Source organism: Mya arenaria, chromosome 9 (genome assembly GCF_026914265.1).
Source record: "Mya arenaria isolate MELC-2E11 chromosome 9, ASM2691426v1".
NCBI classification, from domain to species: domain Eukaryota; kingdom Metazoa; phylum Mollusca; class Bivalvia; order Myida; family Myidae; genus Mya; species Mya arenaria.
In genome coordinates this window covers 5,768,924-5,904,036 of record NC_069130.1, presented here as the reverse complement: position 1 = coordinate 5,904,036, position 135,113 = coordinate 5,768,924, and the positions used below count along the sequence as shown (strand labels likewise).

At 34.9% G+C, this 135,113-nt stretch overlaps 7 protein-coding genes and 1 long non-coding RNA gene across 9 annotated transcripts; 7 read left to right on the top strand and 1 right to left on the bottom strand.

The window, feature by feature from the left end:
- Nucleotides 1-19,756: 19,756 nt before the first annotated feature.
- Nucleotides 19,757-29,370, bottom strand: LOC128203453 (proteasome subunit beta type-6-like). The gene is made up of 6 exons (XM_052904875.1): nucleotides 29,250-29,370; nucleotides 28,748-28,815; nucleotides 25,642-25,773; nucleotides 23,850-23,979; nucleotides 20,837-20,981; nucleotides 19,757-20,267 (listed from the first exon to the last, which is right to left on the bottom strand). Exons 1-6 carry the CDS (start codon nucleotides 29,349-29,351, stop codon nucleotides 20,137-20,139), a joined length of 708 nt encoding a protein of 235 aa, XP_052760835.1. The 5' UTR covers nucleotides 29,352-29,370; the 3' UTR covers nucleotides 19,757-20,136.
- A 33,835-nt stretch (nucleotides 29,371-63,205) lies between these two features.
- LOC128245628 (uncharacterized) lies at nucleotides 63,206-64,367 on the top strand. Its single transcript, XM_052963833.1, has 2 exons — nucleotides 63,206-63,572; nucleotides 63,858-64,367. The coding sequence occupies exons 1-2, from the start codon at nucleotides 63,209-63,211 to the stop codon at nucleotides 64,142-64,144; spliced, it is 651 nt and encodes a 216-aa protein (XP_052819793.1). The 5' UTR covers nucleotides 63,206-63,208; the 3' UTR covers nucleotides 64,145-64,367.
- Nucleotides 64,368-65,684: 1,317 nt separating this feature from the next.
- Nucleotides 65,685-86,603, top strand: LOC128202858 (uncharacterized). The gene is made up of 14 exons (XM_052904018.1): nucleotides 65,685-65,784; nucleotides 75,787-75,972; nucleotides 76,099-76,314; nucleotides 77,985-78,107; nucleotides 79,158-79,433; nucleotides 80,153-80,285; nucleotides 80,399-81,557; nucleotides 81,675-81,909; nucleotides 82,254-83,246; nucleotides 83,359-84,704; nucleotides 85,191-85,379; nucleotides 85,494-86,001; nucleotides 86,091-86,213; nucleotides 86,428-86,603. Exons 1-14 carry the CDS (start codon nucleotides 65,685-65,687, stop codon nucleotides 86,601-86,603), a joined length of 5,763 nt encoding a protein of 1,920 aa, XP_052759978.1.
- A 285-nt stretch (nucleotides 86,604-86,888) lies between these two features.
- On the top strand, nucleotides 86,889-87,822 carry LOC128246661 (uncharacterized). Its single transcript, XR_008263318.1, has 3 exons — nucleotides 86,889-86,960; nucleotides 87,421-87,577; nucleotides 87,688-87,822. It is a non-coding gene; the product is annotated as an uncharacterized LOC128246661 (long non-coding RNA).
- A 1,665-nt stretch (nucleotides 87,823-89,487) lies between these two features.
- On the top strand, nucleotides 89,488-93,470 carry LOC128203377 (uncharacterized). The gene is made up of 5 exons (XM_052904782.1): nucleotides 89,488-90,036; nucleotides 90,226-91,142; nucleotides 91,267-91,603; nucleotides 91,862-92,449; nucleotides 92,736-93,470. Exons 1-5 carry the CDS (start codon nucleotides 89,775-89,777, stop codon nucleotides 93,020-93,022), a joined length of 2,391 nt encoding a protein of 796 aa, XP_052760742.1. The 5' UTR covers nucleotides 89,488-89,774; the 3' UTR covers nucleotides 93,023-93,470.
- Nucleotides 93,471-97,884: 4,414 nt separating this feature from the next.
- LOC128202857 (uncharacterized) lies at nucleotides 97,885-104,718 on the top strand. Its single transcript, XM_052904017.1, is given in 9 exon segments — nucleotides 97,885-97,906; nucleotides 98,038-98,256; nucleotides 100,209-100,331; nucleotides 100,918-101,043; nucleotides 101,379-101,654; nucleotides 102,355-102,487; nucleotides 102,602-103,760; nucleotides 103,877-104,111; nucleotides 104,456-104,718. Coding segments are annotated over 9 exon segments (2,424 nt in total). The 3' UTR covers nucleotides 104,587-104,718.
- Nucleotides 104,719-105,928: 1,210 nt separating this feature from the next.
- On the top strand, nucleotides 105,929-115,671 carry LOC128203126 (uncharacterized). The gene is made up of 13 exons (XM_052904409.1): nucleotides 105,929-106,903; nucleotides 107,373-107,561; nucleotides 107,703-108,210; nucleotides 108,301-108,423; nucleotides 108,638-108,957; nucleotides 109,113-109,193; nucleotides 109,675-109,831; nucleotides 109,941-110,124; nucleotides 110,628-112,243; nucleotides 112,435-113,351; nucleotides 113,476-113,812; nucleotides 114,071-114,658; nucleotides 114,945-115,671. Exons 1-13 carry the CDS (start codon nucleotides 106,508-106,510, stop codon nucleotides 115,229-115,231), a joined length of 5,703 nt encoding a protein of 1,900 aa, XP_052760369.1. The 5' UTR covers nucleotides 105,929-106,507; the 3' UTR covers nucleotides 115,232-115,671.
- Nucleotides 115,672-122,527: 6,856 nt separating this feature from the next.
- LOC128202644 (tRNA (guanine-N(7)-)-methyltransferase-like) lies at nucleotides 122,528-134,079 on the top strand. Of its 2 annotated transcripts, XM_052903654.1 has the most exons (4): nucleotides 122,528-122,592; nucleotides 127,330-127,434; nucleotides 129,619-129,690; nucleotides 132,834-134,079. In XM_052903654.1, exon 4 carries the CDS (start codon nucleotides 132,959-132,961, stop codon nucleotides 133,754-133,756), a length of 798 nt encoding a protein of 265 aa, XP_052759614.1. In that variant the 5' UTR covers nucleotides 122,528-122,592; nucleotides 127,330-127,434; nucleotides 129,619-129,690; nucleotides 132,834-132,958; the 3' UTR covers nucleotides 133,757-134,079. The 2 variants fall into 2 exon arrangements, with proteins under 2 accessions (XP_052759614.1, XP_052759615.1); XM_052903655.1 differs by lacking the exon at nucleotides 127,330-127,434 and having other exon boundaries at nucleotides 122,530-122,592.
- The last annotated feature ends 1,034 nt before the right edge of the window (nucleotides 134,080-135,113 follow it).

The following is a 135,113-nucleotide window of genomic DNA, read 5'->3' as shown; positions in this document are numbered from 1 at the left end:
AATGTATCTAATTTCGTGTCTCTAGGGCTCGTAACCATCTGATACATGTGATAATCCCCATATTTATCTGGCGGCTTCTTCTCTCTCGAAGATCTCCTAGGGACTGGTTTCGGCTCTATTTTTCTCTCTTCCCTACCTAAATCGGATTGTTCCGTGTTACTTACATCTGTTGCCCTCGTCCTATCCACTGCCGTTCCATGTTCATTTTTTGTTGAGTCACAATTTCGACGACTTCTTCTCTGACGTCATCATTTACTCCCCCATCTTCAACCTTACCATTAAGTGGGTTCTCACTTGGAGTGCCTTCCTCTGTTACAACTTATTCTACTCTCTCTCTAGCAATATTGTCCGTAAAATTGTTCCTATGATGCGCATCATTGGTTTCTTTTTCTACTTCCTTAATCTTGTCAGAAATCCTACGGGCGTCCCCGAGTCCATGTGTACATGCTACACAATCCTCATCTGACTCTTTTTCATCTTCAATGAAGTTATCTCTCCTTTCTTCCACTGTCTCTTCTCTTTGTTGTCTTCAACAACTTCATCTTTTGCTTTCATTTCTTCTCTCTTCCGAATTCTTGGCTTCGGAATAGGTCTGTCCAACCTTTGTTCTGTCTCTTCTTCCTTTGACTCTATAGGCAACAGATGATTTCTATGGATAGTCTTTTCCACTCCTTTTTCTGATCTAACCCTAAACACTGGTATTTCTGGTCGCTTCTGTTCAATTACAGTGTAAACATCTGATTAATACTTATCAGCCAACTTATGTTTACCTTCCCCATGCGACAGTATTTTACCAGCACAGTATCCCCTATTGACACCTTTGAAGCTTTAACTTTCTTGTCATATACTCTTTTCTGTCTTTCTCTAGCCTTTCCAGTATATCTCTGCGCTATTTCTTGTGTCTCTTTCATTCTCTGTTTAAGATCTTTAATGTATTCTGAATGATTTGTCGTTTCTGCTTCTACTCTTGTAGCTTCAAATACTGAGTCTATAGGCAACTTAGGAGTGCTGCCGAACATCAACTCAAATGGTGACAGTTTAGTACTTTCATGTTTGGTACAATTATAAGCATAAACTAGAGGTTGAATAAAATCTTTCCAGTTTGGCTTCTGTTCTGGTTGTAATGTCCCAAGCATGCTCAGTAAAGTCCTATTCCATCGTTCAGTGCAACCATTCCCCATTAGGTGATATGGTGTAGTCCTACTTTTCTTCATTCCCATAATTTCACATAGCTCCTTTATCAAATCTGATTCAAAATTTGTCCCCTGATCTGTGTGAATCTTGTCCGGGATTCCATAGTGGGTGATGAAGTTGTTATAAAATGCTTCAGCTGTTGTCTTTGCTGTCTGATTCTTAGTTGGTATGGCGAAAGCATACTTGGTGAAATGGTCTGTTATAACTAAAATGTTTCCAAATCCCCTTGATGATTCCAAACACAAATAATCCATTGATACTAATTCTAGGGGATACGTTGTTACAATATTCACTAGCTCTGTTCTTGTTGTTGTCGCGGACTTTCTCTGAATACATCTTCTACATTTCTGAACCCATCTTTCAACTTCGTTACTAATCCCTGGCCAAAAATACCTTTCCCTAAGTAATGACGTTGTTCTATCCCGTCCGGGATGTCCAATTTCATCATGAAGCCCCTTCAATACATCATTTCTGTAAACCTCCGGTAAAACTAATTGGAAAATTTGCTTACCATCCCCAGTCTCTTTCCAAAATCTATACTAAACTCCTCTTATCATCCTAAGATTTTCAAAGTTCTTTCTCATAATCATATCCTCCTTTGTATCACATTGTTCTCTTGTAGGTAATACATTATCTATTACAGTCCTCCTCCATCTCTTTATCAATGGGTCTTCTCTTTGCTTTCTCCTAATTTCCCTGTACTCTATCTGTGCCAATGATGTGCCTGGTGTTTCATTAACCTCAACAATATTAATACTTGCGAATGGTATTACTTCAATGTATGGATAAACTTCAATACTTTTGCGAATGGTCTTTACAGTGTTATCCTCAATCTTAATGAGCTCATTCTCTTCATCTTTTACCTTCTCAAATGGATATCTGCTCATAGCATCCGCATCAATGTTCTTATGTCCCTGTCTGTAATAGATGTCAAAATTAAACTCCCCTAAAGCTGAAGCCCATCTATGCCCTGTAGCATCAAGTTTTGCTGTTGATAAAACATATGTCAAAGGATTGTTATCCGAGTTAACAACGATGTGATTGTGTGCTAAATAGTCCTTAAACTTCTCTGTAACCGCCCATTTCAAAGCCAAAAATTTCCCATTTAAATGCGGAATAATTTTTTTCTGACTTAGACAAAGATCTGCTTGCAAAAGCTACTGGTTTATTTTCTTGATACAATCAATACAGCCCCTAGCCCCTTTCCAGACGCATCTGTATGTAATTCAAATTGTCGTGTTAAATCGAGGTAGCTCAATACTGGGGGTCGTGTCAGTATCTTCTTAAGATTTTCAAATACCCCTTGCTCTGTTTCCGTCAATACCCAATCTTTCTGTCCTATCTGCTTTCCTTTCTTCTTCTTACTCTGTCTAGGGAGTAAATCTTGAAGTGGTTTGGTAATTTTAGAAAAATCCTTTATAAAACGGCGGTAATACCCTGCAAAGGCAATAAATGACCTCAACTTGTCAGCATTTTGTGGAGTTGGCCATTTCTCAATTTTCTCAATTTTACTAGGATCTGTTTCTATTCCCTCTTCACTTACAACATGTCCTAGAAAGCTCAATTTCTCTTCAATAAAAATACATTTCTCAGGTGATAATTTTAATTTGTTTTCTTTTAACCTAGTCAACTCTTTGTTCAATCTATCCAAGTGTTCCTCAAATGTATCCGCAAAAATGATCAAGTCATCTAAGTAGGCTACACATATGGTCATATTGTAATCTCCTAAGCAATCTTCGACTAGACGCTGATAGGTTGCAGGACAATTTGACAAATTAAAAGGCATACGGACATACTCATAAAACCCAAGATTTCCTACAGTAAAAGCAGTCCTTTCTTTATGTCCTACTTCAACCTGGTGATACCCAGCCTTCATATCTAGTGTTGAAAAATATTTGCTACCAGCCAAGCAATCAAAGATTTCTTCTATCCTAGGTAATGCGTAGGCGTCTTTAGTACTACGTTAATTTAGCATCCTATAATCTACACACATACGCAATTTTCCATTTTTCTACCTAACCAGTACAACGTTACTTGCCCATGGCGATTTAGATTTTGTTATTATACCTGCCTCTAAAAGCTGTTTCAAATGTTGCCTAACTTCTTCAATCATTCCAGGTGGAATACGCTTATGTGGTTGTTTAAATGGTACCTGACCATCTGGTAATAAATCTATCCAATGTTTAATTCTTGTACAATGCCCAATATCTATATCTGAAACTGAGAAAATGTCATTGTGGGTTTGCAACAAATCATTAATTTGTTTTTTCTGTTCAGGGTTCAACTTATTGCTTCTACATGTTTAAGCTTCATAGCTTCTTGTGCTTGTTCTTTGTTGATAATATCCTTGATATGTTTCCTTCAATGACTACTGGCTGCAGTTCACAGAGTATTGCCTTTGGTGCTAGTACAACAGTATTCGTTGTCAAATTTGAAACATTGACCATAACCTGTAAATTCTTTCCTGGTTTAAAGGTCAATATTGTAGGTGTTAATTCTATTTAGGCTGGTAAATTAGCATCTTCAGTCTCATGAATAATAGCATATGTTTGAACACCGTTAAGCTCTTTGTCTGTATGACCAACAATGTTCCTAGTTTCATTAGGACCTAAAACTATCTTGTCAGCTTCTGCACACCTAACTAGAGCAATCCTATTCTTGTTTCTCTTAAATTCCTTTTCCCTAGTGTGTAACATTCTGAAAGATAAATACCATGGATTGTGCAATCCTGCTCTTTGCAAGTATTGTTCCCCAACATTATCTTTACACTCAGAAAGAAGCTCATTAATAATATTTGTTCCTAAAATAATAGGCATACTTTCAGAAAACTTTGTATCAGGAGTGATTAAAATAAGCATGCATGGACTGATGATTTTGGAAGACCTTTTGTGATTTCAAGCTCTGCCTCAATATGGCCTAAATATGGAAGTGCTTGTCCATCTGCACATTCAATTTTAATGATATCACTAAGAGGTTGAATTGTCTTAGAGTTCAAGTTATTCTTGTAATAGGACTCTGATATCACACTCACACAACTACCTGTGTCCAGCAATGCTGATGTTTCCTGCTAATCAATACTTACCTTCACTTCAGTTGTCTCACCAACCAATTTAGGGTCTGGTCTCTTATGTGTGCTCTCCTTCGACCCTTCAACAGAGGCACTTACACTTTTGGGAAGTTTATTTGCATGTGTCCTTCCTCCCCACAATTGTAACATGTTGGCCGAAAATTGTTCATCCCCCTTGGCCCACTTGTCCCATACCTACCTCTGCCTTCATACTCACCCCTACCTCTAGCATGACCACCGAATTCACCTCTTCCCTTAAAATTTCCACTGAACTCACCTCTACCCCTACCTCTATTATCAAAACCTCTTGAAAACCCAGCACGACCTCTGTATGTCCCTCTATACCCACCATAAGTTGTAAAACCACATCCAACATTATTTGATTCATTCTTCTCACTCTCTAACCTACTGATACGTTCACTCAACTGCTGAAACATAACCTTAACTTCTCCAAGTTCAGATTTTAGCTTTTCAAAATTTGCAGCACCACAATGTTTGCTATTATTTGACTCTGATGGTTTAATATCTGCTTCCATCTTCCTAAGTTCCACCTTGAAACTGTCATAATCCTGAATGGTGTCAAATTTGTAGCCAGCCATTTGTTTTAACTCTCTATTCAGACCCTTGTAAAGAACTCTCTTTAACATATCTTTGTTACCTCTAGGAATGACCTCTAACTTAACAGCAAGCTCATACAAATCTTCTACCCTGGCTGAATATGCAGATACATCTTCTTTAACCTTCTGTTCAACAGAGTAAAACTTCTGCATGACAATCTCAGGTGTCTCAATACTCCAAAATTCACTTTCCAGTTTCCGTACGGCTGCATCAAGTGTTAACCCAGTTCCAGCTCTCCAGCAGTATCTGATCCTCCGTAAAGTTATTATCAATGATCAGACTATCTATTTCATATTTGAATGCTGGCCAACTAACATCCCCTTACTAGCTTCGCCAAAGAATGCTGGTAACTTTGGAAAATGATAATTATGTTTAGCCGTATCTGATTCAGGCACCTGCCTTTGCTGCTGTGTTTCAGCTTCTTCTTTCATACTAAATTTACCAAAATCTCCATAAATTTATTCAAATCTTGTGGATTTTCAACCTTTGGCTGAACTGGTAAAGCACGAAATGCTTTCAATAGCTTCTCATCTTCCTCTGATCTATGACTACTATTCAATATACCATCACCCCGCCCATATTTTCAATGTCCATTTCATCTTCCAGTTACTCTAATGACTTTGCCATGTTGACAATCTTCAATTATACCCCTATAGTCCAAAGGTATTTATATCACACTTTTCAAATTAAAATTAAAAATAAATAAATATTATGTCAATCAGCTGTATAATTTACAACTGCCATACATGTATACACTTTCCAATAAGCTATGTTCATGTAATTTCATACAATATCAAGTCAAATTGCTCAATTCAATTTAAAACAACTCAATGTTGCACCCATTTGCCTAATAATGAATCCACCAGTTACTAATCACCTTTTAAAATTACACAAATATGTCTCTTACTAAATGAATATCAAAGTCTAATGACCACCAACTATCATCATCAAATAGTAATGTATCCAGTATCCATCAACAACTCCTCATGATCAATGTCAATCATAAACCCTAAACTTTCTAGCACTCACTGTCAAACCATTTGCTATCAATTAATCAATTAGAGTATTGTTTGATCAAAGTATTTCAATTATTGATCAATAAATATATCTATTAAAGTCTAAGTCTTATAACTTACTATACTTTTCTCCAAACTCAAGATAAAAATTAAAGAACCTTCAATAAATCTTGCACTACAAAATCACAACAGTTAACTTTTTAGAATACCAAAATAGTTCAAGTCTAATCTAAAAAATTCAAAAAAATCTCAAGTATTATCAATTAAACCAAAACTTAAATAAATTAAACTAATGTTCCACTCAATATACCTTCAAATAATATCTGCTACAACATAAATTATTGAAATTTTCAATTTATAAATAATTTCTAAATACCAAAAATAATTTTCATCAAAATTAATCAGTCAAAATAATCACCACAAGATACTACATAAGTTATTCCTGTATTGCATAAAAAATGAAAACATCAAAGCATATGAATGCTAGTCTCTGATCAAAATCACTCTACTAGTGTTTGTAAACATTGACATGTATAAGCAAGGTAGACTTGAATGAGGTCATCACATTCATATGGGCCCCATTCATACAACTGTTTAAATCACTAATAATACACACATGATTTGCCTCTAGATCAATGAAGGCTTAATCTATAATTTCTTGTAATGAATACACGAAGCTATGAACCAAAATCGTGAGAAAGCAGCCATGGGTGAAGATCAACACTAGTCTATACTATACTAATATATCAACTTGTAAACAAACTGATCTATTGATCTGGTTTTCCGGTTTTAAATTACTATAAATAAACTAGGTCAACTAAAAATAACCATCTGAGCTAATATTATAGTCTTGTTAAGTCAGATGACGTCCAACTACCAATGAAATGTCCTCGTAATGTAAACGCGTAGGAAAACAATCAAGACCTCACATGTGTATTAAGGTCAGCGGTTAACCGGACATAAAGTAGTTCCCAACTGTCAAACTGAATACTACATCAACAAATAATGTAAACACTCAGACAACCGTATTTAAACCTTTGAATATATGCAGGATTCACTAAATCAAAGCTCAATATATATATATATATATATATATATATATATATATATATATATATATATATATATATATATATATATATATATATGTGTGTGTGTGGATTAATTTTAGCATCAACACGGACCACTTCAAACATAACAGATTGAATGAAAAATGATTTCGATTTGTGACGTTCCAAATATCTTTCAAATAGTTTTTTTTTACATTTTGGAAAAAGAACGTTACTCTCAATTAGGTAAAAGAGATAGTAAGAATGAGAAATCTGTTAAAACTGTAGAGAATTACTAGTTGAATTATGAAAGATACCCTTAACCAGAAGGTGAAATCATGCAAGTGAAATTTTCTCTCTTTTACAATAAATCTCACAATGAAGTATGACGAAACAAAATTGCAGCAAACAATATTATGAGAAGAAAGTAACTTTTAGAAAAGATAATATGTCTATGAAATAACTGCTGCAAACACTCTTAAGTCAATACAATATACATATGTACTTACACACAGGTTGACTTGGATACTTGGCAATGGTACATCGGTCACTAGCACTATAAAAGTGTCTTAGTCACAATGATATTTATTTAACACAATGATATTTAAAAGTCTTAAAATTCCGTGGTGATACACAATGGGATAAATAATGTCCTAATCTTCACTGGAACACACAATGTGATTAAAAGTCTTAATCTTTGATGTTGACGAAAATAACTGATAGTCCTTCCCGAAGGAACTGTCGTCCAACCACAAGCGTCTACACCTCCCGATGGGAACGTCCTTCCTTGACCAAGCGTCCACGCCTCCAGATGCGGAAAAATCGTCCTTTTCCGAACGTCCACGCCTCCTGGTGCCGATATCGTCCTTCAACGACCGTATCCCGTGATGACCCCTGACCGGATGTCGAAATGTTAATCATGCGGCATACCACTAACGAAAAACGAACTAGTCCACCGATATTGAAACATCGGTACCGTCTTCGAATAATCTCCACATGTGCTATAATATATATAGCATCTGTTTATTCCAAAATTGCACAGAATGTCACTGTTTTAAATAGTGTCCCTCGTTGGGCACCAAATGTAACACGTCCTTATTGTCTATTCTTCGTAATGGGAATATATAAGGCGTTAAGTTGCGGGTTCGTTTTATTCTTTTTATTAAACAGCTATTAGCTATTATGAAAACTCGTGCACTGAAAGAACAAGTTCAAATAGATTTAACATAGCAATATAAATCAATAGTCAATCGCAATAATTCCAAAAGGTACAATACAAAGCGATTGTCCGTTAATAATACATAATCAATCACATATAACATAAAACAATACAAACATGATACAACGAAATATATTACATGACAAACAGTAAACATTACATGACAATTATACATAAATGTCTTACCAGTATGTGGTACTGAGCACATATATTAAATTCTCTCTCACCGGTGCGTAGTTGTTACATGTTATTTTACTAAATTTGAAACGTTAGTAAAACCTTCTCCGTTCAGCTCCAAAATGTAATTGAATTAAAAACTTGTCACAAAAGCACGATTCAATAATAGCGGCAATACTTATCGGCCAATGGAAAACGAATATCTAAGACCATACCAAGCGCTGAAGTTCAATGTTGAGGTCATACATGTAAATATATTGGAAAACGAAAGTAAAGAAAGTAGTCCCCCATTACGCGATCCCTTGAACCGTGAAATGTTAGTTTTAAGGTGTCATCACCATACTTATAATAATAATGATAATAATAATAAATGACCCTGTTACGATAAGCTTCCGGTAAACGAATAAGATGCATATATAATAATAAGGCACAGGTGAATAACACTATAACGAGTTATCATTACGTTTAATAAATGTTTCTCTTGTTATAAAAGCATTGTGAATATATTTTGAAATCAGTACAATACTATTTTTTGACACTTCCTACATAATGTTGTAGAAAACTGCTTGCGTGGGAATAGACAAAATCCAGACAGGTTTGAAATATTCAAATGTTCGGACAAACAATATGGGCAAAATCTAAATTCTCGCTCAATATTCAGGTGTCGACCCTTTTCAATCATCAGGGGGTGACTTGAGCACCTTAAGTTCGACAAGTGTCTTTTCAATATAAATGATAGATCACATGATCAATATCGTTCAGGAACAAGAGCAGTTTTGAAATGTTTATAATGGACTGCCTTATGTGAAGCCTCTATATATGAATAAAGTTGTTGCACAGCACAATCTTTGAGTCTTTCAATAAATAGCCTTAAGAAATGTTCTTGGTTTCCAATCTCTTGTGAAATCCACGCATAACCAAAGCCGTTCTCAAATAATAATTTCTTCACACTTGTTGCCCATGTTGTACGACCTGATTCATCCAGTGAATTAAGCATAAGATAACTCTGTCGTGAATAACGTTTTTCTGGCATGTGTATCAGTTTTAACCAGTACTTAATGCAACGTGTTGTATATTGTATGGACATAGGGTTTCTTCCACACTCACTTAATGCAAAAAAAGTTAGCAACAGGCTGGTTCAAACCACAAATCCGTTTACAGAAGTCAATATGGACTTTCTCCGTACATTCAGAATAACGGTATCCCCATATATCGGCACAATAACACAAAATAGGTTGTACAATTGAGTCAAACAATTTAAAAGCGTCTTTCGGGTGTAAATAACCAAAATGTTTTTGATATCTTAATATGTTTGTTATGACTTTTGTCGCCTGTTTCGCTAGTGTTTCCTAGTCAGTGTCCAGGAGAGCGTTTGGAGTGAAAAACGCTCCTAAGTATTTATATTGGGATACAACGTCCAATTGAGTACCACGATAGTACCATTTTTCATAGTGTCTTAGAATACCACCGTTTCGGAAAACCATTAGTTTCGATTTGTCAGTATTAAGTTCCATACCAGTATCTGCAGAGATTCAATAAGGGTAATTTGTCTTCGTAAGTTTATAGCTGTGTCTGCGAAACTCGATACATCGTCGGTAAACATTAGAGCGTATAAATTACTTATTTTGTCGGTTACAAATATCCCATTCGTAGAATTAGCCGTAATATAGTGAAGTAAGTCATTCATAAACAATGAGAATATTACTGGAGATGACACACAGCCCTGCTTTGTCCCAATGGAGCACCGGAAGTATTCCGTAAACCCGCCTGGTGCAGTGGATCGGATATCATCGGTAGGTATACGATCCTGGACGTTGGAACATGGTATTTTCACGCAAGATTTTAATTGTTCGTACATAGATTTTAAATCACTAGAAATTTACCACGGACTCCATTTCTGTACAGATATTGCCATAGTTTTTTATGTTGACTCATTCAATATGTCACCGTTTACAGGTCGTGTAATATCATAAAAAACTGATCGATTATCCCAATTATCTTAAGTATTGGGGTCGCAAAATAACTGTTTGAAGTAATCGAACCATTCACTGTCCGATATACAATTGATACTCGGATGTTTATTGTCTTTTCAACGTACTCCAAAAGAGCTTTGGGTCATTTCTACAGCTAATGAGATCGTTTCGGCGCCTTTTTTTTGAAGTTCATATTGTTTTGATCTACATACAGCTTTAAAAGCATTTTTGCTATTATATATTGCTCAAAATCCGCATACGAAACTTTCGCAGCCAGCCATATTTATCATATTTCAACTGTGAACAATCAACGTCCCACCATTCAGGTTGTTCATTTACTTTTTACGATAACTTTTGCATCGTTGCCTTTTCATAAGTGCCCCAGCTTCTTCATATACATGTATAAAATCAATTAGCCTTTGATTTATTTTTAAAAATGGTGAAGTACGTTCAAAAACACGAAATAATTCACCGAAAGTATTCACAAAGTCACTCATCGTCTCCTTCCATTTGTAATAGTACGCAGGATTTAATTTCTTGTCTCTATGTTTAACTTTTTGGGTGTCATTAAGGGGCCACTTTATGGTACACATTAATGGAAAATGGTCTGAGAACGATTCGCAGCCAACTGTAAAGTTAGAAACGTTAGCGAACAGTGACGTCGATGCAAGTGTATAGTCTACAACGCTTCGCCCATTGTTCGCGCTACATGTGAATTCTCCGTTATTATAGTGAAACAGACGTCCGTTCATTGTATGAATGTCATGTGTGTAGCAAAAATCTATCAGCGATGTCCCAAATGTGTTCACTATTGTGTCTTTATGACATTTAGGAATAGCAAAGTTATCAGACGGATAATCACTATCTCCGAATACGAAGTCCAAGTCATCGTTTGGAATAAAATCTTGCAATAATCCGATACGCGCATTTAGATCTCCAGCGACTATAAGATCAACCGACGGAAAGTCAGATACAATCGCAGTTATTTTTTGGTTAAGATATACCGTTCGTATTAGTTTATTCATAAATTGTCGACCGCTCGGGTGACACATATGTGAATAACATAATAATGTCATTTTGCAGATAGTTCAGTTGTTTTGCCAAGACCAAGACTATACAATCGTCTAAATTATCGTAAATTCGTTTAACATGGTCATTTAACCAACCTTTCATAAAAACAGCTACTCCACCAAAACCTCGTTTGTTTGAGCATATACGAGATTTGGAATACAAAGTATAACCTGACAGATATAAACTAAAATCATCATTTTTAGTTTCCCATGTTTCATAGAGACTAATGATGTCAAACTGAGCACAAAAGTCAGAAAATAAATAGTCACTTTCAAACTTTCTCAGTCCCTGAATATTAAGTGAACAAATCTTAAGTTCGGTAAAATTGCTATTTACAAAACTGTATTCTAGACCTTGGCCACAGCCCTATTATTCAACTTATACTGGCCTTTTTTCAACATCATCGTAACAATAGGCACTTCCATTTACCATAAGTCTGTCATGTTTATAATGAGCCTTTTTCCCCTCGTCGATACATTGTTTGAGAAACGGATATAGACCGGTGCGAGCTTTAACTACTGCTTCCGGCAAATCTTCTACAACCCTACCATCTACGTTACCGTTTTTTCGTTTCGTTCGAAATTCGCACAGTACACGTTCCCGATCAAGATAATTAGCAAATTTAACCAGTATTGGGCGATCGCCTCTGCCTGGTAGTCTGTATATACTTTCATATATCATTTGATCACCGTCGATACCAAGTGTATTTGTTATATAATTTTTCACTTTAGTTCAAATTTCTATCGCTGTTTCATTTTCCGTTTGGTGAAGGCCGTGAAATTTCAGGTTATTTCTGCAAATATATGTTTTAAATTTGTCATTTCTACAATTACTTTTAGATAATACATCTCTTACGGACGTAAGTTCCCGTGTAAGCGAATTTACAGTACTTGACAAATTTGCATTTTCTTGTTTAATTTCCGCGTTTTCAGTTTTGATTTCATTTACCGATTTTTCTAACCCGTCGAACCGTTTGTTCATCTGTCGAAGTTCGGATCGGATGTCTAGAAGAACCGACGACATGTCGGTTTGTCCAACGCTAATAGCCGGTCTGTGATCCTTACCTGTAGCCGAGGTGGCACACTCCTCCTCCGACGCCTCCCGCTGAGGCCGAGGATTCAACCAGGAGGAGATGAACGCCTGTCCATGGGAAGTCTGCGTCAGCTCGGCAAGATTGTCTTGTGACAAAACGATTTGACTGCTCTCGGAGTCACTGACAGTTGGGGTGTTGTTGGCTGATGCTACTGATGAGAGGCGGCCACCGCGTCCACCAGTACGCTGTCGGGCATTTCGGAGTTCTGGGCCGGGACCGGGGTTCATTTCAATGCACTGGGCAGCAAACAACAGGAAAAGCACTATTCGTATGCATAACGACACATGTCCATGTGATACTTTAATTACTCTAACGGTATTTCTGTTTTTGATTAGTTGTGAAAATGTTCCAATTGTTGCTCGCCACTGTGAAACGTCGTTTCCCATGGTATACCGCTATGTCCAACGATGTAGCGGTTCTTTGAATAGCGGTATGTTAATGCATGACGAAAATGTCTTTGAATGGATATTGGCAAGGTGATCAACTAACGATGAGCACTTAACGGTATTTTTACAAATACAATAGATATAATAGTTCTGGTATGCTAGATATGCTATGGGTCCTTGTTTATCAAGTTCGAGCTTGATTAATTTGGGTTTTTCGCCCAGACAAAGGAAATTCTGTCAAATGCAATAAGAACACATTTCCTGCCCCGTATTTAACAAACTTTCATCGAAAAGTAAGGAACAAGTCACTCGCTCACCGTTTGTTAAATACTAAGTCCTATATTTATCCAACAAACACTATATATCACAATTTTCAGTCCCGAAAAAAAATCTAACTTTTTTTCATACCGGAAGCGGAAGTGCATTTATAGTTTCAATACAATTCGTAAGCAAAGGTTGTGCAACATTTAAATGTCCTCCGTTTTATGCTTACTAATTACAAATGATCAGACATTTGTTTCAGATGATATATGATTATTTATATTTAATAATAACCTACAAAGGGACAAATTCAAACGATTACCACTTTTCTGAAGGAGTGGTTTTGTGAAATATAGTAAAGGTTTTTGCGTAAAATGTTGCTTATTGTTTGACTAGGACATTTATTCTAGGAGAAGGATTGTTATTGGCCCCTGATTAATTTGAGGTATTTTTGATGCACCTTTCTCTCTATGGGTTTCTTTTTAATGAATATATTGTTCACACGGTGTCTATCCAAACATTATCAAGAATTATATGAAACTTATGTATTATATATTTATATATTTGATATCTATATGTAATAAGCTGTTTATTGTTGCTGTTGTTGTTGTTGTTGTTGTTATTTTGATTTGGAAATGGTCCGGTCCGGCCAGTCTTTTATACCCAATCGAAATTCTGAAGACTTCCGAGCGATGTCCGGTCCGGCCAGTCCTTTATACCCAACCATCACCAGTTGTAACAGCGCGCACGAAAAGTGGCCATCTCCGAGATGTCAAGAGTATCAAAGATTTATACGCACTATAACGTTGAATTCAATATATTTTCACATTGTTTTATTATTGCATTAGGCTCATGAGATAGCGTTATGGGTTAAGTCTATCAACGTTGGACCAAATAATTGACAGCTATACGTGAATAATGACGACGCCACAGTAACTCCGCTGCTTTTCAACTGGTTCAACATATATTAAGGATTCTGTTTTGGGCAGGTATTCATTTGATTGGACATAAAAATGGATTTAAGAACGCCAACACCGATGTCTAAGTCATTATACTCGCATGAAAATAACCATTATGATGAAGACGGAGTGAAAATAGTTTGGTAAAAGTCATATGTAGTTGTAAAGTACCACGCCATTTATTGATATAAGCAAATATGAACATACTAGGATCCTTTATAAAGATCGGAATCAACCTTTTGTGCAGACTGGTTCAAGAGATTACAGTTCAGATTCACTGACAGATTGAAGATTAGAAGCATAAAGCAAACAGTACCAACATTTGAACATAGTGCCATGAACAGACAAATGAAATAACATAAGAATAGTAAAGAATGTAAACACATGCACTGTGCCTCCAGAGTTGTCCGGAAAAGACCATGATATTGGTATATGTAAAGAAATGGATTGGGAAGTGTGATAGACATCAACACATTCTAGAGTACCCGTAATAAACGCCTGCAGACATTCTTTCATTAGAGTTTGTATGTGTTATATCCCGAGTATTTTTTTACTTTAATGCACGTTGACGTCACTTCCTGTGTATACTACTTTTGTATGCGTGTGGATGAACGTTATTTGTGAGTAAATAAATGCTTGCTCAGGGGCATTGTTATGTAGGCGGCTTATTTATGTATTATGCACTTGCTGTATTAAGAATGATGTTTATTGTTACAAATTATACATGTATTTACATTTGGGACATTCTTGAACATGGTGGATATTTTAAGAAAGTTATAGAATAGTATGGAAACTTCTGGAATGTTTGTTACTTATTAAGATTATTCTAGAAAGATCTTTGACTATATATATATATATATAAGGTATAGCAGAGTTAGAGGGTTATCTTTGGTTATCTTTAATTTATGATTTTTAAAATTTTAAATTTTAAAATACAGATTAACATTTGTATTATTCTTTTAGGAGTATACTGTGTGGACTATTTAAATTATAAGTGCTCAAAACATTCAGCTTTTTGGACTTTGAAATTGGAAAAGGACATAAACCAGGATTTGAATTATTTAAGCTATTTGGGACAGGTCTTTCAATTGTATTTCAACATTGTAACTTTAACATAATAAATTTTCTAAAGTTTATTGCTGGCTTTGTTTTTCTCGTTTCGTCTAGCTCGTAACAGCATTCATTAATTGAATGTCCCTGACTTTACCTTACTGCTCTTGAATCAGCGAGAGGAGGAGTATGGATCAGAATAAAACGACGAGGGCCAGCGCCCTTGTCCGGCCCGGCAATGGTTGATTGTTGGGATAGTGTGTAAGCGACACTGACTTAAAGGAAGTTGTCTTCTTCAAGTTCTTGGATAAATATTAAACCATACATAAGTTCATTTTTAACACAGCTGTTAACTTTATCTTATTGGTAAGGCGAGCAATTAGGACTCGATTGAGAAGTTTCATTTTGTTACTTGCAATGCGCATAACTACTGAACAAACATTGTTTGATCTAATATTAAGATGATCAAAATATGACAATCAAACTTTAATCTTAGATAACCGCACAACCATGGTAACATTTTGAAACTGCTTTGTCGTTTTAATAACTAAAGGATAAAACGTAAATCTTGTGACCAACCCCATTTTGTTGCGACAACCAGAAGCAACAGATAAATAGATTCAAGCAACAAATTTGAAGAACAACAAAATTTATCTAATTATTGTTTTATCAAAGGAAATTCAAATAAGTTATGCTTGGATTTAAATATTGAGAATAAAGAATACTTTATGAAATTCCAAAGGTTCACAAACAATCTAACTGATCCTGGTATTTTTATTGTCCGCAGAATGAAATCCACAGTAAATAAAAAAACACTATATGACCATAATTTATATCCAACAAGACTTTCCGAATAAATCCGACAAAAGGTTGAAATGAATATCTCACAGAATTATAAGAAATATTCTAGCACTGGTGAAACTGTTATAGGACCTTATACACAAGTTCAACGTGAGAGTTAAAGAGGAGCTTGTCCTTATATACCAAATGAGATTTTCCAGAACATATAACTGTAGCCCAGGCCCCAATTTCTCGAAGCTTCTTAAGCTTAACAGGCTTGAGTAGCTTATTTCAATTAGCCAAAATACATATTTAAATTGAATATTGTCTAAAAATGTCTAAAACCTTTTAAGATGAAAATATTACGCAATTAATTTAAAAACAAAAATAGTGAGCTAAGCTTAATCTAGTTATAAGGGATTTAAGAAGTTTCGAGAAATTGGGGCCTGGATATTAAGATGGTTTAAGGGAGACAATTTATGCAGACCTTGGTCAGTTTAATTATATACATGTTAAGTGTCATTGGTAAGGTGATCTGTGTGCAAAAGATTTTTCTCCCTGATGAAAGTTTGAGAAGTTTAGCGGAAGCTTTTCTTTTATATTTTTCAAGTTTAGGATTCCAATATGTCATACCCTGAGTCAACAGCATTCACTGTGGAAGTTGAGAGTAAAAGAACAATGAGTTCAGTCCCTTAGACTTCAACATGTCATCTTTATACATGGATTGATGTTAATTGCTTCAATGATGCATTAAAGGATTGTAACGAACTCACGTCTTCAAAACATTTTCCTTAAGATTATATGAATTATCGCGAACATGGACAGAAGTAAGATTACAATAGTCCTCAAGACATTTATCTCAAATTGAGAATTTCGTTTGTTCTAAAAAATCTTACATAGAATAAAAAGAAAATTCTGAGATATTCTTAACAAGTTCTGATAAAGACATTTTAGAATTTCACAAGAGAAAAATTGGTTTATTTTCATGAATCTAGGTAACCTGACAATGAAATCAGACAATTAAACAATGAAGTACTGAATTTGAAATACATATACTGTAACAATATCAAGTATTTTTTGAACGCTGTAAATGAATGATATTATTTCACTTTTATATTGATAAGGGTGGGTAAGAGATGACATTTTCCAAAAAAAAATTCGGAATGGACACAAAAGAAATCCCACGCGAGCTCTCCACATGTTCTTACAATACACCAAGTTTGGTGTCCATATGATGAACGAAATTCAAATTAATCGCCAGAAACCAATTTCTTTTTTTAACACTTGTAACTGAAAACTATTTGTTTTAAAAAAAAAGTTAAACAAACGAACGCGTTGTCGAAATACTTTTTTACGATAAATGATTCCTTTTCGGCTTGCCGCCAATTAATAACCTTTAAAATCAAACTGAATCATCTAAGTTGTTTTAATTCTGAATATCATTAAAACCTCCAGGGTGAATTTCATGATTCACTGACTTCACAAAAGGAATTATTTAAAGCAATGCTTTTATTACAAGAAATCAATTCATTTACTTTGAAATAGTGCAGCAAAGGCAGTGTTTGAAGACAAATGACCTCACAGTTATTTCAAATACTAATGTTTGTTATATACATCAGGGAGTAGGATATATATTATTGGTCCAAGTATACAGGTATATTCTTAACACTGCGTACTAGTAACAGTGCTGCTGCTATATGTCTTTGTAAAGTTATTTTTCAGTATTGTCTACAACATATGTAGACAACAGTTTGAACTGATCTAATGGCTAAATGGTTTAACATTAAAAATTAACTTTAAGTTTCTTTTTTAGGCTTTAAATAAAATTTTCTAAGAGTTTATATATGATTTTGACAAAATGAAGTAATTCATATAAAAATATAGCATACTCTCAATAAATATTCTCAATAAGAGATGTTTGTCAAACATAATGCCACCCCCACCCCATCCCCTGGGCGCCATGTTGTCAGGCTTATTTGGACAATTAAATGAAATGTGCATGGACCAAAATAGCAGCTGATTTTTCATTGACATTGGATGCCTTTGAGGTTTAAAATGATGAAAATTCAAAGTGCGAGGATGGTGGATACATTTTTTAATCATGTTCATATGATGACTGATATTTGCAGATAAAAATGTATCCTCTAGAATGCATCTAGAAGCATGGAATAAGGAAATATGACGCAATTTTTATGCTGAATATGAGTTATGACCTTTGACTCTATGACCTCAAAATACATAGGGGTCATCAACTGGTCACTCCCAAACCAACTGTCAAGTTTGAAGGCCATGGGTGCAGGCATTGTGGAAATATCACACAGACAAACTTTTTGTGTTCAAGATCACTGTGACTTTGACCTGATGGCCCCTAAAATCAAAAGGGGTCAGCTACTGGTCAGGCATAACCCAAAATCAAGTTTTAGGGCCATTGGTGCAGGCATTTTCAAGTTATCACTCCAACAACCTTTTCGCATTCATGGTCAGTGTGACCTTGACCTTTGACCCGACGACTTGTGAAATCAACAGGGTTCATCTACTCCATGTCAAGTTTGAGGATCATAGGTCCAGGCTTTGTTGTGATCACTCAGAGAATCTTTGTTAATCTTTCCGCTTAAAGATCACTGTGACCTTGACCTTTGAACCGATGACCCCTAAAATCAATAGGGGTCATCTACTGGTCAGGCTCAACCTTCATGTCAAGAGTGATGACCATAGTTCCAGTAATCGTCGAGTTTGTGTTCAAGGTCACTGTGACCTTGACCCCTATAATCAATATGCGTCATCTGTTGGTCAAACTCAACCTTCAAATCAAGTTTTGATTGTCGAGTTATCACTCTGACAACCTTTTATCATTCAAGGTCACTGTGACCTTCAACTTTGTTCAAATGACCCCTTAAACCAAGATGGATCATCTACTGGTCAAGCCCAGCATCCATGTCAAGTTTAATGACCATAGGTCTAGGCATGGTTAAGTTATCAATCAGACAAGCTTTGACAACATTTTACCATTAATGGTCACTGTGACCTTGACCATTGACCCAATGACCCCTTAAATCAATAAGGGTCATCTATTGGTCAGGTCCAACCTTCATGTCAAGTTTGATGACCATACATCCAGAATTGTCCATTTATTACTCGGACAAGCCTTGGTCTACCGACGGACAGACATGCAAAGCAATATACCCCCTCTTCTTCAAGCATAAAAAAATAAATTGATATGGTTCAATCAGGAGAAAATATCTATTACGAACATTTGGAAATTTGTGTAACCCTTTCCAGTACATGGTCTGTCATTAAGTTTGCGAATAAATGTCACAGCAGTATCTTGCACAGATCAGAAAACTTGAGCTAATCAATATATACATTCTGACTAAGTTTCATAAACATACAGTCATAAATGTGACCTCTATGGAGTGCTAACAAGCTTTTCCTATGATTTGACCTGGTGACCTATTTTTTACTGCACATGACTCAAATTTAAACTTGACTTAAAGATTGTCAATATAAACATTCTGACCAACTTTCATATAGATACAGTCATAAATGTTAACAAGCTTTTCCTTTAATTTCAACTGGTGACCTAGTTTTTAACCCCAGATGACCCAATATCGATCTTGTCCAAGATTTTATTGAGGGTAACATTCTGACCAAGTTGCATTAAGATTGTGCCCAAATTGTGACAACTAGAGTGTTAACAGTCAAATTATTGACGACGGACAACGGACACAACGCAATCACAATGAAGGCTCAGATGGTAAGGCACCTAAATGCAATGTTGGTTGGGGAACTAGCACATCTGAATTGTAATATCAAAAGATTCTGGACAAAGGTAAAAAGGCTTCAGAAATATCAAACACTTATTGGAAATAATCAATTACAAGCAATGAGAAGCACTTGTATGCACATGTGTGGAATATTCAGTCAACAATGTAGCAGTGGTCAATATGATTTCTATTTTGTAATCATTAAGTTCGAACAACGCAGTAACATATACTTCAAAGTTGGTGATGTCTAATACACTATTTCAGAAAATTCAATTTGTTGTGCGGTTTTCGCAATGAACAAAACATATGTTATAGTTCAAGCTATATAGCTATATCATTTCTCTTTTCTTTCACAAATATGAGAATATGAAGACATATTTGATGGAATAACATTGTCATTTTGAATTAAACAATTTACATCAACACATCACAACTGCCTACAGTCTATCAAGAACAACACTACGAGTCTTCGTAAAACTTGGGCAGCTGGTCCCCAGTAAGAACGTGTCGCTCCACCCCATCCTTCGTTATACACGCAAGTCGGATAACTCCACCTGAACTGCCGTCACGGTTAATGGCCAGCGAGATTGCTGCAAGATTAAGTGAGTTTTAAACAATGTGAGGGTGAAATTTACTTCCAAGAAATGACAGACAAAATCTGAATTGTTATTGGATAGAATAGATAAACAAGTGCAACAGAGCGATCGCAACACTTGCCTGTTGGTTTTTAGTCAGAAAAGAGCTATAACTCTGGCAAAATGTGTACCAACTTTATTTCTTCGTTTATATATGGCCAACATTTTGCGCTACATGACGCTGACAATGACACTACAGAGAAAAAGGCCATGAATGAAACCTCAACTTTTTTTCCTCTAACAAGAGCTGTGCATCAATTTACCAGTAAGCTAAGGGTTTTCATGACATTAACACACAATAACACCATTAAAACATTAGAAATAAGTGTGTATTTGCATAAACTATGCTGATACAGAATGTACTGTAAAAAAACAACAACATTCAACCCATTTTAAGTCAGTGAAATCATACATTATCACAACAATCAACACAACATGTACATGCAAAAGAAACTTACAGCACCAAGTTATCAACCGAACAATTTAAATATTTGGTACTTATCAAAATAAGAACATTCACCCACCATTGGCAATAAACTGTAGACATTCATCTTTGTTCATGCCTGGTTTGTAGTTGGCGTCAACATAACCGTACAGGTACGTACTGCCAGACCCCCCGATGGCCACTGGCATACGCGTCCACATACCACCAAGGGGGATTGTGTACACCTGAAATCAGAGATTTTAATATATAATGATATAAAAGAACATTGAAAATAATGATACATTTTTCATCATAGACAACACTTTTAACAACTATGTAGCTTTTAAATCTTAAAGGGATAAGACACCAGATGGTCCCAAACTTGACTAATCAGGGCTCATCCTACCAGGCGACTTAGGCGATTAAGTCGCCCTGCCCACGGCAACTTCGCTATTTTCTAAGATCAAAGCGAAGTCAACTTCGCCGACTTTTTCAAAGATCAAAAAGTCGATATCGCTAAGAACTAACGCTTGTCAAAACAGAGCGACTCCGCCTTCCGCCTGTCAGCCCGATTGACAAACAGCCAATCGTGTTAAACCTAGTAAATATGCTCGTTTGACTTCGGCCAATGAGAACGCTTGTTTTATTCAATCGAGGCACGTGTTTGCACCATTGACTTTGTGTACATGCGCTACGTCATCGATGTAATAAAATTGTAAGGGATTAATATTTACACTTGCCGATGTTTGTAAAAGTCAATTTGGGCCAATTAGGATTTATACTTTATGACAATAGCGGTTTAAATGATGTGCACTGATGACAAATGAACTTAATTGGGTGTGATTATCGCGAAGTTAGCGAGAAGGGCAAGTGCGAATCACAGATCCAGGTTTGTTGTTTTTTATTTCAGAAATGTTTCCATTATTTTTTCTTCGATCGGTTCACATCAATATTCTATATACGAGATATTTTGCATTCTGTTTAATAGTAATCATGCTTTCTACGTGGCTTCTGCGGGATTCCCCAGGCCTGAAACGTAAAGCTGACGATATTGATAGTGATGACATGATCGACAGTTCAAATAAGAAATCATTCAAAAGTTAAATTATCAAAATAATTTCAGTTGGTACAAACAAGATGCAGATAAAAAATGGCACTGCGAAGTTTGTAGATGTGCTAAGTTGGACAACGCCTACGCCCTTGGACATGACCAACCAGCAAATTCAACCAATCATCAGAGACATGGCTTGTGTAAGTATTTATTAAAACAATAGAAGCATTGCTTAGTCCGCAGATAAATCAATTCAAAGTGGTATTAATTTTAAGGTGTCTGGTTTTATATATTTTAAAACATGTTGTAATATATGCCCAAATTATTTTAAATGACAGCTGAAAATGATGAGATACTGTGAAATATTTTTAAAGAAATATGTGTATTTTCAGCAAAATATTTTTCAGCAAATCAGCATAAGGCCGCCTTGGAGAGACAGTTCTGCGTTCCCAGGAACCCATGAGGAAAATCGTACTGGCCAAACTGTCCAAGGATGACGAGCTTGACCCCAAGCTCCTTAAGACTGGCTAAGCGGGAGCTCCCCAAGGAGGAATTTCAGTACCACCTCCAGCTTGCCGGGGCCATAGGTGCTGATCTTGGCCATCTCATGAATGGGCCCTCACCCTCTTACACATAAAACAAGAGTGTAACTGAGTTACAAGATGCCATCATGTATCATGTATTTAAATTCTGATATATATGTATGTGTGCATGATAGGTTAACGGTTTGCATGTAATAAAATGTTTGAAACTTGACTTTTTTTTAAAGGTTTATACAACAAATTAATTCCAACTAAAAACAACCAGTATGACTATTTTAAAAACAATTTAAACACCTATTTAAATGCATAGAAAAGTTGTCCAGGACACACCAGAACCCACCATTTGACAATTAAAATCTCAAAATTTTCCAACCTACACGGGGGGAACCCCCCTCCCGCACCCTCCCCCGTTCTCACTTCTCCCTAAAATTTCTGTCTAGGATGAGCCCTGCTAATACAGTATTTCCACGAAAGAAGCCTAGTATTATCAATACTAGCTAGTATGAGGCCAATACTACACTATTTTACATGATTGAAATAATATTTTAACATTGTCTAAGATGAGTTTACCCATTAAAAAATAACACAGTAGTTTCCCTATTTATAGTGTGTATATTTATTTTATTTTAGTGTGAAGGTCCCGTGATTAGTACAGATACATATTTTAAAGTTAATTGGGATTTACGTGGTAGACCAACCCAGTAAATTTCGCAATGGAAAAATATGCAAAAAACTGCGAAACATACATGTGTCATAAGCGATGTGTACACGATATCAATTTTAGGTAAGTTTTCGACAATTTTCTTTTTCCTTACAATGGTTTCATTTACTGCCTAGTCCCTTTAAATATGCATTAATGAAAAAAATTCATTAACAGTCAAAATTAGGAAGGCAACAAGTCCTGCACTAGTAAATTACTTATGAACAAGTTCAAATTATGGATTTAATATAGCAGGGCTTGGTAATTGTTAATGCAAAAGCTGAAATACTTTTGGAAAAATAATGTTAGTATAATTTTGATGATTGCTTTATAACATAATATAAAGATATAAATATAAAGAATTTGAAACAGGAAGTATGAACTTCCTTGATATCAATATTGGAAGATTTCCTCTGAAATATGGAAGTTATGCCTATGGAACTGGATTTTCCACTATTCAAGCATTGTCCAGCTAGATACTTAAAATGTTAAATATTCACAACTGTAACTTGCAAACTTCACAAAATTGTCTTTAAAGAATTATTTTTACTTCAAGACTTATTGAAAATGTGGCCATAAAGTAACATACACATGTAGACACCAAGTTTTGATATTCATAACTTCAAAGCCTTCACTTTAGGAAGTTTTCTCAAAAATAATGGAAATTAAAGTACTTCCAAAGACTCTTTATTGGAAATTTTGGCCCACATTTAGGAAGTAATATACTTCCAAACTTCCTTTAACGGAAGCCCTGAAGCCTTGCCTCTGCACTTCATTTCTCTAGAAGATAGTGAACATAAATTATTTTTCCAACTTGTACCTGTCCACCATTGCGTTTATCCCAGCCTGCCACAAGGATTCCAGCAGACAGACCGTCCCTGTTGTTATAACATAAGTTCCTGAAGGTAGAGGCTGCTGTCCGGACCAGTGGCTCCTCACCCATTTCCATCCTGTAATATTGAAATGCATGGTAAGTAAAAATCAATGATTCATCCAGAGACATCTCATAATTTCCTCCATTATCAGAGGACCTATAATTCTTAAACATGTGAATCAGCAGAATATTTTAAAGGCTATTACTAAAACCTGGACTGCAGCTCAGTCTGACCACTGGACTGATGTTCTTAACTGTTGTAAGTATATCTCTCTTAACTGTTGTAAGTATATCTCTCTTAACTGTTGTAAGTATATCTCTCTTAACTGTTGTAAGTATATCTCTCTTAACTGTTGTAAGTATATCTCTCTTAACTGTTGTAAGTATATCTCTCTTAACTGTTGTAAGTATATCTCTTTTATTTTTTTAATGTTCTTGAGTATCATTGAATACAATTATGTACATGTGTATATATGTACTAGTCAGTAAGATTCCAAGTCGAAATCATGACTCTCCAATAACAATATTGGGTGTCACAATCTAAATCAAATATGTATCTGCCGCCATGCAATGTACCTTATTTGCCAAATATTATGGTATGAGAGAATAAACCCTGATTGACTTGACTTGTGTAAAAAAAGTACAATTTTTTTTACAATAAACCATTTTATAACTTATCTACCTAACACATGCAGTACACCTGCTGTGCACAAAATGTGTCAACAAGTTAAACTTCAATAAAATGCTTTAAACTGGAATTTAACACATAATTTCATGTGTTTGTTGTGACATTTATAATGTATTGCAGTATATCAATATACTTTACAATCTTCAAAACAATTGGATTAAGACTTAGTCACTATTGAATATATGACATGGAATAAAAACTTTAACACCAAATTGTTTTCGATATAGGCTGCCTGCCCAAACACCCACCTGCCCGTTTTTCACCATTCTATTGCCCATAATATTTTATTTCAAAATCTGATTAAAAACAATAATAAAAGTGTACAGTTTGGTGGATACAGCCACCACAGTTTAAGTAGAGGCCTGTTTTCGAGGTATTTAGTGTTAACACAAAACTATGCATTGGACTGTTTTTTGCTGGGGGTGCATGGTTCTTATAAATGTAAGTACAAGAAATATATTCAAAGAGATTTAAAACCATCTTTATTCAATTTCTTTTACAAAAACAATACAAATATTTTACTTTGCTTAATTATATTTCTATATCAATGCTTCAAGAGCATAATGGAAACCTTCCAAATACATCTGAGGTTGTTTTGGATAAAAAATGGCCGAGAAGCTCCGAATGGACTCATTATTGCAAATATTCACTCCATTGTAATTTCCTTCTGGCAAAGCATTGATGGTGAACTTTGCTGAATTACATTTCTATCTCAATTTTTTACTTATTTTAAGTGTTACGTTTAAGTGTGCTGCAAGTAGATCGCATAGCAATTTTATTTAGCAGTTAAACTTTATGACTTAACACTTGGGAATTTTAATTATTTCTGCAATAATACACTTTACTGGCAATCAATTTAAACTTAGATCAATAAATACAACTCTAAAACACTGCATTTCATTAATGATATAATTCAAAAGTTTACAAACTACTTCAACTGATGTACCAGCATACATCCGAGGTTGTTTTCAATCCAGACTGACTGTTCGTAATAACTGTTCAAGGCATTGTACCTATGTTAAAAACAGTTTGAGATAAGAAAAAACCTACTTATAGAAGTTAAGATGGTAGTTGACAATATCAGCAACTGCCTGAGTGTCGGCCGCAGACCCAGATCTGCAGCAGTAGATGTAATCTGTCACCTTCGTCAGCTTGTCTGTAACTCTGTTGGCTATGTAGGCCCTGTAAAAATAATATTGATTCCCATTTTCATAGACAAATCTTTATAATCTTTCTTACAATTCAAATTATTATTTGTATTTGTTAGTTCTTAAATATTTGTTAGTTCTTAAATCTACATAATAGCAAATTAAATACATTAAACCCAGTATCTTTCTTACAATTTGAGTAATTTAATTATTAATTTGTTAGTTCATAAATCTAAAAACTAGCAAGCTGGTTAGATTTATGTTCCCAGTATACCAAGAATATCATCACAGATAAATACATATATTTTACAATGTAGGCACAGCCACTGACAGAAGTATTTGTTTTCATTTCAAAAGATTTAAACTGACATTTCTGCACAGAGAATACATTTCTTATTTGTAACTTTGACATTACAATACAACTGGGGAAGTATTTTTTTCTATTCTTTAGTCTTTCTACTATTTCTTTTTATAGTTTTCTTTTTCTACCAGCAACCTCCCATCATGTAATAGTCAACTGTGTGTATGTCAATGTTACAGAGTGTTAGACAAAAACTGTTTTTGCATAGGAGTCTGCCAGACTACCCAACTGACAAATGAAAGGAATTGAGTCAAAATGAAGCAGACCAGGATTTATAATAAATTCAATTTCAAAGCAAAATCTTAAGTATAAATATTTTGTTTCAAATCAATTCCTTTTAGCTTAAATGAAAAATTGGAAAGCTGACAAGAAAACTAATATTACCAAAATAGCATTCATTGTTAAAGTCTCCTTTGCGTGAACAAGGAGTTTTTATATGGCAAATCCTTCAAATACAAATTGTTTTGATGCCATTTTTGGCCAGTTGTTTAAAACAGATTATGTCTATAAAAGATCCAAAAACAAGCTTAATTAACCTTAAATGTTATTTCAAACCTGTTCCTTGCACAAAAAGTAAATATACAACAACAAATTATGAGTTATATTTCCCTGACTATAAGGCGATCCGCTTATAAGACGACCCCCTAACTTTGCGCATGAAATCTGGTGTTTTTGTCTAGACTCGTTTATAAGACGGGGTCAATTTTTAAAGCAAATCCAGCACTTGAATTTCTCCATGTCTGTGGTAATGTTCAAGTTTAACAGTCAATTATCAACTAAATTCGTTCATTTGCTTGGAAGAAAGTCGCCGATTTAAAGTCAGCTGTGAACTCTAATGTGGAGGTAGGTTAAGCAGTTAAGGATTTATTTAATTTGTTTCATACAGCCAAAGGTTCAATCATATCTGTAGTAAACTCAAATATATTGGCCATGATTTGAAGGACGAGGATTATTTATTATTATTGTTCCGATCGTATGGTATGTTCTAGCCAGCCTAGACGCAATCTTGGAAGTAAATGGGGTTAGACGGTAAAGGCTGACCTATTTAAATACAAACCACTGCCATTCACCTTTGATGTTTACACAGCTGGTGCTGTGACATCACAAATTGTACCATTTGATCTGCAGCTGACAAACACGACACATTCCATTTCATGTGTTATTAAGTTAGATTTTGCAGATGTTTGTTTGGATTGCAGTTGATGGGACTTAAATTAGGAGAAATAAATAACCATTGATGATTGCGGATAAATTAATGCATATTAAAGGATTAATGGAATGTGTATTGAAGCATGCCAGTAAGTCTGCATGATATACGCATAGCCTAATCGTAAAGAAAAAGTAAGTTTTATTTCTCACATGGAAAAAATAACACAATGATTTTTTTTCAAAATATTTTAATTATGAAGGCAGTAAAATGTGTCCCCTGTGATAAATGTGTTTGGACCGATAACAAGCGTTTGCCAATTCGAATACATTGAGTGTTCATCGTAGTGTAACAAAGCAGACGGTCGTCTTAATCTGATGGGTGTGATCTTGTCACTTTTATTGGGGTGTCATCAGCAGACAATAAATCAGTCGAATACCGTATGTTGAATATTACCGATTCTGACTCTATTCTTTCTGAATTTCTTATAGACTCACTTATAAGACGGGCCCCCTACTTTGAGGTTAAAAATCGGGACCCAATTTTCCCCGTCTTATAATCGAGGAAATACTGTAGATATTTCTTTTCATTCTTTACTCTAAAACATGACAGTAACTGTATGTACATGAAACAGACACTTTTTTAATATGCAGTAAATATTTGCAAAACTGTTCTCTATTTTATATGGAGCTTTGTTTACTGAATTTAATTAAAGAGGAAAACCCTGTTTTTAGTAGATTTAATGCTCATTTTGTGCAAAATACTTTAGTAATTACAAATTACAAATTTAGTTGTGGCAAAATATGAATATCAGACCTACATACAAGTTTTTCAATGTATTTGAGATTACTCCACACTTTTGAAAAAAAATGTTTATCTCGAATTATAAATGAGTATTTCAAGTTTCGATTTTAATTGAGTAACAATAATGAACAATTTTCTTAAAGAAGTGTGAAACGATAACTGGTTACAGCTTAAGAATTAAAAATTAGTGAAACTGAGTGTTTAAAGTTGCTGTATAGCGTAAAGTTGACATTACAAAATAAACTAGAATTTCAAAACAAACTCATTAAACACTTACTTAAAACTAACAATGTCTATAACAACTATGTATGACATAAACAATGAATCTACCAACTATCTTCGATAATGATGGTGGGTTTAAATAATTTGTTAATAAGTTTGACTGAGTTGGTTATACCTTTTTCGACTCTTTTTCTTGACATGTTCGATTTTTAAAATAATTGCGTTTCTATGATTTTAATTGTGTATTTGCGAATGGGCAGCTTATCTGTAACTCTGAATATCATCTTTTATTATCTTAGTCAAGCATAAAATAGTTTTCTGAATACAATCTAACAATTTTCAATTCCCAGTTCTTTTGACAAACCTATTTGATGTTCAGGGAATAGAAGAATCCTGTTTTGAATGTCTCTTATTTCAGACTAAATATAAACGCTGTTTGTGTTTACAATAAAAGTCTGGGAAAATAATGCACACCCAGATGTAGTTCTTGAGTCGGCACCAATAACAACTCCTCCATCAAATTCTATGGCAGCAATTGTGGTCTGGAAAAAATAAATAAAAAGTTAAAATTAAGAAAAATATCTAACAAGTTTCAAGTGTTTATAGAGATTTAGTACCATGCTGTGACAACAGCAAATTAATTTGTCAAAAGTACAAGCAGACCATAGGCGACAAAAAAAACTTGACAAACAACAACAACAAAATACAACAGCAGCACTTATTGTTTAATTTGGTCACTTTAAAAACAACAACTCTTATCATTTCTATTATTTTTGTAACAATGGGTTTGTTTAATATTTCACCAAAAGTGCAAAACAATTGTAAGAGGGCTTTAACAGCAGCAATTTTGACTTTTTTTAAACACTTAACCGTCCATTATTCCGGACGACGAAAATGGATGAGCAAAATATATGTTTATGGAAGGAACTAACAAACAAGTGAGAAAACAATTGAAGATAATCAAAAGTATAATTACCCCAGTTGACAGCTCTGATGTTAGCCAGTCTGGTTTACTCATATCATTAGCAAAATCAGCTGAAATTGCCGGCAAATATGCGCTTGTCATCATGGACGCCATGTTATTATGGTTGAATTGATTGTGAAGAAGGAATGTTAAACCGGTTTAATTGGTTAATCAATAAGTTAAAAACGACCATATGGCACATCCCCTCATGTCTCATTTTGGGTCAGTCATAGAATAATGTTATGTTAACGTATACAATGAAAACGTAAATCGATATTTCGATAAACAATACGAATTTTGACAGCATTTTTGGTATCATTTCAATGGGTGTTAGTTATATCGGGTCAGGGAAAATACGGACCAGACATAACGGACCATATTTGGGAACATTACGGACCATATCTGTGGACATTACGGACCATGATTTATAATTATACTCACAGTTTGTTTTTACTATATAACGTACCATAATTGTAGACAATACGGACCATTATACATAATTTAACTCACAGTTTGTTTTTACATTATAAGGTACCATATTTCGGAACATTACGGACCATGATTTGTAACTTTACTTACATGTTAATTTAACATTGTAACGTTCCATATTTGCGACATCACGGGAAATGATTTATAATTTTACTAACATTTGTTTTAACTATTGTATATTTGTGAATGTGTATATGTTCGTAAAGGTGCTTAATTGCTTTATGAATAAATTTTGGATTGTCATATCTGCATCTAGGGATTAGTCCCAGGATATATATTCAGAAAATAACTGTAAAACTTTTAGCGAAATTAATATAATAAACAACTATTTTGGCCATCGGCATGTTATTGTTGTTGTTGAGTTTATAAAAGGTCTGCCCTATAGTGGCTGCATTATGGCTTGACCCTGTCACATCCCTAAGTTTGACTGAAACATATTTTTTATGCCAAAGGGGGGGGGGGGGGTATTCCCAACGTTTTGTGGGATATTTGCCAAATGAGTTATTTTGAACCCCAAATGTCGCGGGCCCTACGATGAATGACATCTAGAGTGGTCCCACAGCTCTGACTATTGGATATGGTTTTATTTCTTTGGTCTTAACTTCTTTAACTAGCTTAAGTTTGGTATTTTTTAAAGGATGAGCAAGATCGCGGAAAGTTCATTGGCAAGAAAGTGTTCTGAGAACAGGACGTTTCGCCCCGTCTGACCATAGCTTGCCTTATCAGTGTGTGTATACCACGTGATAAATTGCGTAATAAACGCTACGTCAGAAGGCAATATTTTGCTTCGAATGAAGACTTTAAACAAAGATTATTTCACAATTTCTTCACAATTTTAAATGAAAAATAGCACAGTCTATACCGCTTACGGAGCCCCGCCTTCGGCCTTTTACCAAAGTTTGATTGAGAGTTTAGTTTCTTAAAACACTTCGACAAACCTTTTCACAATACGGCCGTCTGACGAAGCACTGTCAAAAATATTTTAGAAACCGGTTTGTCGAAGTCTTTCATGAAACTAACCACCTTACCAAACTTCGGTAATAAAACGAAGGCGGGGCTCTTTAAGCGGCATAGACTGACCTCTGTGTAATTTAAAATGGTGTAGTAAAATAAAAGTTATATTTGATTTCAGTATTCATTTCAAGCAAAATGTTGCCTTCCGATGTAGCATATAATACGTTATTTATCACGTGGTATACACGCACTGCTTATGGGCAGTTATATATGCCGGACTATTAATATTGATACCGGGTTGGGACCAATAAAATGCTATTTGCCGGGACCATCAAAGCCGGGACCTCGGTATCAGTGACTGTTGATATCGATCCCGGGTCGTGACCAATAAAGTGCTAAATCAAGGGGCGGTGGAGATTTTTAAGGTATACTAATATAAATGTCCAATAAATGACCTCTAATTATTGAACATGAATAATTGTCGAAGTTTGGCACTATGTGAAGTATGAAACACATTGCTGTCAAATCTTAAAAAGTATGAATGTAAACCTAGGGTAGCGTTACAATTATTTGATGCCTTTGTTTCATCTATAATTACATACGGGTGTGAAATTTGGGGATTTACGCAGTCTACACAGCTAGAGAAGATACATTTAAAATTTTGACAATCGTCTTCAAATGTTGCTGTTTACGGTGAATTGGGTAGATACCCATTGTATATAAATAGATATTTACGTATTGTAAAATACTGGTTCAAACTTAAGAAAAGTGACAATATAATTACTCAGTCTGTCATAGAAGACGCAATGTTAGATATTGATAACAATCAGGATAATTGGTTCAATAAGTTTAAGAACCTTCTCACCAGATATGGCTTTTATTATGTATGGTGTAATGATACACAGCTAAAGGAAAACCAGTTCATTTGTATTTTTATACAGCGTCCGATAGACGAATATTTACAACAATGGCATGGAAGTGTTAATGAAAATGGTGTCTTAATTGTTTATAGAGTTCTTAAAACTGCATTCGAGTTTGAATCCTATTTAGACAATATTGTGTCAAGAAATCTTAGAATTGCTATCACAAAAATATGTATATGTTCGCATAATTTAAGAGTTCATATTGGCACATATGATAGATTAGAACGCCACTTACGTCTTTGTCAAGTATGTGACTCGAACGAAGTGGAAGACGAATTTCATTTTATATTTAAGTGTACACCTTATGTCCAATTAAGGCAAACTTATATTAAAGGTTATTATAGAATAAGATCTAGTATGTTTAAACTTGTGCAACTTCTTAGTACACAAAATACATCTGAAACATTTATGTTAAGCAAATATATATCGGAAGCATTTAAGTTGCGTTCTATTTTATTAATGAATCAATAATTATAAGCCTTGATACACATTTTTATCTCAAGCAGTAGTATGCTTTGTGAACATTTGTAACCATTGGTTACTATTTATGTTGATATATACTATGTGAGTCTGTTTTATTGTTAAAAATTGATCAATTGATATCATTTGTTCCAACATATACTAGTATATAAAAAGCAAACTATTGGTTATTGTATTGTATACTATTATAATTTGATTGATTCGTGTTTTCTATTCCAGTTCATCCTTCAAAATAGATTAATTATAATATTGATTTAATATTTCACACTACATTGTATAATTGTAATTGTAATGTATCAAATATGTATATGAAACACAAAAAAACTGTATAGTTTACGTGTGTTAAAATTATGTTCTGTTCTGTAAAGTAAAATTTGAGGGAAACGTACACAGTTATGTTGTTGTTTTATTTGTTTTATTTACTGATTTCCACTTTGGTGTGACAAAACGTCTTTTAATAAGGCTCTTATTAATATGATTGTTGTGTTATGTGCTTTAAAATGAACAGTTTTGAAATCAAACGGGTGCATTGATTGGTTATATTTATAATGGATTTTCTTTTTTTGTAAATGCATGTTTTTGTTCAAATGTCATGTTTTTTTATATTTATTGTTGTGAGCTTTTTATGCTCAAGTCGAATAAAATTTATATTCTGTTGTTGATAAAACAAATAAAGCAGGTGTTACAATTAATAATTACACAAGGGAAAAGTGATATATTGCAATTGCATATACTTAAAATATAGTGATATTAAAATTATTTTTGACGCATTAGGTGTTAGTGCATTAAGCCTAGCCAAGTTAAGTCAAACACCGTTAATTCACTCATACCATAAACATGGCAAATGATGTCATATACAAAACATATATACATGGCGGCAGCTACATTGTTAATTTCAAACTTCAATTTATATGATACCCAATGCGGGTATCGGAGAGTCATTCATATGAAATCAGAAAATATAATTGGCAAATCACAATGATTAAGGTTGTTTCAATTGTATAAATATTACCCTTAAATCAATTGTATATGTGTGGCTAATTTACACATGCGTTTTGGAAAATGATATATTTAATAAAATTTGGCGATCGAAATACTGTAAAAGTAGAAAAAGTCAACCCGAAACAAATTGATAAGAAATCAAAGGGTCTTCAATTCAATATTTTGTTTTTCTGACATGAGACATGTTAATAATACATCACACCTTGTTTCTTACTAACATCGTATTACGACAATGTGACAATGTTAATGTTTTACATAATTATAATAATTTAAACTACAGCACATGTCATACATATATGTTTGTGAAAAAACTGCAAATAAACAATGACTAACATATAACTACTACACAGTAAGTGTAACTAGGTATTTACATTTGTAATACATACATTAAAAATAATGAAAATTTACAAGCACTTCACTATGTATAACTATCAATTCACTAAATTGCATATAGTTACTTAATTTTGGAAATAATAATATTAACAAATCTATATAGATATATATGTGTTTGCTTATTGCTTGTTTTCATTAGTTTCTCTAATTTAAATGTATTGGGGTGTTTATAAAAGTAAGGTTTAAGGTTTTCTTTCATCGTCTAAGTATTGACATTTAAACAAATAATGAAATTCATCTTCTAGTTTGTCATTGCAATGAGTACATATTTGTTCGTATAGTGGTATTCTACGCCAATTGCCTATTTCAATAGGCATTCTATGATTTCTTGTTCTAAATTTGATGAATGAAAATAAATGTTTATTTGGAAATCTAGTGAGATACTTTTCAAAACCGAAGTCCTTTTTAAAGATTCTGTAAAATATACTGTTGCTTGCATTTTCTATGTTCGACAACAAATCATTTAAAAATAAATCAATAAGCTTTTGCTTTACATTGTTTTTTAACCACTTGCGATTTATTACTTCTTGATTAAGCCATAGGTTATTCGGGACACATTTAATTAAAATTGTTTTTAATGAAATATATCCAGGGATATTTTTTTCTTTGTTATTCTGTAATCTATTGGAAGTGCTAAGTTGTATATAACTTTATATTAGTGATGAGAGTTTTTCTTGTGTATTATTGTATGGTGTATGTAATCTTCCCCCTAAAACTTATATTTCGTTTCAATTTGAGAACATATTTCAGTATTTAAGTTGAACCCTTTCTAGTATGCTATTGTTACCAAATCCCCGAATTTCTGCACCACATAACAAAATAGGTTTGATTGTTTTATCAAAGAGTTCTATTCGTAGGTCAACAGGTAATGATAGGCGATTTGAGTTTCTTATTAGACTATACATCGCACGTCTTGCCTGAGAAGCTATATGTTTTTTGCAGCTAGCAAATGAACCGGTTCTATTAAAATAAATCCCGAGATACTTGTATTCGTTTCGCGCTTGTTTCGTAATTTAGATACGCATAATACATAATAATGAACAACGTACAAATTTCAACTTTTGATAAGTTTACTTACCTTGGCATTGTTATCAATAAATTTCTTGATTATAATGTGACTGATAAAGCCGTTGCTCAGAGTGCTAGCCGTGCGCTCGGGCTACTTATTGCTAAATGTAAAATCGTTGGTGGTATGCCGTATGACGCATACACTAAATTAAATGACTCTATTGTTTGGCCGATTATAAGTTACGGTGCATCTACCTCGGGTGTAAAATCGTTCCTGCATCAACGCCGTGCATAATAGAGCCATGCGTTTCTTTCCCGGCGTTGAGAAATACACACCTTATGATGCTGTTTCAGGCGAAACGGCGTGGGTACCACCGATTATTCGTCAGTGGAAGTCTATAGTCGGACATTGGTCTAGGTTGTGTAATACACCTGTGTCTCGTATCAATAAACGAATAGCAGTTTGGGCAAACGCCAAGGCCTATAGTACATACACATCTTGATTGTATTATGTAAATGAGAAAATGTTAAACCTTGACTTAGATATATATCATATAAATGACAATTTACCAAAATTCACCGTTGTTAGCCAACTATATGATGTCAGCGTATGCAATGATTGGCATGTTTCTATAAATAGACCAAAAGGTATACGTAGCAGGGGAGGAAATAAGTTTTAAGAAACTTTTGAAAGTATGAATTAAGTATTCTGTTGAAAAATATTGTAAAAATATTATGCCGCCTAAACATAGGGCAGCGTTAAGTAAATTTAGAGGCGGGGTATCCCCTTTTCGAGTGGAAACGGGCCTATATGAAAAACTTGCCCTAAATGATCGTCTTTGCCCTTTTTGCAACTCTGTTGAATCAGAAATCCATGTGTTATTCTATTATAGGTTGTATAATAATAAACGAATGCCATTGTTAGAAAAAGGCGAACACAATTAATCATTAATTCAAAGTATGTCCGATATAGAAAAGTTGTCTTATATTTTAGCAAATAACATGTTGTCAAGACTTAGTGCCAAAACCTGCAACGATATTCTTAATTATAGGATGTTTTATTTGTGTAAGTAATGTTGTTATTACTTTAAAACTAAAATTATTGTGTTACTTTACGTATAGCTAGAAATAAATGCTAATCAGTTCATCTTCGGTCTGACCGGGGTGATAATCGATTTTTACACCCATTTTTTTAGTATGCACGATTGTGCGCGTTGATGTTTTCAGTTTTTTAAAACAAGATTAGCATTGGTTTCTAGTTTCTTACTTTTGTAAATAGATATATGGTATCAATAGTGTGCAATACTTTGTTTTGTGTATATATATATCGATTTTAGATGTTGTATAAGTAATGTATAAAATTATTTATTGTGTGCTATAGTCTCTTATAACTTATACACTGAGTGGCAAATCATGTTTTCAGGTATATTTATTATGTAATTTATATATAATCTGACACTTCTTGTCATTTAATACAAACTTTTATTAAACGAGTTCATGAAATTTGTTAGTAATCGAGCCTTTGACAAGCTTACTAACAACTTTCATGGACGAGTTTAATCAAATCTTGTATAAAATGACAACGAGTGTCAGATCTTTTTTATCGCATGATTAAAACGGTGTTTTATTACCAATTTTGTTCCACTTTCTGAACTCATTGTCTGCCAGCCAAAGTACTCAGAGTGGAATGTCATCGATGTGCCATATAAATAGTTCCAAATGAAAATGACAAAAAACAATCAGTTATCAAGTTTTAATTCTGAGTGCTTAACAAGTCACAAATATAAAAATGTGTAGTAAACATGAATAACGAACAATTTTAACAAAAAACACAATAAGTACACAATTTGATGACATAACACTGAGAGTACACGCATTTACGCGGTTTATGTGACTTACATAACATAACGTACAACATTAGCGTGCCGGTTTTTTCCATTAAAATTCAATTTTCAAAACTTATCGGTCTTTTCATAATTTGGATTATGACCAAAAAATTGACGTGTGCAGATTCAATAATCGATTACTTCCTGTTCCAGTCATGTAGGCGCTTGCAATATCCCTAAAACCCAGGTCTCCGGATCGCCGTTCACCGTACCGATCAATTTGTCACCGATCAATTTTGTGTTTTCTTACAGTTTATAGTATTTTTATTAAACGTAACATGATAAACAATAAGCCAAATATAGATAATAACAGATGTTTCATTTCTTTCACAGTGTATTTACCACATATTTTGGTATAGATTTATCGTGCACGATGTGTTTGAGCACATAAATGAAATGACACTGTTTCAATATTAAAACCGCAGTACAGTAAACAAATTTATTCAGTTTACAAAATAAAACATAACATTTTCTGTTGGATATGGCGTTCCGCTTTTTTGCAAAAAAAACGGACATTAGCCCGGGTTTTGGACTTTTATCAATGGAGATCAGTGCGTTGGAGATTGAATTTTAAGGCATTCACTGACAAGGAGCGAAATATAAACAACTTCGTCATGACTGATTAAATATAATAATAATAAAGATGAATACAAAATGGTCCAACCAATAAAAATTGAAATGGATCCTTTGGTGGAAGAAGCATTGCTTCTACTCCTTTACTTGCCAATCTAGTTAAAGCTCGGCTTTGCATCCCAGCGACGTCAGAACCATCCGAACGCGTGTTCAGCACAGCGGGAGATATAGAGATCTTGCCTAGCTTCAGATCTTGTAGACATGTTACTCTTTTGTAAGGAAAACTGTCAGAAATGTGACTGAGTAAAGAAGGACTTGAGACAGTCTATGTTTGGTCTTAGTGTTAATTGTTTACATATTTCTAGTCCAAAGTTAGACTGAAATGATATAGAAGTTTTGAACTCCGTGATGGTTTTATTGTTGTGTTTTGGTTCATTTGTTTTTAGTTAGATATGTTCTAATCAACATAGGATATCATCATATCTATAAATTGTTTAAGCAGTTTGCTGTTTTGAATAAAATGTTCCAATTCGAAACAATATTATTAATACACAAAAATATCGCGGTACGTATCGTGATACGCTGCTCTTGTATCGCAATATACCGCGATACGGTCTTGGCGTATCGTGGCAGCCCTGTTTCAACTAAATGAACAATGTGAATCCGATGCTATAAATAGAATCCATCGACGTCATCATGGTCATATGATGCAGAGTCATTCAATTGCATCATCATACTCAGTTGGTTCTGGTTGACTCTGGTATGGGGGTTACGCCATAACTTTAACTGTATATTAAACATCAAAACTATAAATATCAACATTAAAGTTATGGAAGCCAGAACTAGCCTGGATGTTGATGTTAAAAAAGTTTCAAGAATGTTTCCAGCGAACATGATGTTCTAGCCGTCATGGAATATGTACTGAGAAGCCTGTGCTGCGGAATTCGTATTTTTGTTTTTGTTAAACGAGAGCTTATTAAACTGGCAAGCAAATGTCATTGATTGCATATTGCCTGTGTTTGTCAAGATGGAGATGTTTGAAATGTTCTCGTGTTGTTTGTCACTAATGTGGCTGTATTTGTTGACTGACTGGATATTTCTGTGACTAGTGATCTGCATTATCTGGTTTGGTGGAACATTGTTAACAGAAAGTTTTTTTAACAAGATGCTTTCTTGCACTATAATTCGTTAGCCATTTGTCTCCCGGAAGTCATACAGCTTCATTATTTAGGTAAGTATTGGTTGGCGTTTAAACCGTTTTGTTTACAAACAATGCGGAGGAATATCTAGGTCGCGTGTGATTAGTCTAGCCAATAAAATTGTCTGATATGTTATCTTACACATGTGTAAGATAAAAATATTCGTAATGGGTATATTACACGGAAAACAAGGGTAAGCATGTGATAAATATATGTTGTATTGATGAGACTTCAATAAATTATCAAAATACTGATGATACTGATGTGTGTGTTTGATATTGTGATTTCTATTGATTTTTACTGTGAAATCTGTGGATTAAGCGAACTTTTTGCTGCTTTTGTTAACATTTACGGTTTTTTCGTTTACTATATATACTTGAATTGAGACTGAAAATATATAAAAACAAATAATGACCATTAACACGATGTATATCTACTCAAATCATCTCGAATTACCTGCCAAATACATAAAAGTCAAAGTCAAACAACGTAACGTTTATTCTCTCATACTATAATATATGGCAAATGAGGTATATAAAATGAACAAAAATGACATTGCGGCAGATATATGCTTAAATTTAGAATGTGATACCCAACATGCGTATCGGAGAGTCATGAATTTGAACACATATAAACATACAAACATTTCTGAATGTGTATTATTGCAATTTCTAACAGATAGTCACTTATGAAATAAGGTACTATATTTTCTTATTCCTATATACATTCATTTGTATCGTATCACATACACATAAACGTAAATCTTGTATAAAATGACGATACAAATAAGCTGTACATTTTGTATATGCTAAGAAGAACTATACAATTGAAAAGAGTAATACAACCATACACATTTTCTGTAATTCGATTATCAGTATAGCTGAAAATGACTCAAAATTTACAACCAACCAACTACCTAATCTTTGAAAAAGTAGTTATAAATCTATACAAATGTGTTTGCGTTTGCTTGTTGCTTTTAATATTTATAAATTATTAGGGTGTCTATAGAAGTATGGTTTGAGAAACTGTTTTCGTTCGTTATTTAAAAGGTTGCATTCAAACTAATAGTGAAATTCGTCACCTTCTTTATTAATGCAATGATTACATACATACTCGTGCATTTAATGGCATTCTAAGCCAGTTGCCAATTTCAATAGGCATCCTGTGATTTCTTGTTTTAAATTTAATAAATAGAAACAATTGCTTGTTTGGCGTTTTACTAAGATATTTTATATAAGGCTATTTTTTTAAATTCTATAAAAAATACTATGACTTGCATTTTCTATATTCGACCATCAGTCATTTAAAAGTAGATCATTTAACTTTTGCTTTACATTGTTTATTAACCATTTAGGATTTATAATCTCTTGACTAAGCCCTAAGTAATTTAGACCGCATTTGATAAGAATCGTTTTAATGAAGTATATCCAAGAATTTTTTCTTTAAAATGATATCATTTGAAGGCGATGCTATATTATATATTACTCTATATATCAGGGATGAGAGCTTGTTGTTTGGAAAAAGCAATCTCCCCCAAAATGCTATACTTTTTTTCTTCTATATTAATCGAAAAAGGTTTCATTCCTGTTTCGCCGTACATGTATATCATGTAGTTTGGCGTTGAGCGTTTAAATATTTAAGTTCAACTATTTCCAATATATCATTGTTTTCAAATCCCCAGATTTCTGAACCATATAACAAAATAAGTTTTATTGTTTTATCAAAAAGCTATATGCGAAGGTCAATGGGTAAAAATAAACGGTTGGAATTTCGGATCAGAATTTGATATTATATAACTTTTGTCGGCCTTTAATAAAAACAACAATATTTGATTTTGTTGTTTTGACTGTTAATTTCCATATATCACAGTAGTTGGAGTATATGTTAAGAGAGTTTAGAAACCCATTTTCAGTTTCTGACATGATTATTGTATCATCGGCATACAGCAATATAAATAGTTTTAGAAAGGTGCGCATACTGTCATTATGAGCATTATCGTGAATGTCAACACCATCATTTACTATATTTTGAGCAAAATATGAGTGAAATCGTTTAAAAATATTGAAAAAAGAAGCTAAGGACGCAAATTCATTCACACGTCTTGTTCACACTCAAACGACAACAACCTGGTATACCTGACAAAGGATGCATTGGTCAAAGATTATTTCTCTTTTTTTAATTTTTCTAACATTTATGACGTAATTTATCACGTGGTATACACACTGATAGTGATATCGTTTCAGCTGGTTGCATGAACTTTGATCCACCTTATCCGGACGATTTTGACACACCAGGTAAAGATAATAACTTCAAGATGAAGAGTCTTACTTCCAAGTGAGATTTGGCACACAAATATGCATTTCCGTCTAGGAACATACAAAATGCATTGGTTCAAAGAATACGATGATATAGTATGCTCTTTGTCTTTGAGCTTTTTGATAAATAAGGTTATGCGTTTTTACAGACTATTTACCATTTAGTCTGATTTTTGACAAACAAGTTGATTATGATCAATGCCAGACACAGAGGTTGTGATAATAATTTGCTTACTGTACCAGTTCTCGGTCGGTTTTTTTTACGTTCCTCAGAGTATACTTTTCAAAAAATTAGTGTCACACTTAATCAATGTTTGCTGTATCGGTGAATTTTAAGCTCGACTATTCGAAAAAGAAGGGCTTTACTACTCGCCTCGGCGTCGGTGTTCGGTTTATGGTTGAGGGCAAATTCGCATTTTCACTTATAACTCCGATACATTCATTCAGTTTACTTCATACTTCACACAGTTGGCAACGGCCATTACCCAATTAGGTTAGATATTGACCATAAATGCAAATTATGGCCCTTTAATTACTTTTTTAATTCTTTTTTTATTGCTCAAAAATAATATCTGATCAGTATAATGACGTACGCCGTTCCTGGGGAGGGCCAGCATAAGGGGGCGTCAAATTCACCTGTGGTATTGAATAACTTTAGTTAGATTTGAAATATCGTGACCTCACTTGGTATTAGAAAGAGTTAATGAAGACCTTTCAGATGATTGCTTTGGGGGCTCTAGGATCAAGGTCAAGGTCACTGTTACTAAAAAAGAAAACTTGTTGGTACTGAATATTTTTAGTTAGGGTTGACATATTGTGACCACACTTTGTATTTAGGAAGAGTTATAGAGACTCTTCAGGGGATTGTGTTTGGCGCTCCGAGAGATATGGTCAAGGTCACTGTTACTGAAATAAAGAAAATGGCTAACACTGAATATATTTAGTAGAGTATATAGGAAGAGTTTATGGAGACCTTTCATAGGATTGTGTTTGGGGCCAAGATCACTGTTACTAAAACTAGAAACGTTGGTACTGAATAACTAAAGTTAGGGTTGACATATTGCGACCAAACTTTGTGTTTAAAGAGTTTATGGATACCTTTCATTGCAATGTGTTAGGGTCACGGTCACTACTACTAAAAATAGATAACCGTTTGGTACTGAATTACATAGGTTAGGGTTGACATATTGCGACCGAATTTGGTATGTAGGAAGAGATTCTGGAGACCTTTCATTGGATTGCTTTTTTGTCCCCTTGGGTCAAGATCACTGTTACCAAAAATAGAAAAACGGTTTGTAGACTCAATGAATTACTTGGATCTTATTTAAACCGTGGATATAAAGGTAATACTTTAAAGAGTACTTACCTTCTAGTTTTTGAAGATGAATTCTTTAAACAAAATAAAGGGTTGAATATAGCATTCTTACATAACTAAGCTTTCAGTCCTTTAATTTTATGAAAAGTTGCAAATTCATGTTATCTTTGAAACCTTCTTTGGCTGACTCTACTAAGCTTTCAGTCCTTCGATTTTATGTTAAATCATTTTGCTACTGAACTTGTTTTTGTATTTTTTTCACAAAAGTATTGTACTGAATAACTTAAGTTAGGCCCCAAGGGTCAAGGTCAAGGTCACTGTTACTAAAATAGTAGAAAAACGTTTAAACTGAATCTCATTACGAAGGCTGAAATTCTTCTGTCAATCATTGAAAACCTTGTTTTGTCGCATTTAGGCGTTTCTTGTTCATCTTTTTTTTTTGCATTATTGCTTTTGACAGGCATTACATCAATATTGTATTCATTTAGACAAAGTGGTTTATAGTCGAAAGCGCTGTCTTATGACAGCTCCTATTCATTATCTACAGAGAACGAAACATTATCTGCGGGTTATATTTGCCAAATGCCTTAAGAATTATTTGTACCTAAATGCATATTCCTTTATATATATAATTATAAAATTCGTCTGTTTTCAAAATCATTGTTTGAATACTACTTTGCTGTTGTTGTGGGTTTATTTTAGAAAATATTATATATTTATTTTGTTTTTTTTTATGTATCAAGCTTGGTACTTTTGCAAGTTGAACAATAAGTGGTTATCAGGTAATCAATTGCTGCGGTATTTAGTGTACAAAGACGGTACTTGTGGACCGTGCAACTTGGTTGGATCGCCAGACGATAAAACCTGGTCTTAATTAGTATCTACAACATTCACAGCATGGAGCAACATTACAAACAGTAAAGGTAAGTTCATCAAATCATTAGTGAAATCTAAAAATCAGTTAAATATAAACTTATTTGCCGGTTTACATCCGAGGTTGTTTAGGGCAATATACACCAATTCGGAAGTGCAGGCCTACTCATTGTTGGTACGCCCCCACCGGATTTGGTCATTTGGTCACACAATCGAATAAACAGTGGTTACGTTCAACTAACTGTATTATTCTTATAAGAAACGTTACATTTTTAACGTTGTTTGAACTTAAGTACACATGTGGACCTTCCTCCACACAAATATATTGTGTAGGTGCTCGTGAAGATTCGAGTGCAAATTAGTCAATTGTCTATAGAATATATAGGGAATTTAATTTGTAGTGTGTGACCTTTAAGGATCAATCTGGGGTTACCCAAAACTACTGAAATATACGTTGTTTTACCTTTTTTGCCTCTCAACTATACACTGTGACATTAAAAACCGGTTCCAGAGTTTAAATATGAAAATTAGTGATTTTTCTCTCGGTCAAAACTATAGAGGTCATCTTGGACTGTAGTACTTTCTTGCATTATCTAATGTAAAATCATGTGTTTTGATGACCTTTTTTTATTTCAATCAATAAATGTCTCAATTCTGTTAAGTCATACAAGTAAAAGTGATTTTATGTGTAAATATGAACAAAAAAATATTTTTACTGTTTGGCTGGATATTTCCAAAGTGTTCTAAAATCTTCCGTTTTTGCAATATAACTCATGTTTTGCTTTGCTCGGCAATAATTTACACATGAAAATTATGAATTTTTATGAAGACGAAAAATAAAGGTTTATTTATAAGGGCGAATTACACCAATTCGGAAGTGCCTACTCAATGTTGAAAGCCTTATTTCTTTTAATTGACATAATCATGACAGTGACTGAAATCATAATTATAGCATTGGCTAGTTTCCATATTTATAGGTTTTAAAGCTTTATAGTTTGTGATTTCAAAAACATGCTGAACATGCTGGATCTATTTGATCGAATGTTTCTTTACATTTTCACCGTTTGTACGCCTCCACCGAATTTGGTCACTTTATCGAATAAACCAGTGGTTACGTTCAACTAATTTTTATTATATTGTTCTTAAGTTGTTTTAACTTTAGTACACATGTGGAACTTTCTCCCCATATATGGTGTTGGGGTCTTGATCGAAGCACTATACACCTGTGTTATTTCGCGTGCAAATAGGTCGATTGTCTATAGAATATAAAGGGAGTCTTTTAAAAGTCTGTGACCTTTACGTTGGAAATTAGCCGAGTAGAGGTGTTTCGATTGACAGCGACGAGTTGAAATATAATAATCTGTGATCGAAAAATGAAATATTTCTTTATCTTACACCGAAATTCAACATTTTTTCTGTATCTTAAATGCTAAAAAATAACAAAAATGTGAACTTAATTGGCGTTAATTGGAAAATCGCACAAGAATATAATCATTTTCAATTCTGCAGAATGCACATCGTAACGACAATTTATTTTATTAAAGATGCACTATTTCTCCCAAATAAGATTTACCACAATTAATACAAATGTTTTCATATACCAAAATGGAGTTAGTGTCGAAAACAATGGTTATTATGAAGGATACTGAGTTTAATTTGAAAGAAAGGTGCAGAAAATACGATATTTCTACCTTATGAGACGATAGTAGATCACAGTAAATCTTTTAGCATTCACCAATCATTTAATATTTTTGGCGTTTCCAGCCTTTATAAAATACACGGTTTCAATCTTGTTATCAGTAATTAACATTTTCCATAAATGCATTATTTGGGATGAAGTATAATGTGTATCACTCAAAATGTATGTTTGTTATGCATGTTTATGCATTGATTTTGAATAAGAGTATCACTTTAAGCATCACGGGAACCGTAATGTAAAAAAAATATCAGAATTAATATTTCAGTGCAGTGACGATAACTGTTATTTACAAACAATTTCTGATTAAGAAAACGAAAACATTAGTCTGAAACGACAAGCAGCATTTGTGGCTTCTACTTTTTCATTCAATTCGAACAGCATGAACACATATCAGTATAAAGGGGAAGTTATTGTGGTTTATCAACAGAAATGACTTTCAGAAGAAGACAAAGAAGAAGAAGAAGAAGAAGAAAAAGAAGGAGAAAAAGAAGAAGATAATGATGATGATGATGAGGATGATGATGAAAAAGATGAAGAAGATGAAATTGAAGAAGATAAAGAAGATGATGAAGAAGTTGTTGTTGTTGATGATAATGATGATGATGATGATGATGATGGTGATGATGATCGTGATGATGATGATGATGATGATGATGATGATGATGATGATGATGATGATGATGATGGTGGTGGTGGTGATGATGATGATGATGATGATGATGATGATGATGATGATGATGATGATTATCTTGATGATGATGATGATGATGATGATGATGATGATGATGATGATGATGATGATGATCACTAGCCGAGTCATTAAATTTAAACACAACAAACGCGCAGTGCGTGCAGTACCTATCATAAGACGCGAAATTGTAATTATGTTAGGATTTTTTCTTAAAGGCAATTTACGAATCAACGTATTTGTATATACTTGAGTAGTATACGACAAAATAAAACTAATGATTGAGAAGTATTCAGTTATCTGATTGATATTTTGAAGGGCTTTTGAAAATGTCAAAATATATTCGGTTCGATTAATGTCGCCGAAAGTTAAACTATTGCGTAGGGATAGATAACAAGTTCAAACACACTTAAATATTAATTTAATATTTTATTGTGACACGTTCAAACATTAAATACTGAAGGTATAGCATTACTAGCTCATAATTCAAATGCATTTGCATTTGAAGGACAATGGTTTTAACATTAATTCTAAGTTTTGGACTATGGAATCTCATTTACAGTTCTGGTATGTTAAAATGAAATAAAGTCTTGTATTTTTATTTTGTTTAATATCTATATGTAATATTTAAATTGTTAAACTTACGTTAGAACAAAAGGCTTTGCAGTATTTTTCAAAGTATCCGTCGATTTATTTCCTTAATGGTCGAAGTGCTATTGATCGTATTAGTGGAATCGCCAAACTATTGGTTGTCCAAACTTCAGACGTTACAATATTGTTCGTCTGATTCTTGTGCATGCCTATGATCTCGAAATGTTATTGTGCTGCAGGAAACAAACGCAGTTAGTTGTTAACCCGTGCGCATATAAGAGTTTGATCTAAATAAAACCCAATTGAGAAAAAAAACCACCCCTTTTCAAACCTCTCTTTACCCTGAACTGAACGGATGTTTTTTTTTCCTTCTGGACAAAGTTTTACACTTTCTTCTTCAATTTGAAGTTAAACGTCTGAAATTGAAGCATAGTGTAAAGTTCGTTTTGTAACGAAGCGTCCATTGTTGTGCATGTGTAAAAAGTTAAAAGGAACCCACTAGCCAGCATGACAAGGCTATTTTTCATTAACCATATACCGCATTTCATGTCAATAAGTGCAGCAAGTCCAGTCTATACCATGTATGTGACACACGAAATGATCATTTGACAAACAATTTAAATAATAAACATCTTTTTCAGTATCGAAGTTAAATATTGAAAATAAATACGATTGCGTAGTCGATTTTTCTGAGAATAACAGCAGGTATGCGCTTGGCTTGAACGTTTAACCTCTACAAAGAGTTCCAAATACATGTATAGATATTTAGTTCAGCAAAACTGTAATAACAAGCACCAGCTTTGTATTGGATAAAATTAGGACCTAACAAACCAGGCGAATTACGAACTGTTGGTTAAAAAGTGAAACGTTTTCACCACAAAGGGGTGCACACTAGCGGAATAAGACGGGCCCCAACTTAAATGGTTTAAGTTTGCTTTTTATGTCAATTTCTGATAAATAATTTGAAAAATGCACTTGGACTGAACGGCAAACGTTTTCCTTGGCAACGACCTCAAGCCCTTTTTTAACTTATAAAACCATGTATTGTTTATATTCTGGAGCGTACCTTCTTAGTTGCGTTTCCAAAGTGTGCCTAAATGCTAAATGCTTAAACCTTCCCTGGTACATACCATCTGTACCGTATTAATTCCCATGTCAGAACGGTAACCACGCAATTAGGCCAGCAGTGATAATAAAATGAACAACCAAAATACATTTTGTACTTAGAACTCATTTAAACAATTGTTCCTTAATGAGATCGATTTAATTTGGAATTGCTCATGGTCAGCGGTCGGACAAAGATCAACGTCACTCTTATTTACACTAAAACGTTTTTTCGTTTGAAAGTGGTTTAATAGTTTAGGTGTCCGCCTCTTACCAAAGAGGTTGCGGATTGTTAAAGTTAACAATTCTTGTTAAAGTCATCGCTTTTAACTTTAAAATTGTTACTGCTCTTGAAGTTAAATGGATACAGTTGAGATCTGCACTTACTGATCCGCTGTACTTGTTTTATTAAAATATATAAGCACACCACCAAAAAGTGCATGTTTAAAAGTTGACAACGATTTCGTTTAAAACGTTGTTAGTTTTAACAAAGTTCTGAACAATTGTCATAATGTAATTATTGTAAATTTACTTAAAAGTACATATACTAAAATTTGATATAATACCGTTTTCTGATATTTGATAAATGGTTTCATGAATATATGTAAAATTAAAAATCTTCTTACATCTTCTATTGAGATAAAATTTGAACAAGTCTACTGTGTGAATTATGTTTAAAATAAAACTGCTCAAAACTGTTATGACATATTCTGGTAAAACGTAGTTACAACATGTGATATGAGGCACCTAGACTGACAGTTCTATTTGTTATTGATCGATATCATACTTCATTGTTAAGGTCAATGTTTTCAATTATTGCTTAATTTTATCAAAATGGCTCATTTCGACCAACCTTCATACAAATACAAATATTTTCTCTTTTAGCTGTATGGCCTACCGGGTTCAGCATAGACATCCATCGACATGGTCTATGTTATCAGTACCACACATCCAATGATTACACTTGGAATGAGGCTAGAAGTTTCTGTACGAGTCATTCTGGAGCTACTCTTGCTAAAATTACTCACAGCGATGTTTGGCAGCTAATCAAAGAAAGTGTTGCCGTTCATGGTTCGTACTTTCTATATGTTTAAAATGTGTGTCAATGTGATTTGTGAAAAAATATATTTTTCTCCCTCTTATTTTAACGTATATATGAATGTCCATTTAACAAATATACAATGCATTACACGTACAGACTATGACTTATGGATCGGCGCGTCGGATCGTTCTGACGAAGGTCGTTTTCAATGGCTTGATGGTACGTCTTGTTGCAACTCTGCATTTTGGGCAACTGGGGAACCCAATAATTCTGGCGATGAAGACTGTGTTAACATTTGGAAAACTGGGAGCCGACTTGGCCTAAACGATGAAGATTGCGACGACAATAAAGGAGCCATTTGCATGATGAGTGGTTAGTATACTTGTCTATGAGTTCTCTTTTTTACGTATAAAGCAATACTACTGTAGTCTATGAAAGTTGTTTATGTTGATGTCAAAATTAGCATCTTAAGCCTAACCCTAACCCTATGCTTAAACAGAGTTCTCTAGTAGTCCTGTCTAGTATAAACTTTGTGTTCTTTCTAAACAAGCGTTGGAATATTTAAAGACACGTTTACTTAATTTCACATACTGGCTCAAACGTACCTTTTCTCATTTTGTTTTATAGCCGTTTTACCAAAAGTATGATGAAAACAGTTGATAAAAATTATAAGGAGGGCCAAACTAAAAACAGTTCCCCCGTATTGTACACTTGTTCATTTGACGTTTTAAACTGTTTTAAAAGTCGATTTCAATATTTAACGCTTTTGCGTCTAATTTTATTTGGTTATGTTGACATTTCTTTAAAATAAACTGTATTTTAAAGTTTAAAAACAATTGTCATGCACGATACATGTATGTAAAACGGACGAAAATTAAATTAATTCACTTAATTGGCATATCTTTTTTTATCAAACTACGAGGATCCATGGTATTTTTAAACCTAGTGTTGTGGGTAAGTATTTGTGTTCTCAGTAGCATCTTAATTTTAACACACGATTTGACTACAACAAATTCTGTAGCGTCTTTGATGCCTGCAACAACATAAAACGTGTATTGTTATACTGATGATTTAACAGAATACTGTATTAACTTAAAGTGGTATATTGTGATGAGGCTTCAATTTTTAATTTTGATGATTTGTGAGTTTGGACACGTACCGAACTGATGAAGACTTCATCAATCACTATCAATTATTTATGTAAACTTTATGTTACCCGTCTGTCTATTTCAAGATTAATCTGGCGGTATTGTAAATAAACGCAAGTCTTAGTCTTATCTCAAAGCAAACATTTTAACGAAAAAGTTCGTTTGAAGCTAAAATAAAATGTTATACAAATGCTTTAAGTTTTGAAACTTCCTTGTTTTTTCACTAAATTTCGTCTATGTTTTTCATAACTTAGGGGTATGCAATATTATATTTCTAGAAAACTATTTCTCTGTAACACGTATGTAAACCCTTTTCGAGATGGTCCGCATATTTATCCCATTAAATATTCACAATGGTTACTTTACCTTTTATATGAATATAAAAGTATATGTTTGTGGCATGTTTCCCTGTTTCGTTGACTGACCCAGGGCGGTAATTCCATCATGTATCGGTAAGGCTATTTTGATGAGTGTGTGGTCTTTTTATGATGTTTGTATTTGTGTATGTGGTGTTTATCTGTTTGTGTCTTTAGTTCATTGTAGCTTGGGCCATATCTTGTGCCCCTAAACAGGGTTTATACTTGAATATTTGACTACTGGGCGTGTCCCTTTAGTTTTCATTGTATTAATAAAAATAAACATTACAAGGCAGGAAAGAGCATGCAATAATTAATATCAAAATACCTACATGTATTGCTTGTGATGATTTTCAACTCTTTCGAACCATTCTTGGATTTTGTAGAATGTAAAACATATGATCACTGTGCGTACCATAGCTGCTCCAGAAGAGAAAACACTATTTGTAACATATGCGAGGGAGACAATGTCTACTTTAAACGGACACATTCTGATACGATGTGCGAGCGTAAGAATATTTTACTTATAAACTTTTTTGATCTCACATAAACCAACGACATATTTAACTTTAACTACACTAAAAATTTTAAACATAGCTTAGCATTACACCGAAATACGTAGATGAATGTACAATGTACAAACACATGATTTTAAAGCTCAATTTGCAAATTTATTCAATCTTAAGCATTGTATCGGGCTTATGTTTCAATCTTTGTTCAGGTATGTGCGCAAGAAATAACACCCTTTGTTGGCCAGGCAAATGTGATAGTGACTTAGTGAAAAACTGCCACTGCTCTGCCGGATTTCACAACGTTTCAAAAGGAACCACTGAAACATCTTGCCAATGTACAACATATTTCTACATAACGGACATTTTGTTTTGTTTGTCTTGTCAACAGTATATTATATAGAAAAGGCGTAAAATAGCCATTGTTTTAACTTTCCGTTAAAAGATAAGTGACATATTTCTAGCATTATTATATAAAAGTTGTCGTTCAACATTAAATGTCGTGTCCAAGAATTAAGTACTAATTATGACCGACAGACATGTAATTTGAAGTCTTGCGAAATCATTGACTATTTGTGAGAACACTATTATATGTTCAACAAAGATACGAAAGTCATTTAATGCATTCGTTTTGTTTCAGTAAACGGCAACAACAAAGCTTCTATCGAAACATGTGCAATGGCATTGTACAACAGTAATGGAAAGGTGGGTTTTCAAAGTCAAACTCTACGTCTACGGCGTGTGATTTTTTACAAGACTTCTATGGCAACTTCCAACCCTCTACACTTAAATACGATTTCGTCTCATCCTTCCGTATAGATGCCTCTGGATGGGGTACAAAGCCGGGATACATAAAAGAAAGCCACTTTGGTGTAACCGATGCAAAGCTTGTCGTTGCTAAGCGAAGTGTAACAGGTTCGTTTTGTTCGAAATACTTGGTCTTGGTTCTTACATTAAACACGACGCCAATCATTTGAATTATTATAAACTACAGTCCAGCAATCAATGATATACATATTATCTTGATAATAGATTAATGAACATGCACATATTATGCACCAGTCAATTGTAACCACGCCCCCTCCCCCATGTCCGGAGAATAGCGCGGACCGTGACTTTCGGTCCAGTCAAGCCCGGGTAAAATCCCCGCACTGCGGCTACGAACTACTGGTCTTGTCCCTGTAGTTAAAATTGTATTATTCGAACGGTCAATTGATAGTAAATTGGAGGTCAAACCTCCTCAAGCTCAACCTCACCCATGTCCCAACATTTATGGATAAGAGCAAAATTATATTTCTAGGCTGCATTGGATGTCTGCATCATCTTGGAGACAATAATGTATAAAGCAAAAACCACATTGCTTTTTAATTATCATATATTAATTTAAAGTTTCTAGACATTCTAATATAACGTTCATAGCTGTTTGTTGTTTTTAGGCTTTGATGTACAGGTTGAGGAACACCATGTTTTGAATGATACAAACCAAAGTCTTGCGGCCAGGGAATTATTTACAACGAAGGCCAATTTAAGTATAGCAAGTGGCAGTTATGCCTTACGTGATGGTGAGAGGTAAGATTTATTTTGTAATTGAACTAAGAAAAAGAGCCATGATACTTTTTGTAAAAAGTAGTTTAAGATTAGAAGGTTTATGTTAAGAATTTATGTTTATTCTGTGAATTTTTCAGGCTTTGTGTGCAGTTTAAAGTACAATCTGGCGGCTATGTTGTTAGTCAGAATGAATATTCAATTGATGACCCACCACGTCCATACGAGAAAACTCGAACGACCCGTGAGCTATGCTATCGTTTCGATTCGTCGTCGCCAGTGCATTGTCAAGAAACTCATAAGTGTTCCTTTGAACCTCTAGAAGTAAGAGATCGTATTACGAGAAATCCGGTTATACCTGTTAAGTTCAGAGGGTGGCAAGATCCGATTCCTGAAAACGGAAACCATGAACATGCTTCTGGAATAGAATCATATACAATAACGGTTAATGAGGTAGTTCCGCCGAATGGTACACTTGGGCCAAGCATTTATTCTACGAAAGTGAATGCATCGGTTTCAAATGTGTATCTGAATCTAACATCTGACACCCCTAAACTATACTGTATATCAATCGAAACGAAAGACGTCGCCGATAACATCAAACAAACTATGAAGATTTGTATTGTATGATAAAACGTCTTCCGTTGAGTCATTGGAAGAAGATCTTTTCTTTATAACATCAGCTTCAAAACAAACTAATCATGATTGGCAAACACACCACAATGACATCTGTCTTGAATGGGAAGGGTATTTTTACAACACATTTTATATGCATAACAAGCTGCTAAACCCTGTTACGCCCGCACAATTCAATCTAATACCAACAGACAGTGTGTACGAGCAGAATAAAGGACTTTTGCCAGTTTCAGGAACGACGAATGTTGATGGAATCATCCAGTTTAACTTAAATTGGTTACGATTTGATCGCTTTGGTTTCAAAGGTTCTGATGAACAAGCGGTTCAAAATTTTACGAGGCAGCGCACTTGCAAAAGTCTTAATATGTCCGACGGTGACACGTTTGTGTTTCATGTTAATGCAATAGATATTGTAAACAACTCACTTGTGAGAAACAGAACTGTGTTCATAGATCGAACAATTCCTAATGTAAACAATATCTACTTGGTAAAGAATGGCGAACATATGCTGTTTGTACATGATAGCACAGAACTTTCAACAATGTTGCTGTATTTTGAAGCGTTTGATATCCATAGTGGGGTGCAAAACGTTTTGTGGAAACTAGAAACAAGCGATAGATCTCTTACACTCGGAGACGGGGCGATCGGTGCTGTCACATTGGATGTAATTATGCATAATTGCCTTTATCTTGTAACGTTAAAAAAAGGTAATTATATCAATTAGATGATACACAAGTTTCGACGTAAATACTTTATTCGCTAAAGATATGTATCTTTTCAGTCTGACTGCGGAAACGAAAGTGCAACTTGTTATTGTCCCTCCATAGGAAAATGTGAACATTTTAACTATACTGTATCATTAAACAAACTTCAAGCTCTAGGAACCAACAACGGAAATCACAACAGAAATTATGTTTTTACACTTCACGTAACAAACCACGCATTGCTTACAAGTGTTGAATATTTAGACATTTTGGTCGATGACTCGCCACCAGAAAAGGGTGTTGTGTTCGAAGGTAAGTTATTCGTATATATTTTGATACTTGCTGACAATTTGTTTATAGTTATCCAGATTAACAATATAATTTTTGAAAAGGTTGGTAAAACGAAGTACAGTCCAACCCCGAACTTCTAGGGAATCTGGAACCTCCGGAAATTCGAGCCAAGCGGAAATGTTTAAAATAGGTCCTTTACATCCAGGTCGAACTAATGAGAAATTCGAGCCATGCGATTTCGATCCAATTGGGTTCGACCGTAATATATTGCTGGTTCCTCGTTGAGTGTCTGTTGTCTATGATCCTTGTGCCTTTAACAAGATCATGCTTACAGTTACGCTGCTAAGCCTCACACTATATTGCAGGTGCATCTGGTGCCAACGAAGTAGATTATACCAGTGATACGGAGTTTCTTGTTAACTGGCATGGCTTTATCGACCACGAAAGCGGCATCAAGAAATATATCGTTGCTATAGCAGAGAGATGCTTGAATGCTGAAGAGTTGATGCTTGACAAAGATATCTCAACAAACATAAGTTTTCTTCAAAAAATGGAAGTACTTTACACCGAAACAACGACAAAATTTTATGTAAATGAAACAGGAACTTTCTACACAAGTGTCATTGCATTTAACAATGCTTTGAATCCTTCACAAGTGTCATGTTCTGACGGTATAACACGTGACACGTCCAAACCTGTTATATTCAATGTGACCATTCAAAACGCGAGAGCGTCTGAGTCCATATATTGCTTAAATGATAGACCATACCTTATTCGTTCGGACTTGACGGTTATTAATTTAAATTCAAGTTCTAAAAGTTGTAAAAACATATGCAAGAGCGTAACCACAGATGTTGACGACTTTCTCATTGCATTGCCTAATAAAAAGCTAGAAGAAGACGCAACTATTTCAGATTTTTTATGCCGTAATCTTCAAAGGCACAGTACGACCGATTTCATATTCGTACCCCACGATAACTTTGCTTTGTCATTTGAATGCAAAGAAGACATTTCTCAAATTGATGACTTTTACGTAGGCATGTCTACATCAAGAGGCAAGCAAGCTATGCCAGACCTTGTTGATTTTCGTTCAACAAACCGACGAAAGAAGTTTATATACAGGCACGCAGCTATTGGTTCCGACGAACCGTTTTTTATCGTAATAAAGGCTGTAAATAAGGCTTCAGTAGCGGCATATGTTACATTTGGACCGATGATTATTGATGAGACGCCACCATATGCAACTGACAAGCCATCTGTTACCGTCAAAGGAGATTTCATTTTCGTTGAATGGGCAAATTCTACTTTCGTTGATGATGAGCAAAAATCTCCTGTGGATCAAATATTTATCCAATTCGGTAAGGATTTCTCATTGCATTTCAATAGCATTTGTTCAATAAACGACTATCAAAAATTACTTTATCTAATGTTGTGTTTTTACATTGATTGAATATATTTGTCTCTTTTTAGGGCATAACAATAAAAAGGACACACCTCTGCTTGAATGGAATATGTTTCATTCTATACCTTGTTTTGGCAACGCATTTTGTTTCAAGTACCCATTGCGTCGTCTGCAACACATCGATGCTCATTTCAACTATGGTTTTACCGCAACCATGATTATTTATAACAAGGCCGGACACTTTACCGAACATGAAACAGACACTTTTCACATTCCATCGAAATATCCTCCTGGGGCTGGAACGGTCAAAGACATCGATCCATCTTTTCTATATGTAGCCAATCAAGAGGTTGACATTCATTTTACACCACATACCGTTTGTGCTGTTTGGTATGGATTTCAACACCACGTCAACCTAACGTTCGAAATCGGTGTTGGAATAAACACATCAGTACCTGATAAGGTGCCATTTAGGAAGTCAGATACAAATGTTTCCTCTTGTATCTCGTCACCAGATCTTAAGTTGGATACCTTCTATTTCTTCATTGTTAAAGCAACATGTCAAGCTGGAAGCACAATTTCTAGTTCAAATGGCGTCCGTATAATCCCAGAGAAACCGGCTATTCTTGAAGACGTTACTATTTTAAGCCAGCCTAGATCATCTCCACGTTTTAGCATTTCAGAAACTAGTTATTCAGTCTCCGTTTGTATTATTTCGGCTATAAATGTAGGTGCAAGATATGACCTTCATTTTACCGCTGCTGATAACGTATCGGCATCCTTGAATGTCAATATTTCGGATGGTTTTATCACTCGCAAAACGAAATCTGAAAATACGATTACTCTCAGTTTTATTTCCTTCCTGCAAAAACCTTGTTTTCAGTTTCTCAACGTTACTCTAAGTAAGATACAACTGGAAGAAATTGGTCAAAACTTCACCAAGGTAAATGATTCAATATATCTTGCCATTGACGATAGAGACGACATACCCTACAGTGTTTATTATGAAGTAGCTGTTATGCAAATGTGTGAAAATGGAACTCTGTCTTCCAATGAAATTATACGACCATTTCAACGCACGAACCTTAAAAACGTTACAAAAATTGAAAATGTGCCACTTGTTTCTGGTGACAAGTACAGAGTGTGCTTGCGTATTTGTTCGACAATGCAGTGTTCAAAAAGTATACTGACGGACTATTTCGAAATCGATGTACATCCTCCATTCGGTGTAATACATCGTGCAAGCATTGAACAGTCTGGCAAGCAAGGTAGTTACTTCTTGTCTGCTGAATGGGAGTCATTTGTATCTGCAAGTGGAGTATCTGTTTACAAATGGGCCATATTTGAAGACAGCAGCAGTGCACAGCTTACAAAATGGGTTAGCTTCATTCCGCCAAACACATCTAGAACAGAGGTACCTATTTTCCTTATTTGTAAATGCAACATGTAGAAAAGTAAAACATAGTCAAGTCTGTGCTGATAATTTCTACGCCGAAACTACAGGAACAACCTCATTAGTCAAAAACTAAGATATGTATAGAGACACAAGATTAAAGGCCTAAACGACAATGAATGAGAGATACAAACTTAGACACCGCAAACAGACCACACACGTATAAATCACATTACAATGACACTAATCACTCGAACAGGATCTTGATAAAATTCAGGTTCATGCAAGTTTCCCTGTTCTTAGCTAGTTTCGTTAAATTTATGGTAGTTCATTTTACCATGTTTATAATATTTGCCAAAAACAAACGAGTTCGTAAAAACAATTTCAAACAAAAAAGACGAGTTAAAAATGTTGTGATTCTAAAACGTCTTGAAAAATTGACACAAAAAAATTGTTTATGTTCAAATGATATGATGTATTTGAAACAAGATCTGTTATGCTTTTTAGGTCAAAGAGGTTGTTGATATCCCAGTGCATATTCACACGACGGTGCGATTTTGTATTCAAGCGTTTTCGTATGTCGGACTACACTCAACAACATGTAAACGCCTGTCTTCCTCTGGGTTTGGCGGGATGCATAATTCAGTAGTTTATGAGTTTGATAGGAACAATCAAAACTGGTCACGCATACAACAGGTAAGACTTCTTCATCACGTTTGAAACATATGTGCATTTGTAACTATACATAACTATGCTAGATTGATAATGATAATCCGGCCAATGTAATCAGCATATATAATCCGGCCAATGTAATCAGCATGTACACGTTGTTTCAAGTTGATGCACAGTTCCGACTTGGGAGACATGTATTCGTTCATTCACGACAACGAAGTTAATTTTGGAAAAGCGAACACGGATATTGTTGGTGTTGTTATCAACTCTGAACCCAGAAATTTTACATGGTATTTGATGACTGTCAGGCATGTGCCAAAAGAATGCCGTTTTAGTCGAAACTGTGTTTATGGAACAATCAACAATGACAATGTATTTTACATTGATAAAGAGTTTTTGCAGCCAAGTACATTGTATTACACGTGCGTCCGTTCACCAAGAACAGAAGTAAAACGGGAGTTTTCGACAGAGATATTGAAAGAGCTTGAGGCCTGCAGTAACGGATTTATAATTGATGATGCACCACCCTCACACGGCATCGTTACTGTTGAAACAATAAACGGATACGTTAACAATAATGATCTACACGTTTCTTGGACTGGGTTTACTGACGAAGTTAAAACGTTTCAACTAGGCTATCCCAGTGATATAAAGGAATATACTGTTGACATTGGTATGTTTTTATTATATTTTTTTAACTAGAAATACTGATTTTTCATGTTTTTATATTAGTTTGAATAAATGCATGTACAATTAATTGTAGTGAGCCAGTCACAGAATAATGGGTCAATTATCACCGCATTTGTTGGACTTAACGAACACGGGCAGTTTCCACTTCATGCTGCTTCCATAAAAGACGGAAATTCATTTTTTGTCACAGTCACAGGTATATTTAAGAGTATTACTTGATCTCTGTTTTTGTTTATCATAAAGACCATAATAAACACAATTCAAACTACCGGGAAACCCAGTGTAGTCAAAGTGTAGACTATGAACCCTATTTGAGGCCGGGTTTAACTAGTTTATCATAACACAGCTTAGTAGGTAAATTAGGTAAAGAATTGTGTGTCTGTTTGATCAACATCACTCTTATTTTCCAGCTCATGACTACGCAGGTTTTCAAACCAAATCTGTGTCTGATGAGGTTGTAATTGATCGTTCACCGCCGGCGATTGGAAAACTGATATTAAACAATCAACTGTTGAACAACAACACACTCATCGCAACATTCGACATTCATGTTGAGTTAGTCGACTTTACCGATTACGAAAGTGGCATAGATGGTTTTGAAGTATACATCAGCACAAAACCAGACACAGTGGATATATCTTCAATGCGAAGGTTTAATGAAAATACTTTTGATATCAGCCTACGTTCTAGTCTTTTTCTTGAAGGGGTCGAATACTACATCCACGCACAGGTAATATTATCGTTTCGTGAAGGTAGTGTGATAACCTTTGTCTCAATGACGTCATGCAAAAACTATAAGGACCAGAAGATGTATTAATACGCTGTGGAAAAATTATTTTTTTAAATTATAGGCTATCAACAGAGCGGGATTAAGTTCTGCATTTTCAACTGCAAAATTCCAAGTGGATAGAACACCGCCTGAAGGAGGCCACGTATGGGATGGAATGACAGATGTAACACTTATTATATAACGTTATCATTTCAAATTGTATATTTAATAGTAGAGGTATATAAAAAGGATAATGTAGGGTGAAATTCATACAATTAATAGTATATGTTGTCGAAAGTGACCAGGACAATTGTGAACAATTCAAACAAACCATTTTATCGATTAAATTAAGGGTAAGTGAAAAATAACCTAAGACATTAATCGACTGACGTATGACTGTCACAACATGGGCAACACTAGTATCACCATGATAACTTCGGGCGAAAGGGAACAAAATACTTGAACTGGTTTACAATTTGCTTCCATGGTGTATGTAATGGCTCAAAGAGTATTCTTTAACAAGTAGTGCCTTCCAGATCAAGCATTTTATGCTCCCATACTTTTATTATATTTAATTTATAAATACTCGAACTCGTACCCGTATGTTCGTAACTGCTGAAATATCTGTCATATTTAAAATTGTTAAAGGTTGATGCTGATTTTCAAAAAGACTCTGATCAAATAAGATGTCAATGGAAAGACTTCTTTGACCACCATTCCGATATCATGCACTACATGGTTTCGCTTGGCTCTAGCCGTTACGATCATGATGTGGCAGCGAGTGTAAACGTTGGCTTACAAACAAGTAAGAACACGTTATTTTTACTTTATATTACTGCGTGGCTACAACATATAATGATGGTATTCTTGTTTAGATCAAGTGTGACAAATATCCAGATTAAACTTTCTTTCAGGTCACATTTGGTATTTGCCATTAGCAACAGGTAGAAAATATTACTGCAATGTAATGGCTTGTAATAGAGCTGGACTATGCAGCAGTCGATCTTCAAATGGTATTATACTAGACAAATCGCCACCTATACCTGGAAAGGTTCGCGTAGGATCACGAGATCTGCACCTTCATTACCTATCTCAAAGGTATGCCATATAGTGTTTATTTGTTTTAGATAGATATGATTGCAGAATTTACTGTGCCCATGTGCATTTAGAACTAATAATAAGGTATTCGATGAACACTAACGTACTACTATGATCCCTGGTGATTCATATTGTTTTATTATCATTTGAAAAGGATTTATGTGTAGAGAAAGAATATGTAAATAGTATACCGATTAATATATTGCAAACACGCTGTGCTGAAATTGGAATATTAAACAGTAGATACTTCACTTTCGATTCCAATATTTATGCGAAAAGCTACAAAAACAAGCTCAGTAGCAAAAAGTTTTAACATAAACCCAATTCACAAAAATAACAGAAATACCATTCTTTTAAAACTTTACGAGTAATGTATGTTCGATTTATCTTTTACAAATTGATTATCAGTAAGAAATGAACTTTGAAATGATATGGGGTCGCCAGGCATCAACAATTAACATTTTAGCCAATGGCATATTAAAACGAAAATCTGATATGAAAATCGAATACCGAAATTTCGCATCATAGCATTTCAGTACATCATTTTCAGATCCCATGTAGAAATACATTGGATTGGTTTTGAAGATCCGGAATCCGGAATAGAACGATTTGAAGTTCGCATTGGAACTACTGAGGGCGTATGTGATATGTTGCCATCCTTCAACTCTCTTCTAAAAACAAGTTTCGTAAGAACTAATGTAAATCTCCCGATTCAGACAAAGTTGTATGTAATGGTGTGGGCATTTAATCATGTTGGACAGAATGTATCACAGATATCGCCTTTTATTTATATTGATGACACGCCGCCTCAAGTTGCTTTAAAACCCATGTTCAATTTGAACTTCGGTCGTTCGTCGGTGAATTCCTCTTTGGACTACCAGTGGGATAGATCGATCGTGGATATTTTCTGGGAGTTTACAGATGCAGAGAGTCATGTTGTTGATCAAACACTGTCATTAAAAACGCACCATGATGGCCACACACCGTTAGAAAATATTCAAATCGGTGCAGTTAATTCGTTTTCAATTACTTTGGATAAAAACAATTGGCTTAACAACGGCGATAAGTATTATATGTTTGTTTCCGCATGCAATGCTGCCGGACTTTGTTCAACATGTCAAACAAATGAATTACTCATTGATGCTTCGCCGCCACACACCGGGGGATTTATGCAACCAATGTCCTGGAAAAACTACATAACCGCTAACAAAACGATGGTGAATGTAACCCTTTCTTGGTATGGATTTACTGATGAGGAATCCGAGATTAAAATGTACTACATCACAGTCAGTAGATCATATTCAGGTGAAGATATGTCAGAAGGAAAACTGAGCGTCATTCCTACAGACGATGGCAAAGAAATAACAGCATCGTTCACTCTAAACAATGAAATTATAACAAATGAAAAAATAGTGTTGACAATCTTGGCTGAAAATTATGCAGGCCTCAACAGTACTGCTGCAAAAGTCACCGTTGTTGCTGTCCAAACTGGAAATTTTAAATCTCTCTCGGAAGCACAAGGTTATTTTGAAATCGAGAAGCACTCGTGCGACGTACACTATTGCGATGGCTCATGTACTTGCGCGGTGTTTGGGCGACCATGCCTTAGTGATGAGATACCCGAATGTTCAAGTAAGGCAGACATCAAAACAAATGTAAATATTTCAACGGGACTTGCGAACGGTAACAGGTTTTTCACAAAGTCGTCAGCTTGCATTTATGGAAATTGGAACATTACCCACGAAAACACACCAATAGAAAGATCTCAATGGACAATAGGAATATTCAACGGATCCGAACCAGGGGATGGAGTGTTTGACTTGAGTTCAGAGAGCCCTTGGATTGATGTTGGTAAAGAAAACAAAGGCATTTACTGTCTACCGGTCGGAAAAGGATTGAATACAATGTATGCTTATTCGCTGTATCTAAAAATATGGCTTAATGCTACCACATTTGAAACATATTCATCCAAGCCGTTATCAGTTGATCACACACCACCTTCTATACGAAGGGGCCGATTTATCAAGGATTCGAACATCTTTTGTCAATTGGATTTTGATGTCATTGATTGGACTGAAAATATCACCGCATGTTGGGATGGTGTATTCAGCGAACAACAAAGTACCATTACATATTACAATGTATCACTTGGAACAAGCGTCAAAGGTATTTAACAGCTCTTTTGTTAGATAAGTAGCTTTCTCATCTTCGCAGCTTCAACTATTGTTATATCTATTAGGGTTTTAGCGTCAGCGTTTGTAGTCATTTGTAAGATAAGTACAAATCGTTGTTCCATGTTTCGTAATTTTATATATGCATGGTAACTTGTTATTTGAACATGTTTTTTTTATACTCCAGGCAACGACATTGTCCAAGTATCAAACGTTGGATTATCTACGAATTTTACGGTAACTCGTGTCAGACTCGAGCCTGGAATCAAGTATTTCTTTACCGTAACTGCCGTGAACATATTAGGACTAAACTCACAAAAAAGTTCTGATGGGTTTCTCATCGATACTGATAATCCGATTCATGGTGTTGTATACAATACAGGTCGATTTATGGACAGTAGCTTCCAAGGAGAGGCCGATAGCTTAAATATTTCTTGGACAGGGTTTGTTGATCATTATTCAGGAATCCAAAGTTATTATGTTGCTTTAGCTGAAGTTAACGAAACGCTTAATCAAGGAGATTTTGTAAATGTTGGTTTGCAAACTACTTACTCGTTTCGGAATTTGATTTTGCAGCACGGCCACACATACATCAGTTACGTCAAGGCTGTTGATTCGGTAAAACACTACAGTAATGTTTCTGCATCGCCCGCTATAACTATTGATACGACCCCTCCAGCTGGCTTCTATTGCAGAAATTATAATGAAATAATGAGAGACACTTTTATGGTTGAAAGAGTACGTCTCATTGAATTTCCTTATTCATTTCGTAAAGACGGACTCTATCGAGCCATTGGTTATTTAGAAAGCGGTGTTAATGATTTCCGTGTAACGATTCAATCTGGATACTTACATTTTTCATTACCCATTGTGACCAATCATAACGGATCGATATATTTCGAGTATGATTTTTCACCATCCGAATCTTTGAATGAAACCGTATACATAAACATCTTCGGAAAGAATGCAACAGTTTACATGACCCTCTTTGAATGTGATGCAAAAGTTCAATCAAATGAAAATGTTGTAAGAGTTTCTCAGCTGGTTGGCTCGGAAATACTAGTAGCTGTATCAGTGAATGTTGAAGACAAGGAAAGTAAAATAAAACAGGTATATATGAAAAATCACATTGCTTTGAAATAAAACTTACGCAATTCCATTGTGAAGTTGGCAAAATTTTCATTTCAATGATTCACTTAAAAATCACATTCTTACCCGTGTTTCTTTTTTGTAGGTTCTGTTAGGTGTTGGAACATATCCAAATTCGTTTCAAATTGTTCCTCTCCATCAAGTTCACTGTGTACACATTCATTTGTTAAACATCGATGGCGTTTCCCACAGCACACCATTATTCGTAACAGCAATAGTGGATAACCATGCTGGTTTAAGGTCAACCTTTGCATCGATACCGATCGTCGTTGACAGAACAGGTCCAGTGATATCGTTGTTGGAATTTAATACCATATCTTTCTCTGATACAGCTGCAAATGGGACTGTAGAAACAACAGTTAATATTTCTTGGAGTGCGATGGACAACGAATCTGGGCTAAAGTCATGTTATGTTGGAATAGGTAATTAAATGTTAATCTTTCCAGGCACTCGTCGCGTTTCCGAAATGCGGCTCTCTGAATTTTTTTTCAGCCGACAGTCTAAAAAAGTAATGTTTACTTGCTAATATATTCTTATGTATTAAAATATGCATTACCCATGTAGGAATTCAATTTGATATACAGGATGATATATTGTTTAGAAATAGAAATTGCAAATGATAATTCGTCGAAATTGCGTGAAATCACAAAACAATACATTGTTGTGTTCGTAAATTTCAGGAAATACAGTCAATGATAACAACGTTTTAAAGGCTACGTATGCGCCGGGAACAATGTTTACAACAATCATGTTAAATTTAGCACATGGAACACGCATGATAGCGAATATAAGATGTGTCAACAAGGTAGAAATAGCTTCAGCTATGTCATCAAGCACCCAATATGTGTTGTATTCGAAACCAGACATGAACTCGGTGTATTTGGATGTAATCGCTGACAATGAAATGTCTACAGATTGCAACATGAAACACGTTTTCTCTGAAGGTCCTGTAAGCATTGCGCCAACTGCGTCGCCTTCTTGTCCCCTTTATCTTCAAACGAACGACTCCTCGATTAAGCTTGAATGGTCTGGAAGGACTGATAAGCTATATATTGAACGATTTGAGTTCAAAGTAGCGAAGAACGAAAATGAAACGATTATAGACTGGACAAGCTGTGGTTTACATAGAATGGTCGACGTTGCTGGACTTTCCCTTCAATCTAATCAGATGTACACATGTTCTGTACGTGGGATTGATATACGAGGCGGTAGAAGTGATCCTCTGACGGCATTGGTCAAACCACGATGGTCTGTACCATCCTTAACAGGTACAAATGCAATCAGTACTGTTCTGTTTTCACCTAAGCACATGATTCCGTGGTTGCCTTATTTTCATTCCGAGTTTATACCTATCATGTGTTTGACTTGCGAGTTTGTTGTATTTCTTTCAGATGTATAACAACTAGGAATGGTACATTTTAAAAATAAAGATTACTTTATACATGGTTATAGTTTAATAATTTGTTAATGATGAGTTTGTGTTGCAAAAAATGCTAGAGATATTTTTTCATTACTGTCAGTTTTACTATTGTTGTGTTGTTTTTGATTTTCAGATAAAGCGATAACTGCTTCTTTTTCAAACAAGACGGTCTCTTTAAACTGGACGCACGTATTTGCGATAAAGTCAAACAATCCCTTCCTTTATGACGTCAGTGTGGGAACAAGAAAAGGATACAATGATGTCATCGATATTAAAAAGACAAGAGATGCCTTTGTCACTTTTCGTCTGCCTGAAAATTATATCTTGGGTCCAGTTGGGAACGAACTCTTTATAAACGTTGTGTGCAAAGACATGCTTGGTTTATTCACAGTGTATGAAACAACCATTGCAGTTTTATAGAACGAGTCCAGTTGGTTTAATTTTGTTTTTGCCATATCGCCATGAACAAGTGTTGCATTATACAAAATTATCTGCAGTTAAGTTTTCCATCTGGTCATGGTATAGAACGTTAAATAGAAACTAGGGTTTTGTTATAGTAAATATATAATGATATTGTTATATACTTTTTTTAATTGTAATATTTATTTTAGCATAATGTTATGTTAGTTTGGTGAAATATCTAATAAAATTGTAATCTAAGAAATGGGCTGTATTTTGCTATGGTTTGATGCGGATTATTCTTACGCAGCTTAAGGCAAGTAGTATTCAATAAGATTTGAAGAAGTTGTGAAAATAGTTTTCGTAAAAGATCTACTAACCTTTCATGTTCCAAAGCTTACGATATACGGTGCTAAAACCTCGCGAACAACAGTTTCTCTATACGCCACATCCAAAAGTGGAGAAATATCACAAGTGGTCAGCGGTCGGAGACTATCAAATGCTCCTCATCAACACAATAAGTACATGCTTTAGATAGGCACAAGATAGGTTGATGCCAAAAAAGCATTATCACGCATGTTTATCTCATTTAACTGTAATGATCAAAACAAAATAAGCATATGATTTGTGTACAGTTAAAAATAGCCTTTATAAATGTTTTTTTTTTAATTAATAGCTATGCTATAATGGAGCATTTTCAACGCATTTTAAAATGCTGTGGCTCCAATGATTCCCTGACGTGGTAATAAGTTTCGATTAAATTGTTCAAATCGATTACACTCGTTTACGCGGAGCAGTCGAAAGCTCATCAATTCATGGGAAACAATGGTGATACTCAGTGTCGTAGCTACACTGGGGCACACCGAGGAAGCCTCGGTGTTTTTGGGGGCATATAACAAGTTCTATAGCTCTCAAAATAACTCTTTTCGACTTTCTTTATTTGCCTCAATGTACACAAACTATCGAGGCGGAAAGTCTATATTTGAAAAAAGAACTGAATATTTAGATATAATAGGATAAACTCTACAACGGTACCATACCGTTTAATGTTGACTTAATGATTATGTAACCAAAGTCATGACGTTGGAAGAAGGTGCAGCTGCATGTGACGAAGTCTTTTCCCCCAACATTTCAAGAACATTCAAACTAATTATGTGTTTGCCTAGCTGTTGGTTCTTGCACTTGTGAAAGGATTTTCATTTCACTGAGGCGGCTTAAGACCTGGAGTCGGGCAGCAATATGGGTGTCTTACAACTTAATGGTTTGGCACTTGCCTACCTCCACAGGAACAACATTTCTGTTAACCCTAAACAAATTCTTAAGTTATGGGACGCCACAGGACACCATCGCATAGCACTGGCATTCAAAAATTAAAGTGACGATTTGTGAAGTTTAGAAGTAGGTGTATGGTATTGGTAACAAAGCCTCATATGATTGTGAAAGTAAATTTCTTCTAAATGCACATTTGTTTTGTCTAAATTTATGTAAACCGTTAAGAATTAACTTCATCTGTATCAAAAGTTATAGCACTAAAATGTTTATTATTTTTCCGGGGGTGGGCATGCCCCCAGACCCCCCTAGACCGTTCAGCCTGCCTCGGTGTTTTTTGAAGTCTGGCTACGGCACTGATTCTAGACCCTTTGTTTGCAGCTTTGCTAGAGGTTGGTTTTAAATTGAACGTTTAACATTTAATTAAACATGCCTTTTCTGGCTCGAAACAGTAAAACAAATATAGTCCAATAACTAGTTCTTATTTTGTTCCTTGCCAAAGGCAAATGCCAGTCAATATAGAGCGCATCGACCTATCATATCTTTCCCGTTTCTTTCGGTGCAACACAAACGTCATAAACTCAATTAATGAAGATGATCTAGTCAAGAACGTCATTCACGCCTTCAACTTCTTCAGAAAATGGTTAATTGGCCTCTTTTTAAACGATTTATGGTCAGTGAAAATAAAACGAACGCAATTCATGATAACCACATATGGCCACACATCTTGATTTGAATTAACGCCAATGGGAGTAAAGTTAAAAAGTTTAAACTGTATCTCAGGACAATCTCAATATTACTGGAAATTGCACCATCAATTGTCACATATGAATCTTTTTGCACGTACATGTAAATACTGTCCTTTACGGTTACAACCCCTCTCTTGATGTAAATGATGTTGTGATAAAAAGTGTTCTGTGTTTCACTTAAAGTTCTTATTTTGTTGGTGTCACATATACATGTTTATGTTTGTCGGAAAAATTGAGGTATTTTATGTACAATAGTATGAATTCCTCTGACAAACATAAATATTTATGTGACTTTAACAAAATAAGAACTGTCGTTTTTATTTGTTTTATTTTTACCGAAATCGAACGTAGAATTACCCATTTTACTATTGTAAGGGTAAAAAAGCACAACATGTGTGTTATATTGTGCTCGGTGTTTTTTTTTTTTACATATTCTTTCACGACTCACAAAACCCCTTTCAAATAATACAAAAACATAATGGGGTCACCAGGCATCCAAAAACAAAACAATATTGTATATTTAACACCTTAAGACGTTGTTGAGGCCCTCGGGTTGTCAGTAGAGTGTCTTACCACGTGACCACTGGACAACGGATGCCAAACTGGTGCTGCGAATGGGCGTTACTCTTAAAAAACAACAACACCAATAAAACATACTGTAGCAATGATTGTCATGCGTTTATTGCATAGTTCAATTGGTAATCTATTCTGTATATTATGCTACTATCTCAAAAAATGGCGCATGTAACAAATTTAGGTACATCACAATAATCGATAAAATTTTGATACCATACACAGTAATCTACAAAGGTAGATACTGCGTAGGGTGCTAAAATTTAATCGATTTGTTGTGTGTATTGAATGAAGTACGCGATATTTAAGAACCGAAGAATTTCGGCAGAAATAAGTTATTTTAACTACATGTATTCTTTACCTCAACGAATTAGTTTTTATGAACATGCCTGCGTGTAAGATAACTATCTTTAAAAAGAAAAACAGCTTTGCACGCCAAATAACACTGATTTATAGTGCTTCACGACCCCCAAACATATAATGGGAGAAAGGTCCACATTTGTTCTAAAGTTTAAACAATATTAGAAAAAATGTTTCTTTTAAGAAAAATAAAATTGAACATAACAACTGTGTATTCGATAAAGTGCCAAAGTGACATCACAAACCATCAGCTTCAAAACCTATATATATCTATTGAAAGTAGCCAATGGTCTGAGATAGTATAACTATGCTTTAATTCACTGTTATGTGTCAATTAACAGAAATAAGGCATGTGACAATGAGTATGCACTTCCAAATTGGTATAACTTGCTCTTAAGAATGAAAGTCTTAAACAAGCAAGTTTAATCAGTGACATTTAAAGATATTTTAGACTTATTTGTACACAATAAAAAGGAAGAAGACAGAACTAACTGATAACAAAAAGGACAGACAAAATAATAATGATCTCTTAGACTAGGTACAGTTACATATCCTCTGTAAACTGTTTTAGACTCTTGATTTAATATATAAACGCAATTTAGATGTCGAGTGTAAAATATATTACTTTCATTTTAATATTTTCGTAGTTTCGCTAGAATATGTTTTATCGTATGATATTGATATTTAATGTTTTAACTTCAGACGACTAGTTTAATATCACATTTTATTTTATTGTGTTTCATATTTTAAGTTCGTCGTACATTTATTGTTTAAAAGCTGTCTTAGTATTTTAATGATATTGCTTGTAATAAGCTATCAGTTTATATCGTTGTGAAGTGCCTTTGAACGTGTATATGAAAAGGGCGCTATATAAGTTTGGTAAATAATAATAATAATAATAATAATAATAATAATAATAATAATAATAATAATACGACCGACCATTGGGGAAGGTAGTCCACATTAGTACTCGGTGTATACACGCATTTTTAGTAATACTGTTATTACCACATTGTTGCTTAAAGGGTAATTTACTACAGTTTTGCAGCGAATATCAAAGGTCAAAGGCTATATATTTGATTTTTTTGTATATGTCAAATCCTTCACGTATAAATAAATCTTCGGCCAGTTGTTGTGATTCTGGGTTAAAGCATTTTATCATATGTCTATAAAGCTCATAAAAATAAACTAAATTACCCATAAATGTTATTTCATATCTGTTTCTTTCACAAAAAAATAAATATCCAACCAACAATTATGAGTTTAATGTGGGTTTTTTTTCATACCTTACTATCAAAACATAAAGGTATGTACAGAAAAAAGTTGTAAATATTTTGCTTTGTTTACTGAATTGAATTAAAGAGGTAAAACCTGCCTTTTGGTAGATTCAGGCGTTAACCTATTGCTATTAAACCTGGTTTATGTTTAAACTTTTGCTACTGAGCTTGTTTCTGTAGCTTTTCGCATAAATATTAATGCTTATTTTTTGCCAAATCCTTTTGCAATTACATAGAAAGACATGAATATTACCTTTTATTATATATTTCAAGCATCATCAACTTATCTTAATACAATCAAGTCAATTTTATTAACCCTAACCCTTTATTCATACAAAATAATAATTGTATTTAAACAATCCTTAACTGATTATATTGACTATATAAAATATAACTTACGCATTTCACCCAGCGTGCCCGAGGTTCGGGTTTTCGGAGCCAGAAAGGAAATACACTATTGTTTTTCTTGCACACCTTAAACTGTCCATGTGTGTACAATGTGACGCATAAAATGCATGTCTGTACGTTTCATGATACAATGCGAGTGATTTTGTTTACTGGCGTTATGATGAAAAGTATTTCAGTTCATGTTTACTTCAAATAGTTCCTCTGAAACATGGCTATCTTAAAGCTGAGTTATTTCATTTTGTAATTAAAATTCTTGCAGAAATTTATATTTAATTGATCTGCGTTTAAATGTCATACTTTCCTTTTTTAATGAACGAAAGAAGTCAGGTCTCTTAAGAGACTATAATTGCATTGGTTACACTGGTTTAAAGTGGTTCGCATTTATTGAGAAGGATATGTTACACCTGTCATAGGTGTCTGTTACAACTGTTAGATCGAAATATGTTCCAACTCGAAACCGTGTTTTCAGGCCGCCGTCTGATCAGAGTTATGTGGTTACATTAGTAACAATATATATACTCGTATAATTTACTGAATCGGACATAAGTTGATTTAAACGTATTTATTCAGTTCAATATACACAAGAAATCAATGCACGATGTACAAATATATAGAGTTTAAAATGTTTCTGAATGGATTGATAGATAAGCATGTTGAATGCATGTATAAGTTTCTTTCCATGTTGGAGTTTACCCGTTCTAGATTGTTCGGTAATATAGCTGATTAGGATATAGACTAGGTTGTGTCTTAAAATTACAAGAGCATACCAAGTATTAAAAACGTGCTGAAGAATAAAAAAATGTGAGTGTGCATACTAAGTGAGTGCATTCCGTATGCTTAACTTTAAAAATAAAAAGTAAACAAATAAGTGAGAAGAGATGTCACACATATTGACCAGCAGTCCGTAATCAAAGGTGAGCCCGCACGGCGCTTCAAGACCACACGTTTAATCGTTTGGTTGCCGCAATAACGTTCTGGACTCGTGTAAAGAAAAGTCTGTTTTTTTCGCCTTGTGCAAGAAGTTCGTTGCCATGCAGAAGATTGTTAGCAGTTGTCGCACAAGGAAAATCAGGTAATTTTATAAAGAGAATATTCTTTAGAAGATATGAAGACTCATAGCATACATATGAGCACAGCAGGAATTTAGTTGCATGAATATGATACCAAAACGAAAGTAATTAACATTAACTGTGAGAATGATACAAAGCAGTATGCAACCGATAAATGAAAAGTTTAAAACGAGACAAAACACAACAAACATAAAAAACTATAGTATTATCAAAAAATGTTGTTTGATAAGTTTATTTCAGGCACTTTCTCGTGAACTTGATTATGATGTCACGCAGTTTCCGACGAGATGAGGCCGCTGCCGTGGTGGTGATTGCGGTTTTCCGAGTCTGTGCAACCTGTCTACTTAATATAGCGTAAGGTTCGCCCCAATTACGTAGGCAAGGTCGATGATTTTCAGGCAGGTAGAGACGCCGTCCGACTCGGGTACGTTCGAAAGTCTTAGATTGTTTCGTCGGCTATACTGTTTGCTTTGTCATGTTGATTGTATGAGCCATTTTTATGAACTGTGGCTTTCAGTTAAGAGCATACGGTCTCAAGGGCTTCCATTATCAACTACACTTGTCACGAGTGACGTGAGCTGTACTTCTGATTAGCCTTTCTATAGGTTTCCTATCTTGGCTTTATCTTGTTCTCGAAGACATAAACGGAAATTACTTGAAGCAGCGAGTACTTATATACCCATTCATCATGTACGATCAAACAAAGACACACTTATGAGATATCTATAGTAGCAATTACTTGTTGAATATCTTATTGAAAGCCTACTGCAGCCAAAACACTTTGATATTAGTCCACATGTTATCTTTTGGCTAGTTTCGCATTGAAAATATTTGTTTAATTAATAGTACAAATTTGATAAATATTGACCGATCAATACATTTTTGGCTGACCTTTACAAGATAAAAAAATCATCAAGTGTTAAAAATCTTGCTGCAGGTTGATAATAAATGCGGTGTCTTTGTTTGTCCTATAAATCCCAAAAACTATATCGCCTTTTGATAAATGTTTGCAGAATGCGTCTTCCTTTTAAAAGATAGGTTTTGAGTGGATGTTGTTCGGCCGATGATAATATTTCAGATATATCATAAAGAATGTTCATATTTACTAGGTCATTAATTCAAATGCGATTGTATTTGAAGGACAATGGTTTTAACATTCATTTTAGGTTTTGGATTGTGGAATCTTATTGATGGTTCAGGTATGTAAAAAGAGGACAGTGCGTATATTTGTTTGATGCCCTAATTGAGTTTTATTCCAGCAAAACCGTACCATAAACATCAGTTTTGTTCTAGATTAAATAAAGTAAATAACCATCTATTCAAATCAGACAAACAGCAAATGTGCGAGTTGAAGAAATCCGACCAACAAACATAAGGCTTGTCTCTAATAGTTCGATTAGCATCTTGCTAGTTTGTTATGCCATGACTATAATTTTGTTATCAAAAGACATCGATAGTAAATGCTACTAAATATAGTTACAGTTTACGTTGACATGCGGACAAACAACTCATCCAAATATTTAATTCTATTTTGATTAAAATAAGCATTTAGTTATTCAATTTACATGTGTACATAGCGATAGGAGAAATCACCCTCGAATCAGATAGTGAAAGGATCTCAAAAAATAATAGTTGCGTTGGTAAAATTTGTTAATGGTCGACAGCCATCAAAGTTTGATATTTTTCTAAACACTCTTGGGAGACTATTGCCCCTACTTGTTGAACAAAAACGTAAAAGTATTGTAATCGCTTTATGGATATAATCAAACATTGTGTTTATTTATCAGTTTCAAACCTCACCAAATTATTGAAAACAGCACCAATACTTTGTTTTGCAGGTATGTTAACAGGCACAAAAATCGAAATTAAACTTGTATTCACTTTAATTTATCACTGAGTTGCGCATTAGAAGGTCATGATCCGAACACATGTTAATAAATTAATCACACCCATTAATTATATGTCCAATGTCGAAGGTTTGACCAAAATAAATCTATCATCATCCTTATACCAAATACTTTCACGTGTGTTGAAAACATCCAACCAAAGATCCTCGTTAATGCGATATGTGTTTTATATATGTACAGTTATTTCAAAAGATAATATCAGCAAACTATGGAAGTCCCCAATATCTATTCCTCTTCATTCAACAGATTGGCACATCAACATGAAAATCTGCCCAGACTTAATACATTTGCATCTTGTTGTGCTGCATTTTGTTTTGCTCATCCGAACTGGCTTCAGTTCACCCAATTATATGGCTGGTTTGTGGCTGCCTTGTCTTTGGCTTGATCTAGGTTGGTGGCCACCATTGTATGAGAACGTATCGCTCACAAGACCAATGTCCCTACATTGCAAATCAAGGTCACAGAAATGCATTAGACAATATTTTATTTCGTTATGGTAAGCACTTTTCTCTTTAAGTTGTGCTTTATATGGTAATACATTACAGTACCAATATTTTCCAATCTTCCTTATACCTCCTCATTATTGACAATTATATGACACGTTTACCTTCAGTGAAACACTTTCCACTTGATTTCTTAAATTGTTCTATCTATGCACTTTGGCGATCGGGTGTATCAATCACATTCTGTGAAAGCTCTAGTATAAATTTTAGCTCACTACAATATTAACTCTAACAAATAAGAACGCAATATTCTATAAAAGACTGCAGCCACATATTATACCATAATGTTAAAAATGAAAATAGTCTCAACAATATACAATAAACTATACTGAACTTACCTTTAGTGTTTACCAATATATTCCATATGTTTTACACGATTGACTTGACTTGATCGTTATGAAAACGTATCAAAACAAGTTTCTATTATACGAAATATCAGCGGAAAAAATACAACTTCCAGGAATAGTAATGTTAGGATTTATAATGCCAGTGACACGGCACAGACCGTCTCTAATACATTCGCGCTTGAATAACTGTTGGTAGTTTTTTTTTATTTATTGTAGGGAGTTTTGCTCTTTTTGTAGAACAGATCGGGGCCATTGTTGTGATAGAGTTTAAGTCGAAAATATATCGCTGTTTTTTCTCATTTCCGTCGTATGATAATATCGTTTAGTTACGACCATGTTCATCTGCTTTCTCACTTTGAATACCTCAAAACATTGTGACATTCCGAGCTATGTGCAACGATTCAGACGAAAAATTATTGGATGAACGTAGTTAACCAAAACCACGCACTTGTTTTACGGCACTTGCATTTCTTACACAAATATAGGACGACCTATATCCAAGTCCATACATATCTGTGCGAACGTTGTACATGTTATTTTACTGATGGCCCCATTTTACGCCATCTTGATTTTTTTTTAATTCATCACAGGTGGCGTGAGGACATCAATCTGATTTTTGTTTTGTGAGCGTTGGCTTCTTATAATTTTTCAGTCATATAGCATTAATTATTTACAAAGCCGTTTACTTTCATAACCTGGGCCCGATTGTTCAAACTTTCGTTAAGGAGTATGTGCATTAAATGTTATGACTGTGTTGATATTAGGGATGCAAACGAATGGCAAAATTGATATTCGAATATTCGGTAATTCCTTCGATCGAATATTCGAATATTCGATTACCAAAATGAGAAGTTGTAGTAAACTATAAATATTCGCTACAGTTATAGCCGGTAAACGCGACGGACACTGAATTTTCCTAAAATTAGCATCTGAAATTCCAAATTTACAGAAGATAAATCCAACAAAAAGCAAAATATTCTGAACAATTAATTTCAATTCAACACCATCCATATTTGTAAACAATGCCATAATCGTAAATTCTCGATTGAATGTCGTGATGCACCAACGGATGGTCGTTCTGTAGGACGAGCAGCCTCGTTCTGGGATTGATCTCTACTAAATATAACTATGGAAAAACCAAACCTACTCGGGAATTAGTTCCATAATAAAATTACCCCTGAATTCTGACCCATATAAAACTTTGACGAGAATCCATTGTAAAACAAAACGGCTTAACAATTAAATTGACTGGAATTTATCTCCAATTTGACAACTCGTGACAAACAAACGCTTTTATTGCGATAAATCGCGAGATATAATATGAGACGATATTTTTGTCATTTTCTTGTTATTGTTATATTTCATGTTTCTTAACTCCAGATGTATTGTTCTAGTTGTAATACAATTATATTACGTATTTATAATATACTTGTCCTTTAAAATAAAACAATTAAACCTATAAATAAGGAACTATTTTATCTGCGCATTCGTTGTTGTATAAAATTGATTTACGATAGCTGTTCTAATTTACCAACCGATGAATACAACCAAAAAAAGTGAAATTGCTCTAAAATTATATATCAACAATCAACATTAACGCTTATGCTTACGACAATAAAGAAGACGTTAATTTGACGTTGGTCGTTGATGTCATTTATGTGTATGCAACTCCTTATTGTCTAAATAAATAGACGCCTATGAATGTTTTCGTGATTTTAAATATTGGCCGGCTCCCGGCGCCCGTACTCACTGCTGTAAATTCAATGATAAGAGATGTGTATCGATTTTCAGCGCCGTCAGTCAACTCGAGTCTTGAAATAACAGACAATATTCAAGTATAAATTGATATCAGACGCTTGATATACAAGTAAGGTGGGAGGGTATTGGAAAAGACATTAAAACTAGATAAAAGGTATAACATAAGGTATGAAAAGATACGCATGTCCTAACTAGTTTTTTTCCTGTAATGACGTGTACCTACATCTCGTAAACAATTAAAACATGTTTAAAACGATTTAAATCGCAAAGTGTATAGTTGGCTGGCTTAACATAGTTTATTTGTATTTAAAAAAATATAACTGTTTTAAAAACTGAAATGGAATTACAGCTTAAATAATACTTGATACTTTTTGGCATGGGATTTAAAGATGAGAATCGTGTTACATTGAAACATCAAACTGTCCACATGATACAAAAAGTTTCCTCTTACATCCATTATTGTTGTCAGAAATCCTAAATGCATGGAAATCGAGAAATAGTAATAGAAATGGTATGATAAAAATGAATATTGACTGTGATTAAATTGAAAACATCTAGGTTTCATTAAAATTGAATTGTTCTTTATGATCATCATACCAAGGAAAGTACATGTATAGAAGAAACAAACTAAGGGAAGATTACAAATTTGCAGTTTCAATGAGATATCAGCATATATATGTAAAATAATAAAAAGAAGTGAATTTGTTCGCAAGAGAGCTCTTCGGTCAATTCTATTTTCACAAAGTATTGATAAACTTTTACTTTTTAGTACTGGATAACAATAGAATCCATATACTATTTACGACAAAGATTAAACTTAGATACACATATTTATAAAGCATTTCCAAAAATAAACTATACAAGTGTTTTTAACTTTAGAAAAAACGCAAAACATGCTCATTTTAACTATGTTTCTGAGATTGTATTTTGATGCCATGGTTATAATTAATTGGTGGCTAATGATAATGGGAAAAGGTTTTTTCTTACGGTTGTGTGTAAATAAATAACTGGAAAATGGTTCTTCGGGCATGTATTTTAAGTATGTGTTACCGTTATAGAACCTTGCATGATTCTTGCTCTTATAATAACAATTTTGCTATAAAGTGAGGATAGGCAAGTTTTGAGTGCTACGTCTCAATGTCTCAGAACGTATGTGAATATAGACCCTGCAATCCAACATTTTGAAATGGGCATAACGATTAAAGCTCATACACTTTTCAAATTGCATCATTTGATGTAGCTTAAAAGTCGTTCCGTACATCATTAATTTGTGTCTGACAGTCTCTGATAGAAGTTCTGACGTTCTTAGTATATTGCTATTTCTATGGATATTCGTCTTCAATCATTGTTTGCTTATATCAAACAGATTGGTTTATTTTGTAAGAAACAGCAAAGTTAAAGGGTTGTTTTACCCGCCTATATAATAGTACGTTCTTTTTTAGCCGTATGTCCGACCGGATTCGGCCCAGACATCCATCGAAGTGGCTTTTGTTATCAATACCACAAATCCACTGTCTACACTTGGGATGGGGCTAGAAGTTTCTGTTCTCTGCGTCCTGGGGCTAGTCTTGCTAAAATCACCGACTACAATGTCATTGAAGACATAACCAACTCTGGTGAAAATCATGGTTCGTACTTTTTAATTTCTTTGATATTTAACATGTTAACTTTTGGTTGTAATTGGAAAAACAAATGTTGTTGTACTTTGTATTGTTATATTTTAAATGTTCATATGTCTGAAAAACGTTTTTTAGCCTATAGCTTTTGGATCGGTGCGACGGATCGTTCTAAACAGGGCCATTTTTACTGGTTAGATGGGACGTCTTGTTGCGACAATAGATTTTGGGTACATGGGGAGCCAAGTAATGATCGCCATGAAGACTGTGTCAATATTTGGAAACATGGAAGCCGAAAAGGCCTTAACGATAAAACTTGTAGTGACAAAATTGGCGCAATATGCATGATGAAAGGTGTGTTTATATTTAAATACGTCAAGTTCATTATAATTGTGTGTTTTTTACGTTTATTTCACAGCAAAAGACTCACATATTTTCCTCTTTGTTTTAATCTCTTAGATATTTGTTCACCCGCCGGGCATGTCAAAATTAAATTGGCCGTGGTACGAACCATTTAAAATATCAGCCTTATCTGAAAGCTTCCAGTTTAATGGATATATTTACTGAACGCTAAGATTATAGTTTATCAAAAGTGCTCAGATGTCTTTGTTTTGAACTTCGTTCAGCTGATATCGTCAATGATTATTCTCAAATAAATTATACGCAGTCGAATAATATAGATGTTGTTTTTTTTGTTAAGGTTATAGATCACTAAGTAAGTTTCCTATATATTCTTAAGTAAATTGGCCTATTTTTACGCGCAACGCTGGTCTCGAGACACCCAACATCTTATATAGGATGACGATACCATTTATATACTTAACATTGAACAACATTTCAAATGTAGTTACGTTTCTTATAAGACATATACACTTTGTTGAAAGTTACCACTAAGTATTCGATAACGTCGAATAAATCCCCCGTGTTAGTACAAAAAAAATGTAGTGAAAAAAAATGAAAATAATAAAATGCAAATCAAGTAAATCGAGATGTTAAGCATTTTATTATACCACAAGCAAACCTCCTAAGATTTTGTCGGTTATATATATTCAATTTACTCTCAGTATTCTTCGGGATTTTTAACAGAATCAAATGGACATGGGTTATTGATAGCATTGAAAATTTAAATATGTAAGGACATTTTAAGTAGTATTTTCTCCTGGAATTACTGTATCAACAATCAAATTGATCCAATTATGCTTTAAGTTTGAATTATTTTCCATGTCAGTTGTATGTGTAAATAATATGCATGTAGCACGCGTTATTGTTTTGCTGCTGTTGGATCAATGTTCTATATTGTATAAAATCTAGTTGGTTATAAAACAGATGTTGAAACCGCCCTAAGCTAAAAATTTAGAATTACCATATATATGTTACAATAACAAAAGTTTCAAATACGATTAAATCTAAAACACAAGAATAACCAATACAAATATATAAGGAATCGAAAAGCGATCCAATGCTGTTGATTGCTAAAAAGGAATGTTACCACTGACCCAAAGTAGCAGTTATTAACCTGTGTAGTGTAACAATAACGCCATAGATCTAATTCGTTTTAAGTTAGCAGCGCATCAAAATTGTCAACGTTAAACTGATTATGTTTAGTGTTGTCGGTGAAGCGGATATGCAAGAGAATACATTGGAAACTATCATTTTAGTCGACAATTGTCACTTTTAGATAGCTAACAAAAGCCTGATGAAACCTTTATTATTCGTGAAAACAAACAAATATGCTGGCCAAAATCGACATTGTGACTTTATACAAATACAATTCTAAACATGTAATACAGGGTAGAAAATAAAATATGAATATCTTAAAATACTATATGAATTCACTACCAAATCAAAATCGTAGATTACGGTATATATTTCGTGATATAGTATCAAAATAATTATACGTTATGGAAATCTTGTATAACTTTGCATTGACAAAGGCATTCAAAATCATGCAAGACGTTATACTTAACGTATATTTTTTGGTTACGGCGATTGCCGTTTTCTTTTTAACCTTTCTTGAATTGAAGAATGTGAGACATATTCCCACTGCGTGCAGCACAGCTGTTCCAGAAGTGAAAACACTATTTGTGACAAATGCGAGGGAGACAATGTTTACTTCAAACGGACACATTCGAATACGATATGCGAGCGTAAGGATAGTTTACTTATAAGAATTTTGATCTTACGTTAACAAATGACATATTATTTTGAAATTTTAACTACAATCAAACTATGTTTAAACAATGCTATTCAGTACAGCGAAACACGTTTATGAATATACAATGTAAATACACCTGATTCTAAAACTCAATTTGTAAATTCATTTTATATTAAAGTGACACTCTTATTCAAAATCAATACATACACTTGTATAACAAACATACATTTTGAGTGATAAACCTACTTAACTACTTACTAAATAATGCATTTATGGAAAATATCAATTACTGATAACAAGATTTTAACAGTGAATTTAATAGCAGAAAACGTAAAAATATTAAACGATTAGTGAGTGTTAAAAGATTTACTGTGAACTTCAATCATCTTATAAGTTAGAGATGCCGTGTTTCTTTCACGTTTCTTTCATATTAACTCGATATCTTCATAAAAATCATTGTTTTCTACATTAATTCAACCTTTTTGGTATTTTAAAACAGTTTTATCAATAGTGGTCAATCTTATGTGGGAGTAAGAGTTCATCTTTAAATATTGTATTAGAGATGTTTTAATATTTATTCAAGTATGTGCGCAAGAAATAACCACCATTGTTGGCCGGGCAAATGTGGCGGTGACTTAGTGAAAAACTGCCAATGCTCTGTCGGATTTCATAAAGTTTCAAAGGGAACCTCTGAAACTTCCTGCCAATGTATAGCATATTTCTACAGAATCGAACATTTTGTATTATAAGGGTTGACAAGAGTGTATAATCTAGAAAAGTCGTGAAATAGCCATTGTTTTAATGTTCCGTTGAAAGTTAAGTGGCATATGTCTAGCATTATTATTTTTAACTTGTCGCTTCACTTAATGTAGCCTGACATTACTTGTAGGAAATTAAAAGTCATGTTTAGAATTCTAGTAGCAATCGTGACCGATGCATATATTCCTTGAAAGTCATGCGAAATATTTGATTTTTTGTGAAAACACAATCATATGTTCAACAAAAATACGCATTCATTTTATTGCATTCATCTTTTTTTCAGTAAACAGCAACAACAAAGCTTCTATTGAAACATGTGCGATGACATTGTACAACAGTAATGGAAAAGGTAGAAGTTTTGAGTCAAACACTACATCTACGGCGTGTGATTTTCTACAAGACTTCTATGGCAACTTCCATCCCTCTAGACTTAAATACGATTTCGTCTCATCATTCCGTATAGATGCGTCTGGATGGGGTACAAAGCCGGGATACATAAAAGAAAGTCACTTTGGTGTAACCGATGCAAAGCTTGTCGTTGTTAAGCGAAGCGTAAAAGGTTCGTTTTGTTCGAAACATTTGGTCTTGGTTCTTAAATCACACAAGATGCAAATCTTTTGAATTATCCTAAACTGTAGTCCAGAAATTATTAATATAAATATTATCTTAGTTATACATTAAAGATCAAATCCAAACATAGACTCATACAGAGACACACAGTGACACAAGACAACACACACATATTACACAAATAGTAATAAATGTTGGGGCTACTAGGAGTGAGGTGTGGCCATTAAACTAGTTTAAGCCCCCAGTAGACTCGTGCTTCAGTAAGCAGATGCTTCACTAGGCGTTCCATGGCATTAATCACCTCATTAAACGGTAAAGCAATTTTGGTGAGGGTTTGTTTTGTTTTTGGTTTTTGTATTTGTGTATTTGGTATTAATATGCTTGTGTCTCTAGTTTATTGCCGTATGGGCCCTTGCCTTGTACTCCTAAATAGGGCTTATTTTTGAATTTCCGACTACCGGGCTTGTCCATGTAGTTAAAATTATATAACTTGAACGGTCAATAAGTAGTTACCTGTTGGTCAAACCGACTCAAGCTCGACCACACAATTTTTCCAACATTTATGAATATGAGTAAAAATTATATTTGGAAGCCTCATTGGATGTCTGTTTAAAGTAAAAACCATATGGCTTTTAACATAGACCTATTTAAATACGTTTCTAAACATTCGAATAGAACGATCACCGCTGTTGTTTTTTTATATTTTAGGCTCTGATGTACAGATAATGGAGCACCACGTTTTGAATGATACAAACCAAAGTCTTGCGGCCAGGGAATTATTTACAACGAAGGCTAATTTAAGTATAGCAGGTGGCAGTTATGCCTTACGTGATGGTGAGAGGTAATATTTATTTTGTAATTGAACCAAAAAAGGGCTATGATACTTTTCGTAAAAGTAGTTTTAGATGAGAAGGTTAATGTTAAGAATTTATTTTTATTCTGCGAACTTTTCAGGCTGTGTGTGCAGTTTAAATTACATTCTGGCGGCTATGTCGTTAGTAAGAATGAATACTCCATTGATGACCCACCACGCCCATACGAGAAAACTCGAGCGACCCGAGAGCTGTGTTATCGTTTCGATTCGTCGTCGCCAGTTCATTGTCAAGAAACTCATGAGTGTTCCTTTGAACCTCTAGAAATAAGAGATCGTATTACGAGAAATCCGGTTATACCTGTTAAGTTCAGAGGGTGGCAAGATCCGATTCCTGAAAACGGAAACCAAGAACATGCTTCTGGAATAGAATCATATACAATAACGGTTAATGAGGTAGTTCCGCCGAATGGTACACTTGGGTCAAGCATTGATTTTACGAAAGTCAATGCATCGGTTTCAAATGTTTATCTGAATCTAACATCTGACACCCCTAAACTATACTGTATATCAATCGAAACGAAAGACGTCGCCGATAACATCCAACAAGCTAGAAGATTTGTATTGTATGATAAAACGTCTTCCGTTGAGTCATTGGAAGAAGATCTTTTCTTTATAACATCAGCTTCAAAACAAACTAATCATGATTGGCAAACACACCACAATGACATTTGTATTGAATGGGAAGGGTATTTTTACAACAAATTTTATATGGATAACAAGCTGCTAAACCCTGTTACGCCCGCACCATTCAATCTGATACCAACAGACAGTGTGTACGAGCAGAATAAAGGACTTTTGCCAGTTTCAGGAACGACAAATGTTGATGGAATCATCCAGTTTAACTTAAATTGGTTACGATTTGATCGCTTTGGTTTGAAAGGTTCGGATGAACAAGCGGTTCAAAATTTTACGAGGCAGCGCACTTGCAAAAGTCTTAATATGTCCGACGGTGACACGTTTGTGTTCCATGTTAATGCAATAGATATTGTAAACAACTCACTTGTGAAAAACAGAACTGTGTTCATAGATCGAACAATTCCTAATGTAAACAATATCTACTTGGTAAAGAATGGCGAACATATGCTGTTTGTACATGATAGCACAGAACTTTCAACAATGTTGCTGTATTTTGAAGCGTTTGATATCCATAGTGGGGTGCAAAACGTTTTGTGGAAGCTGGAAACAAGCGATAGTTCTCTTACACTCGGAGACGGGGCACTCGGTGCTGTCACATTAGATGTAACTATGCATAATTGCTTTTATCTTGTAACGTTAAAAAAAGGTAATTATATCAATTAGATGATATACAAGTTTCGACGTAAATACTTAATTCACTAAAGATATGTATCTTTTCAGTCTGACTGCGGAAACGAAAGTGCAACTTGTTATTGTCCCTCCATAGGAAAATGTGAACATTTTAACTATACTGTATCATTAAACAAACTTCAAGCTTTAGGAACCAACAACGGAAATCACAACAGAAATTATGTTTTTACACTTCACGTAACAAACCACGCATTGCTTACAAGTGTTGAGTATTTAGACATTTTGGTCGATGACTCGCCACCAGAAAAGGGTGTTGTGTTCGAAGGTAAGTTATTCGTATATATTTTGATACTTGCTGACAATTTGTTTATAGTTATCCAGATTAACAATATAATTTTTGAAAAGGGTGGTAAAACAAAGTACAGTCCATACCCGAACTTCTAGTGAATCTGACACCTCCGAAAATTCTAGCCAAGTGGAAATGTTTAAAATAGGTCCCTTACATCCAGGTCGAACTAATGAGAAATTCGAGCCATGCGATTTCCAGCCAATTGGGTTTGACCGTAATATATTGCTGGTTCCTCGTTGAGTGTCTGTTGTCTATGCTCCTTGTGCCTTTAACAAGATCATGCTTACAGTTACGCTGCTAAGCCTCACACTATATTGCAGGTGCATCTGGTGCCAACGAGGTAGATTATACCAGTGATACGGAGTTTCTTGTTAACTGGCATGGCTTTATCGACCACGAAAGCGGCATCAAGAAATATATCGTTGCTATAGCAGAGAGATGCTTGAATGCTGAAGAGTTGATGCTTGACAAAGATATCTCAACAAACATAAGTTTTGTTCAAAAAAAGGAAGTACTTTACACCGAAACAACGACAAAATTTTATGTAAATGAAACAGGAACTTTCTACACAAGTGTCATTGCATTTAACAATGCTTTGAATCCTTCACAAGTGTCATGTTCTGACGGTATAACACGTGACACGTCCAAACCTGTTATATTCAATGTGACCATTCAAAACGCGAGAGCGTCTGAGTCCATATATTGCTTAAATGATAGACCATACCTTATTCGTTCGGACTTGACGGTTATTAATTTAAATTCAAGTTCTAAAAGTTGTAAAAACATATGCAAGAGCGTAACCACAGATGTTGACGATTTTCTCATTGCATTGCCTAATAAAAAGCTAGAAGAAGACGCAACTATTTCAGATTTTTTATGCCGTAATCTTCAAAAGCACAGTACGACCGATTTCATATTCGTACCCCACGATAACTTTGCTTTGTCATTTGAATGCAAAGAAGACATTTCTCAAATTGATGACTTTTACGTAGGCATGTCTACATCAAGAGGCAAGCAAGCTATGCCAGACCTTGTTGATTTTCGTTCAACCAACCGACGAAAGAAGTTTATATACAGGCACACAGCTATTGGTTCCGACGAACCGTTTTTTATCGTAATAAAGGCTGTAAATAAGGCTTCAGTAGCGGCATATGTTACATTTGGACCGATGATTATTGATGAGACGCCACCATATGCAACTGATAAGCCATCTGTTACCGTCAAAGGAGATTTCATTTTCGTTGAATGGGCAAATTCTACTTTCGTTGATGATGAGCAAAAATCTCCTGTGGATCAAATATTTATCCAATTCGGTAAGGATTTCTCATTGCATTTGAATAGTAGTTGTTAAATAAACGACTATCAAAAAATACTTTATCTAATGTTGTGTTTTTACATTGATTGAATATATTTGTCTCTTTTTAGGGCATAGCAATAAAAAGGACACACCTCTGCTTGAATGGAATATGTTTCATTCTATACCTTGTTTTGGCAACGCATTTTGTTTCAAGTACCCATTGCGTCGTCTGCAACACATCGATGCTCATTTCAACTATGGTTTTACCGCAACCATGATTATTTATAACAAGGCTGGACACTTTACCGAACATGAAACAGACACTTTTCACATTCCATCGAAATATCCTCCTGGGGCTGGAACGGTCAAAGACATCGATCCATCTTTTCTATATGTAGCCAATCAAGAGGTTGACATTCATTTTACACCACATACCGTTTGTGCTGTTTGGTATGGATTTCAACACCACGTCAACCTAACGTTCGAAATCGGTGTTGGAATAAACGCATCAGTACCTGATAAGGTGCCATTTAGGAAGTCAGATACAAATGTTTCCTCTTGTATCTCGTCACCAGATCTTAAGTTGGATACCTTCTATTTCTTCATTGTTAAAGCAACATGTCAAGCTGGAAGCACAATTTCTAGTTCAAATGGCGTCCGTATAATCCCAGAGAAACCGGCTATTCTTGAAGACGTTACTATTTTAACCCAGCCTAGATCATCTCCACGTTTTAGCATTTCAGAAACTAGTTATTCAGTCTCCGTTTGTATTATTTCGGCTATAAATGTAGGTGCAAGATATGACCTTCATTTTACCGCTGCTGAAAACGTATCGGCATCCTTGAATGTCAATATTTCGGATGGTTTTATCACTCGCAAAACGAAATCTGAAAATAAGATTTCTCTCAGTTTTATTTCCTTCCTGCAAAAACCTTGTTTTCAGTTTCTCAACGTTACTATAAGTAAGATACAACTGGAAGAAATTGGTCAAAACTTCACCAAGGTAAATGATTCAATATATCTTGCCATTGACGATAGAGACGACATACCCTACAGTGTTTATTATGAAGTAGCTGTTATGCAAATGTGTGAAAATGGAACTCTGTCTTGCAATGAAATTATACGACCATTTCAACGCACGAACCTTAAAAACGTTACAAAAATTGAAAATGTGCCACTTGTTTCTGGTGACAAGTACAGAGTGTGCTTGCGTATTTGTTCGACAATGCAGTGTTCAAAAAGTATACTGACGGACTATTTCGAAATCGATGTACATCCTCCATTCGGTGTAATACATCGTGCAAGCATTGAACAGTCTGGCAAGCAAGGTAGTTACTTCTTGTCTGCTGAATGGGAGTCATTTGTATCTGCAAGTGGAGTATCTGTTTACAAATGGGCCATATTTGAAGACAGCAGCAGTGCACAGCTTACAAAATGGGTTAGCTTCATTCCGCCAAACACATCTAGAATAGAGGTACCTATTTTCCTTATTTGTAAATGCATCATGTAGAAAAGTAAAACATAGTCAAGTCTGTGCTGATAATTTCAACGCCGAAACTACAGGAACAACCTCATTAGTCAAAAACTAAGATATGTATAGAGACACAAGATTAAAGGCCTAAACGACAATTAATGAGAGATACAAACTTAGACACCGCAAACAGACCACACACGTATAAATTACATTACAATGACACTAATCACTCGAACAGGATCTTGATAAAATTCAGGTTCATGCAAGTTTCCCTGTTCTTAGCTAGTTTCGTTAAATTTATGGTAGTTCATTTTACCATGTTTATAATATTTGCCAAAAACAAACGAGTTCGTAAAAACAATTTCAAACAAAAAAGACGAGTTAAAAATGTTGTGATTCTAAAACGTCTTGAAAAATTGACACAAAAAATTTGTTTATGTTCAAATGATATGATGTATTTGAAACAAGATCTGTTATGCTTTTTAGGTCAAAGAGGTTGTTGATATCCCAGTGCATATTCACACGACGGTGCGATTTTGTATTCAAGCGTTTTCGTATGTCGGACTACACTCAACAACATGTAAACGCCTGTCATCCTCTGGGTTTGGCGGGATGCATAATTCAGTAGTTTATGAGTTTGATAGGAACAATCAAAACTGGTCACTCATACAACAGGTAAGACTTCTTCATCACGTTTGAAACATATGTGCATTTGTAACTATACATAACTATGCTAGATTGATAATGATAATCCAGCCAATGTAATCAGCATGTACACGTTGTTTCAAGTTGATGCACAGTTCCGACTTGGGAGACATGTATTCGTTCATTCACGACAACGAAGTTAATTTTGGAAAAGCGAACACGGATATTGTTGGTGTTGTTATCAACTCTGAACATCGAAATTTTACATGGTATTTGATGACTGTCAGGCATGTGCCAAAAGAATGCCGTTTTAGTCGAAACTGTGTTTATGGAACAATCAACAATGACAATGTATTTTACATTGATAAAGAGTTTTTGCAGCCAAGTACATTGTATTACACGTGCGTCCGTTCACCAAGAACAGAAGTAAAACGGGAGTTTTCGACAGAGATATTGAAAGAGCTTGAGGCCTGCAGTAACGGATTTATAATTGATGATGCACCACCCTCACACGGCATCGTTACTGTTGAAACAATAAACGGATACGTTAACAATAATGATCTACACGTTTCTTGGACTGGGTTTACCGACGAAGTTAAAACGTTTCAACTAGGCTATCCCAGTGATATAAAGGAATATACTGTTGACATTGGTATGTTTTTATTATATTTTTTAACTAGAAATACTGATTTTTCATGTTTTTATATTAGTTTGAATAAATGCATGTACAATTAATTGTAGTGAGCCAGTCACAAAATAATGGGTCAATTATCACCGCATTTGTTGGACTTAACGAACACGTGGAGTTTCCACTTCATGCTGCTTCCATAAAAGACGGAAATTCATTTTTTGTCACAGTCACAGGTATATTTAAGAGTATTACTTGATCTCTGTTTTTGTTCATCATAAAGACCATAATAAACACAATTCAAACTACCGGGAAACCCAGTGTAGTCAAAGTGTAGACTATGAACCCTATTTGAGGCCGGGTTTAACTAGTTTATCATAACACAGCTTAGTAGGTAAATTAGGTAAAGAATTGTGTGTCTGTATGATCAACATCACTCTTATTTTCCAGCTCATGACTACGCAGGTTTTCAAACCAAATCTGTGTCTGATGAGGTTGTAATTGATCGTTCACCGCCGGCGATTGGAAAACTGATATTGAACAATCAACTGTTGAACAACAACACACTCATCGCAACATTCGACATTCATGTTGAGTTAGTCGACTTTACCGATTACGTGGCATAGATGGTTTTGAAGTATACATCAGCACAAAACCAGACACAGTGGATATATCTTCAATGCGAAGGTTTCATGAAAATACTTTTGATATCAGCCTACGATCTAGTCTTTTTCTTGAAGGGGTCGAATACTACATCCACGCACAGGTAATATTATCGTTTCGTGAAGGTAGTGTGATAACCTTTGTCTCAATGACGTCATGCAAAAAACTATAAGGACAACTATAATACGCTGTGGAAAAATTATTTTTTTAAATTATAGGCTATCAACAGAGCGGGATTAAGTTCTGCATTTTCAACTGCAAAATTCCAAGTGGATAGAACACCGCCTGAAGGAGGCCACGTATGGGATGGAATGACAGATGTAACACTTATTATATAACGTTATCATTTCAAATTGTATATTTAATAGTAGAGGTATATAAAAAGGATAATGTAGGGTGAAATTCATACAATTAATAGTATATGTTGTCGAAAGTGACCAGGACAATTGTGATTCAAACAAACCATTTTATCGATTAAATTAAGGGTAAGTGAAAAATAACCTGAGACATTAATCGACTGACGTATGACTGTCACAGCATGGGCAACACTAGTATCACCATGATAACTTCGGGCGAAAGGGAACAAAATACTTGAACTGGTTTACAATTTGCTTCCATGGTGTATGTAATGGCTCAAAGAGTATTCTTTAACAAGTAGTGCCTTTCAGATCAAGCATTTTATGCTCCCATACTTTTATTATATTTAATTTATAAATACTCGAACTCGTACCCGTATGTTCGTAACTGCTGAAATATCTGTCATATTTAAAATTGTTAAAGGTTGATGCTGATTTTCAAAAAGACTCTGATCAAATAAGATGTCAATGGAAAGACTTCTTTGACCACCATTCCGATATCATGCACTACATGGTTTCGCTTGGCTCTAGCCGTTACGATCATGATGTGGCAGCGAGTGTAAACGTTGGCTTACAAACAAGTAAGAACACGTTATTTTTTACTTTATATTACTGTGTGGCTACAACATATAATGATGGTATTCTTGTTTATATCAAGTGTGACAAATATCCAGATTAAACTTTCTTTCAGGTCACATTTGGTATTTGCCATTAGCAACAGGTAGAAAATATTACTGCAATGTAATGGCTTGTAATAGAGCTGGACTATGCAGCAGTCGATCTTCAAATGGTATTATACTAGACAAATCGCCACCTATACCTGGAAAGGTTCGCGTAGGATCACGAGATCTGCACCTTCATTATCTATCTCAAAGGTATGCCATATAGTGTTTACTTGTTTTAGATTGATATGCTTGCAGAATTTACTGTGCCCATGTGCGTTAAGAACTAATAATAAGGTATTCGATGAACACTAACGTACTATTATGATCCCTGGTGATTCATATTGTTTGTTATCATTTGAAAAGGATTTATGTGTAGAGAAAGAATATGTAAATAGTATACCGATTAATATATTGCAAACACGCTGTGCTGAAATTGGAATATTAAACAGTAGATACTTCACTTTCGATTCCAATTTTTATGCGAAAAGCTACAGAAACAAGCTCAGTAGCAAAAAGTTTTAACATAATCCCAATTCACAAAAATAACAGAAATACCATTCTTTTAAAACTTTAGGAGTAATGTATGTTCGATTTATCTTTTACAAATTGATTATCAGTAAGAAATGAACATTGAAATGATATGGGGTCGCCAGGCATCAACAATTAACATTTTAGCCAATGGCATATTAAAACGAAAATCTGATATGTAAATCGAATACCGAAATTTCGCATCATAGCATTTCAGTACATCATTTTCAGATCCCATGTAGAAATACATTGGATTGGTTTTGAAGATCCGGAATCCGGAATAGAACGATTTGAAGTTTGCATTGGAACTACTGAGGGCGTATGTGATATGTTGCCATCCTTCAACTCTCTTCTAAAAACAAGTTTCATAAGAACTAATGTAAATCTCCCGATTCAGACAAAGTTGTATGTAATGGTGTGGGCATTTAATCATGTCGGACAGAATGTATCACAGATATCGCCTTTTATCTATATTGATGACACGCCGCCTCAAGTTGCTTTAAAACCCATGTTCAATTTGAACTTCGGTCGTTCTTCGGTGAATTCCTCTTTGGACTACCAGTGGGATAGATCGATCGTGGATATTTTCTGGGAGTTTACAGATGCAGAGAGTCATGTTGTTGATCAAACACTGTCATTAAAAACGCACCATGATGGCCATACACCTTTAGAAAATATTCAAATCGGTGCAGTTAATTCGTTTTCAATTACTTTGGATAAAAACAATTGGCTTAACAACGGCGATAAGTATTATATGTTTGTTTCCGCATGCAATGCTGCCGGACTTTGTTCAACAAGTCAAACAAATGAATTACTCATTGATGCTTCGCCGCCACACACCGGGGGATTTATGCAACCAATGTCCTGGAAAAACTACATAACCGCTAACAAAACGATGGTGAATGTAACCCTTTCTTGGTATGGATTTAATGATGAGGAATCCGAGATTAAAATGTACTACATCACAGTTAGTAGATCATATTCAGGTGAAGATATGTCAGAAGGAAAACTGAGCGTCATTCCTACAGACGATGGCAAAGAAATAACAGCATCGTTCACTCTAAACAATGAAATTATAACAAATGAAAAAATAGTGTTGACAATCTTGGCTGAAAATTATGCAGGCCTCAACAGTACTGCTGCAAAAGTCACCGTTGTTGCTGTCCAAACTGGAAATTTTAAATCTCTCTCGGAAGTACAAGGTTATTTTGAAATCGAGAAGCACTCGTGCGACGTACACTATTGCGATGGCTCATGTACTTGCGCGGTGTTTGGGCGACCATGCCTTAGTGATGAGATACCCGAATGTTCAAGTAAGGCAGACATCAAAACAAATGTAAATATTTCAACGGGACTTGCGAACGGTAACAGCTTTTTCACAAAGTCGTCAGCTTGCATTTATGGAAATTGGAACATTACCCACGAAAACACACCAATAGAAAGATCTCAATGGACAGTAGGAATATTCAACGGATCCGAACCAGGGGATGGAGTGTTTGACTTGAGTTCAGAGAGCCCTTGGATTGATGTTGGTAAAGAAAACAAAGGCATTTACTGTCTACCGGTCGGAAAAGGATTGAATACAATGTATGCTTATTCGCTGTATCTAAAAATATGGCTTAATGCTACCACATTTGAAACATATTCATCCAAGCCGTTAGCAGTTGATCACACACCACCTTCTATACGAAGGGGCCGATATATCAAGGATTCGAACATCTTTTGTCAATTGGATTTTGATGTCATTGATTGGACTGAAAATATCACCGCATGTTGGGATGGTGTATTCAGCGAACAACAAAGTACCATTACATATTACAATGTATCACTAGGAACAAGCGTCAAAGGTATTTAACAGCTCTTTTGTTAGATAAATAGCTTTCTCATCTTCGCAGCTTCAACTATTGTTATATCTATTAGGGTTTTAGCGTCAGCGTTTGTAGTCATTTGTAAGATTAGTACAAATCGTTGTTCCATGTTTCGTAATTTTATATATGCATGGTAACTTGTTATTTGAACATGTTTTTATACTCCAGGCAACGACATTGTCCAAGTATCAAACGTTGGATTATCTACGAATTTTACGGTAACTCGTGTCAGACTCGAGCCTGGAATCAAGTATTTCTTTACCGTAACTGCTGTGAACATATTAGGACTAAACTCACAAAAAAGTTCTGATGGGTTTCTCATCGATACTGATAATCCGATTCATGGTGTTGTATACAATACAGGTCGATTTATGGACAGTAGCTTCCAAGGAGAGGCCGATAGCTTAAATATTTCTTGGACAGGGTTTGTTGATCATTATTCAGGAATCCAAAGTTATTATGTTGCTTTAGCTGAAGTTAACGAAACGCTTAATCAAGGAGATTTTGTAAATGTTGGTTTGCAAACTACTTACTCGTTTCGGAATTTGATTTTGCAACACGGCCACACATACATCAGTTACGTCAAGGCTGTTGATTCGGTAAAACACTACAGTAATGTTTCTGCAACACCCGCTATAACTATTGATACGACCCCTCCAGCTGGCTTCTATTGCAGAAATTATAATGAAATAATGAGAGACACTTTTATGGTTGAAAGAGTACGTCTCATTGAATTTCCTTATTCATTTCGTAAAGACGGACTCTATCGAGCCATTGGTTATTTAGAAAGCGGTGTTAATGATTTCCGTGTAACGATTCAATCTGGATACTTACATTTTTCCTTACCCATTGTGACCAATCATAACGGATCGATATATTTCGAGTATGATTTTTCACCATCCGAATCTTTGAATGAAACCTTATACATAAACATCTTCGGAAAGAATGCAACAGTTTACATGACCCTCTTTGAATGTGATGCAAAAGTTCAATCAAATGAAAATGTTGTAAGAGTTTCTCAGCTGGTTGGCTCGGAAATAGCTGTATCAGTGAATGTTGAAGACAAGGAGAGTAAAATAAAACAGGTATATATGAAAAATCACATTGCTTTGAAATACAACTTATGCAATTCCATTGTGAAGTTGGCAAAATTTTCATTTCAATGATTAATTTAAGAATCACATTCTTACCCGTGTTTCTTTTTTGTAGGTTCTGTTAGGTGTTGGAACATATCCAAATTCGTTTCAAATTGTTCCTCTCCATCAAGTTCACTGTGTAAACATTCATTTGTTAAACATCGATGGCGTTTCCCACAGCACACCATTATTCGTAACAGCAATAGTGGATAACCATGCTGGTTTAAGGTCAACCTTTTCATCGATACCGATCGTCGTTGACAGAACAGGTCCAGTGATATCGTTGTTGGAATTTAATACCATATCTTTCTTGGATACAGCTGCAAATGGGACTGTAGAAACAACAGTTAATATTTCTTGGAGTGCGATGGACAACGAATCTGGGCTAAAGTCATGTTATGTTGGAATAGGTAATTAAATGTTAATCTTTCCAGGCACTCGTCGCGTTTCCGAAATGCGGCTCTCTGGAAATTTTTGCAGCCGACAGTCTAAAACAGTAATGTTTACTTGCAAATATATTCTTATGTATTAAAATATGCATTACCTTTGTAGGAATTCAATTTGATATACAGGATGATATATTGTTTAGAAATAGAAATTGCAAATGATAATTCGTCGAAATTGCGTGAAATCACAAAACAATACATTGTTGTGTTCGTAAATTTCAGGAAATACAGTCAATGATAACAACGTTTTAAAGGCTACGTATGCGCCGGGAACAATGTTTACAACAATCATGTTAAATTTAGCACATGGAACACGCATGATAGCGAATATAAGATGTGTCAACAAGGTAGAAATAGCTTCAGCTATGTCATCAAGCACCCAATATGTGTTGTATTCGAAACCAGACATGAACTCGGTGTATTTGAATGTAATCGCTGACAATGAAATGTCTACAGATTGCAACATGAAACACGTTTTCTCTGAAGGTCCTGTAAGCATTGCGCCAACTGCGTCGCCTTCTTGTCCCCTTTATCTTCAAACGAACGACTCCTCGATTAAGCTTGAATGGTCTGGAAGGACTGATAAGCTATATATTGAACGATTTGAGTTCAAAGTAGCGAAGAACGAAAATGAAACGATTATAGACTGGACAAGCTGTGGTTTATATAGAATGATCGACGTTGCTGGACTTTCCCTTCAATCTAATCAGATGTACACATGTTCTGTACGTGGAATTGATATAAGAAGCGGTAGAAGTGATCCTCTGACGGCATTGGTTAAACCACGATGGTTTGTACCATCCTTAACAGGTACAAATGCAATCAGTACTGTTCTTTTTTTACCTAAGCTCATGATTCCGTGGTTGTCGTACTTTCATTCCGAGTTTATACCTATCATGTGTTTGACTTGCGAATTTGTCGTGTTTCTTTCAGATGAAGAACAACTAGGAATGGTACTTTTTTGAAAGTAAAGGATACTTTATACAGGGTTACAGTTTAGTGATTGTTAATGATAAGTTTGTGTTTCGTAGCATGCAAAATTGCTTGAGAATTTTTTTTCATTTCTGTCATTTGTACTATTGTTGTTGATTTTCAGATGAAGCGATAACTGCTTCTTTTTCAAACAAGACGGTCACTTTAAACTGGACGGACGTATTTGCGATGACGTCAAACAATGCCTTCCTTTTTGACGTCAGTGTGGGAACACGGAAAGGATACAATGATGTCATCGATATTAAGAAGACAAGAGATGCCTTTGTTACTTTTCGTCCGCCTGAAAATTCTATCTTGGGTCCAGTTGGGAACGAACTCTTCATAAACGTTGTGTGCAAAGACATGCTTGGTCTATTCACAGTGTATGAAACAGCCATTGCAGTTTTATAGAACGAGTCCAGTTGGATTAATTTTATATTTGTCATATGGCTATGAACAAGTGTCGCAGTATAAAAAATTATCTACAGTTAAGTTTTTCATCCGGTCATAGTATAGAACTTTTAATAGAAACTAGGATTAGGTTAGACTTAAATATATAATTATATTGTTATATACATTTTTACCTGTAATATTAATTTGAGATGTGTTTTTGATCATATTTAATTGAGGCTTGTAAGTGTATGTTCGATGGACGTCAATGTGTATGAATTAGCTTCCATTTGTTTAATTCCTGCAGTACACTGACTTAACTTTACTACACACGAGTGCGTGTTAGTTGTTATGACTTTTGTTGACCGTTGTGTATAATATGATTATTAGACGTAGTGTTAATATTTACTCGCCATATTAAGAACATATATTTTGATATATTAACAAATATACTGAAATTCATACACAGTGCGGCCTGTAGTATCTATCTTTATTCAGTTTATTTTCAAGCATAATTTTATGTTCGTTTTGTAAAATATCTAATAAAATTGTAATCTTAGAAATGGGCTATAATTTACCATAATATGATGCGCATTATTCAGCTTATCAAGACACAAAAAATATTAAATAACATTTGATGACGTTGGAAAAATAGTTTTCGTAAAATATCTACTATCCCCTCTTGCAATTTTCTAAAGCTTACGATATACCGAGCTAAAACGTCGCTAACAACACTTTTCTCTGTACGTCACTTCCAAAAGTGGAGAAATATTACAAGTGGTCAGCAGGGGGAGACTATCAATTTTTTAAATCAATATCTACGCCGCCACAAATTCACTAGACAAAAATACATATGTACACAAATCATGTTTTTTTGTTTTTGTTTTTTTTTATCATAACAGTCAAATGAGTGAAACATAATAATGCATTAACTTTAACACAAACCTATAGTGTGTCCCTTTTAAATGGAAATCCACATCATGCACAACCTGATCGATCATAGTGCGGCAAATATATCAATAATGTTCTAAAAGAGGCCAAAAAGAAACCAAGACAACGTTTACCTCCATTTTCAAATTATTGGCTCCAATATGGAACATTTTTCAACGCATTTTAAAATGTGTGGCTGACATAATTCCCTGGCCAGGTATTAACAGAACAGAAGAGAACATAGTTTATTCGACTTAAACCATTACGGTTTCTCATGATAAAGATATACACATTGATAAATACTATTGTTAAGCAATAAGCAGAACACGGGTATGACTTGCTACATATGACGTATAAACAAAATGATAATTAAATATAAAGCAATGCATGGGTTCATAAATTAAACAAAAGGACAAATACTAATATTTCATCACATCATGAATATATTATGCAAAGAAAACAATAAAATCATACAGTGTAGTTCAATATGTTATTTCTTATTCTATATGCATCTCTATTAAATGTGGCAAGATAATAAAGTTCGTTTCTTCTTTTATAATTAAACAGTGAATTTATTTTGAAAACACTTGGATTTATCAAATAAAACGTTTTAGAGTGTCATAAAGTGCACATTTAAACAATAAAAAATGGAACTCATCTTCAATGCCATTTGAGTTGCACACTTGGCATAAACGGTCATGCCTTGCAGTACGGTTTCATCAGCATCTTCCGGTTTTATTATTAACCGATGTCTAGCCTGACCTCAACAATGATTCATCAAACAATTTAGCAACAACTTGAACTATGACGCCACGATGTTTCATAAAAAATAATTGCGCAACAGCGCGGCCTATGAGGACATGAAGGTTGATAAAGCTTTCCCACTATTAAGAGTCAATGAGTGACTATTATGCGTCTTATTTCAGTATATGATGACTCAAACATTACACAAGTTAAGGACACTATAAAAAGCAGGTCGGGGATTTCACATTATCAAATTGCACGCTGTTTCTCGATCATTTTTGCTGACTTTTATCAAAGAGTAATCAAGTGTTTATTACTTGACTGCAGGTTGAACAATATTCATAAAGCATATCTTATGTTTAAAGTTTGTTTTATCTTTTTAATCCAAAAGCTATGTCTATGTTCGATAAACATTTTCAGATTGGAACTTCCTCATGACAAGTATAAATGAATATTTGATCGATAGACGTTCAACCATTGATTACATTTCAATGGAAAAGATCAGATATGTCATACCTAGTATTCATACTAACTAGCTCATTAAATCAAATGCGTTTACATTATAAGGATTATGGTTTTAACATTTATTTTAAGTTTTGGATTGTGGAATCTTATTGATAGTTAAGGTATGCTAAAAGAGTTAAACATGTTTTTCTGTTTTGTTTCGATGCCTTTATAACTTAATGGTATTTTATTAAACCAAACCGTATCAAAACAACAGTTTTAATCAGAATAAGATCAAGTAAGTAACCGTTATAGGAAACCAGACAAACAGCAAATACGCAAGTTTTAAGGTATCCAACCAACAAACTTAACATTGTTCTCTGATAGCTCCCTTAGAAATACTGCTCGTTTGTTATGCCTTGTGAACACGTATAAAAAAGGTATAAAAGGAAAGGTAATTGCTTATTGATTACTTATAACTTATTGAATACGGTATGAATGACCGAAAATACCTTTATATGAATTAATATACAAAGTGTATGTTTGAAAACTATTTTATTGAACCAATTTAAGTTATATACATATCAACTTATGGACATTTTACCCGGAAAATACAGCAATATGGACATGATTTCTCTGCCGTAATAATGGATGTGCCAGTTATCCGTAATGAGACAACTACCGGTAAAATGTACTTGTACCGGTAACAGACGAGTATCAACACGCGATTTCGTATGCAACAATTCAAAATGGGTTACTTCTAAACGATTGTTATAATGCCACATCTGATTGGAGTACCTCGGGCCTATACTAAACAATACTGTGTCATTATGGTCAGAGGGCATACCGACCTCGTTTATTCAACTCTACGTAACTAGGCAACCTGGGCAACCGCCCATGCAGCCTGCACGGGGTCGTATTTTTCGATTCGGGCCGGAAACACATAATTCATTTTTTCTTGCATATAGTCTGGCAACGAATGTGTCAAACCTTTCATCGCGGTGTTTATGAAAACAATACTTGGTTGCTTAGACGATTTTAAACAGAATTCAATTAAAGCCTCGCATCACCTCGGTAAATTCGATATATTTATGATGGCGTCAATATATTCAAATGTGCTAGTAATAATACATCGGGGTCTTTTTTGTGTCATAATTAGTACTAAACATATTGTTGTTATTCGCATTCCTGTCGTATAATGATCGCTAGTAGTTGCGGCCATATTCATCCGATTTCTCACTATGGATGCCTCAAGAAATATTGGCGGTGAGAGCTCTCACTGTCTCGATTCGGACCACAAATTCTTGATAAAACGTAGCTTACCGCAGGTCGATTTTCACGGCCTCGGCATGAATATAACTTTTCACGCCATTTCATTTTTTTCTTGTCCAAAATGATGTTTGATGCTTCAAATTATTATCCAATTCAAAACAGTATCATAAAGATGGTTTCAGACGAAAATGTTTTGACGGCCGTTACCCTCTGTTTTTGGCCCTTTTAGTGAGATAAACCATTTGCTTTCATACCCAGGCCTACAATATCGACCTCAAATGATGTACTAACTTTAAACTAATGATATGTTAAAACACCAAGTTAATGAAGTTAAAAATATGAATTATGCCAAGGCAGATGTTATCGACCATAAAGGATGTATTTACCCTATAATAATGATCTGTTAAAACATCAAATTACAGCGGTTAACCATATGTTTATATGCCAAGGCAGATGGTAACGAACACAAAGGGTGTATTAACCCTATACTAATAATCTGTAAAATGATAACATGCAAATACACGTGTTTTCGTTTTAAAACTAAAAATGAGAGTCAATGTTAAGGAGTCAAAGTAAGGTGAAGGTCCATGCTTATTTGTAATAAATAGTGTATATTTGAATCTACTGGCGACCATATTTGACGTCATCTCGAATACCTCGAGCTCACCAAATGAGTTTATGTAACGCACAATCATCCGAATCCAATACACAAATCAAACTGCATCAATTGATGTATTATAAAACGTTAATTGTTTTGACACATTCTGATAAACTTTGTTATGAGAGTTGTTTTAAGGAAATTCAAAACAAAAACCTGAGTCGATGTTATCTCGACATCTATAGTATAATGCGTTTTAAGGTCAATTGCTTTTTATGAACGCTTGGCTAAATCTTAGGAAAAATATTTCTTTATCATTTTGTCACATAAAGTGGAATTAAAGCTGCTCTCTCACAGATTATATCGTTTTTTACAAAACAAAATTATTTGTTGTCTTGGAAAGAGCAAATTTTTGAGTAAATATCTTCAAACCAATGATAAAAGATTGCTGACAAAAGATCAGATCGCAGATATTCATATTTCCGTTCGAAAATTAATGTTTAATGGCTTAAACCTAACGGTTTTAAGAAAAAATGCATATAACACCAGTTTTTGAAATTGAATATAAAAATCTACGATCAATTTTTTTGTCAGCAATCTTATATAACTTGTTTCCATGGATTTTCGCAAAAAATGGCTTCTTCCAAGACAAAAACTAAAAAGTTGTCAAAACGTTCAATCTGTGAAAGTGCAACTTTAAGGGACGTTCTTACAAACATTTTCTCATTCAGCCGTATGTCCTACCGGGTTCAGCGCAGACATTCATCGAAATGGCTTTTGTTATTTGTACCACACACGCAATGACTACACTTGGGATGAGGCTAGAAGTCTCTGCTCAAGTCATCCTGGAGCTACTCTTGCTAAAATCACGGACTTCAGTGTCCATCAAACTATAATGGACTCTGTTAAAAAGCATGGTTGGTACTAATTTACTATATGAATATTAAGCTTTTTACATTTGTGTGACTTATAAAAACATAATATTGTTTTGTTGTTTTCTGTTGTTGTATTTTGATTGTTCGCTATCAATCTAGGAAATGAATTACAGGATATGCTTTTTGGATTGGTGCGACGGATCGTTCTAATGAGGATGATTTTTACTGGTTAGATGGGACGTCTTGTTGTGGCGAAGGATTTTGGGCGAAAGAAGAACCAAATAATGTTAATGGAAATGAAAACTGTGTCCAAATTTGGAAAGACGAAGACCGGGAAGGCTTTAACGATAACACTTGTAGTAAGAAATTTGGCGCCATATGCATGATGAAAGGTAAGTTTGAATTCGAATACGTCAAATTCATTATAAATGTTGAATTTTTGAAGTGGTATAACCCACATAATTTCCTTTTGTATTTATTACTTTAATATTTGTCTTGGTCTGTCAAACTTTAATTGGCCGTGGTACAGATCATTTAAACATCAGCCTTATCGGAAAACATTAATGGATATATTTATTGAACGCTAAGATTATACTTTACCCAAAAGTGCACATACTTCTTTGTTTTGCACATACTTCTTTGTTTTGTGCTGTTCTTCTATGTTTCTTGTCTGTGATGTTGTGTTCTATGTCTTTAGCGTTTGCCCAGTGCCACTAAACTGGGTTTATGTTTAAACTTTTTGCTACTGAGCTTGTTTCTGTAGCTTTTTGCATAAATATTGAACTTCGTCCAGCTGATCAATTATGATTCTCCAGTGAATTATACGCAATTGAATATTTTGATGTGTTTTTTTTTCATTGGTATAATACACCTAGTAATATTCCTATACATTCTTTAATGAATTGACCGATTTACACGCGCAACACAGGTCTCATGACCATCAACTACATATATAGGATGACAATACCATTTATGTACTAGACATTAAACAACATTTTAAATAAAGTTACGGTTCTTATAAGCCATATAAAATTGATTGAAAGTTACCACTATGTGTTCGATAACGTCAAATAAATCACGTGTATCAATACAAACAATGTGGTGAAAATAAAATCAGTAAGAAGTACATCAAGTTAAATCCAGCATGGTTAAATATGTTCTATTTGCTCACAGTATTCAACGGGGTTTAAAAAACAAACAAATGAATTAGTGTTATTGATAGCATTAAATATGTAAGGACATTGTGAGTAGTTTTTCTCCTAGAATTTCTGTATCAACACTCAAATTGACCCAATTATGCTTTAAGTTTAAGTGTATTTGCCATGTCATTTGTATGTGTAAATAACATGCCTGTGGCACGCTTTAATGTGTTGCTATTGTTGGATCAATGTTACAGATTATAATAATCTAGTTTGTCATAAAACATATGTTGAAAACGCACATAAGCTAGAGATCTAAAATTATCAAATATGTGTTACAATAACAAATGTTTCAAATACAATTAAAATGAAAACACAACAATATCCAAAACAAATATAGAAGGAATCGAAAAACGACACAATGCTGTTGATAGCTAAAAAGGAAAATTACCTCTGAACCAAAGTTGCAGTTATTTACAGAACAGAACATAATTTTATTAGACGTTTACCATCACAGTACATAGTCAAGTAATATCAAACACATTTTCAAATACGAATTCAACAAGTCACATAATACAGAACCGATGTAGGTTGAATACAAATAGAAATAAAAAACGTTGTCATGAGCAAATGCAAATAAATGCATACATACATAATGTGAGGATGAGCATATTATACTAATTATCATAGATAACCTGTGTAGTGTAAAAATAACGCCATAGATCTAATTCGTTTTAAGTTAACAGCGCATCAAAATTGTCAAGGTTAAACTGTTTATGTTTATTGTTGTCGGTGAATTGGACATGCAAGAGAATACATTGGAAACTATCATTTTAGTCGACAATTGTCACTTTTAGATAGCTAACAAAAAGCCTGATGAAACCTTTATTATTCGTGAATACAAACAAATATGCTGGCCAAAATCGACATTGTGACTTTATACAAATGCATTTTTAAACGCACTATGCAGAATAGAAAATCAAAAATTGAATATGAATATCTTAAAATACTATATGATTTCACTACCAAATCAAAATCGTAGATAACTGTATACATAACATGACATGCTATCAAAATAACTACATGTTTACATTATGGAAATCTTGTATCTCTTTCATTGACAAAGGCATACAAAATCATACTTGAACGTTTATTTGTTGTTTACGGCGATTGCCTTTTTCTTTTGAACCTTTCTTGAATTTAAGAATGTGAGACATATTCCCACTGCGTGCAGCACAGCTGTTACACAAGTGAAAACACTATTTGTAACAAATGCGACGGAGACAATATCTACTTCAAACGGACACATTCGAATACGATGTGCGAGCGTAAGTGAATCTTACTTATACGCATTTTCATATTACGTTAACAAATGAAATATTATTTTTAAATCTTAACTACACTAAAACTATGTTTAAACAAAGCTATTCAGTACAGCAAAGCACGTAGATGAATATACAATGTACATACACCTGATTCTAAAACTTAAGTTGTAAATTCATTTTATATTAAAGTGACACTCTTATTCAAAATCAATACATACACTTGTATAACAAACATACATTTTGAGTGATAAACCTACTTAACTACTTACTAAATAATGCATTTATGGAAAATATCAATTACTGATAACAAGATTTTAACAGTGAATTTAATAGCAGAAAACGTAAAAATATTAAACGATTAGTGAGTGTTAAAAAATTTACTGTGAATTTCAATCGTTTCATAAGTTAGAAATGCCGTGTTTCTTTCACGTTTCTTTCATATTTACTCGATACCTTCATAAAAATGTTTTCGACATGAATTCAACCTTTTTGGTATTTTAAAACAATTTTATCAATAGTGGTTAATCTTATGTGGGAGTTAGAGTTCATCTTTAAATATTGTATTAGAGATGTTTTAATATTTATTCAGGTATGTGCGCATGATATAACCACCTTTGTTGACCGGGCAAATGTGGCGGTGACTTAGTGAAAAACTGCCAATGCTCTGTCGGATTTCATAAAGTTTCAAAAGGAACCTCTGAAACTTCCTGCCAATGTATAGCATATTTCTACATAATCGAATATTTTGTATTATAAGGGTTGACAAGAGTGTATAATATAGAAAAGTCCTGAAATAGCCATTGTTTTAATGTTCCGTTGAAAGTTAAGTGGCATATGTCTAGCATTATTATTTTTAACTTGTCGCTTCACTTAATGTAGCCTGACATTACTTGTAGGAAATTAAAAGACATGTTTAGAATTCTAGTAGCAATCGTGACCGATGCATATATTACTTGAAAGTCATGCGAAATATTTGATTTTTTTGTGAAAACACTATCATATGTTCAACAAAAATACGCATTCATTTTATTGTATTCATCTTTTTTTCAGTAAACAGCAACAACACAGCTTCTATTGAAACATGTGCAATGACATTGTACAACAGTAATGGAAAAGGTAGAAGTGCCGAGTCAAACACTACGTCAAAGGCGTGTGATTTTCTACAAAACTTCTATGGCAACTTCCATCCCTCTAGACTTAAATACGATTTCGTCTCATCCTTCCGTATAGATGCGTCTGGATGGTGTACAAAGCCGGGATACATAAAAGAAAGTCACTTTGGTGTAACCGATGCAAAGTTTGTCGTTGTTAAGCGAAGCGTAATAGGTTCGTTTTGTTCGAAACACTTGGTCTTGGTTATAACATCACACACGACGCCAATCATTTGAATTATCCTAAACGGTAGTCCAGCAATTAATAATATAAATTTTATCTTAGTTATACATTAATGACCAAACACAAACATAGACTCATACAGAGACACACAGTGACACAAGACAACATACACATATTACACAAATAGTAATAAATGTTAGGGTTACTAGGAGTGAGGTGTGGCCATTAAACTAGTTTAAGCCCCCAGTAGACTCGTGCTTCAGTTAACCGATGCTTCACTAGCCGTTCCATGGCATTAATCACATCGTTAAACGGTAAAGCAATTTTGGTGAGGGTTTGTTTTAGGTGTTTGTATTTGTGTTAATATGCTTGTGTCTCTAGTTTATTGTCGTATGGGCCCTTGCCTTCTACTCCTAAACAGGGCTTATTTTTGAATTTCTGACCACCGGGCTTGTCCATGTAGTTAATTGTATTACTTGAACGGTCAATAAGTAGTTACCTGTTGGTCAAACCGACTCAAGCTCGACCACACAATTATTCCAACATTTATGAAAAGAAGCAAAATTAAATTTTGAAGCCTCATTGGATGTCTGTTTAAAGTAAAAACCATATGGCTTTTAACATATACCTATTTAAATACGTTTCTAAACATTCAAATACAACGTTCACAGTTGTTGTTTTTATATTTTAGGCTCTGATGTACAGATAACGGAACACCACGTTTTGAATGATACAAACCAAAGTCTTGCGGCCATGGAATTATTTACAACGAAGGCCAATTTAAGTATTGCAAGTGTCAGTTATACCTTACGTGATGGTGAGAGGTAAGATTTATTTTGTAATTGAACCAAAAAAAGAGCTATGGCAGTTTTTGTAAAAGTAGTTTTAGATGAGAAGGTTAATGTTAAGAATTTATTTTTATTCTCCGAACTTTTCAGGCTGTGTGTGCAGTTTAAAGTACATTCTGGCGGCTATGTCGTTAGTAAGAATGAGTATTCCATTGATGACCCACCACGTCCATACGACAAACCTCGAGCGACCCGAGAGCTCTGTTATCGTTTCGATTCGTCGTCGCCAGTGCATTGTCAAGAAACTCATGAGTGTTCCTTTGAACCTCTAGAAATAAGAGATCGTATTACGCGAAATCCGGTTATACCCGTTAAGTTCAGAGGGTGGCAAGATCCGATTCCTGAAAACGGAAACCAAGAACATGCTTCTGGAATAGAATCATATACAATAACGGTTAATGAGGTAGTTCCGCCGAATGGTACACTTGGGTCAAGCATTTTTTCTACGAAAGTGAATGCATCGGTTTCAAATGTGTATCTGAATCTAACATCTGACACCACTAAACTATACTGTATATCAATCGAAACGAAAGACGTCGCCGATAACATCCAACAAGCTAGAAGATTTGTATTGTATGATAAAACGTCTTCCGTTGAGTCATTGGAAGAAGATCTTTTCTTTATAACATCAGCTTCAAAACAAACTAATCATGATTGGCAAACACACCACAATGACATTTGTATTGAATGGGAAGGGTATTTTTACAACAAATTTTATATGAATAACAAGCTGCTAAACCCTGTTACGCCCGCACCATTCAATCTGATACCAATAGACAGTGTGTACGAGCAGAATAAAGGACTTTTGCCAGTTTCAGGAACGACAAATGTTGATGGAATCATCCAGTTTAACTTAAATTGGTTACGATTTGATCGCTTTGGTTTCAAAGGTTCATATGAACAAGCGGTTCAAAATTTTACGAGGCAGCGCACTTGCAAAAGTCTTAATATGTCCGACGGTGACACGTTTGTGTTTCATGTTGATGCAATAGATATTGTAAACAACTCACTTGTGAGAAACAGAACTGTGTTCATAGATCGAACAATTCCTAATGTAAACAATATCTACTTGGTAAAGAATGGCGAACATATGCTGTTTGTACATGATAGCACAGAACTTTCAACAATGTTGCTGTATTTTGAAGCGTTTGATATCCATAGTGGGGTGCAAAACGTTTTGTGGAAACTAGAAACAAGCGATAGATCTCTTACACTCGGAGACGGGGCGATCGGTGCTGTCACATTAGATGTAATTATGCATAATTGCTTTTATCTTGTAACGATAAAAAAGGTAATTATATCAATTAGATGATACACAATTTTCGACGTAAATACTTTATTCGCTAAAGATATGTATCTTTTCAGTCTGACTGCGGAAACGAAAGTGCAACTTGTTATTGTCCCTCCATAGGAAAATGTGAACATTTTAACTACACTGTATCATTAAACAAACTTCAAGCTCTAGGAACCAACAACGGAAATCACAACAGAAATTACGTGTTTACACTTTACGTAACAAACCACGCATTGCTTACAAGTGTTGAGTATTTAGACATTTTGGTCGATGGCTCGCCACCAGAAAAGGGTGTTGTGTTCGAAGGTAAGTTATTCGTATATATTTTGATACTTGCTGACAATTTGTTTAAAGTTATCCAGATTAACAATATAATTTTGGAACAGGGTAGTAAAACGAAGTACAGTCCAACCCCGAACTTCTAGGGAATCTGGAACCTCCGAAAATTCGAGCCAAGTGGAAATGTTTCAAATAGGTCCTTTACATCCAGGTCGAACTAATGAGAAATTCGAGCCATGCGATTTCCAGCCAATTGGGTTTGACCGTAATATATTGCTGGTTCCTCGTTGAGTGTCTGTTGTCTATGCTCCTTGTGCCTTTAACAAGATCATGCTTACAGTTACGCTGCTAAGCCTCACACTATATTGCAGGTGCATCTGGTGCCAACGAGGTAGATTATACCAGTGATACGGAGTTTCTTGTTAACTGGCATGGCTTTATCGACCACGAAAGCGGCATCAAGAAATATATCGTTGCTATAGGAGAGATGCTTGAATGCTGAAGAGTTGATGCTTGACAAAGATATCTCAACAAACATAAGTTTTGTTCAAAAAAAGGAAGTACTTTACACCGAAACAACGACAAAATTTTATGTAAATGAAACAGGAACTTTCTACACAAGTGTCATTGCATTTAACAATGCTTTGAATCCTTCACAAGTGTCATGTTCTGACGGTATAACACGTGACACGTCCAAACCTGTTATATTCAATGTGACCATTCAAAACGCGAGAGCGTCTGAGTCCATATATTGCTTAAATGATAGACCATACCTTATTCGTTCGGACTTGACGGTTATTAATTTAAATTCAAGTTCTAAAAGTTGTAAAAACATATGCAAGAGCGTAACCACAGATGTTGACGACTTTCTCATTGCATTGCCTAATAAAAAGCTAGAAGAAGACGCAACTATTTCAGATTTTTTATGCCGTAATCTTCAAAAGCACAGTACGACCGATTTCCTTTTGAACCCCACGATAACTTTGCTTTGTCATTTGAATGCAAAGAAGACATTTCTCAAATTGATGACTTTTACGTAGGCATGTCTACATCAAGAGGCAAGCAAGCTATGCCAGACCTTGTTGATTTTCGTTCAACCAACCGACGAAAGAAGTTTATATACAGGCACGCAGCTATTGGTTCCGACGAACCGTTTTTTATCGTAATAAAGGCTGTAAATAAGGCTTCAGTAGCGGCATATGTTACATTTGGACCGATGATTATTGATGAGACGCCACCATATGCAACTGATAAGCCATCTGTTACCGTCAAAGGAGATTTCATTTTCGTTGAATGGGCAAATTCTACTTTCGTTGATGATGAGCAAAAATCTCCTGTGGATCAAATATTTATCCAATTCGGTAAGGATTTCTCATTGCATTTGAATAGCGCTTGTTCAATAAACGACTATCAAAAATTACTTTATCTAATGTTGTGTTTTTACATTGATTGAATATATTTGTCTCTTTTTAGGGCATAGCAATAAAAAGGTCACACCTCTGCTTGAATGGAATATGTTTCATTCTATACCTTGTTTTGGCAACGCATTTTGTTTCAAGTACCCATTGCGTCGTCTGCAACACATCGATGCTCATTTCAACTATGGTTTTACCGCAACCATGATTATTTATAACAAGGCCGGACACTTTACCGAACATGAAACAGACACTTTTCACATTCCATCGAAATATCCTCCTGGGGCTGGAACGGTCAAAGACATCGATCCATCTTTTCTATTTGTAGCCAATCAAGAGGTTGACATTCATTTTACACCACATACCGTTTGTGCTGTTTGGTATGGATTTCAACACCACGTCAACCTAACGTTCGAAATCGGTGTTGGAATAAACGCATCAGTACCTGATAAGGTGCCATTTAGGAAGTCAGATACAAATGTTTCCTCTTGTCTCTCGTCACCAGATCTTAAGTTGGATACCTTCTATTTCTTCATTGTTAAAGCAACATGTCAAGCTGGAAGCACAATTTCTAGTTCAAATGGCGTCCGTATAATCCCAGAGAAACCGGCTATTCTTGAAGACGTTACTATTTTAACCCAGCCTAGATCATCTCCACGTTTTAGCATTTCAGAAACTAGTTCTTCAGTCTCCGTTTGTATTATTTCGGCTATAAATGTAGGGGCAAGATATGACCTTCATTTTACCGCTGCTGAAAACGTATCGGCATCCTTGAATGTCAATATTTCGGATGGTTTTATCACTCGCAAAACGAAATCTGAAAATACGATTACTCTCAGTTTTATTTCCTTCCTGCAAAAACCTTGTTTTCAGTTTCTCAACGTTACTCTAAGTAAGATACAACTCGAAGAAATTGGTCAAAACTTCACCAAGGTAAATGATTCAATATATATTGCCATTGACGATAGAGACGACATACACTACAGTGTTTATTATGAAGTAGCTGTTATGCAAATGTGTGAAAATGGAACTCTGTCTTGCAATGAAATTATACGACCATTTCAACGCACGAACCTTAAAAACGTTACAAAAATTGAAAATGTGCCACTTGTTTCTGGTGACAAGTACAGAGTGTGCTTGCGTATTTGTTCGACAATGCAGTGTTCAAAAAGTATACTGACGGACTATTTCGAAATCGATGTACATCCTCCATTCGGTGTAATACATCGTGCAAGCATTGAACAGTCTGGCAAGCAAGGTAGTTACTTCTTGTCTGCTGAATGGGAGTCATTTGTATCTGCAAGTGGAGTATCTGTTTACAAATGGGCCATATTTGAAGACAGCAGCAGTGCACAGCTTACAAAATGGGTTAGCTTCATTCCGCCAAACACATCTAGAATAGAGGTACCTATTTTCCTTATTTGTAAATGCAACATGTAGAAAAGTAAAACATAGTCAAGTCTGTGCTGATAATTTCAACGCCGAAACTACAGGAACAACCTCATTAGTCAAAAACTAAGATATGTATAGAGACACAAGATTAAAGGCCTAAACAACACTGAATGAGAGATACAAACTTAGACACCGCAAACAGACCACACACGTATAAATCACATTACAATGACACTAATCACTCGAACAGGATCTTGATAAAATTCAGGTTCATGCAAGTTTCCCTGTTCTTAGCTAGTTTCGTTAAATTTATGGTAGTTCATTTTACCATGTTTATAATATTTGCCAAAAACAAACGAGTTCGTAAAAACAATTTCAAACAAAAAAGACGAGTTAAAAATGTTGTGATTCTAAAACGTCTTGAAAAATTGACACAAAAAAAATGTTTATGTTCAAATGATATGATGTATTTGCTTTTTAGGTCAAACAGGTTGTTGATATCCCAGTGCATATTCACACGACGGTGCGATTTTGTATTCAAGCGTTTTCGTATGTCGGACTACACTCAACAACATGTAAACGCCTGTCTTCCTCTGGGTTTGGCGGGATGCATAATTCAGTAGTTTATGAGTTTGATAGGAACAATCAAAACTGGTCACGCATACAACAGGTAAGACTTCTTCATCACGTTTGAAACATATGTGCATTTGTAACTATACATAACTATGCTAGATTGATAATGATAATACGGCCAATGTAATCAGCATATATAATCCGGCCAATGTAATCAGCATGTACACGTTGTTTCAAGTTGATGCACAGTTCCGACTTGGGAGACATGTATTCGTTCATTCACGACAACGAAGTTAATTTTGGAAAAGCGAACACGGATATTGTTGGTGTTGTTATCAACTCTGAACACAGAAATTTTACATGGTATTTGATGACTGTCAGGCATGTGCCAACAGAATGCCGTTTTAGTCGAAACTGTGTTTATGGAACAATCAACAATGACAATGTATTTTACATTGATAAAGAGTTTTTGCAGCCAAGTACATTGTATTACACGTGCGTCCGTTCACCAAGAACAGAAGTAAAACGGGAGTTTTCGACAGAGATATTGAAAGAGCTTGAGGCCTGCAGTAACGGATTCATAATTGATGATGCACCACCCTCACACGGCATCGTTACTGTTGAAACAATAAACGGATACGTTAACAATAATGATCTACACGTTTCTTGGACTGGATTTACCGATGAAGTTAAAACGTTTCAACTAGGCTATCCCAGTGATATAAAGGAATATACTGTTGACATTGGTATGTTTTTATTATATTTTTTAACTAGAAATATTGATTTACCATGTTTTTATATTAGTTTGAATAAATGCATGTACAATTAAATTGTAGTGAGCCAGTCACAGAATAAAGGGTCAATTATCACCGCATTTGTTGGACTTAACGAACACGGGCAGTTTCCACTTCATGCTGCTTCCATAAAAGACGGAAATTCATTTTTTGTCACAGTCACAGGTATATTTAAGAGTATTACTTGATCTCTGTTTTTGTTCATCATAATGACCATAATAAACACAATTCAAACTACCGGGAATCCCAGTGTAGTCAAAGTGTGAAATATGAACCCTATTTGAGGCTGGGTTTAACTAGTTTATTATAACACAGCCTTGTAGGTAAATTAGGTAAATAATTGTGTGTCTGTTTGATCAACACCACTCTTATTTTCCAGCTCATGACTACGCAGGTTTTCAAACCAAATCTGTGTCTGATGAGGTTGTAATTGATCGTTCACCGCCGGCGATTGGAAAACTGATATTAAACAATCAACTGTTGAACAACAACACACTCATCGCAACATTCGACATTCATGTTGAGTTAGTCGACTTTACCGATTACGAAAGTGGCATAGATGGTTTTGAAGTATATATCAGCACAAAACCAGACACAGTGGATATATCTTCAATGCGAAGGTTTCATGAAAATACTTTTGATATCAGCCTACGATCTAGTCTTTTTCTTGAAGGGGTCGAATACTACATCCACGCACAGGTAATATTATCTTTTCGTGCGATTATAGCTCGTCTATTTTTCGAATTAAGTGAAGGTAGTGTGATAACCTTTGTCTCAATGACGTCATGCAAAAAACTATAAGGACCAGAAGATGTATTAATACGCTGTGGAAAAACTATTTTTCTAAATTATAGGCTATCAACAGAGCGGGATTAAGTTCTGCATTTTCAACTGCAAAATTCCAAGTGGATAGAACACCGCCTGAAGGAGGCCACGTATGTGTTGGAATGACAGATGTAACACTTATTATATAACGTTATCATTTCAAATTGTATATTTAATAGTAGAGGTATATAAAAAGGATAATGTAGGGTGAAATTCATACAATTAATAGTATATGTTGTCGAAAGTGACCAGGACAATTGTGATTCAAACAAGCCATTTTATCGATTAAATTAAGGGTAAGTGAAAAATAACCTTAGACATTAAACGACTGACGTATGACTGTCACAGCATGGGCAACACTAGTATCACCATGTTAACTTTGGGCGAAAGGGGACAAAATACTTGAACTGGTTTGCAATTTGCTTCCATGATGTATGTAATGGCTCAAAGAGTATTCTTTAACAAGTAGTACCTTTCTGATCAAGCATTTTATGCTCCCATACTTTTATTATATTTGGTTTATAAATACTCGAACTCGTACTCGTATGTTCGTAACTGCTGAAATATCTGTCATATTTAAAATTGTTAAAGGTTGATGCTGACTATCAAAAAGACTCTGATCAAATAAAATGTCAATGGAAAGACTTCTTTGACCCCCATTCCGATATCATGCACTACATGGTTTCGCTTGGCTCTAGCCGTTACGATCATGATGTGGCAGCGAGTGTAAACGTTGGCTTACAAACAAGTAAGAACACGTTATTTGTACTTTATATTACTTTGTGGCTACAACATATAATGATGGTATTCTTGTTTAGATCAAGTGTGACAAATATCCAGATTAAACTTTCTTTCAGGTCACATTTGGTATTTGCCATTAGCAACAGGTAGAAAATATTACTGCAACGTAATGGCTTGTAATAGAGCTGGACTATGCAGCAGTCGATCTTCAAATGGTATTATACTAGACAAATCGCCACCAATACCTGGAAAGGTTCGCGTAGGATCACGAGATCTGCACCTTCATTACCTATCTCAAAGGTATGCCATATAGTGTCTATTTGTTTTAGATAGATATGATTGCAGAGTTTACTGTGTCCATGTGCGTTTAGAACTAATAATAAGGTATTCGATGAACAATAACGCAATATTATGATGCCAGGTGATTCATATTATTTTGTTATCATTTGAAAAGGATGTATGTGTAGAGAAAGAATATATAAATATTATACCGATTGTAATATTGTAATCACGCTGTGTTATCATTGGAATATTGAAAAGCAGATAGTTCACTTTCGTTTTCAATTGACAAAAATAACAAAAAACAACAATATTTTATAACTTTACGTGTAATGTATGTTCTGTTTAATCTTTTACAAATTAGTTATCAGTAAGAAATGAACTTTCAAATGATACCCAAATAACATGAGGTCGCCAGGCATCAAAAATTAGCATTATAGCCAATGGCATATTAAAACGAAAATCTTATTTGAAAATCGAATACCGAAATATCGCATCATAGGATATAAGTACTTCATTTTCAGATCTCATGTCGAAATACATTGGGTTGGTTTTGGAGATCCGGAATCTGGAATAGAACGATTTGAAGTTTGCATTGGAACTTCTGAAGGCGTATGTGATATGTTGCCATCCTTCAACTCTCTTCTAAAAACAAGTTTCATAAGAACTAATATAAATCTCCCGATTCAGACCAAGTTGTATGTAATGGTGTGGGCATTTAATCATGTCGGACAGAATGTATCACAGATATCGCCTTTTATCTATATTGATGACACGCCACCTCAAGTTGTTTTAAAACCCAAGTTCAATTTGAACTTTGGTCGTTCGTCGGTGAATTCCTCTTTTGACTACCAGTGGGATAGATCTATCGTGGATATTTTCTGGGAGTTTACAGATGCAGAGAGTCATGTTGTTGATCAAACACTGTCATTAAAAACGCACCATGATGGCCACACACCTTTAGAAAATATTCAGATCGGTGCAGTTAATTCGTTTTCAATTACTTTGGATAAAAACAATTGGCTTAACAACGGCGATAAGTATTATATGTTTGTTTCCGCATGCAATGCTGCCGGACTTTGTTCAACAAGTCAAACAAATGAATTACTCATTGATGCTTCGCCGCCACACACCGGGGGATTTATGCAACCAATGTCCTGGAAAAACTACATAACCGCAAACAAAACGATGGTGAATGTAACCCTTTCTTGGTATGGATTTACTGATGAGGAATCCGAGATTAAAATGTACTACATCACAGTTAGTAGATCATATTCGGGTGAAGATATGTCAGAAGGAAAACTGAGCGTCATTCCTACAGACGATGGCAAAGAAATAACAGCATCGTTCACTCTAAACAATGAAATTATAACAAATGAAAAAATAGTGTTGACAATCTTGGCTGAAAATTATGCAGGCCTCAACAGTACTGCTGCAAAAGTCACCGTTGTTGCTGTCCAAACTGGAAATGTTAAATCCCTCTCGAAAGCACAAGGTTATTTCGAAATCGAGAAGCACTCGTGCGACGTACACTATTGCGATGGCTCATGTACTTGCGCGGTGTTCGGGCGGCCATGCCTTAGTGATGAGATACCCGAATGTTCAAGCAAGGCAGGCATCAAAACAAATGTAAATATTTCAACGGGATTTGTGAACGGTAACAGGTTTTTCACAAAGTCGTCAGCTTGCATTTATGGAAATTGGAACATTACCCACGAAAACACACCAATAGAAAGATCTCAATGGACAGTAGGAATATTCAACGGATCCGAACCAGGGGATGGAGTGTTTGACTTGAGTTCAGAGAGCCCTTGGATTGATGTTGGTAAAGAAAACAAAGGCATTTACTGTCTACCGGTCGGAAAAGGATTGAATACAATGTATGCTTATTCGCTGTATCTAAAAATATGGCTTTCTCCTACTACATTTGAAACATTTTCATCTAAGCCGTTAGCAGTTGATCACACACCACCTTCTATACGAAGGGGCCGATATATCAAGGATTCGAACATCTTTTGTCAATTGGATTTTGATGTCATTGATTGGACTGAAAATATCACCGCATGTTGGGATGGTGTATTCAGCGAACAACAAAGTACCATTACATATTACAATGTATCACTTGGAACAAGCGTCAAAGGTATTTAACAGCTCCTTTGTTAGATAAGTAGCTTTCTCATCTTCACAGTTTCGACTACTGTTATATCTATTAGGGTTTTAGCGTCAGCGTTTGTAGTCATTTGTAAGATAAGTACAAATCGTTGTTCCATGTTTCGTAATTTTGAATATACATGGTAACTTGTTATTTGAACATGGTCTTTTATACTCCAGGCAACGACATTGTCGAAGTATCAAACGTTGGATTATCTACGAATTTTACGGTAACTCGTGTCAGACTCGAGCCTGGAATCAAGTATTTCTTTACCGTAACTGCCGTGAACATATTAGGACTAAACTCACAAAAAAGTTCTGATGGGTTTCTCATCGATACTGATAATCCGATTCATGGTGTTGTATACAATACAGGTCGATTTATGGACAGTAGCTTCCAAGGAGAGGCCGATAGCTTAAATATTTCTTGGACAGGGTTTGTTGATCATTATTCAGGAATCCAAAGTTATTATGTTGCTTTAGCTGAAGTTAACGAAACGCTTAATCAAGGAGATTTTGTAAATGTTGGTTTGCAAACTACTTACTCGTTTCGGAATTTGATTTTGCAACACGGCCACGCATACATCAGTTACGTTAAGGCTGTTGATTCGGTAAAACACTACAGTAATGATTCTTCATCGCCCGCTATAACTATTGATACGACCCCTCCAGCTGGCTTTTATTGCAGATATTATAATGAAATAATGAGAGACACTTTTATGGTTGAAAGAGTACGTCTCATTGAATTTCCTTATTTATTTCGTAAAGACGGACTCTATCGAGCCATTGGTTATTTAGAAAGCGGTGTTAATGATTTCCGTGTAACGATTCAATCTGGATACTTACATATTTCCTTACCCATTGTGATCAATCATAACGGATCGATACATTTCGAGTATGATTTTTCACCATCCGAATCTTTGAATGAAACCTTATACATAAACATCTTCGGAAAGAATGCAACAGTTTACATGACCCTCTTTGAATGTAATGCAAAAGTTCAATCAAATGAAAATGTTGTAAGAGTTTCTCAGCTGGTTGGCTCGGAATTAGCTGTATCAGTGAATGTTGAAGACAAGGAGAGTAAAATAAAACAGGTATATATGAAAAATCACATTGCTTTGAAATACAAATTATGCAATTCCATTGTCAAGTTGGCAAAATTTTCATTTCAATGATTCATTTAAAAATCACATTCTTACCCGTGTTTCTTTTTTGTAGGTTCTGTTAGGTGTTGGAACATATCCAAATTCGTTTCAAATTGTTCCTCTCCATCAAGTTCACTGTGTAAACATTCATTTGTTAAACATCGATGGCGTTTCCCACAGCACACCATTATTCGTAACAGCAATCGTGGATAACCATGCTGGTTTAAGGTCAACCTTTTCATCGATACCGATCGTCGTTGACAGAACAGGTCCAGTGATATCGTTGTTGGAATTTAATACCATATCTTTCTTGGATACAGCTGCAAATGGGACTGTAGAAACAACAGTTAATATTTCTTGGAGTGCGATGGACAACGAATCTGGGCTAAAGTCATGTTATGTTGGAATAGGTAATTAAATGTTTATCTTCCCAGGCACTCGTCGCGTTTCCGAAATGCTGCTCTTTGAATCTTTTTGCAGCCGACAGTCTAAAACAGTAATGTTTACTTGCAAATATATTCTTATGTATTAAAATATGCATTGCCTTTGTAGGAATTCAATTTGATATACAGGATGATATATTGTTTAGAAATATAAATTGCAAATGAGAATTCGTCGAAATTGCGTGAAATCACAAAACAATACATTGTTGTGTTCGTAAATTTCAGGAAATACAGTAAATGATAACAACGTTTTAAAGGCTACGTATGCGCCGGGAACAATGTTTACAACAATCATGTTAAATTTAGCACATGGAACACGCATGATAGCGAATATAAGATGTGTCAACAAGGTAGAAATAGCTTCAGCTATGTCATCAAGCACCCAATATGTGTTGTATTCGAAACCAGACATGAACTCGGTGTATTTGAATGTAATCGCGGACAATGAAATGTCTACAGATTGCAACATGAAACACGGTTTCTCTGAAGGTCCTGTAAGCATTGCGCCAACTGCGTCGCCTACTTGTCCCCTTTATCTTCAAACGAACGACTCCTCGATTAAGCTTGAATGGTCTGGAAGGACTAATAAGCTATATATTCAACGATTTGAGTTCAAAGTAGCGAAGAACGAAAATGAAACGATTATAGACTGGACAAGCTGTGGTTTACATAGAATGGTCGACGTTGCTGGACTTTCCCTTCAATCTAATCAGATGTACACATGTTCTGTACGTGGGATTGATATACGAGGCGGTAGAAGTGATCCTCTGACGGCATTGGTCAAACCACGATGGTTTGTACCATCCTTAACAGGTACAAATGCAATCAGTACTGTTCTGTTTTCACCTAAGCTCATGATTCCGTGGTTGTCTTATTTTCATTCCGAGTTTATACCTATCATGTGTTTGACTTGCGAGTTTGTCGTATTTCTTTCAGCTGTAGAACAACTAGGAATGGTACTTTTTTAAAATAAAGATTACTTTATACATGGTTATAGTTTAATAATTTGTTAATGATGAGTTTGTGTTGCAAAAATGCTAGAGATAAAAAAATTCATTACTGTCATTTGTATTATTGTTGTGTTGTTTTTGATTTTCAGATAAAGCGATAACTGCTTCTTTTTCAAACAAGACGGTCTCTTTAAACTGGACGCAAGTATTTGCGGTAAAGTCAAACAATCCCTTCCTTTACGACGTCAGTGTGGGAACAAGAAAAGGATACAATGATGTCATCGATATTAAGAAGACAAGAGATGCCTTTGTTACTTTTCGTCTGCCTGAAAATTCTATCTTGGGTCCAGTTGGGAACGAACTCTTCATAAACGTTGTGTGCAAAGACATGCTTGGTTTATTCACAGTGTATGAAACAACCATTGCAGTTTTATAGAAAGAGTCCAGTTGGTTTAATTTTGTATTTGCCATATCGCCATGAACAAGTGTTGCATTATACAAAATTATCTGCAGTTAAGTTTTCCATCTGGTCATGGTATAGAACGTTAAATAGAAACTAGGGTTAGGTTAGACTTAAATATATAATAATATTGTTATATACCTTTTTTTAATTGTCATATTTATTTAAGATGTGTTTTTGATTATATTAAATTGAGGCTAGTTGGTGTATGTTCGATGGACGTCAATGTGTATGGAGTAGCTTCCGTTTGTTTAATTCCTGCAGTAGACTGACTTAACTATACTACACACGAGTGTGTGTTAGTTGTTATGACTTATGCTGTCCGTTATGCATAACTTGATTATAAGACGTAGTGTCAATTTTTAGTCGCCATAGTAAGAACATATTTTATGAAATATTAACAAAAATATACTGCAATTCATACACAGTGCGGGTCTGTAGTACCTTTCTTTATAAAGTTTCTTTTTTAAGCATAATGTTATGTTAGTTTGGTAAAATATCTTATAAAATTGTAATCTAAGAAATGGGCTGTATTTTACTATAGTATGATGCAGATTATCCTTACGCAGCTTAAGGCAAGTAGTATTCAATAAGATTTGAAGAAGTTGTGAAAATAGTTTTCGTAAAAGATCTACTAACCTCTCATGTTCCAAAGCTTACGATATACGGTGCTAAAACGTCGCGAACAACAGTTTCTCTATACGCCACATCCAAAAGTGGAGAAATATCACAAGTGGTCAGCGGTCGGAGACTATCAAATGCTCCTCATCAACACAATTAGTACATGCTTTAGATAGGCACAATATAGGTTGATGCCAAAAAAGCATTATCATGTTTATCTCATTTAACTATAATGTTCAAAACAAAATAAGCATATGATTTGTGTACAGTTAAAAAATAGCCTTTATAAATGTTTTTTTAATTAATAGCTATGCTATAATGGAGCATTTTCAACGCATTTTAAAATGTTGTGGCTCCAATGATTCGCCGACTTGGTAATAAGTTTCGATTAAATTGTTTAAATCGATTATACCAAAGTCATGAAGCTGGAAGAAGGTGCAGCTGCATGTGACGAAGTCTTTTTTCCCAACATTCCAAGAACATTCAAACTAATTATGTGTCTGCCTAGCTGTTGGTTCTTGCACTTGAGAAAGGATTTTCAGTTCACTGAGGCGGCTTAAGACCTGGAGTCGGACAGCAATGGGTGTCTCACAACTTAATGGTTTGGCACTTGCCTACCTCCACAGGAACAACATTTCTGTTAACCCTAAACAAATTCTTAAGTTATGGGACGCCACAGGACACCATCGCATAGCACTGGCATTCAAAATTAAAGTGACGATTTGTGAGATGTTTAGAAGTAGGTGTATGGTATTGGTAACAAAGCCTCATATAATTGTGACAGTAAATTTCTTCTAAATGCACATTTGTTTTGTCTAAATTTATGTAAACCGTTCAGAATTAACTTCAACTGTATCAAAAGTTATAGCACTAAAATGTTGAAATATTATTTTTCGGCGGGGGGGCATGCCCCCGGACCCCCCCCCCCATAGACCGTTCAGCCTGCCTCGGTGTTTTTTGAAGTCTGGCTACGGCACTGATACTAGACCCTTCGTTTGCAGCTTTGCTAGAGGTTGGTTTTAAATTGAACGTTTAACATTTAAATAAACATGACTTTTCTGGCCCGAAACAGTAAAACAAATATAGTCCAATAACTAGTTCTTATTTTATTCCTTGCCAAAGGCAAATGCATGTCAATATAGAGCGCGCCGACCTATCATATATTTCCCGTTTCTTTCGGTGCAACACGAACGTCTTAAACTCAATTAAGGAAGATGATCTAGCCATATAAAAGAACGTAATTCACGCCTTCAACTTCTTCAGAAAATGGTAAATTGGCCACTTTTTAAACGATTTATGGTCAGTGAAAATAAAACGAACGCAATTCATGATAACCACATATGGCCACACATCTTGATTTGAATTAACACCAATGGGAGTAAAGCTATAACGTTTTAACTGTATCTCAGGACAATCTCAATGTTACTGGAAATTGCACAATCAATTGTCACCTATGAATCATTTTGCACGTACATATGGGTGAAAGTTTTCCATCATATACCGGATTTTCCTGATCCAGAGGGGTCGTTTTTCCAAATCGTGTAAATCCGTTGAGTTTTTCAGAGGGGGTTAGGGGGTTTGACCCAATTCCTCCTCCGAATTTCGATCATATTTTGCAGAGGTCAACAATAAGTCCGATTTCTCAACCTCCATTTTTGCGATCCAGCAGGTGCCCGCTTGAGCAAGTGCTCGTTTTTATTTCAAAAACGGAGATAGCCGATCTTTTTGTTCGATTACGGGGAACAGACTCGGTGTGCGATCTACATTCATCGGGATTCGCCGAATCGTAATTCCGACAAACGAGGTCGAGAAAAACCCTATACGTCATTCATGTGAAAGGATACTTTTGATTGGCTTACTCGATTTTGCCCTCCAATAAAATAGCGTGTCCTTTATGATTTAAGGACCGCATATAAAGATGGCCGACATTGTTATTATTAACAACTGTCATTCAATGCAGACGATTGTTTATCAAACAGAATAGTTCTGAAAATTCGGGTTATAATACGAAGGACTTAGAAAAGGAAGTAAAAACGTGGAGGTGGGAATGTTTGTCTGAGGTTGACAAAAACGGTGATAGCTGGGGAAATCATTCTGCGGATTGTAATCATTTGGCGAAGAAATCATGTGTAAAAACCAATCAGGTAAATACAATGTATTAATTATAGTTTGTTGTGGAGAATAAAATTTTCCTAATGAATCATTGCTTTTCGGTTACAGCAATCATTTTAAAAGCCATTTCCTGACAATTGCTCTAAGTGGTGAAGTAAAGGTCTTAAATGACTGACATGACACTTACCATGTAAACATCATGTAAACATGGCGCAGTATGAAATGCATACAACAAAGAAATAGAGTAATGCATACAACATAGGCAAAGAAGGGTTTTCACATTTGCATACAACATACACAAAGAAGGATGTTGAGAAACGCATACAATATAGAATATGAACAAAAATATTGACATTGAAATATAATTGTTTAAATCAATAAATTAGTATGTTTATGAGATTAGTCAAGTGAAAAATAGCTTATTCACTTTATTTTTGAATTTTGCTTTTAAAACTAAAACATAATTGATTTGTTTTTCAAACTTCTTGTTTTGTTTGAATAGGGAAAAGAACCTTATATGAAATCATTAAAATTGGTTTAATAGCTTGAAGGAAACAAAAAGTTTATGAAAACTTTGCAATTGGATGAAATAAAGATTGTATTCATTGTGTATACTATATAAGCACATTTATGAAACAGAAACATATCATGTCACACTGCATGATTACAATACATCAGATATAAAATAAATAGATATAAATAATTTCTCATAAGTATAGTAAAGCACTTGGTACTTGATAAAAGACATACATGTATTTTCAAGAATTATTGTAAATTACATGTAACAATTATAAATTGTATCCAAAATGAACAACACATTTGCATAAATATATTATATAAAAAATGATGAATACAACAGAGAAGCATGTGGGATGTAAAGAGTTTACACATGATAAATGTACATTTATTTGTTTACTATACTGAGTAATTTTTTACTTAAATATTGCATGAAAAACATAGAAATTCTTTAGTGGTTGTTGAATTATCTGAAGGTGTGTTAACACAATATTTGTTGGTCTTGACGGGTGTGGTGAATTTGACATGCAGGCGAAATTGTTGGGTCCATTTTAAAATTATATTTCCACCGTTCTTCATCCTCATCGAAAAGTGGGAGACATTATATAGTATTACGTACTAAGTAAATGTTTTCTATATAAAATATGTGCTGCTTCCATATGTTTTAAAGAAAGCTTTTTGTAAAGTTTTTGTCATTAACAGTCAAATTAAGGTTGACCAGTAAGAAACATTCCTGAAACTGGTTCATTATAATTTCTTATGTTTTCAAGATATACAAAGCTGTCACATTTTTCTTTTTCTGGTAATGGTTCTATTTAAGGGATTTTATGAATTCAATTTGCCTCAAACTTTAAATAAAAAAAATCTTTTTTTCCTGCTTTGGAGTCCTTGATGTTTAATGAGTAATTTTGGCGTTAATGCAGAGTAAAAAAAGGCTTTTTTGCTTTCCAGGAATTTTGTGTTTTAGTTTGGCGTTAAACTTAATGAGTTATCTAGATTTACAAAATCATCGAATTCAATAAAGATTGAGATCACTTATCCAATAAAATTAAAGGTCACTTGTCCAGTAAAATACCAGTTATTGGAGATTACTTATGTGTATTGTCTGCCATAAGGTGTCCAAATGACATAATCATGATTAATTAATGACATAATCATGATTCATTATATATTTTTCATTTGTCACCTAACACCTATCTTTATGGCATCCCTTAAATGAACGATGTGTGAATAAAGAACAAACAAACGATTGCATAGCACCTGCTATCATGGATAATAGGAGTATTGTCTCAGAATTCTGGGGAGTTTATAATAAGGAAGTCAATAAATGAAATCAAAGGATTGTCACAAGACAGCATATAGGTCAATAAAGATTAAGATCAATACACAGAAGCTGAGTAAGATACACAGATCAGAAGAAGATAAAGTCAATAAACGAAATAAAAGTTTCTACAGATTCTACACATATGGGAAACACACAACTTTACGATTTTGAATCATTCATTTTAAATTGCTCCAGAAAATCGTATATTTGTTATTTCTCAACTCATTTTATTGGAAAGAAAACACTATAACACGATTTATCCAAGGACTTTGTCTTTACTTTCCCCGATTTCAAAGTCTTCATAAAAGAAATAATAAATTGTTTCTTTATAAATCTAGATTTAAACCATTAAACCAATTTTAATGATTTGAAATAAGTTTCTTTTCCCTATTCAAACAAAACAAGAAGTTTAAAAAACAATCAATTAGGTTTTTTTTCTAAAAGCAAAATTAAAAAATCAAGTGAATTAACTATTTTTCACTTGACTAAACTCATAAACATAATAATCTGATTTAAACAATAAAATTTCAATGTCAATATTTTTGTTCTTATTCTATGTTGTATGCGTTTCTCAACATCCTTCTTTGTGTATGTTGTATGCAAATGTGAAAACCCTTCTTTGCCTATGTTGTATGCGTTACACTATTTCTTTGTTGTATGCATTTCATACCACCCTGTAAACATACATGTATTAAATCTGGTAAACAAAAACTAAAACATTCGTAAACAAATAATTTCAGGTTCTTCCTGTGTCCTCCAAAGCATCAAAGAGGACTTAGTCTATCCAAGATCGGGTTGCAAGTGTCAGGGCAATCACAACAGCATTCATGATCGAGTGAATACTGTTTATCATTCAGTATTGCAGAAGACATGTTGAACCTTGCCAAAACTCTGATTAGACAAAAAGGCGTTAGAAAAAAACGTGGATGAAGGGTTCTGGGGAAAGGTTTTCAAACTTGAGAGCTTCAACCAACAAGATATCCAGCATTGAAAAGACTGGCTTCGTCATCGTTGACAGTATTTAGCTTGCCATTGGTTGAATCTAGCTTCAACATCATGGATGACATTGTCGAGGACAGAGCATGCCTTACAGTTGAAAATTATGAGGCTATTGCCATCATAAAGACAACACTTAAGAAGAAAAAGGAAAAACTCACCACTATGAAGGTTGATGCAAGGATGAAATGTGCATGTATAAATGCCTACAGTGGATCCAGAGCATTTTTAGAAAAAAAAGCTGCTTAAGCAGAAGAATATGTAGGAAAAGCTTAATGCTTCCCTGCAGCTTCTCAAAACTGAAAAAGCAAAAAGGGTTGCAAAATTACACAGGCTGGCCAAACAGACGGTGCTTAAAGGAAAAGAAAAATGAAAGTGGTAACAACAGTCAGAATAAGTGGAAAAGAATCAAACTTGGTTGATTAATGGTTGTTAAAAGAGTGTTGACAAAAGTATCAGTTTGAAATATTATAAGTTTGTTTGGCCCAAATCTTAACTATTAGAAATAAATGAAGAAATTCTACCTTATATATATTTGTGGCTCGTACACGTGTTATGTTATCATATCAAAATTTAAAGGATTCACAAGTTGCTTGAATTTAGTATATAATAGGCTCACTATTATTGTAATGATTGTGTCTATGTATGACAATTATATATGTACAATTTATGCTTGTTGATACATTTCCTACCAAACGAATCAGTTTACAAATAAAATTCATTAATGGTATCATTTTCTTATATTAATATTTTATCTTTTTAATGGTGTAGAAAATATTATTTAGCCATACATTAGAGTAATTTAAGACAGGCTTCATTTTTATTTCATAGCCAGTTTGTACTCTGGAATGGCATTTTATACCCTTTTAATTCTTAAATCTCAAGACCCCCTGCCAGGGCTTTGCCCTGGACCCACCGGTGGCCCTGCGGCCCCCAGGCCCCCAGCAAAGTATTTCAGGTTTTTCGACATTTCCAACTTTCACCCATGATTATTAAATACTGTCCTTTACGGTTACAACCTCCCTCTTGATGTAAATGATGTTGTGATAATAAGTGTTGTGTGTTTCACTTAAAGTTCTTATTTTATTGATGTCACATACAACTTATGTTTGTCAGAAGAATTGAGGTATCTTATGTAAAATAATATGAATTCCTCTGACAAACATAAATATTTATGTGACTTTAACAAAAAAAGAACTGTCGTTTTTATTTGTTTTATTTTTATTGAAATCGAACGTAGAATTACCCATAGGGTAAAAAAGCACAATATGTGTGTTATATTGTGCTCGGTGTTTTTTACATATTCTTTCACGGCTCACATAACCCCTTTCAAATAATACCAAAACATAATGGGGTCACCAGGCATCCCAAAACAAAACAATATTGTATATTTAATACCTTAAGACGGTGTTGAGGCCCTCGGGTTGTCAGTAGAGTGTCTTACCACGTGACCACTAGACAACGGATGCCCCACTGGTGCTGCGAATGGGCGCTTCTCTTAAACAACAACAACACCATTAAAACATACTGTAGCAATGATTGTCATGCGTTTATTGCATAGTTCAATTGGTAATCTATTCTGTATCAGTTTATGATGCTACTATCTCAAAATTGGCGCATGTACCAAGGTTGATGGATACAAATAATCGATTAAATTTTGGTACCACACTGTTAACTACAAAGGTAGATTACTGCGTAGGTGCTTCAAAGATTTAATCGATTCGTTTGGTGTATAGAATGAAGTAGGCGACATTTAAGAACCAAAGACGTAAGAAATAAGTTATTTTAACTATTCTTTCTTTCGACAAAAATGATTTTTATGAACATACATACGGGTGAGATGACTATCTTTAAAAGGAACTCATTTTGTTTAAAAGTTGTACTAAAGTTTAAATATATTAAAATAGCAATATGTTTTCGCGACATCAAATAACCAATTGCATAAGATTTAGGAGGCAAGTCATGTTTAATAAATGGCATTAGAAGTTACTTAAGATTATTTATTTATTTGTACACTATAAAAGTGTAGAAATACAAGGCTAGATTTCTGAATTAGCTGATTACAAAAAGGACAGACAAAAACGATTGTGGTCCCATTTCCCGACCGACCATTGGGAAGGTAGTCCTCGGGTTAGTCATTGTCCAGGCAAACGTCATTAAAAAAGAGAAGCCTGGACGGCATTTTAGAATGACTAGTTCTCTTTGGTATATGTGTGTATATATCGTCATAGTCCCTAAAATCGTGACCAACCTCGATTCTCAGCCATCTTTGTTTTTACCTGGTTGTCACAAGATTTGCGAGTATCTGCAAGGCTATGACGTCATTTTTACTATGAGTAGATGCTTTCAAATTGCGAAAAATGTCTTATAAACATTTAATTCACTTCAAGCAAGTGTTAACACTGCAAACAACATAGTTTTACTAATCCCAATTTAATACTTTCAAACCAACCATACTTTCCACAAAACATCCTTAAAAAGTAGCTGGATTGGTTTGTCTGCTGTGTATACAGTACACTGAACAAGTTAGACCCACTTTCCTCGCTCACTCCGACGGAAAGTCGATGATTGGGGACTTCCTCCAAGGGTAAAACTGTTGCCCTCGCTTAAATCTTCCGAGTTGCTGATTTACCGCTGAATTTAATATGAATGATAGCGTTGAAAATCGTCCGATTTTATGACCCCGCGGCAGAACTCCGTGTCTAATCAGATCAGCAAGAAATTGTCTTGTTCAGAAATTATTTGTTTTTATGCTTGTGTACATTGTTAATTGTACAAGATTCTTACCAGTGTTTAATTTGTATTTGTGTCCGTAAACGCCAATTGAATATTGTCTTGACTAGTTAATAGTAAACTTCCAATCATTGCAATCAATACAATATAGAATATACTATTTATTATTGGTGGTTAAAAATAGCTATGACGTTTTAGGGATTTTTCCACAGAAAACGATGCAAGAAGGCCTTCAACCATGCGCTCTGAACTTTGAACGCGTGTTTGACCTCCTGATTTTCCGAAATGTGTAATAAATAACCTAGCCTTTTTCGGGTGAAATGTGTTTATCAATGTATTCAGTATTCATGTCGGCTCCAGTAATAATAGCAATTTACTGGAGCCGACATGATAGGTTAAAATTTTGAATAAAACAAAAAACTTAATGGTAGATTCTTATTAAGTGTCCGAGGAACGGAAAGTGGATCTAACTCTTTGAGTGTACTGTACATTTTATCAAAGACGGTCATGTGACATAAATGCTTGTAGTAAGGCAAAGCAAAATTATAATATGTGTTTACATGAGCTATAGTCTTAGTGTCGAAATAAAGAAATTATTGAATGTTAATTTCTGTTTTAAGCAGTGATAAAGCAACACAGGATTTATTTTCCAACTGCCCTTAAACATGCTTATGTCCAAAATGATTAGAGATAAAGGCACTTATGTTCTTAAGTCATCTAGAATGTTTAGGGACATGATCTTAAGTCATCTAGAATGTTCAGTGTCCCTTAAAATACACTTAAAGAGACAGTTTTGTCTTGGGGTTAAATTAAACTATCCCCCACTAAGAGTATAATGTTTATGTGTACAAAATACTGTAAATATTTTATTACAAGTTGACATCTTGAAATTAACATTTTTGAAGAAACAATTGATTAAAATAGTGTTTGCCTAATTAAAAAACGTGCTAACCTAGATTACGTCAGAGCTCATGAATAAAGGTACTAGAATGAAGATGGCAGCCTAGTTTCAGTGTCTGTGCTCTGTTGACAATATTTACGTGAACTTTTGACCTGTTGTGCTTAAATACTTGTGCAAATATGGATGAATATATGGCATGTCTGATAAAACTAAAAGTACTTAAATTACTTCATTGTTTTGTTCAACTTTATAATTTTTTATTAATTCCTTACATCCGCGAATCATAGTTAGTCGAGGATACACTTATTAGTAATACGCATTTTCAGAAATCTTATCTCAGTAAAACATTTAGCCTGTAAATTTTTCGGTGAAATTAGCGGGTAGTTGGTTTGTCGAGTAATGTGTTTTTTGCATTTCGGGTTTGAAATTGCATTTATTTTCGGTAAAAGTGTACATTTTTTTAAAGATTGGTATCAACTTTACAAGGAAAGTCCAAAAGTGTAGAGTTTGGTTGTGATTTGACCAAGTTATGGCCTCTTAAGCAGGGTCAACTCTGATCTCAGCAAATATGGGGAAATACAGGGGCAAGTCGTCACCTTTTACAAAGATTATAGAATAAAAATTCAATATATGTTTGTATGTTATCATTAGCAACAGTTCCCCCATCATTATTAATAAGTCTGGGATTTTTTTTTAAATGAGGTGGGGGAGGGGCGTGGTCAAAGGAGTGTGTCAAAACAACACACCCTGCCCCTGTGATAAAAACAGCTAAATTACCCTTAAATGTAATTTCATATAAGATTCTTTCACAAAAAGTAAATATCCAAAAAATAAATATGCCTTTTTTTATTCCTTTAATACTGTCATAACAACAGTATGTGCATGAAACAGACAACAGTTTGGAATGCTGTTCACATATGCAAAACTGTTTTCTGTTTCATTTAAAGTGTTTGACAGCATTTCAAATAAGTCATTTTCATATTTCATTTTTCCAAGTTTCTTTTGGTAAACAATATCCCTGGCTCCAATATCACGAAAATACTCAAGTCCAATCTCATCTGATTTGATGAAATTACCACATCATATGATTCAAAATAATAAATGTTTTACCCTTTTTAAAATCGCATTCTCTCATTCATTATGTTGATAAAAAATTCAATGTTTTATAGAAAAAAAGATGTTTATTAACGCTGCCAATCACAGGTGTAGTTTTCCACTGTGTCATGAATAGCACGAGGCCAAGAATGGAAATTCCCCTAAGTCATCCATGCGTCTATCATCAAATAGTTAAATTCAGTGCACTTCAGCATTTAATTTTGATTAAACACAATAGAAATTATATATAGATGAGAATATAATGATTAATTCACTGAAGCTGCATGCATGTCCAGCATAGTTCCGGTCATAAAACAGGACAGTCTGGCTTTTGGCAAATTTGCAAGCGTCTGAATGATCAAGCTGGATTATTCATACTGGAAATATTTGTCAACAGCTTCTTTATCAGAAATGTTTGCTTTTGTACAAAAGGGTCATGAATGTTAAACAGACAGTCCCTGGACTCTATCACTTTGCTGGATGACACGGGGTATTCCTGCCATATTTCTGTGTATTTTACACTGGAACATCAATCGGTTGCTTTTTAATCTGGAGATATTATTTTTTTGATGGGGTTAAAAATTAACATACACATGTTCTAAGAAATCCTGGACTGAATCCTTGCAATTTTGACCAATTTTTGACCAATTGTTTAAATCAAATTATATAAGTTCAAAGGAATAGTACAAGTCCATCTACAAACTGCTTTCGTTTCAATCCGATTCGATATATTAATGCAAATATCTAAATTGTATTTAATGTGTATGTCAAATATTATTATTATATACATTTATATAGATATATATGTTGAATAAAATATGTTTAAACTAAACTGCATTTTCAAATGAAATAAAATCTATGTGCTAAAGGGTTAGAAAGGTACATGTAAAACCTGTTATTTAGTAGATTTTATGGTTATTTCTTTGCAATTACATTGTAAAATATTAGTTTAACCTATTATAATCTATTTCAAGCATCAAATACTTATCTAAATACAATTGTATTATTATTTTTCACTTTCCCCCCTCCCCCGCTTTTTTTTTTACAAACCCGTTTAGACATTTAGCATTTAGGGATATAAGAGAAAACTGTTATAAACGTTTATTAATTTAGACTCCCTGTCCCACTATGAACGAAACTATATAATAATATAATTTATGCCTTTTGGGAATGTTTGCATTCTGAGTATTATAATACAAATTCAATGTAAATGGAAATTTTAATATATCGACAAAACATTGAGGTTGATTCATTGAGGTTGATTTTAAACGTTGAAAAATGTTAAAAGTTTAATTCATTCATTTGTGAATCTTGATCTTACCCAGTAAAATGTATTTTCGAAAAATAACATGTTTTCTCTACCCCATAACATGAATCACAACACATTTTTGTTTGGCCAAAATGTCCACAAAATGATTTTGTTTTACCGGTAAAAAGGGTTGGACATAAATAAACAGGTTGGTGACCCTTAATCGCCAAAATATTGCCTGGTCAAGCAATATAATTTACCAAACCAAATATTTGAAAAAAAAAGTGAATGAGCTACATGTAGCCATACTTCATTATTAAGGTTTAAATTTACATTTTATGTTTTTAATTTCCTTGATTGGAACTTGTTTTCTTCAGACGGGACCCAAATTATGAAGTTATAATCTAAGTAACATTACACGCATTGATAACCCATAAGCAATAAACTTTTGGTGCAACCATGATAGATGTATTATGATGAAACATTCACGATGCCATGTTTATCGTTGACATAATTAATCATTGCAGTGAGAGCTCTCTGGGTTTGTGAATATGTCACATTCAAGCCTCGCTCCTCATCTGCATACAGAAGAGTGTAACAAGTATATCGACGCTTACAAAGACTGTCAAGCGGTAGGTGACTCTAGGATGCATTTTATTATTATCAAATAGGATTTATAGGATGAACAAAGTCATGTTTCAGATATGGTTTAGCGTCAAAATATCAGTTATGGTTTAGTGTCAAAGTTTCAAAAGAGGTTGAGTGTCAATGTTTCAAATGAGATTTAGTGTCAAAGTTTCAAAAGAGGTTGAGTGTCAATGTTTCAAATGAGATTTAGTGTCAAAGTTTCAAATGAGGTTAAGTGTTAATGTTTCAGATGAGGTTTAGTGTCAAAGTTTCAAATGAGGTTGAGTGTCAATGTTTCAGATGAGGTTTAGTGTCAAAGTTTCAAATGAGGTTGAGTGTCAATGTTTCAAATGAGATTTAGTGTCAAAGTTTCAAATGAGGTTTAAGTGTTGAAGTTTTAAATGAGGTTAAGTGTCAAACCTTCAAATGAGGTAATTTGTTTAGTGTTGAAGTTTCAAATGAGGTTTAGTGTCGAAGTTTCAGATGTGGTTGACTGTCAAAGTTTCAAATGAAGTTTAGTGTCAAGTTTGAGATGAGGTTTAGTGTCGAAGTTTGAGATGAGATTAAGGGTCATAGTTTGAGATGAGGTTTAGTTGAGGTGAGGTTTAGTGTCAAAGTTTGAGATGAGGTTTAGTGTAAAAATTTACGATGCTGTTTAGGGTCAATTAAAAGTTTCAATTGAAGTTAAGTGTAAAGTTTAAGATGAGGTTAAGTGTAGAAGTTTTAGATAAGATTAAGTGTCAAAGTTTGAGATGAAGGTTAGTTTCAAAGTTTGGTATGACGTTAAGTGTTAAGTTTGAGATGAGGTTTAGTGTCAAAGTTTCAGATGAAGGTTAGTTTTAAAGTTTGTGATGAGGTTTAATGTCAAGTTTGAGATAAGGTTTAGTGTCGAAGTTTTAGATGAGGTTTAGTGTCAAAGTTTGAGATGAGGTTTAGTGTCAAAGTTTGAGATGAGGTTTATAGTGTCGAAGTTTGAGATGAGGTTTATAGTTTCAAAGTTTGAGATGAGGTTTAGTGTCAAAGTTTGAGATGAGGTTAAGTGTCGAAGTTTAAGATGAGGTTTAGTGTCGAAGTTTGAGATGAGGTTTAGTGTCGAAGTTTCAAATGAGGTTTAGTGTCGAAGTTTCAAATGAGATTTAGTGTCAAAGTTGTAAATGAGATATAGTGTCAAAATTTGCGATGATGTTTAAGGTCAAAGTTTCAAATGAAGTTCAGTGTAAAGTTTAAGATTAGGTTTAGTGTCGAAGTTTGAGATAAGATTTAGTGTTAAAGTTTGAGATGAGGTTTAGCGTCAAAGTTTGAGATGAAGGTGAGGTTTAGTGTCAAATATTGAGATAAGGTTTAGTGTAAAAAATTGAGGTGAGGTTTTGTCAAAGTTTGAGATAAGGTTTAGTGTCAAAGTTTGAGATGAGGTTTAGTGTCGAAGTTCAAGATGAAGTTAGTGTCAAACTTATAATGGGTCTAGTTTAAAAAAGAATTTCATTTTGATTTAAACTTTAAAGATTTACAACAGTTGTGAATCAAGTTTGTGAATCAAGTTTGTGAATCAATTTATTTCAATAGTATATTAATAACTCACTTTGGCAATATATTTTATACAAGAGGGTGTTCTTATGTCTTGTTTGTGCTTTACGAAAGGGCATTGAACCTTGTATAAATTTTACATATTGCAACATGTATAGAGTATGTGTTACTTTATCTGACAGTGGCTTCCGAGTTTTTGTTTGCGTTGTCATCTGCATCAAAGTTATTTTCTGATAAATATCTTTTGAATGGCTTGTGTTTTGCTTTATAAATGCTTAATACATACAGTGGTCAAGGTAAGTAGAAAACAACTGTTGGGGTCAGTAGGTCAAAGGTCAAGGTTGTAGTGCCCTTAACAAGAAAATTGATTTACAATCAGTATCTTTATAATGAGTACATGTAGTTGTAGAGTCCTCAAACTTTGTATGCACATTGGCCATGGTCAGTTCACAACCCCTATTAATTTTGGTGTGAAATGTCAAGTTGTGGTGACCTTTACTAGAACATACCAGTGCATGTATTTTGACTTGCAATGTCAGATGTTGGTTTTTAAGGTGTTCTTGTCAAGACTCTGCCATCAGTGATGTCTGATTAATGAACTTGATTGGCATAACTTTAAAAAAAAGGATACACAAGTAATTGATACCAAATACTTTTTCTTTCAGGACTTGTGGAAAAAGTTCACCAACAAATGCTCTCCACAATTTGAGTGCATGAGGAAGTGCTTAAGGAGAGAAGTGAGTGCTTTATGTAGTTGGTTTAAAATGAATATATATTTGGAAAAGAACATTCAGAACTCTTGCAGGTAAAGAACAAATATCAAAATATGGGATTGAATAACAAATTTTAAAACGCCATCATATGCTGCTTTGAATAAGTCTTAAGAATGAGGCTATTTGATACTGAAACCTGGATTGTACTAGTAAACAGGCAGACTGGCTGAGTGCTTGTACCGGTATACAGGCAGACTTGCTGAATGCTTGTACCGGTAAACAGGCAGACCGGCTGAAAGCTTGTACCAGTAAACAGGCAGACTGGCTGAATGCTTGTACCGATTTACAGGCAGACCGGCTGAAAGCTCGTACCGGTAAACAGGCACACTGGCTGAATGCTTGTACCGGTATACAGGCAGACTGGCTGAATGCTTGTACCGGTAAACAGACAGACTGGCTGAATGCTTGTACCGATTTACAGGCAGACTGGCTGAATGCTTGTACCGGTATACAGACAGACAGGCTGAATGCTTGTACCGGTATACAGGCAGACTTGCTGAATGCTTGTATTGGTAAACAGGAAGACCGGCTGAAAGCTTGTACCGGTATACAGGCAGAATGGCTGAATGCTTGTACCGGTAAACAGACAGATTGGCTGAATGCTTGTACCAGTATACAGGCAGACTTGCTGAATGCTTGTACGTGTTAACAGGCAGACTTGCTGAATGCTTGTATTGATAAACAGGAAGACCGGCTGAAAGCTTGTACCGGTAAACAGGAATACCATCTGAATGCTTGTACCGGTAAACAGGCAGACTGGCTAAATGCTTGTACCGGTAAACAGGCAGACTGGCTGAATGCTTGTACTGGTAAACAGGCAGACTGGCTGAATGCGTGTACCATTATACAGGCAGACTGACTGAATGCTTGTACCATTATACAGGCAGACTGGCTAAATGCTTGTACCAGTATACAGGCAGAATGGCTGAAAGCTTGTACCGGTATACAGGCAGACTGGTTGAAAGCTTGCACCAGTATACAGGCAGACTGACTGAATTCTTGTACCGATTTACAGGCAGACTGGCTGAATGTGTGTATCGGTATACAGGCAGACTGGCTGATTGCTTGTACTGGTATACAGGCAGTCTGGCTGAATGCTTGTACCGGTAAACAGACAGACTTGCCGAATGCTTGTGCAGTTCAACAGGCAGACTGGATGAAAGCTTGTACCATTTTACAGGCAGACAGCTTGTACCGGTATACAGGCAGACTGGCTGAAAGCTTGTACTGGTATACAGACAGACTGACTGAATACTTGTACCGGTATACAGGCAGACTGGATGAATGCTTGTACGGGTTTACAGGCAGACTGGCTGAATGATTGTACCGGTAAACAGGTAGACTGGCTGAATGCTTGTACCGTCTTACAGGCAGACTGGCTGAATCTAGTACCTGTACATAGGCAGACTGGCTAAATGCTTGTTCAGGTAAACAGACAGACTGGCTGAATGCTTGTACTTGTAAACAGGCAGACTGGCTGAATGCTTGTACCGGTATACAGGCAGACTGGCTATATGCTTGTACCGGTTTTCAGGCAGACTGGCTGAAAGCTTGTACCGGTATACAGGCAGACTGGCTGAATGCTTGAACCGGTAAACAGACAGACTTGCTGAATGCTTGTACCGTTCAACAGGCAGACTGGATGAAAGCTTGTACCATTTTACAGGCAGACAGCTTGTACCGGTATACAGGCAGAATGGCTGAAAGCTTGTACCTGTTTACAGGCAGACTGGCTATATGCTTGTACCGGTTTTCAGGCAGACTGGCTGAAAGCTTGTACTGGTATACAGACAGACTGACTGAATACTTGTACCGGTATACAGGCAGACTGGATGAATGCTTGTACGGGTTTACAGGCAGACTGGCTGAATGATTGTACCGGTAAACAGGTAGACTGGCTGAATGCTTGTACCGTCTTACAGGCAGACTGGCTGAATCTAGTACCTGTACATAGGCAGACTGGCTAAATGCTTGTTCAGGTAAACAGACAGACTGGCTGAATGCTTGTACTTGTAAACAGGCAGACTGGCTGAATGCTTGTACCGGTATACAGGCAGACTGGCTATATGCTTGTACCGGTTTTCAGGCAGACTGGCTGAAAGCTTGTACCGGTATACAGGCAGACTGGCTGAATGCTTGAACCGGTAAACAGACAGACTTGCTGAATGCTTGTACCGTTCAACAGGCAGACTGGATGAAAGCTTGTACCATTTTACAGGCAGACAGCTTGTACCGGTATACAGGCAGAATGGCTGAAAGCTTGTACCTGTTTACAGGCAGACTGGCTATATGCTTGTACCGGTTTTCAGGCAGACTGGCTGAAAGCTTGTACTGGTATACAGACAGACTGACTGAATACTTGTACCGGTATACAGGCAGACTGGATGAATGCTTGTACGGGTTTACAGGCAGACTGGCTGAATGCTTGTTCCGGTAAACAGACAGACTGGCTGAATGCTTGATCAAGTAAATAAACAGTCTGGCTGAAAGCTTGTACTGGAATACAGGCAGAATGGCTGAATGCTTGTACCAGTAAACAGACAGACTGGCTGAATGCTTGTACAGGTGAATAGACAGACTGGCTGAATGCTTGTACCTGTATACAGGCAGAATGGCTGAATGCTTGTACCAGTAAACAGGCAGACTGGCTGAATGCTTGTACCTGTACACAGGCAGACTGGCTGAATGCTTGTACCGGTATACAGGCAGAATGGCTGAATGCTTGTACCGATAAACAGACAGACTGGCTGAATGCTTGTACCTGTAAACAGGCAGGCTGGCTGAATGCTTGAACCGGTACACATGCAGGCTGGCTGAATGCTTGTACCTGTACACAGGCAGAGTGGCTGAATGCTTGTACTGGTAAACAGACAGACTGGCTGAATGCTTGTACCGGTAAACAGACAGACTGGCTGAATGCTTGTACCGGTAAACAGGCAGACTGGCTCTATGCTTGTTCGGTATACAGACAGAGTGGTTGATTTCTTAAATGTATAATTGCTTCCAATGTATTATTAAGAAACTGTTCAATTATTTAAATGAATATTATTAATTAATTTTTGATTGATTAATAATTAATAAATTAATAAATAACCATTCTATTTTAGCGTGAATTCAAAAGGAAGAACCACAAGCTGCGTATCCATGCTACAGATTCATTCCAGGGCCCAAAAAGTCAATAGTGTTATAGTTTAAACTGTTAGTCAATATTTGTTATCATCAAAATTTAACCATGGCATCATCTGTGCAGCCGGAATTAACTGTTTCTCAACTTCCTCAGAAGAAATTTTATCGCCAAAGAGCCCACTCCAATCCAATGTCGGACCACAGTTTTGAGTATCCAGTCAGGCCATCAGATATGAACTGGCATGAATGTTATCCTGAATTTTTCAAGCCTAAGACGGATAATGATTGTCATGATGATATGAAAGATTCAATTGAGGGTGGCAATAAGTATCAGGTTGAGTTTGCTGATATTGGGTGTGGTTACGGTGGGCTGCTGGTTGATTTGTCTCCCTTGTTTCCGGACAAGCTTATGCTTGGACTTGAAATACGCGTAAAAGTATCCGACTATGTGAAGGATCGAATCAAGGCTCTCCGGGAACAGAATCCTGGAAAGTTTCAAAACATCGCATGTATACGGACCAATGCAATGAAATACCTCCCAAACTTCTTCGAAAAAGGTCAACTGTCCAAGATGTTTTTTCTCTTTCCTGACCCACATTTCAAGAAGACAAAACACAAGTGGAGAATCATCAGCACCACTCTACTCGCGGAGTACGCCTATATTCTCCGAGAGGGCGGTATTGTATACACCATCACCGATGTCAAGGACCTTCATGATTGGATGGTGGACCACTTCGTGAAGTTTCCACTGTTTAAGAGAATCGCTGATGAAGATCTGAAGGGGGACATTGTCGTTGAGAAACTGTTCACCAGTACAGAAGAAGGGCAAAAGGTCACACGTAACCATGGTGATAAATTCCTGGCTGTGTTTAGAAGAATCGCTGATCCAGCATTGAAACACTGAATAAATTGATGACGGAATATCATACCATTGAAATTTGAATTACTTTATGTACTGATAAATGCAATTATGCATTTATTATGTTAAAAGACCTATTTCAGCTTTTATACTCTTTTGTTCATATGGATCGTCTCTCTGTCTGGTAAAGTTTAAGTGTATTTTTGTTTTTAAGGGGTAGGGTTAGTTTTTGATGTTGCTCTTATCTAGTTTTTTTGTCATTGCATTTGCTCTATCTAATTTTTATCTATCTGAAGGAAAAAATGAAACATGAATTGCAACAGTGCACATGTAAATAATGTTTTTCTTGTGATTAAACATTTATGAAACTGACAATTATCTTTAGCTTCCTTGCTGTGTGTCTCAATGTAACATATAAGAGGTTTTGTGAAGATGCAAAATATTTGTTTGAAACCAAACTCACCTTTGGAAAGACTTGTCCACATACTAGCTGTCGAATACTTTTTTTCTTCCAGATTAGGATAATTATTTTTATGTTAAATAGGTTATTAGATTGAGGTATATCAGCAAGTGCGTGCCATTAGCAATTTGTGCCCCGGCTGTGACTTGACATTTATAATGAGACAAATATTCACAATATTAAAGCTACGGTGTCCTGTGCAAGACCCATGTCAGTAGGTCAACCTGCAAGGTCACATTATGTGGTCGTTAGTCAAAATTCACCGTATTTTGACTTGTCCGGGTTGTAACATGGTCATGCATTGGGAAGTTTTAATGTCTGGATACAAATGTGCAGCCAGCAACTCCCATGCAAAACCAATACCAGTAGGTCAAAAGTCAAGGTCACACTAATTGCTCATTGGTCAAAACTCTTTTTTAGGCTTGTTTTGGCGATAACAAGGCCACTGGAAGATTTGAAAAATGCTTAATTCACAATTGAAGGGGCACAATATAGGTTGATGAAAAAAAATACTGTTTAACTCGTTTGACTTTTATGAGCAAAACAAAAAAAAACATGATTCGTGTACAGTTAAAAAAAAGTATTTGCCATAATGAATGAAACAATTGATAGCTACGTGGCCACCATTTAGACAGTTAAAAAGGCGTCTCAATTAAAAGAAAATGGATGCATCCATCAAGTGTAACCTATATGGTTCCCCTTTGAAAGCTGCCGTGTCATATGCAACACCTATTGACTGTCAATCCAGGGGTCGCAGGTTTGATTCGCCGCCGGCCCACTAAAATATACTAATCGTCTTCCGGGAGGGACGTTAAATGGGGATCCCGTGTGACAGTGCTATAGCTCTGACCAGGGCTACATTCTATCGGTGCACTATGCTTCAAAAACGTAAAATTACCGGAGCACTCGCCGAGTGAGCAAGGCCCGAGTGCGAGTATAAAT

What these genes read in the sequence shown, in the direction of transcription:
- LOC128203453 (XM_052904875.1), bottom strand. Translation starts at nt 29,351, where the DNA reads ATGGCGTCCATGATGACAAGCGCATATTTGCCGGCAATTTCAGCTGAT. An exon ending in ATAAACGCAATGGTGGACAG is followed by an intron (nt 20,982 to 23,849) that starts GTACAAGTTGGA and finishes CTCTGATTTCAG; the next exon opens with GTGTACACAATCCCCCTTGG. An exon ending in TCTACAGTTTATTGCCAATG is followed by an intron (nt 20,268 to 20,836) that starts GTGGGTGAATGT and finishes TTAATCTTGCAG; the next exon opens with CAATCTCGCTGGCCATTAAC.
- LOC128245628 (XM_052963833.1), top strand. Translation starts at nt 63,209, where the DNA reads ATGTCTACAGATTGCAACATGAAACACGTTTTCTCTGAAGGTCCTGTA. An exon ending in GTCTGTACCATCCTTAACAG is followed by an intron (nt 63,573 to 63,857) that starts GTACAAATGCAA and finishes TTTGATTTTCAG; the next exon opens with ATAAAGCGATAACTGCTTCT.
- LOC128202858 (XM_052904018.1), top strand. Translation starts at nt 65,685, where the DNA reads ATGCCCCCAGACCCCCCTAGACCGTTCAGCCTGCCTCGGTGTTTTTTG. An exon ending in GCCTTACGTGATGGTGAGAG is followed by an intron (nt 80,286 to 80,398) that starts GTAATATTTATT and finishes CGAACTTTTCAG; the next exon opens with GCTGTGTGTGCAGTTTAAAT. An exon ending in GGAATATACTGTTGACATTG is followed by an intron (nt 86,002 to 86,090) that starts GTATGTTTTTAT and finishes AATTAATTGTAG; the next exon opens with TGAGCCAGTCACAAAATAAT.
- LOC128203377 (XM_052904782.1), top strand. Translation starts at nt 89,775, where the DNA reads ATGTATGCTTATTCGCTGTATCTAAAAATATGGCTTAATGCTACCACA. An exon ending in AGGAGAGTAAAATAAAACAG is followed by an intron (nt 91,143 to 91,266) that starts GTATATATGAAA and finishes TCTTTTTTGTAG; the next exon opens with GTTCTGTTAGGTGTTGGAAC. An exon ending in GTCATGTTATGTTGGAATAG is followed by an intron (nt 91,604 to 91,861) that starts GTAATTAAATGT and finishes CGTAAATTTCAG; the next exon opens with GAAATACAGTCAATGATAAC.
- LOC128203126 (XM_052904409.1), top strand. Translation starts at nt 106,508, where the DNA reads ATGCAAATGTGTGAAAATGGAACTCTGTCTTGCAATGAAATTATACGA. An exon ending in CAAACACATCTAGAATAGAG is followed by an intron (nt 106,904 to 107,372) that starts GTACCTATTTTC and finishes TTTGCTTTTTAG; the next exon opens with GTCAAACAGGTTGTTGATAT. An exon ending in AGGAGAGTAAAATAAAACAG is followed by an intron (nt 113,352 to 113,475) that starts GTATATATGAAA and finishes TCTTTTTTGTAG; the next exon opens with GTTCTGTTAGGTGTTGGAAC.
- LOC128202644 (XM_052903654.1), top strand. Translation starts at nt 132,959, where the DNA reads ATGGCATCATCTGTGCAGCCGGAATTAACTGTTTCTCAACTTCCTCAG.